Source organism: Perna viridis, chromosome 1, assembly GCF_037379345.1.
Source record: "Perna viridis isolate PV_CMFRI_1.1 ecotype Kerala chromosome 1, ASM3737934v1, whole genome shotgun sequence".
Classification (NCBI taxonomy): Eukaryota; Metazoa; Mollusca; class Bivalvia; order Mytilida; family Mytilidae; genus Perna; species Perna viridis.
The window spans coordinates 14,329,551-14,473,729 of record NC_142445.1 but is presented as its reverse complement, the minus strand read 5'-3'; the positions used below and the strand labels follow the sequence as shown (position 1 = coordinate 14,473,729).

At 34.3% G+C, this 144,179-nt stretch overlaps 7 protein-coding genes, 1 long non-coding RNA gene and 1 pseudogene across 16 annotated transcripts; 3 read left to right on the top strand and 6 right to left on the bottom strand.

Annotated features, from left to right (window-relative positions):
* Positions 1–81: 81 nt before the first annotated feature.
* LOC148627383 (uncharacterized) lies at positions 82–4,296 on the bottom strand. Its single transcript, XR_015919311.1, has 3 exons — positions 2,752–4,296; positions 1,589–1,777; positions 82–1,289 (listed from the first exon to the last, which is right to left on the bottom strand). It is a non-coding gene; the product is annotated as an uncharacterized LOC148627383 (long non-coding RNA).
* Positions 4,297–5,932: 1,636 nt separating this feature from the next.
* On the top strand, positions 5,933–9,603 carry LOC148627382 (uncharacterized). Its single transcript, XM_088572026.1, has 2 exons — positions 5,933–6,183; positions 7,136–9,603. Exon 2 carries the CDS (start codon positions 7,173–7,175, stop codon positions 9,393–9,395), a length of 2,223 nt encoding a protein of 740 aa, XP_088428152.1. The 5' UTR covers positions 5,933–6,183; positions 7,136–7,172; the 3' UTR covers positions 9,396–9,603.
* Positions 9,604–12,037: 2,434 nt separating this feature from the next.
* Positions 12,038–24,198, bottom strand: LOC148627381 (uncharacterized). 3 transcript variants are annotated; one of them, XM_088572094.1, is made up of 5 exons: positions 23,873–24,198; positions 22,474–22,695; positions 17,286–21,214; positions 14,789–15,322; positions 12,038–14,732 (listed from the first exon to the last, which is right to left on the bottom strand). In XM_088572094.1, exons 1-3 carry the CDS (start codon positions 24,137–24,139, stop codon positions 20,594–20,596), a joined length of 1,110 nt encoding a protein of 369 aa, XP_088428220.1. In that variant the 5' UTR covers positions 24,140–24,198; the 3' UTR covers positions 12,038–14,732; positions 14,789–15,322; positions 17,286–20,593. The 3 variants fall into 3 exon arrangements, with proteins under 3 accessions (XP_088428220.1, XP_088428209.1, XP_088428200.1); XM_088572083.1 differs by having other exon boundaries at positions 12,038–15,244; positions 15,277–15,322; XM_088572074.1 differs by having other exon boundaries at positions 12,038–15,322.
* Positions 24,199–26,299: 2,101 nt separating this feature from the next.
* Positions 26,300–42,266, bottom strand: LOC148627380 (phosphatidylinositol-3,5-bisphosphate 3-phosphatase MTMR14-like). Of its 2 annotated transcripts, XM_088572040.1 has the most exons (18): positions 42,057–42,266; positions 41,434–41,490; positions 40,386–40,492; positions 39,935–40,043; positions 39,575–39,650; positions 38,192–38,357; positions 36,843–36,916; positions 35,999–36,069; positions 35,543–35,620; positions 35,247–35,310; positions 34,688–34,850; positions 33,407–33,443; positions 32,735–32,802; positions 31,411–31,487; positions 30,290–30,422; positions 28,658–28,816; positions 27,102–27,209; positions 26,300–26,552 (listed from the first exon to the last, which is right to left on the bottom strand). In XM_088572040.1, exons 1-18 carry the CDS (start codon positions 42,156–42,158, stop codon positions 26,366–26,368), a joined length of 1,836 nt encoding a protein of 611 aa, XP_088428166.1. In that variant the 5' UTR covers positions 42,159–42,266; the 3' UTR covers positions 26,300–26,365. The 2 variants fall into 2 exon arrangements, with proteins under 2 accessions (XP_088428166.1, XP_088428175.1); XM_088572049.1 differs by lacking the exon at positions 28,658–28,816.
* A 58-nt stretch (positions 42,267–42,324) lies between these two features.
* On the top strand, positions 42,325–49,367 carry LOC148627379 (mitochondrial tRNA-specific 2-thiouridylase 1-like). Its single transcript, XM_088572061.1, has 8 exons — positions 42,325–42,479; positions 43,432–43,597; positions 44,291–44,475; positions 44,764–44,936; positions 45,751–45,804; positions 46,223–46,289; positions 48,046–48,146; positions 48,998–49,367. Exons 1-8 carry the CDS (start codon positions 42,347–42,349, stop codon positions 49,340–49,342), a joined length of 1,224 nt encoding a protein of 407 aa, XP_088428187.1. The 5' UTR covers positions 42,325–42,346; the 3' UTR covers positions 49,343–49,367.
* Positions 49,368–61,083: 11,716 nt separating this feature from the next.
* Positions 61,084–108,311, top strand: LOC148627378 (uncharacterized). Of its 3 annotated transcripts, XM_088571965.1 has the most exons (21): positions 61,084–62,187; positions 80,228–80,453; positions 81,088–81,225; positions 83,589–83,874; positions 84,185–84,214; positions 85,462–87,962; positions 92,062–93,877; positions 94,263–94,384; positions 94,900–94,984; positions 95,577–95,705; positions 98,132–98,240; positions 99,434–99,525; positions 99,688–99,938; positions 100,280–100,318; positions 101,252–101,382; positions 101,785–101,969; positions 102,210–102,397; positions 102,535–102,604; positions 102,910–103,014; positions 104,223–104,274; positions 106,440–108,311. In XM_088571965.1, exons 1-20 carry the CDS (start codon positions 61,739–61,741, stop codon positions 104,228–104,230), a joined length of 6,960 nt encoding a protein of 2,319 aa, XP_088428091.1. In that variant the 5' UTR covers positions 61,084–61,738; the 3' UTR covers positions 104,231–104,274; positions 106,440–108,311. The 3 variants fall into 3 exon arrangements, with proteins under 3 accessions (XP_088428091.1, XP_088428100.1, XP_088428107.1); XM_088571974.1 differs by lacking the exon at positions 84,185–84,214; XM_088571981.1 differs by lacking the exon at positions 102,910–103,014 and having other exon boundaries at positions 61,087–62,187.
* Positions 108,312–112,270: 3,959 nt separating this feature from the next.
* LOC148627376 (uncharacterized) lies at positions 112,271–127,543 on the bottom strand. Of its 3 annotated transcripts, none has more exons than XM_088571994.1 (2): positions 127,331–127,483; positions 112,271–126,931 (listed from the first exon to the last, which is right to left on the bottom strand). In XM_088571994.1, the coding sequence occupies exon 2, from the start codon at positions 120,928–120,930 to the stop codon at positions 119,788–119,790; it is 1,143 nt and encodes a 380-aa protein (XP_088428120.1). In that variant the 5' UTR covers positions 120,931–126,931; positions 127,331–127,483; the 3' UTR covers positions 112,271–119,787. The 3 variants fall into 2 exon arrangements, with proteins under 3 accessions (XP_088428131.1, XP_088428120.1, XP_088428141.1); XM_088572005.1 differs by having other exon boundaries at positions 127,426–127,543.
* LOC148627377 (uncharacterized) lies at positions 118,524–119,582 on the bottom strand. Its single transcript, XM_088564832.1, has one exon. It carries the CDS (start codon positions 119,580–119,582, stop codon positions 118,524–118,526), a length of 1,059 nt encoding a protein of 352 aa, XP_088420958.1.
* A 1,714-nt stretch (positions 127,544–129,257) lies between the features above and the next one.
* LOC148627375 (uncharacterized) lies at positions 129,258–136,609 on the bottom strand (annotated as a pseudogene). The gene is made up of 9 exons (XR_015919379.1): positions 136,574–136,609; positions 135,395–135,851; positions 134,552–134,652; positions 133,937–134,226; positions 133,530–133,767; positions 132,942–133,225; positions 132,300–132,491; positions 131,415–131,682; positions 129,258–130,265 (listed from the first exon to the last, which is right to left on the bottom strand). The product of XR_015919379.1 is annotated as an uncharacterized LOC148627375 (transcript).
* Positions 136,610–144,179: the final 7,570 nt, after the last annotated feature.

The window sequence follows — 144,179 nt, the reverse complement described above, 5'->3', positions numbered from 1 at the left end:
GGATTTCATGTACACTCGGCCCAATAAATAAATTATTCTTGGAATAAAACACTTCAGGGAAAGCTATTTTGTAAATTCCTTTATTTATTGTACAAGCAGTTAAAAATCATGGTTAGAATAATATTTATACAGAATTACACTTTTCAAAACTTTGTCAGAATACCGTAATCCTTTCTAAGAAATGTTACATCGTCTCGCTTTTTGTTAAACAATCGGGTCAAAAGTATTCCAAAAACAGACTGGTCATATCGATGACAACTTCCTACTTTAAATTCTTTGCCCATTGGACAGAGCAGTAATTTATTAGAATTCGGAAATTCCATACAACCGTATTGTAAAGCACAAGACACCCAAGGTAGCATAATATTTTTCAGTGTAAATTCACTCCTCTTTATCATATTCCAACCTCCAGAAATTTCAGGAAAACGGAACAAACAGGGATCCTCGTTGAGGAACTTAAACAATAAAGGACTTGTTCGACCAGTTATAGTTTCTGGAAAATCTTTTTGTGGAAACGTGCGTGATAATTCCTGTGTACCACCTTGTATTCCATGTCGTATTGCACTCTGAAATAAATGTTTCGCCTTTTGTGCAAACGTCTTCACTGACGAGTCTGTCCAGTAAACAAAATCATACTCTTTTAACAACATTTGTATTGCTAATGGCTTCCAACAATAGTTTTTCAAATTACGAACATGATTTGGAAATTTCTCAAAAGGGTACTTGCGTATCATAAAGTTATGATAATGATGTCGAATATAATCTATCTCAGTTTGTATTAAACCAATATCGAATATGACGACTTTCATTGTAGGGAAAGTCTTGAGAAGATTTTGACTGTTGAATTGCATAGTAGAACAAAATTCCCGGAAATGATTAGATGAAAGAGCAATGGCCAGCACGGGAATGGATGAATTTTGGTCTTGTGCCGTTAAGGTTTTAATTCCATTTTTATCGAGCATGAGATCTTTTATATAACTTCCTGGAACTGAAAACTTGTAATTGCTGACTACTTCAATGTTCTCTTCCATCGTTTCAGGAAATTCCGGCTTTGGGCTGCATTCGCTTGCAAAGGTCACATCTTTGTATTTCACTTTGCTCGGATACATATCTTTGTACATTGTCTTCAATTTTGTCGTTCCTATATTAATAGTTAAGCCTTTCAGTACAAATATCAATATCACGGAGCATCCAAAGACAGTAACAAATATCCTAATAACGGAAGACAAACCGATAACCCGAGAAATCATTTTATTTCTCGAAAAGATTGTCGTCACTTCAACATTTTCCTGCAATTCACAAAATGATTCAAGTTATAAAGATAAATTGAAATTGAGTTACTCGAGTGGAGTCCCTGTCTTCCTAAGTTATGGGGAACCTATCCCATAATTGTATGAAAACGTACATTTTAATAAATTTTCATTTAAGAATAGATAACTGCACAAATAGAACTAAAACATAATTCGAAATCTGAAGTACAGAACAAAATGTTTCTTTATTTTTGGTTTAACTAGTATTGGGCAAGAAATGTTTGTTATTCTTCAATTAATTTTTAACAAAAGTTAGTTCTCAGATTATATGAACATACCCATGGAAGTCCATTCTATAGCCATACACACCAGTTACTAGTTGACCGCCTTGGCTAAAATAACATGTAGTATAAGTTACTCCCTGGGGTCACAGTAAACAGGTTCTTAAATAATTTCCGCCTTTAACATTATGTAGGTTATTTCAGTCCACACTGCCCCCGAGAATATGATCCAAATTCTCCATTTATCTAAAACAGGAAGAGAAATGGCAACATCAACTGGTCATTTTTGTTGTTTAAACGAGTCTTTTTAAATAAATTAAAGCAACTTATCTGTCGTAAATCAGTTATTATGATCGTTGTAATCACGAACAGATTGTTAATAGCAGGAAAGTATCAACTGGTTGATATTCTCGCACGAATTTTAGTAACTATAATTACGAGAAAGTGAATCGAAAATTATCTTTTCTCATCTTTTCCATGCATGCTTTCCTCCTGTGAAAGGTTCTCAGTGCCTAATATTTATAAAACATAGTACCCAATTGTTAGGTTTGGGAAGGCACCCCTGATTTGTACTAAAATTCAATAATTGTACTAGTATATTATCATGGCTACTGATAAATTACACAAACCTCCACAAATCAAGAATTAAGAGAATGTGTAACTTATTTAGAAAAAAAAAGAAAACACTGGAAATTTCTTTTTTTACCGCCCCAAAACAGCTGTATTTCAACAAAAGATGAAATTTTCCGAATTGACTTAGTTGTATAGTACTTCCTATATATAAATACCAATGAATACAAAACACACAGTATTAGCCTTTTGTTCGGCGCTGGTAAGTTTTTTTTATAGGCGTTTACTTTTCGACATGGGTGCAGCTTACATTTGTCGTAAGTCAGGAGACAGTTGAGCTGTGGTTAAAAAATGGTTAAGTATCTTATTGGTATCCTAGCATTACTCAATCAATTGATAATAAAAGTTCAGATAGTTGTAATTGATTTCTGTGTTATACAAACATTTTCATGATAGTATATTTATCCTATATCTATTTGATAAATTTATTCATTCTTGTTGCTTTATGTATAGAAGTAATTTATTTCGTGGCCTGAAGTTCAGAGAATCGCAACAAGTAAATTGGTGCAATAAATTAAGAATCATCATGAACGCAGAGATTAAAGGACAGGAACAGGAACAGGAACCAGAATTTTTTTAACTTGACTTACTGTAAAATTGGATGAAAGCAGTTAGGTCTTCGTGCAACGTCGCATTCTCAACCTCAAATAGCAGAATCTTTTACTTGTTCAACAAAAGAGAATGAAGACGGGAAAAAATACCGTGAAACTGTTAACTCGCGTAGTGGTATTAATCAGATTTAGATTCTCAAAGGCTATAGCGATCTTTCGGATATTCTTATGTCTTGCTTCTTCACTTAAGTTAATTCAGTTGAAACTTTTGAAACTTTTTCTAGCAAGTTATCAGCATTAGAGGCATTAGTTGTGACTCTCTTCTTGTCAACCTGTTTATTTGTTCACATTAATCGGAGTTTCTTCGGGAATTTGTGAGTGACAGGAGGGTTGGAGAGGCTGAGTCTTTTGATTTTGCGTCTCGATAAGTTAACAATGTTATCTCCAATGGCGATCCTGGATTTGGAGAGTGGCTTTCGTTCATTTATCAACAGGGCTGGGGATTTGGGGAATCTGCTGGCACGGCGCCCTCTCCGTCAAGTTTCTGACCTTTGGCTCGGGTTCGGCCATAGAAGTCGTTTCCAAATTCTCCATTTATCTAAAACAGGAAGAGAAAAAGCGAAAGCGGCGATATCGTTCTTGAAATTATAGATTTTTTGTTCGGTCATGTATAGTGATGTACCAGCTTCTCCCGCATGCATAGTTTGTATTTCTCAGTTGTTGATGTGTGCCGGGGCTTGTGGCCGCTGTTTTAGTTTCTTGGTGCGCTGTTGTTTGGAGACGGATTTTAGACCAGAGGTGTTCTGTTTCTGACGGGTGTTTTCGTCCTCTCAACGCAGACATGCGCCTGTCAGGAAATGTTGTCATTAATATGTCTGCCTGTCGTTATTCGACTTTTTAGTTTATTCTGAAGAAGTGTCATTGCTTTGTTACCGTGGATTTTATGACTTTTGTTGTCGGTACCTTTCAGAGCTTTCTTAAGGGTGTGTTTACGCTTATTATAGACCCTGTGGTCATATCTGTACTTAGTACTTAGTATTTACTACTTTTACAAAGATTATACGAAAGTGCATTTGTTTCGTTTCACCATATCTGTTCCTTTTTCTATCGTTTATTGTGATGTTTAGGCTGCTGGTTTTGTCGACTTTGCCCGATGGCGGTTTAATCTGTGCTGCCTGTTTGTGTTGCGGTTGCGGTTTACACGGATCAATTAATCGTAATAGAAGCAAAAAGTTTATCGCGTTAAAAACCCTAGTTTAATAGGAAGGTCCATAGCGGTTGTTTCCTACTTTCCGATTTTTGTCTTAATGTTGCCTTTGCTGTGCGGACTTTCCTTTTGATTAATGCCTGTAGTTTATTAATTCGGTAATTTTGTTATTATCATATTTATTTACAAATTGTGTTTTTTAACTTCACATTTTCATTTTAATGAAGTTGAAACGGGAATAATTGATTTTTAATTTTGTTTATTACGAAGAATGAACTAGTTCAAACATTAATCACCTTACGTCTTCTGTTTTCATTCTCTGCAACCACTGAGTAGAAATGCATTGTAAGCATACTTTACTGTATGCGTTGACTTGTTGTGTTGACTAAAATGATAAAGAGTATTCTAGAACACAGAAGTAAAGTTACATACAGTATGATTTATATCAAAATTGTTAGAGATACTGAAAAATAAATTCGACTTCCATATCTGTAGGTTAAAGATCTTTACTAAAGTACTCTTTTTAGGATTTATTGCCTTTGTAAGACAAAACGATTTTAGCTGTTTTATTCTATCAGGTTAACTTGGATAGACATGAAGCTTTTTTTGGTCATGTTTAATTAAGGTAAGAGTGTTAATTATGAAAAATTGGGTACTTATTTTGATTGGGTAGAATTGATACAAGTTACAGGAGGTTTAAATGAAGGAATGGAAACCAGGAGCTTAAAATTTTCCCGAAAAATCGCCGAACTTCACTTACTTGTACGTTTTGGCCTAAGAATTTTCATTTTTTAGATACATGTCCAAGATTGAATTGAAAATCAAGAGAACCAGGATTCGAAGGTTGGACAACGAAAAAAGACACAAACAAAACAAAGAATACGAAATAACCAAAATAACACGTTAATGGAAACAAAAGTAAATGAGAAAATTGAAAATGGTACGACGGTTTATGCTTGGTACATGTTTATAAATTATATAATGGGCTATCTTCAATATTATCATCAGGTTAATTGGAAATGAGTGTACAGATTGTTTTTAATACCAAAGTGAGCAGTGTATGTTAGTCGGTGTCTGCGGTATCTGTATTTTGTTCATTTCAATGTTGTAAAATGAAAAAAATCCGCATTTGATTTATATTATAAGGTGTGCCATGCACTCATAGCCCAGATGCTAAAGGATGTTCGCTAGTCTATTTAAGAATGACAAGGATTTCAAAGGGTTTGTAAAATTTTGCTAGAATAATATAAGAGGAGAAAAAATTAGACGGGCTAGTGCGCCCGTTTTTTGAGATATAAGCAATTGTAATTTGGCGGGGATTTCTCTAGATTTTCCATAGGTTTGTCTTAGCAGGTTTTATCTATTAAAACCATTGAAGAAATAACAAGAATTTCATAAAAAAATCTTCTTTAGGGTGTGTTTAATGAAAATATGAAAGTGGGAGTCAACACAATCGGAACACCTCAGCCTTTCTAGTTACACCAGAAAAAATCTACCACAATCGGAACTACTCGGCCATTTCGCTACAATAAAAAGTAACTAGAAAGGCTGAGGAATTCCGATTGATGATGACCCGCGAACATCCTTTAGTTCACCTAACTCAAGAGCTTAGATCTAAGTCCATTCGCCCGGGATCGAACAATGTTCACTGTATCTGTGGAAAAAATGCAGGACATAAGTTATGTGGTGCTTTATGTGATAACATTTTGCATGTCTAAATTAAAAAAAAATAGGGAAATATTTTCTAATTTTCATACATCTTTTTAATTTATGATGTTGTACTTTAAGGGCGTCAATTTCATGCTATAAAGACTTGCAATTAAAATTATATCAATGCGATGAAATGTTGCATGTGTCATGCCAAATGGCTGTGATCATACGTCAAGATTTCAGGTTATACTTTAAACAAGGCTTATATTCAATCACGTTATGCCAATCAAACTATCCCGTAAACTCAGTTAACCCGGATATTGTAGATTATTTAATTTTGGCAATTATCTTGTTTCATTTGTATCCAACATGTCAAGACAAAGATCAGTCTTTTAAAGTTTAATTGTATTCAAATCATGACTTTTTAAACAGTAATAATTTAATAGCTAGAGGCATTGTACAATTAAATCATTTGAAACAAACGCGGTTTCAACTAGAGAAGGATTATTGTGCGCTATATTTGGAGATGTCAGAACGACTAATGGTGTTGGAAGTTTTGCCAAGTTCGGCACGCTCTTCCATAACAGTCAAAACTACATTATTGTAATGACTAGGTAAGGAAATAAAAGAGTAATACTGGAAATCAGTGTCTAGTAGAATAGGGATCAGTTTTACGTTAACGTATACCTACGTACATATATATGTTAATATTTCTGATTTTGTTAATAGAGGTGTGAGAATACTTTGACGTCATATGTCTTCCAATTCGTCGTAATAGGGTAAATGTCAGAACCAGCCTATAAAGAAATGCTTAAAATTCCTTAAGAGAATAAATCAACAGTCTACAGTGATGAAGTATTTATAAAAACACGAAAATTGGGTTCGGGTAGGGAAATTAAATGACCTGTTATCTGAAGTCAATGTATAGGAATTTTTAGAAACGCCTAAAATGACAGACCTGAGGAACAAGACGTATGATCAATGACAGGCCAATAACTCATCATGTGGAATTTCTGTGTTAACCGTCTTACAAGGATACAAAACTATCTATAACTTTAAAATGACAATGGAAATCCATTCCCCCTCAACTTAATATCTTTCAACAAGGTGATCCTTTCATCTCATCCGAACGATACATTTTAGAACTTTAAATGAAAAATATTTTCGACCTTGTGTATTGAAAAATTAAATGGCCAAGAGAGATTATAATTATTCTAAATCACGATCTGCAGCATACGTTTAATATTAAATTGTTTAACTTGTTGGTACAAGTCAGTTAAGATCATTTTTATTTATTCTAAACTAAACCATATTAAAAAGTGAATGGACTCAACCGTAGAAATTTTAATCTACTTGTAAACGCGTACGAATTCTTGGCGATACAACAACACAATAAAGGATGTATATAGTGACAATTTTATTGAGGATCCATAAATTTTATATGCATAATTCACTCATTCTTATCTGCAAAGTTACATAATTGAAAATAGTGTATTATATCGGAGTACCTGAGAAATACATCTGACGGTTAACATATCGATTTAGATATGAACTTGTAAATTACAGGTATACAAAGATCAATACATGAGGTATTCTATTTTAAATGGCGAAAGATGAAGTAAGCATTGCTGTCAGTGAAATGTATGGATACCACGCAACAAGGACTGAGCCTAAGTGTTCGTTAGAATGGATGGCCAGTTGTTTTGTGATCCCGCCGTCATTAAAATGTCGCTACTTGGGAACATGGGAGAACATTTCGGATGATATTCATTTGAATGATGATTGTGAAACCAAAATTCCTATGCCAAGATTGCTAACTCACGAAGAATTACACAGTGAATCTCCAGACAAGGGGAACTACCAATTGTCACCGGAAAAGGGAAATATTAATAACGATTATCGTCATCAGCAAAACTCGCTCGACTACGAGGACAATGATCCTATCGATGACTATCTTACACAATACGCAAGCATGTTATCATCGAAAGAGAACGTTATTGACGAGCCGATTTCGCCGACTACAGGAGACCACTCTCCGGAGGAAAAAAGGCGAACATTTGCCCGACGTAAGAGTTGCCCGAACGTAAGTAGTAAAACAGGTTTGTCTATAAGTTTAAGCTTACCGAAAGAACACAGTTCGGTCGACGATACAGAAACAAGAAATAATGCAAGCTTTTCACATTCGAAACTCGCAAAACCAGAGACTTTAGACTTGAAAAACATAACGGCAATAGCTCGGCGAATGTCTATACCAATATTGGACAAGTCAGAAGACGTTGACCATGGAACAAAAATATTAGCAGAAACAGTGATCAAGAAAAATAAATCAACAAAACAATTCAGAGAGGCTTTTTCTGAAGAAACGGACGACTATATTCCACATAGACACGCACGAACAGTAACAAAATCCTTGACTGAAAACGAAATTGAGAGTGCTTGTGATGACCTTAAAACGGAGAAACCGGGAAGTTACAAAAACATTGTTCAAGAACTGAAGCTCCGTGGGCAAGATTTTAACGAATCGCATCCTAGGCATTACGATGGCAACGATAACAAAAGTACAAGTAATAGTTCGAGAACACTTACGACACAAGATCTTGAACATTCTATTGACAATTGCCAAATAAAGTCTCCTGTTCAGTACAATAATGTTCTACGAGAACTACAACACCGCACAGACGATAGATCTACGATAAGTCGGGAATCTAATGGATCGCGTCATCAAAACACATTAGATAGTTCTTTTGACAGTTCGTTTAACTCTGGTGACTTTTACAATGTGCAAAAGAGTAGTAGTGATTACTCTAGAAGGGAAAAGAGCAATACAAGAACGGAAAATTCGGCAAATTTTACAAGGACTAGACCAGTTAGCTACTCAAATGATGAACGTTTTTCAAAAACACTACCTCCCGATTTCGGAGGAAATGTATGTGGATCGAGCACGCCGAGAAGCAATAAAAGTGACTCTATCAATCGAAACAAAACAGCTAAGCAAAAAAGTGAAGAGCCTGTGTCTGATTTAATGAAGAAATTAAACAATCTAACTGCACAAACACGGTTAGCGACTAGACCAAGTCTCGGGAATGTAGAAGGGTATGAACCAGCACCAATGACTCGGTCACATTCGGTAATGCATGTTTCTTCACCGATGTCACCAAAATACGACCGAAGTCTACTTTCAAGTAGTTTCAGTTCATCGACGTCATCTTCGTCAGATATTCCGAGCATTTCTTATCACGACGTTTCTGATCCGTGTTATCGATGTTGGAAAACTGTATATTCACTGGACAAAATTGGCCCAATCAGAAAGGTGCTTTATCACAAACAGTGTTTCCGTTGTGCAAAGTGCAACACTATGCTGTCATTGAACACATACAGACAGAACGTTAACGATAAATCTGACGTGCAAGTTTATTGCAAGAAGCACGTGCCATTACTAGACTCTCCACACATTGGACTTGAGGCAAAAAACCTCAGCGTCGTAATGAACCATCCGAAACTTGATCACGTGAATCAGAATATACGCGGAACGATGGATGATAGACGAAAGAGTATGAATTTACATCCTCTTATAGTCGGTCGTGCTGTGAGTACGCCCAGACTGGATTTAATTTGTGGACCGAATGAAAACTCATTTTCCGATAATTCTTCTACGGTGGATAAGAATGGAAATGTGAGTTTGAGAGAACTTAAAATGGACGAGCAGCCTCGAACTGTGTGGTCCCGATCGTCATTCTCTGCTGCTAAGTTAGATCTGAGTGTCCCAGCTTCGGGTCGGAAGGGTTCGTCTCTTTACAGAACAGCTGATACATGGAACTATCTTTAAGCTTGAATAAACGTTAACACAACATGTATTCCATGGTAGATATAAATTTACTGCAATATAAACATTGACGTGTTCATTTCAATCACTTTATTGTATTCGCATGTTCACTCTTATTTATGATATTGATTTATTTGGTTAGTATAAATGGAATCATATATTCTAATTATACATGAATTATGGCAATATTATTAAAGAAGATTAATACTCATCTCGATTTACAACCGGCATCGACAGTTGAAGCCCTCAACAATGTATTCAAATTTAGAGGGTTTCATTAACTTGATTTATAATGGTGTTGGTAGGGGGCCTCCTTCAGTGCACTTTATGCACACCATGGTTTTGATAGTGGGAGTTTTCTTTTACTTTCTTAATAAGTATGGTTTCGTTCGCACCCAAATAGTTCTTAATATGATCACGAGCACACTCGCGGAAAGAAACAGAACCGTCTTGTGATTTTGCATAAAATACATTAAGTACACGTAATCAAGTGCCTACATGTTTCATTCAGAATTGTCAACTTTCCTTTCATCTGTGGCAACATCCCTTCGGCTCCTGCGTATGGAGTTCATATCACAACTCATACGTTATGCCAGAGCTTGCCGAAATTACGCAGACTTTTTGTATCGCTAGAACTCTAACAAATAGGCTTCTGGAACAGGGTTATGTTGCTACAAGATTGAAGTCATCATTATGGTCGTTATCATGAACTCGTGGATCATTATGGTGTATCCATCAGCACCATGAAAACTGATTTATTCAACGGGTCATAGTTTTCCTTCCCTCGTTTGTCTACCCCGGACTTGACTTTTTATGAGCAACTCGGCGGGTGTTTTTAGAAAAGCAGAGGACGCTTACCCTACTGGTGCACCTGGTCCATGCTCCCAGTTTTAGTGGAGTCCGAGTTGATCATTTACTTTTGTTACTTTGTATGTATGATTTTAGTTACTTTATGTTCTTTGATGTGTATGTCTGGTCTTTGTCCCTGGATTACATTCTTTTGATTACTGCTATGGCCTTGGTTCCCTTGACTACTCTTTCAAGAATTGTGTGATCTCATATGGTGTTATACATTGCACAAGATACCACCTTGTGAAAAGTTAAGAAGGGCTCGACGTGATTTCGTGCAAAAGATGAATCACATTAGAAATTTTTAAAAATTCGACTGAAAGAATTTAAATGTATACAAACACCTGCCTGAAAATTTTTCCCGCCTTAACCTGTAATTAGAGACCACAACTGAACAATTATATATACCAATAGACAATTTCAATGTTGATTTGATAACTTATTGTATCTAACAATGATCGTTTTAAAGTATGCAAACACGTTATTTGGTCTAGACAGAAGCATAATAAAAGTATTTATAAAATGCTAATAACTTAATAAATATTTACTGTAACAGTTCAAGTTAAGTCGGAAATGAGACTTTGAAAAAAGTTTTCTAAATGCCGCAGGCTAGGGACATCTCTCAATGGGTCTGTACTAATTGCCTAACACTGTAGACGAGCGCAATGACGAATTGCACCAATTTTTGACATAAAAGAATGACATCCCGGATTATAAAGAAAGCGGTCTCACGCAATCACGCTGAACATAAGTATTTTGGTTATAAAAATTGAAATAATGTGTTAAATGACACTTTATTACATAATGATGAGGATTTCAGAAAAATGGTATCCAGACATTTACAGGTGTTTCAAAACTGAAGCAAGTCTACGATTGAAGTTGAATGAATGGCAAATATTGCAATCATCGTGCCCGACCGTCCATCGGAAACCCTCCCTACTGAGTTTTGCTGAAAAATATATGAAGATCTCATTATTTGTATAAAGATAATTTTTGCCGAAGTGAGATAAATCCTTAGATGTACGTGATAGCAAAGCTATTCTGCTGCTAGTCTACTTACAATAGATGTGTACATCAGGGACAGTTGCATATGTATAATTGGTTTAAGAAGGTGGTTGTTTTATAAGTAGACACAGAACATGGTCTTACACAGACCGTTTAAAGAGTTTCACTGCTATGTCTCATATTATATTGAAATGTAAATAAATAACATCTATACCCCATTCATAAATACATTAACTTCTTTTAATTATTTAGGGTCCTATGAATGACTTCCTGATCAGTCCATTTTCGTATTAGCATGAAGTAGTGTAAAAATTGGACTGAATCCAAGTTTACCTAAATGCACAAGCATAGAAGCTGACAGTTACTCGTGAAATTCAATGACTATTTACAAAATAAATATTTCCATTCATTTGGTATAAAAACATGAAATTTAAAATATAGCAGCTCAAAACCCTGGTATATATACTATTACATAAAACTCCACATGGATGGCTACCAAACTTTAACAACCTTAGTTCAGACCAGTAAGAGATCTTCGACTGTCTTGCTAATCTGACAAAATCTTACTGTAAACATCGCCACATATCAAGTCTACGGAACAGTTAATGAGGCATTGTCAATTAACCAAGAATATGTGTGGACTGTTGGACAAATGACTCATATACATGTAGTATATACCCAACAAACTTTGTTTCTGCAGCACTTATATGAAAACTAATAATTCTAAATGACACGCAGTTGAGTTAGCAATACCCAGAGTTGCATGGAAAACTTGAAGAAAAAATGAAAAGCAAGATTGGTTACTTTCTTTATGAATGAAAAAAAATAAATGCTATAAATAATATCTTTCAACAATTTTACATAAATCATTGTCATACGATCTTATTACTAAATGTAAGAGCCATATTAAGTCTATAAAAGACATAATTTCACTTATTAAATAAACTGTTCAACCCTTCTCAACCATACTACAGGAAACTTCTGAGGTAGCCACAAAAGAGAATGGTTATACTTTCAAAATTATATTATTTATAAATAAGTTTGATTAAAAATATATCACATACTCTTCTATAGAACAGATAATGTAACCCTACAGCCACAACATGCATTATTCACTGAGGCCCAAGTTAAATTTTGTTTTTCCTCTCCCAACCTACCCAGAAAAAATAGGCCATACAGAAAATACTTCATTCTTGTTTTAAAACTGAACATATTTTTTTCTTTGAAAGTGAATGTCTACAATCATCACACAGACTGAGATCTTAAACTGTTCTCATTGAAATAAAAATCATTTTCCTAATGTAAGTTGGGAAGATTAAACAAACAATTAACTTAAGCCTAAAGAGAGTAAATATAAATATCAATCACCTTTATAGAGCTAATACGACTGATTAAATATTTATCACTCCACTAGCTCTTCAGATTGCAAAAAATGCACAAGGCATGAGCATGTCTCATTAAGAATTTGTAGTATTGTATCAGGGGTTGGGAAGATAAGGGGCCATGGGCAATTTCCCCCTTCTAACAGAACATGGCCCCTTCATATACAAGAAATTTATATGTTTTGTTAACAAACGGCCCCTTCAAATTTAGTATATCTTTCCAAAATCATGAAAATGGCCACTTCAGAATTTTTTTTTCCAAACCACTGTAATGTAATACTTCACATAAAAAGAAGGAATGAAGTACAGTAGTTTTTGAAATAATGAATATACCTCTGTGTAGGACAATAAGGTGCTCCACAAACTATACAACTTGTTACATAAACATTAATATTTGGTTGCTTGCTTTCTATGTCTAGCATCAATATCATTTGTAACCGGCAAAATGGAAAGGAAAGGGCTGGTAAAACATCTCAGCACTAATCAAAAAGTTGTATGAAGACAAAAAATATCAACAAGTCAAATATCTCTCCAAAACATAAAAAAAATGATTTGAACGGCACAGCTTGACATAACTGCAGAAGTTGAAACCCTGAACAGTTTGAGCAGGTATGGACACCATTCAAACTCTATACAGCTCTGAATTTTATTTGTGATTCACCGTAAGGCTAGATTCCAAGTGTGCTCTTTTTAGCAATAATTCCTCAACAAGCACAACCCCAAAATCTTCCTTTTTTGGGGGAGGGAGAAAGGAGTGGGTGGTTAGCATCTTGTGGTACAATTTCAAATTGATCCACTCTTTTAATCATACATGTATTATCATATCTCTACACAAGGGAAATGCTTATTTCAGATTCCTTTTTTGCCTCTCACTCCTTGTCAGTTCAACTCACAACCCTCAGAATTAGTCCCAGCGATCTTTTTATGGTATGTCACCTTGTGGTACAATTTTAAAGAAAACAATTCACTTGTACTCAACCTATTGTTCCAACATGAAGAAAATGCTTGTTTGTGGTCACTTTTTTAATCCACAATTTAAAAATTGTTCAAATCATAACCCCAAAGTCAATACAATCCTTCCTTTGATTGTTTGGGACCTTGTGTTACAATATTTCAGAGATCCATTTACAATTAAAGAACCTTAAAGAGTGCGCTCACATATGCCATGCGTCCTAATGTTGGCTACTCAAGTAAATTTGTTTGTAAGATATGTAGAAGGACCCCAATAAAAAAAGGAATAAGATCGTTTTTTTTTCCCCAGGTTTTAGACTGTGATTTCTTTGAGTTTTAGTTAATCCAAAGTAAGTATCATCGTAGTGGAACGAAGCGTAAACTTGAGCTGTAACTTATCGTGGTGAACTAATATACCAAAAATCATGTCAATATCTACAAGCGTTTAGAAAAAAGTCCGGAAAACTGCTATATCTGTGAATTTTGCTAAGTCCAAGGCCCTTAATTTCGGTAAAAATCAATGGAGTGGAACAAACGTCGAACTTGACCTGTAACTTATCATGGTGAACTTATATACCAAAAATTATATAAATATCTGCAAGCATTAAAAACTGAAAATGGACTGACGGACGGACGGGTCAAAAACATACCCATCGCAACTTCGTTGTGTGGGGTATGAATAGTCAAGATATTGTCTGGATATCAGGAAAATGTTTGGTTTTGGCCCTTCACTTCTAAATGGTAAAGGTCTCAACCCCTAAAATCAATCCAAGCCTTCTTTTTTTTGGTACGACACCTTATGGTAAAATTTCAAAGAAATCCATTCATATTTACTCAAATTATTGTCAGAAAATCATGCAAATGCCTGTTTCTGGCCCCTTATTCTTAAACAGTTCAAGTCATAACCCCCAAAAGCAATCTTAGGCTTCCTAATGTGGTATGCCACTTTGTGGTATCATTTCGTAAAAATAAATTCACTTTTCCTCAAGTTAGTGTCCAGACATGAAATGTCTACATGACGACGACACCATGATAACATTATATGATAACTAGATAAATGCTAATAATATATTTCTAATAAAACACATTGAATAATTAAAATAACAATTCAAACACTAACTAGATATACAATGTATTGTAAACAGATCTGGACCTGGTCACGCCACAGCTTGGATCTGGACCTGGCCACGCCACAGCTTGGATCTGGACCTGGCCACCCCACATTATAAACAGATCTGGACCTGGCTACGCCACATTGTAAAAAGATCTGGACCTGACCATGCCACAGCTTGGATCTGGACCTGGCCATGCCACATTGTAAACAGATCTGGACCTGACCACGCCACAGCTTGGATCCAGACCTGGTCATGCCACAGCTTGCATCTGGACCTGGCCACGCCACATTGTAACTAGATCTGAACCTGGCCATCCCACATTGCAAACAGATCTGGACCTGACCACGCCACAGCTTGGATCTGGACCTGGCCATGCCACATTGTAAACAGATCTGGACCTGGTCACGCCAAATCTTGGATCTGGACCTGGCCATACCAAATTGTAAACAGATCTGGACCTGGCCACACCACATTGTAAACATATCTGGATCTGACCACGCCACAGCTTGGATCTGGACCTGGCCATGCCACATTGTAAACAGATCTGGACCTGGCCATGCCACATTGTAAACAGATCTGGACCTGGCCACGCCATATTGTAAAACAGACCTGGACCTGACCACACCATCTTGGCTAAAAACCACTAATTCCACTTCCCATAGGCTTCTATGCTAATTTCACAATATTCAATGGCTTCTCTGGACTTTACCTTAACTTTAACCTGCAGATGACTATATATCAGCATGATTCTACATATGTCAGCTCACAATCCTCAGAATGGCATGTGGGGTTAGCAGACTTGCAGTGCAGTACTGGTCACCGGAAGTGAAGGGTCTATAAATAGCATGGGAAATCCCAGTGTTTTCACAAGATAGGGGTATATTTAAAAATCATTATGGAGATTAGGCTTCACATCACAAGAAGCAAAATGCACCTATAAAATGTACAGAAATGTTTTTCCTTTCAGAAACTGTTTAAATTTTTAAAATAAGATGAGAACTTTTTTCACAGCACTATGAGGAACAGGGGTAATTTCTGCGTAGGACTATTTTTGCGTACGTTCCAAATGCTCATTGGTTGAATTGGTGGTCTGTAACCTAAAGAGTCACTTTTTGTCTTAGAAAAAATAAATAACTATACAGGTATCTTCCTACACACATACTGAATGCATTTGCAAAGTTTCAGTGAAATGTGACAAGCACTTTTTTAAATATTTGATTTTTAAATATAGGGTAACCAAGTTGTGCGAGCAAAAAAGTGAAAATATTCTACCATACTGAAATGCATTAAATATTTGCAAAGAACTTTTTCTGACTTTTCAAATAAAAAATATCAATCACAACTTGTTTTTTAACAATATTAATGAAGAAATAGTTTTAAAAGTAATCATTTTCTGAGAAATTGGTCTATTTTTAAAAATTTATTTCTGACATGCCTCCCCCTTTTTCTTGATCACATGTCAAACATCCTAAATCTTTAAATTTTCACAAAAGGTGATATATTTGGCTTTAAATTTGTAAATACAGTGTTTTCACATTAAAACATGACCAGTAAAGGGCACCTAAAGCAAAAAAAGTGCTCAATAATGGATTTTCCATGTTGCCATAGGGGAATGCTTATATGGCCTTAACCGCAGTAATGAAAGTGAGTTTTTCCTCATTTCTAACCTAATTTTTGCTCAAATCTACACAAAACTTGATTTCAAGTGCTTATTACTACCATATTTAGGTAAATATAGCCCTCAAAGTTTAATATTTGATATTTTTACTAAATTTTCTACACTTTTTACAAGATAGGACATAAAAATCAGCCAAAAAGACCAATTTTCCATAATTTGGACCTATAACTTAAAAAAATGCATATTTTGAAGGATTTTTGTAGTGTATTCCTCTCATGGCAAAGTTAACAAGATCTTCAAGTAGTTTAAAGCTATTTCAAGAAACTTTTCATTTTGCCATGGCTTCAGCTTAAGGCTAAAAACCACTAATTCCACTTCCCATAGGCTTCTATGCTAATTTCACAATATTCAATGGCTTCTCTGGACTTTACCTTAACTTTAACCTGCAGATGACTATATATCAGCATGATTCTACATATGTCAGCTCACAATCCTCAGAATGGCATGTGGGGTTAGCAGACTTGCAGTGCAGTACTGGTCACCGGAAGTGAAGGGTCTATAAATAGCATGGGAAATCCCAGTGTTTTCACAAGATAGGGGTATATTTAAAAATCATTATGGAGATTAGGCTTCACATCACAAGAAGCAAAATGCACCTATAAAATGTACAGAAATGTTTTTCCTTTCAGAAACTGTTTAAATTTTTAAAATAAGATGAGAACTTTTTTCACAGCACTATGAGGAACAGGGGTAATTTCTGCGTAGGACTATTTTTGCGTACGTTCCAAATGCTCATTGGTTGAATTGGTGGTCTGTAACCTCTTGTAAACAGATCTGGACCTGACCATGCCACAGCTTGGATCCGGACCTGACCAAGCCACAGCTTGGATCTGGACCTGGCCACGCCACATTGTAAACAGATCTGGACCTGGCCATGCCACACTGTAAACAGATCTGGACCTGACCACGCCACCTTGTAAACAGATCTGGACCTGACCATGCCACAGCTTGGATTTGGACCTGGCAATGCTATAGCTTGGGGAAAAGTACTTACTACATCCTACAATCATTATTTTCATACACAAATACGTTTTGAAAACAGATGTGCATTTACATGTACATTTTATCTGTGTTTTTGATCCATGTCCATAATTATCCAAAATAACTAGGAACAAACGTTTGGAGTAACAATAATGATGCATGTATTTTATAATTAAATGAATTTCTACTTTATATATACATGTAAAAACTACTCTCTATTTCATTGCAGGATAAAAACAATACACGTATCAGGGTATGTAAATAAAACCCAAAACAACATGTACAGCCTATATGTAGATGAAGCTTAGGGATTGGAAAAATGCAAGGCTTCATCCATGCCAACACATCCCTAAGCCTCAAATGCAAATAATCTGCATTTTTCAACAATACCCTACATGTAAAATTGTAAACATATATCTGATCTACAAATGAAAGTGGTCTTGATAAAAAGATGCTTGTATTTACCTTGTGATGTTTAAATCAAAGTCGACTTAATATTTTTCAGGATATAGACCTTATAGGGTGGTTAAAAAATTCATACACTATACAAGTGAGAGGAACACAGTTTTCAAAAGTATGCACCATTGATTTATATGAACATAAATTTGCTGAAAAAGGACAAGTATGAAATATGTTCTAACATATTTTAAAATTTGCTTTCAATAAGAAGTGCTTACATGTATCTTACAATACATTTATGTTAAGACTAATTTTATGAATATTGTTTAAATATTGGTCCATAACATTCATGCAATATGTTGTTTCTGAGACAATAATTGTTTTATCAACACCAAGCTATTTTCAATTTTCATTATATCACAGGGTTGGATTGCAATTCATTGAGGGCTGTTTTGAACATTTTTATGAAGTTTGGAGCTATCAACTATCACCAAATCCTGCAAATGAAATATTTCTATGGAATGATACAAAATGTATAGAAAAATTCATATTTCAACAAAAACTCTCTAAGTCTGGCTTCAAAGCTAAATACGTCTATCAGCAGTACAATAATTTGAAAAGCATTCATGGAAATTAGATTATGAATGGATTTAGAAACTGCATAAACAAGGATATTCAGATTGACAAAAAAAGACCCAATCTTTTTGCTTTGGTAGTAATGAAAATATTTTCCTATTGCTGTAAGGAAGGACATTTGGTTTCACTTTTCAATAAATACCTGGGATAGCTATACATTTGCTCAGTATTCCTCCTCAAATTTAGCTAAACAAATCAAATCTTAGTGATGAGACTTGTCTTCTTCACCTCTTCAATCTAACAGCAGAAATTACTTGTTTGGAATAATTTAAATGCAAAAGAAAATTAAGGTTTTAAACCTAAAATTACAGTCATCCCCATCATCATCAATTCTAATTACTTCACAACTATTCCTTTTTGACTGACAGGTTCTTTTACACTTGTTACCTGATGGTTATTACTGCAGGTATTTACTATTTTATTTAGGTTATACATGTATGCTGGTTCACCATATCCTTTCTTTCTCCTTTATCTGTATATAACTGCAAGGTTCAGCTGCTGGAATCTGTTATGGTACAATGTATGTAGGCAGAAGAGAGTATTTTGAGAAGTTTCAAGAAAGAAAACACTGCATCCCTACTTTGAATAATGGAGACATAAAAATTTTGTTGGCAGTAGCTTCCATTACCACTAAATGAGAAAGTGTGATGGATGATGAAACAATATACCATACATTAAAATGTGACTAATTTCCCACTACACAATGTACAATGTAGATGACACAATTATTCCTTGAATTCTTAAAAATTCACTACAAAGGTAACATAATACATGTAACTCATATAAATGACTCTCCTTTGTTTTAATTTAAATGAATGCTTCACGCAGCACAGCTAGATACCCCCTTAGATGTTCAAACCTGAACAGATGGGGCAAATGTGGACACAAAATTCTATACTCGGCGTCACATAAATAACATACTGTTAAAATTTGAATAAAAATATTTTCTGCGACTTTATTGACACCTACCGTCGTTTAAATTGTCTTAAATGACTTGCTCATTCGTTTAGCCAAACGGCTTCTCCCTAAATATTGAATCATTAAATTCCGGTCAGATTTTAATTCTCGGTGCCAATATTTATATTGTAAAAAGTCGGCCATGTTTACAGTGATCGGGTTGCTAGGAGATGTTGTTTACGTTTAAATGGTTTGTCCAAAAACCGAAGAACCCAGAATGCATTTCGGGGTTATTTTGGATATCTCGGATTTATTTTACGTGAACAACGTACAATACCGAGAAGTTGATCAAGCAGACGATTGTCACCGGAGTTCGACGGGAACTTACGAACTTCGTTTGTAAACAAATCGTCCCGTAAAAATCCACATGGCGGATATTAGTATGGGATTTTCCCGTAAGGATTTGTTACGCATGATTTAAGCTAAAAAGCGACTTGTTTAGGGAGAAGCTGTTTGGCTAAACGAATGAGCAAGTCATTTAAGACAATTTAAACGACGGTTGGTGTCAATAAAGTCGTAGAAAATATTTTTATTCAAATTTTAACAGTATGTTATTTATGAGATGCCGAGTATAGTCGGATACAGCTCTGAATTTAAAAAAAAAAATCAACATTTCATGAAAATTGCTTCAAGCGTGATCAAGTTACTGTGCAAATGATTTTATTGGAAATTCCCCCTTTTTATGAATTCGATCCAAAAACTTAAAAATGGAAAATCGGAAATTTATTACATTTGAAAAAGTAAGCCGAAATCAATGAACAGTAATAAACTTTTTTCCAAAGCTTCATGAACAATGGTGCAACTATTAGGAAGTTATATACTTAGAACTCTGAAATCCCTCCATTTTATGAACACAGCCCCATAACTTTAAATCTTAAAATCAGAAATTTACAAATATACATCAATATAGTTAGGCAATTCACAAAAAGTTTCATAGACATTGCTGGAAGAGTTTTTGATTTTTTTTTTTCAGTCTGAAGGTAGAAAATATGCCCATTTTCATATAAATAAAGTGACAAAATCAAAATAAAAAAATAAGAAATTTATAAAATCAAAAGGGAGCTGGTATACCATAATACATCCCATCAAGAAAGACAGGCATATAAAAAAATGCATTTACAGATATCACCTTTGATTTACCTAAAAATGAAGACCTTCATTATTTCTTTTGTCAATCTACCTCAAATGCAGTTTTAACCAAATATTGCAATTGTTCCCCACTTAGATTCTCCTATGAAACTACAAAATTCATAAGTCTGATTTATCATCAATAACCTCAAATGAAGATGAGGATTCATTTCCATCCCCTACTTCTAAACGGTCCTCTGGTTTTGAGGTATGGATAACATCCTTAGCTGAAGTATCAGATGAAGTAGCTTTATCTTCATCCTTTTTACTGGGACTAGTTTCTGGGCTAACAACCTGCTCCAAGATGACACCAGAGTCTTGAAAACAGGCAACATTGGCAGGAATATCATTGCCGATTGACAATTCTGGCAAGACACAATTTTGTATATCATCAAGAGTTACTTCCCTTTCAGCAGATTCATTAACACTAATTTCTTTAATTGGTGTTTCTGAGGGTTCTTCTTTGACTTCATCCAATCTAAGCACATCATCTGAATCGTCATCAGAATCTTCAATGATGCTGCTCATATAACTTGTGGCAACAGAAAATTCACTGCGAGATACACTTCCTCCATAAGAACTGCCACCAACAGATTCATCAAGATCATCATTTTCACTGTCATTTCTGTTAACTGCTGCCTCATCAACATAAAATTCATCCTGTTTAGCAAGAGGTGCCATGAAATGAATGGTTGATCCATCATATATTTCCAGGAATGGATGTGCACATAATTTCCTGTCCTGAAAAATAAATTTTGACAAAATAATGAAATAAGTGAAGTTATACACAGATCCTTTTAAAACATTTACAGTCAATCTATGGTACCTGTATTTGTGGGTACCAATCTTTGCATCTGTCATTCCTTTGCTTAATTGGTTTCTAAATTGCTGGATTTTACCAGAGCATCAATGTTTCCAAAATTAACTTTACACCCCTTGGGCACTGGAGTTCATGGTGAGTCTGAATCACAAAATACACAAACAAGAGGCTCCCAGGAGCCTGAATCACTCACCTGGTTAAAGTTTGTCTTTCAAGGGCAATAAATTTAACACGGAGTTGTCCTACAATTTTGATTCAAGAAGACTTTGCAAGGAATATCATAAGAATCATTTCAGCAAACAAAGTTTCTTTCTATCTATTACAGTTTTCAAGATATCGGCTGAAAACTGTAAAAAAACTTTATTTTTCATCTTTCAAGGAAAATAACTCTTACAAGGAGTCACCTGACAACTCTGATCCCTGAAGCTTTTGAAGGCCTCATAATAAGGGTCATTTCAGCTATAGAAATAAATTTGCCTAATGGTTTTGGAGAAGTATGCGAAAAACTACTGTCTGACCATTATGTTCTATTTTAGTAATGGCGGGCATTTTTTTTCGATGGATCAAAAATCCCCACATAGGTTCTATGCAGGATACCCCAAGGAACATTTATACCAAGTTTGGTTCTAATCAGCCAAGTAGTTTCAGAGGAGAAGAGTTTTGTTGAATTGTTCTAATTTTCATCTATACACTTCTCTAACGTTAGCGAAGTATATAGATGAAAATTAGGCATAGAATAAACAGTAATAAATAGCAAGCGAACATGTCAGAGAACACGCATAATAACTCAAATATGGAAACAAAATGATTTAATGATATTTTTGAGGAAAATTAAAAAAAAAAAAAAAAGAATCCTGGTCCCAAGTGCCTCTGTGAAAAACCATAAAAAAAACCAACAAAACCAAATAAATTTATGGGCCTTCAAAATCAGGATTGAACAAACATTTTTGGTTGCCTGTCAAGTCATCCTTAGAATAAAAATCACCAAGCACAGATTGTTACAGATGTTCTAAGAAACATTCATGTTTAGTTTTGTAAGAATCTGTCCAATAGTTTCAGAGGAGATGTTTTTGAAAACGAATGAAGACAGACAAATAGTGATGGCCTGATGAGCTACAAAAGGAACAAAGACCATGTGACATAAAAAGAAGTAGAATTGATGTATATTTTATATGTATACCTTCACATATGCAGATAATTTTGGGTATACCCTAAAAACTGCTATCATTATGGACATATAACTAGTGAAGGGAAAATCTGTTTTGACTGCATATGACACAGCAGGCAGATGAAAAATCTTGTATCCTTCTTCCAATAGTTTCTTCTTCTGATCTTCATTAGGAACTTGACCATTTTCGGCTAGAATTGCTCCAACTATGTATCTACATTCACTTGCATGAACCTTCAAATAAGAGATGTAGATGTTAATGAATACCTGTCCAAGTAAGTCATTTAGAAGTCATACAAATATGTTCTGAATGAAAATATCTTCTAGGAGGGGTTAATAAAGATTTTTGACAATTCTAAAACCCTCTTAAATTGGATGACCATGAAAATACTGTTATATATGCAGCATGTCAACAGTCTTTTCTAAAGTCTTCTTTATGAATTTGCCGTTGTGATTTACTGTATACCCTAAAAATCTGTGTATGCATTCAAAATTAGATTCAAATTTTGATATTGATTTTCAACCTACAATGTACATGTACAATAAAAAATACATAGACCAAAAACAGAACTGATTAATGGTATGTACATGTAGGAGGCATTCATCACTTAAATCTGGTGACATTTAAATCCACACACGACGAAGAATTTCACCTCTTAACAGGAATCTGTACCTCTACATAAACACAATAATGGTGGCCGATGATCCTTGTCATTCGTCACTTCTTTAGGTATGCCAGTATTTACAGGTATAATAAGTTCTTTGAAATTTAATAGAAGAATAACCAGGTTACGTGTATGGAAACAAAACAAGTTCATTATTGTTGTTTTGAATTTGTATTGGAGGGTCATACTAAAATATGCCTCCATACACCTGCCAGGTTAAAATAGGCCTGTAGAAGAAAAGCATAAGCCTGCAGCATAAATAGTGTTTTCTGAGAAAATAATGTTATATTAGCTTAGGAAGATGTATTTTGTTCAAATAAATTATACTTTCATGAAATTATTTGTTGATGGGAAGTAGAACTAGCTGATGTAAATAACGATCTGGCAGGTGTTCAACAATCATGATTGGGCATGCATATTTGTGTATGAAACCCAGGACTCCAAGTACATATCTGATTTCCCAAAAAGCTGTAACTACATAAAAAGATTATTGTATTCATTTTACATGTATTTATTCATATTTATTGATTTTATTTCTAAATTCAACTATTCAAACCAGCAGGTGAATACATTTCTTCTACAGGCGTATTTTTAACCTGCAGGCGTCTTTTAGCAGGACCAGTATCGGAGGCTTGTATTTTGACCACCCAAGTGGGGTTAACCAATGTTGAACACCTTCAGACAACAAAAAAAAACACTGGACAGTAACCTATGCTTGTATTATGTTCTCTGTTAAGCACACTTACAACCTTAGGGTCATCATAGTATATTCCAAGCGTTCTCTGTTCTGGTTCCAGGAAGGGGGCTATTTCTGTAAATAGTTGACCACTTTCTCTGTACGGCCCTTTGGCAAATTTGTATGCAATGATGACTTGCTCAATGGGTGGCTTCCCCGTACCCACTTCTACATTATGAAAGACGCCTGACACATAAACCAGTGCAAATAGAGTTAAAAACAACAAAAGGGCCACAAATAATATCAGAACTACAAGAATCATATCAACTTGCGCCATTTTACCATCGGAATAATCAACTCTCCAGACTTCACTTAACTCTGATGTATATATGCGAGAAGTACGAATGTGTCAGGTGTACATAACTCTTTACGCGCCAAATGTCATGTTAGTATGAATCATCCCTATATTTAGACAACTTTTTATTTAAGAAAAAGAATAAAAAACGAAGTACTTCTCCTAATCGTGGGATATACAGGGTGTAACTTTCGTCTTCATTTAGACACCTACCATTGTCAAGTATTAGCAAAGGGGGTCTGGGATCTTTTTATAAAAAATGTCCCGTTTTGGGGAAAATACTTGTCTATCAAAAAATGAAAATAATGCTTCTAAATTTCCCCATTATTAACAGTTCCAGGGCTGGTCCGTGCAACATAAATTGTAACTGGTCACGTATCACTGGTCAGTTTCAGATCAGTCATCGATCCGTCAAGCCGATCTATTAAACCACTGATAGCATCACATGCGCACAGAGCATGCACTCAATATATTTTACAGATTCCATTGTTTTATCGTCAATTTTACACATATTACAATAATGCAGTAGATTTAAACATCATTTAATACTTATATATTACATTTGTGTTATTCTTAATACATTATCTGTCATTTTACATAAAAAAAAACAGCGATAATATCAGTCACTGGTCATCGGTTATCGATTCTATCAGTGATCAATCAGTCAGTGGTCCATGATCCGTCAAATCGTTGCGCAGATCAGTTCAGGATCTGTAGCAGGCAGATTTTTTAATAGAAAAAGTGATATTGGTTGCTGCCGAAATAGAAATAAAAAATTTGCAATTGCATAAAGAAAAATTCTGTCCAACATCAAATTCCAGGTCAATGCTTAATCTGATCATCTAGGGACTTTATAGTCCCTGAATGAGCTGAATGTATCTAGATTCGTGCCTTTTTGCTAATTGGGGGGTTAAATCAACAATAATAGTCCAATACCTCCTCTCTGAATCTGCCATTAGATGTACCAGCAGGTATATGATACTGACAGTGAAATTATAAGTATGCTTGTAAATAGGAAAGGTTTTATTTGCAAAAATAGTACATGTACTATGTACCCCATATATGATTACATTGAAAAATACATGGAGAAGCCTCAAGTTTAATTTAAGTAAAATCTGAATAGCAGGTACACATCTATATTAACTGATCTTGTTAGTTTCAATTTAATTCTTCATAAGGGTGAAACAAAGCATCCCTGAAAAACAATTCACAGACCCTGTAACCTTCATCAATGTCTGCTTATCTTGAATATCAAGGTTTTCCAAAGGACTTAATAAGTAAATAAAATGTTGGTTAAAGATGTTACAGGGCAGCAGTCGGCGTATGGTTCAAGTAAGAGAAATTCTTAAGTGAAGAATACAACAATAAGGACAGAATTTATATAGAAAAAGATTATTAACATTTACACTTTCAAAGAGCTTTTTTATTGAAGTATTTTGATATTACCTGGAGCTGTTAAAATCCATCATCCTGCCTTAAAACACCTGTATTGCTTGCTTATGGACTTTTCATCAAAGGTATAAGGGTTTATAAATCTGATTTTTTTTTTGGCTCAATGTAAATTAGCAGATAGAACACAACAGTATTGAGCCATGAAACAAGTTCCTCTTCCTGTTTTTTTTAGTTCTAAGATAGGTGACCATTTCTAAAGCTGACCTTGAAAAAACTGATGGTTTGCTGTTTATCTACCTACAAATCTAAAACCTACCTACTAAAATTTTGGTCATCCTTTCCATGACAATTTTTTTTAGCACATTGGCTTCACTTTTTGCATTTTTGCGAAAAAAAAATCATCTAATTACATGTTACTTACTCACATTTAAAATTGTAACTCAATACACAACAAAACAATATTTTTTTAAGGATAGCTTAAATTTTAAAGCAATCTTGGATAAGCATAATGGAATGTGTAGAACTTAGAAGTATGAAAAAAATAGAATGTACCATCATACAACCTCAAGATGCTAAAGGAGATCTAAAATGACATTTTTGCAAATCAGAATTGTGGTTTATTAGTAGTTTAAATTAGTCAAATGAGATCTTCAGGCAAAGAGGCTTTTTATAACTTCCCTCATTTAACATAGGCCTGATGTAAATAGAAGTTTGGTATACACCATGAGGAGGGGAAAATAAAAAGCATAGTAACATCATAAGATTTATATTCATACAATTTATCACATGGTTTTCTCTGGATTATTTCACAAGATTTCAAGTTTTTGTTGATCTGAAACCAACTTTTTCAGCAAATTGGTCCAGAAAATTTGAGATGCCTCCTTTTCTTCCATTTGAGGCAATAATTTTGTTTGTGTATGCATTATGAAATATTCTGCGAACAGAGTCTAATTTGTTCCAGCGCTGGCTCTCTGGTAATAAAACTTCTGTAGCTTCTTGACACCTAGAAACAAAAATTAATATTTAGAAAGAAGGTTGTTTACAACATATTTCTACATTTTTTATTAACATACGTTTAATAGCAGTGTCAAAATTTTTTTTTAATCTAGAAAGAAATATAGGGTACACTTTATTGCAAGCATTCAGGACAGACACTACCAGTTTATCCCATCTAACAAACAGGAGGACATTAAGAATCCAACAGCTGCTAATGCAAGACAAATCTATGACACCTTAGGGTAAGATTTCAAGTCCTCTAACAAAGCTCTGAGATTTTCTAGTCATGTATTTTCTGGTTGTGTTCAATTTTTTTTGTGATAAGTATGCCAAATGCAGAACACCCTGCTTGTAGAAAAGCCTTTATAAACAAACCAGACCTCATAAAACCTTTTAATGTGGCATCACAAACATAGCATAATTTTTCTCTCCAGTGGGTGTGATATGAAAGGAAAGAAATCTCGCGTGGCTAAAAACATGAATAATCAAGTCTCAAAAATGAGAAAAAGCTTTCATTATTTCAAGATATATAAAGTTCCTTTCTTAAATTACATACGAGCTTGGTCTACTGGAACCATGACCACTACTGTTGCTATCAGAAAAAGGTGAGTCATTTGAGGAGACCAGTCCTCTAAGACTTCCAGTGCTAGAGACAACTTGCCAACTGGAATCAGAAAAATGCCTCTGTTAAGTAACAAGTTAGTAAGGGTATATTATTGTCAATATAAATTGAACAGTATAGCAAGAGTTTTTAAAAACTCCCAAGCTGATATTGATTGACTATTTACAAAGCATTCTCACCATTATAGTCACAAAATTCTTGCTTTTAGTATCACTACAAAAGTAATTTGCACGTAGATCTTCATTTTCTCCTGCAATTTATTGCAGTTTAAAAGCGTGATAAAACAAAAGTTCTTGTGTGGAAAAAGCAAGCCGAAGGCAAAGCTGTATTGGCAATCTAAGGGTATATTAATTCATAGTAAAATATTATAAGAGTTAAAAATCCTTCGTGCCAAGTGCTGGGAACTATTAATATTCAGTTAAGCCATATTTATGCCATGTAAAAGCAGTAATTCAAAATAAATGTCACTCAAGAATCAGAAACAAAATTGAAAACAACTAAGAAATGAGGATGATGTCGAGGCCATGCTTTATCATGATCTTGGTCAAAACTATAATCTCTACCTACAAGTCAAACATTTTGCTGACTAGATTAACAACAAAACCAAATAAATTAATGGACTGAACAAACATTTTTGGTTGCCTTCCAAGTTATCTTTAGAATATAGTAAAGGAAGTTCTGGCATAACCCTTATGCAGAGACTAGCAAACTTTTAGAATGTTGTTTCATTTAATGATGGCCCCACTATGTGACAGATGCTCTTTAGTTATTTCTCTGTCTGTCTGCCCATACTGAAGTCTCTGTGTAACTTAGAAACCCATCATAGTAGAGGGATGAAACATAGCATGAATATGTACCACCATTTGTACGTGTGCTACAATTATCTCCATCAAACCTGTAAGCCAGAAGTGAAGGTCAATAATTTAGGTAACACCTGTATATCCTATGCCAGAGTGCTAAATATTTTGTCTGTTTTATAATATCAAAGCCTTCATGAACTGGATATTTGGTATGCAATAGTCAATAACATGTAAAGGTATGTCACAAATTACCATTTACAAAAATATGAAGGTCATTTGACAAGGTCAAAAACTTGGGCAATGATATGGACCATACAGATGATTTGCACAGAGATAGTTTTCATCTCCATGTCACCTACTGCTCACATTCCCCCTTTACAACAAGAAACTTAGTTTCTTCCTTTGATTAAATGACCATAACCTGATGAAAGGTCTTAGGTAGTGAACAGGATAATTAACTGGGAGATTTATGATTGTTCACTTGTGTCATTTCAAAGTTAGTTTAAAAAGTTTGACAGAAAGTTTATACCTTTTGTCCATTGTCCACCTAACTAACTAAGGATGTTCATCAGGTGATTGTCATTTTTTCAAGAGAAGATCAACTCTATTCGCTGGAGTAAACTATATTTCTTGCTGTAACAGCCTAATGGCCATGTGTTATACTGTGTAAGTGATGATAACGTAACCCACCTTCCACAGACTGGAGACCCTGTAGAACATTTTCTGAGATTATTTGGTACTGCCATAGGACTTGAGGATAATGTGTTGTAATGACTGATGTTAAAATGAATAGGACTTTCTACAGGTATTTTATGTCTGGTTTGGGGTCCTATAACCATGCTTGAATTCCTATACAAAAACAATAGCTGATATTAGTAACAGTGGAAAGTATGCTTCTAAGTCACAGAATCAAACATTTCCATTAAAGTTGAGTTGTAAAAAGAAAACCCATTTGAAAACTGTTGCAATGTAGCCAGGAGAAAAAGAGTATTTAGATTTGATACCAAGAGATTTATTATATCTTGTTTGTTTCAAAACACTAGGAATTGTGGCTAAAACAGCAAAGCAAAATTTCCATTGTAAAACACAAGCAATACAGGCATTCAGAAAATAGTTATAAGTCAAGCATTACATCTTCGCTCAAATTTGAGAAATTTTTAGTTCTTTGATAAATTTAATTTGAGTTTTTTTTTTATAGTAGCTATATTGGAGTATTTTGACAACAGTATTTTGTTGTATTTTAAATTTCATAAATTTCTCAAATCTTAATTGTGCTAAATCAAGACTTGCAATGGCATGTTCTCAGCAAAAAAAAAAAGAAATCATTATTAACATAAGGTTTTCATTACATGTTAAAAATACATTTGCTTCATTCAATATGTTTTGCAATAGAAATAATAAATTGGTGCAGCTTGATATGACTGCAAAGGTGTAACCCTGAACAGTGAGGGCATGTATGGACACACCAAGCTTTATACAACTCTTAATTTTGACTGGGACAAAATATTTTAAAAAGGATAAGAATTCGACCAGAGTCAAAGTGGCCCCTTTTTGGCCCCTTATTCATAGATGGTCAGTTGCAACTCCAAAATCAATCCCAGCCATCCTTTGGAGATATGGCACTTTGTAGTACAATTTCAAAAGATCAATTCACTTACAATATGTTACTGTCTGGACATCATTAGAAAGGCAGTTTTTGACACTTAATTTTCAAGTGCTTTAAGTCATAACCCCCAAAATCAGCCCATGCCTACATTTCGTGGTACGACACATTGTGGTACAATTTGAAAGAGATCTATTCATTTAGAGTCAAGTTACTGTATGGACATTATGAAAATGTTTGTTGCTGACCACTTTTTGGCCCCCTCAATTCTAAGAGCTTTGTGACACAACCCCTAGAATCAGTCCAAGTTATCTTTCATGGCATGACATCTTATGGTTTAATTTAATAAAATTCCATACACTTAAACCAAAGTACATGTAACTGTCTGAAAACCAAATTGTGTACAGATACCTGATGACAACTACAGCCTGATACCATTATGCGACCAGAACTGTTTGTCGTCATCTAAAAATGTGATCTTACGCATTATCTACCTGACAAAAGATACATGTATAGATCTTGGTTTTGCTAACATAGTCTCTCAGTTATTTAAAGAAAACAATATATTAATTCAATTTCCAGACAAAATTTACAGGAAGTGATTTACAGCATTCCACAAGTTTAAGGAAACAACTCAAAGCATCTATCTAGCAATAAAAAAAGATAAAAATATACATCAAACATTTCATTAAAATCACATCATTCTGAACAATACAAACCCATTGGTTTTAACAGAATCATCATCTGACTCGTTAGTTGTAAAACAGGTAGGAGCACCATCTACACTACTACTTCCCACACTGCTTATGCTTGTGTTGCTACCTCGATAACTCAGCCTTCGTGGATCATTATCTACAAGTGAACAAATCAGTTACTCAACTCTAATGAGATTACAGAGGATAATTCATCAACATCTGTTCTTGTCATTTTCATTTCTGATATTGATTTTTTCAATCGAATTTCACATTTGATTCCAAAATTTACCCACAAAAAATGATACAGGCATACTTTGAGATTTTTGAAAAAAAAACCAAAAAACAATGAACAGCAAATTTGGTTCATCATTGACAGATTGGGCTCTTATCTATTCAAAGTGAAGCAATGATGTGCTGGTATTGTTGAGATTTCAAGCCTGAAATAACAGTTTGCTTCTGTCCAATCATTTCTCCCCAGAAAATCGTTTTAATTGAAGAGGGAAACTAAGAGTTAATTTTGATTTTAATGCTCCTTTTTAAATGTTAAATTGAAAGACAAACAACTTGCTTCATCTTATTTTTTTGAAATTGCCTTACACAGACATGGTAGTTTAACACTGTTTATATTTTTGCCTTGATGATGTCAGATATACCGGTACTTTAGTGCAAGGTTTTAAACTACCATAAAAGAGTTTGTAGAAATTATATTTAATGAACACCTGTGTGATGTAATGCAATTCAATTTTGACAACATTCTTTATACTGTTGTGTAAGCAACAGACAGGCAAAGAGATCACTAGGTTTGCCTAAAAATAAGGAAAAAGAAATGGAATTCAACTAGAAATACCTTAAGCAAGATCACAATGAGAATACCTGCTTCAAAGGATGTTAAATGTTAAACTCTGAAGTTTAGTTATCTTCCTGTGGAGCCGTCTGACAAAAAATATATTCCTTTATGTATTTTCATATAATGCCAAGATTTCTAATAAAAATTCTTCAAACGTCCTTAAGCAGTTATATGAAATGTACCGATAGACAAATGAATGGAGACAAGTACAAGTATATGGTGATTCCTTTTTACCCCTAACCTTGGTTTGTGGCCATGGATGAATACCATTAATAGACTAATCAGTGCAGTAGTTTACCTAGTAAAACACCTTCAATATTGCACTCTGAATTGTTTCTAGACACATTTCTTGAACTGCTACTTCTTTTTCTTTCTCTGAAAATATAGCAAAATTTTACAAAATGATCTACAGTCAACAAAAAGAACACGAAATGTAACTAAAATTAAGTGAACAGAAAGTAAAAACAAAGGCCATTATCTTAATTTTTATGCAGATTTTTACATATCTTAGCAGAAAGGAAAGGTGATTAATCACAAGAATTACTTCACAAGAAATATCTATTTTTATATGTTGCATTGATTTCTATTTGCTCAAAGAACAAATGGGGTTTGGACACAAGTTTTTCCAACTTATGTGGTCTTCTCCATTTCAATACAATTTGTCACAACTTCAACATAAGCACAGAAGAATGCAACAATTGAACAATCATTTCTAAAGAACATTTGCATACAACACAAAAACTACAATAAAAGTAGAAAAACGAGGCATGCATTTTGGACTCAACAACAGTAGCATTTCGATATATCTTAATACCTCATCAAAGATAGTTATATTGGTTTCACTGGATGGACTCTCCTCACCGCTAGTTAGGTAATGAACATTTAATTTCTATCGGTAGTTTTAATTTGGCTAAAGTTTGTAAAAGAGTTGCTTGGATCTCAGGGTAGATTGGACATTCCACGAAATAAACATTTTCACTCAGTGCCCCACATCTGCACTGTGGACTTGATATAATCTTTACTTTGAAAAAGTCCACATTTAGGAATGAAGCTGAACATAAAAGTTGAGTTAATAGATATTGAATTTATGGGTTCCTTGTGAATAGTAAAAAGGCTTTGTTTTGTATAAACTAGGTACCTCACACAAGAGCTTATTTTGAAATTTAGAGTAGGATTGTAGTTTATGAATAGATCAATCAAGTTTATTCTATACATGAAAAGTAATGGGATAAATGAATCCATGATTATTGATAGTTGGCAGAAAGGTACCACCATATCAGGGCCATTTTGTAATAGGTAGATAGTTGTGCTTTGAATTTTTTTTGTGGTATTAAACATTCATTTGATCAATCAAACAGACCCTGCCTAGAAATTGTATTTTAATAGCTCTAGCACATAGAAGCAACAACCCTCAGTTTGGCCCGTTACTCCACTCTTCATATTATTCTGACTCCTAGTCAACCAAATAGTCACACTACATATGTTTCACAGAGAAGAAGTAACTACCATCTTTAAAATACAAGAATTGACTCAGCCAAGGCCAAAAAACTAAAACTTGCATCCATTCTACAGCATATAATATAAAAGTTATGCAATTTCTATGAAACTACATGTATACTTACTTCTTTTTCACAGCAGAAAAATCATCTGATGCAATATGACTCAGAAAATTAAAGCAAAAGAATAAAATCTGCAAAGAAAGAAAATTGTTTCGTATGAAAAAACTTTGACAAAACTCACCTCTTCTCTGATATAATCAAATGCTTGCGGATTAAAGAATGACCTCAAAAAGCAATTGGCTTAAAAAATCATTAAATTGTTTAAGTCCCACTTGTAAAACTTCATATAATATGATGGTGTGATATGATCAATGGTATCAAACCATCTCTAAAAATCAGATAGCCAGTATCTGAGGGGTTACTTCCAAAGAATACCTGTGACTGATAGACACACACAGACAGAAAATACTTCTTAACATCACAGTGGGGACAATTATTTTTCACAGTTGAACTACATGTGTACTTGTTTTTTTATCATAAAATGAGAATCTTAAGTATATTACTAGAAAGACAGAGGAAGGTTACACTCTAAGTGAACTGCTCTGTTCGTTCATTTTTTGCTGTGTTTGTCTTTTCTTTACTTTTTATTAATTATATGAACTTTTATTGCTCATAGTTGTATATGCTGATCAACCCAAAACAAATCTCAGAGAAAATTATGTCTATTCAGACCTAATTTAATACTGAAATTGTTTTAAAATAATGAAATATACTACAAAATTTATTTAAATTCACCTCTTCTCCTTTATGGACCCTATCCGGTAAATTGTGCCTGAAAAGTATGTAATTAATATAATCTAAGGCTAAGCAATGTCCTATTAAAGAAATAATGAATAGCAGTAATACATTTGTACACATTTAGTTTAAACAATATTTTATTCAGTGTACACATTTAACTGTGGGCTGGACAATGTTATCTTAATTTAATACGGAGCAGAAGCACAGGGATAAATCTATGGATGTAAATACCAGTACTAAGGTTAATAGGGTATACATTCATGACAGCACTGAATTATTTTGATTTTTGTTCGATAATGCATTTTCTTACATTGAAATATTTTGGTCACTTATGTTACCTTTCTTTAAAGAATAAAAATGTCCAAAAATTGGTCTTAGAACCAATAATTTTAATCAAGAATGTATAAAAAGATAACTGTAATCTTTAACACACCTTTAATTCTAGAGGGCTTTTCCAGGAAAGAGTAACCAGAAAGAGTAACCAGGAGGGTTAAAACTGTATTATTTTTGATAAGTAGTAGGGTTCATTCTTTAATAACAGCACAGTCAAAATACTATAATGTAATTAAATTATTATTATTGGTAGTACCAATTTTATCCTTTCACGTTCTAAACCTCCAGGGCATTCTTTCCTGGAAAAGCCCTTTTACACTTTTATATCATTAAAACATTAAATACATATGGATCATGAGAGGTCAGGCACATATACTTCAAAATTTGCAACATTTAGTCCGGCAAGTTAGCTGGACATATGTTCATGGTAAATTATCAAAGGAAAAACTTGATGGAAGATAACATAGCATCATATCAACCCAAGAATCAGTAACACATTATTAATACTATAAATTCACAAGATAATGAACTGCTATTTTTTTATCTTATCTCTGAAAAAAAAAAAACATAATTAACTTCCACAAATTACCTTCCTTCATGTTAATCAGGAGTGAAGATACATTCATATCTTTTGCAGTCCAAGAACTTGAAATTTCAAATAAGTATAACAAGAATGGTTTATGCTTTTTGCTTTTAAAATCCTGTTTTTCACTTGAAAATATACTAAAGTTAAGGGCAACTTAGTTACAAAATAATTATGACAGTGATTTGAAAAACTGTTAAAACTGTAAAATTATTGTTCTCATTGTTCTGATGATTCATTTATAGAAACTTTATATGTTAATAAAATAAATTATATTGAATTTCTTATAGTGGCCCTTAACCCAACATATAATATGCAATAAAAATTTTAAGAAAAGTGTTATAATTCAAGAAAAAACTTACCCAAATAAATACCAATCATATGCTAATGTGAGGTATAAAATTTCTGTGGGGGTTAAAGTAGCATGGGCCATCCCGTCAGCCCACAATGAAAGACGTAACAGTGACACAAACATTGGAGTTCTGTCCCAACCAGAAATACAATGTATTAATAAACCGCTATCACCTGAAAAAAAAAACAACTGCAAGTGTAAAGATCCCTGTTTTCAATATTTGTTTTTTTTTTAGTTTTTGAAGACATTTTTTTGCTCAAACAATTTTATTGGCTATCTTTTGAGATCAATAATTAAATTCCACTCCTACAAGGATATTACACAAATGCTTCTTTGACAACTTACATGTAAACAAAACTAGTGAACTCGTTTTACATCATATCTACGGTAGTGTGTTCTTGCTTTTCTCATTAAAGATTTATATTCTAACAACAAAATCAAAGCTTATTCATTACTGACTTATTGGCTGTGTGATTGTATTTCTAAAAAAAAAAACATTCTTACATTGTTATGAAGATATACATTTTGTTTTAAATAAAAATAATAGATAAACAATCAATATCATCTACCTTCTTTTAAAAGGTGTAAGAGCATCAACATATAATTCTGTGTTAACTGCATAATGTCCCAATTCTGAAATATATGTAAAGAAATTTATTTAAGATAGTAAAAGGGAACTACTTCACATATATGCCACACAGTTCCATATAAGACACATCTTAGTACAAAAATGCATGGACATGGCTACAATTTTCTAAATATAAGTATGTAATCTGATTAACAGCTACATTGCTATCAGAAGCAACACAAATATTTATATTATTAATAGTAGAAAAACAAAGTTTATATTTTTTGGAATATTTACCCGATATTTTCTCCAATCAATTCCTAATTGTGTTACTAATGGGTCATTTGGTATGTCAAACACAGCATCAACAAAATCCTGCAAAAAAATTTCTCGTTACTAGTCAACTTCATGTAGAAAAAGCCAACTATTGCTATTTATTATTTGCAATCAAACTGCAGCTTTTTTTTCTAAAAAAGGACTTTAGTGTCAAAAAAGTATTACCGGTATAATTTAAAACAACACCTGCCTTCTTAATGTGTTATAGGTCCATTAACTCAGAAATGAAAAAAGGAAACATTGAAATACAAATCAATATTTAAAAAAATTCACTATTAAACTATTTTACTCTTTTTAAATGAAATGAATTAAAAATAATTTGAGTATTTTAATTCCTATTTGCATTGCTAAACATGGCTGACATCAACAGAAAAAAATTGAGACATAAGTGACCTGCAGGACATCACTAATATCTACCTGGTTCCAATCAAACATCATGGTTTCACCTGTATAACTGTTGTCTTTCCATTCCTTAAAAAACTCACAGCCTGAAATGGTACAAGTGATTGTTAATTTTGATTTATGTTTAATTAAGCCAGGAAAATAGCTCACTTCATGGTTGGATAAGTATCTCTAATAAGGGGTTCAAATTAGAGCTGGTCTGAGGTCCTAGACCCTCAGTTTCTGATGCTAGACCACTGATATTTCATTTACCTAGGTTCCAGACCTCCTATACTTTCATTTTATTCTTATTAAAGACCTTTCTGTTCCTTCTGGTGGACCTTTCATTTAGAATGCAAAAAGTCCAGGACCTCTCAAGCACTCTTAAAGTAAATTCAAACCACTGCCAATGTAAGATAAAACAGAAGACTGATACAATATGCAAAAAATAGAAGATTGATACAGTAAAAGGAACTCTCAAGGTAGAAAGCAAAATGAGCTATATTACTCTGAGATCAAAAGGAGAAGTGCCATTAAAAAAATTTAGGGAAGAGGGACTGAATCATAACTAAGTCTGAATTTTTACTTTGAAGAACTTGTTAACCCCTTGAACCAAATAAGAGGGCTGTTTGGAAAGTAAAGAAACTATGGCCAAAAATGACCTCCCAAACGGATCACTGATAGTACCATTAAATTAAACATTACAAAAGCATCTAGAGACATACCAATAATTTAACCATAGCTGAGTACATGCATGATTTCGCAACCTACTCATAAAGATTTAAAATTGACAGAGTATATAGTGGTTGATCAACTTTCGAGTAGAAACATAAGGTTTTAAACTTTCATGTTAAGGATAATATCACTACTTCAATAGTACCTGGATATGGCATGGTTAATATTTGGAAATCTGCATATCTGTTTTCTTTGTCTACTTTTTCTGAGGAAGTGATACTGAAATAACAAAGTCAAGCATGTTTTTCAATCATGTATTACACCAATCACATTTACTTGAAGAGACCTTCTATTTAAGAAACCATCCAAATCTTTATGAGAAAAGTTTACCACGCCAGTGTTTTTCTTCTGATGTAATGTTAAACTCATTATGATGTCAGAAAAAACAGTGATACAGTGTTTCAAAAGTTGGAGACTCAGAATATATTTTCAAAGTTCCCTAAAAAATCAATTTCACCAGATCAAAGAGTTTTTCTATTTATTTTAAAGATTTTAGTGTTTTAACTAACATTCTTACCATTTCAATAAAAAACAAATACTCATTTTTTATAGAAAACATGAGTTTGTGATCTCTATTGGGTGACAAATTAAAAAATGTAACTTAATTGTACTGTGCCATCCACTCCCTGTGTTTGTGATGAACACACTCTTAATATACATGACACTTATAATAACAACTTAGACAGACACAATGAACTCTTATGCCCTTGGTTATCTCTGCAATTTACCTATTAGAAGAATATCTGTCTTTTACTGTCTAGAAAGTTAAAATAAAAAATTCTCACTGGTTTATCTGTATAGACCAATATTTAACTGTCTGCGGAGAGAGATTTTATATTTCATCATTTAAATCAGAAAATTAATTTATAAAAAGAAATGAATACTATTTCATAGATTAAACAACATGACATTCTGATTATATAATCCAAGGGATCAAACTTCTGCAGTATCAATTTTAGACAGATAAGTTACACAATGTACTGTCTTCCCATGAAAAAGTAAAGTAAAATAAAATGCTTCGGGAGCACATGACCAAATGGGCAAATAAGGACACAAGTTCCAAACTTGATACAGCCCTGATTTGATTAAATATTTGACACAAAAGATATAAAAATCAAAAGAACTTATATTCATTAAAAAAAAACAACAACAAAAGACAATTCAACAAAGTTTCATGAAACTGCCTGAAGCATTTTCAAGTTATTGTGCAATTATGTTTTTGAGTTATATTCTGAAAACAGAAAATCACCCCTTTTTTGTACAAATAAAGTCCCATTACTTAAAGCAAAAAATCAGATATTAATAAAAACCACAAGGAAGCTCACATTAATATACATGTAAACAACTTACTCACAGAATTTGGTGGAAGGATTTTCAAGTTAATATGTGAAGTTTGAAGGATGGACAGACACCAGTATACCATACCACATCCTGTCTAGCAAGAAGGGCGTGTAAATACAGAGACTGAAACCAAAAGTTAAAAGTTAACCTTACTTCATTCCAAATTTTACTTTCTTCTTCTCCACCATGAGATCACAAATAAATTTTACAGACAGATTCTTTAATAATTTTTTATCTTGTCCTCTGAGTCTGTCAAACATTTGTAATTCTGGTTCTTCCTCTTCTGGACTTGACATGGAACCAAGGCTGGCTTCAGGACCTGTTAATGCAATATGTAGTAAATGAAAACAAATACTTAAAAAACATTCTGAGAGTGGTGCATAACATTACATGGTCCTTACCAGCAGAAAAATCTGTTAATGAGAATATAATGCAAACTTTATGACTGAAAATTAGGAAAGTATAGACCTAGTTCTCAGACAATTAGTGAACAAGATAACTGGAATTCCTCAGAATTAATTACAAAGAAAAAACTAAAACCAATCTTGTCATGATAAAGCAATATATCAAATAAACATCTGCAAGCATAACAAAAAAGCGTGGAAAACTGAAGAGGTAGACCTAGGGTAAGGGACATTGCTCAGTGATATGTTTGCATCATACTCAATTTCACCAAAGCCTCTCAAGCTTTCATTTGAAGCAGAATAAATAAATCCAAGTTAATTAGATGCTTACATAAGATTGATGTAAAATGTTGAATACAAACGTTCCAATGATTTTTAAGAGTTTTGTCCCGTACTCTAGGTCTACCTCCTTAAGTGCAAGGGTAATGTTAAACTCAGCAAAAAATTTATAACAAATTGTACAGAAGTTGAACATAATCTGAAACTTGTTATGTAAAAGCAATGTACCAAATATGAAATGATTGTTGGCAAGCATGACATGGAAGGGTAAGTAAACTAAGTACATGAATTTGCATTAATTTTCAAAGTACGAGGACAAAAAAGAAACAATCAGGTGCAAAATTCAAACTTGAACTATAACAGTAAAGTACCATGTAATTACTGTAATCAAATATCGAATGAATATCTGCAAACATGCCCCCCCCACACCAAAAAAAAAGTGCTGAAAATGATTTGTCAGACTGAAAGACATATGGATGGAGGGACGGAATGTAAACATAAAGTCTATTATTAGCAAAAACTCATGGAAGCTAATTACGGTTACAAATTTTTGGACTGCTCTAAACATAAAGGCAGGTATCAATCTTTCACAGCTTCAAAAAATGATTAGTGCTACATAGAGTACAGTTCACATGTATTCTTTTCTTTCAAATGCGAAAATAGCGAAAATTATAATGTTTACAGTACTTGAATAACTCTACAATTTACAAGTTTTATAGTTTTTTAATGTACCGTAGATGTGGATCTTAAAATGCTCCAATCTTTTCAAAAAAATGTTTTCTTCCTAACCTATTCACCAACTTTTAATTCAGACCATAATAGTAATAACAAATGGTATCTTTATTAAACTCACCAGAGAAGAAGAAATCTAAACCAGATCTACCATACATTTCTGCACCACTTGCCAAAGTAGCTGACCTGCATATGTGCTGTGAACAAAGAAAAACAAAATACAAAAAACTGTTGCACATCTTCATAAATTTCAACCTAGCATGACTGTTTTAGATCAGAGGCCATCAAAATAGGTACGGTTTACTTTATAGCTATACAAATGTCTATTCTTTAACATTTATGATTTTTAAGGCCTGGACTCATTTACTTGTACAATTTACTGTGTTGTAATATGTTACCATCAATAATACATATCAACATTCACTCAGACACAGCCCTGATTAGCCCTGATTGTATAATTGTTAAGAAAGAATAGTCATACCTTCCCCTCATACATTATAACAGGTACAGCAAATCTAGATCTACAGCGAGCATATCTGGCTTGCTTAATTAATTCTCTCATCTGTGAAATGTCATAGACACTTTCCACTCTGAAATGTACATTTAGGAGTACATGCATTTTGTACACAAAATGTATTTTACACATTACTGAGGTAAAATCAATGGCAGTCGAAAGCTGAGTCAAAATGGCACTTTAGATTTTACAAAAGACGCCTGAAAGGCAATGTTTTGAGTATCTAAAGAATTATACAAAGTACATACAGATAACTGATCCAAAAATCTTTATCCATTCTTCAAATAAAATTAAAAAAAGGAATAAAAAAGTGGAAAATGTTGTAGATTTTACTTTGTCAGCATTTCATTGACTGTTTCCTTTTTTCTCGTAGATATTAGAAAAAAAACATTTAAACATCATTTACAGATATATTTACCCATGAAAGTTATCATGCATTTGGCCATTTTCTGTCAACTGATATTCAAGCAGAATAATTTTGGAAGGATAATGTCCACATAATTCACCACTGAAGTTAGTTATCACCTGCAAAGACAAAAATAAAATAAATAATGTATATTGTCAACTCTATTTCACATTGAGTTTTGCTTCTGTTAAATGAATATAGTGAATCTGATAATCTACATGTAGTATTAGTTTTCATAGTACCAGGCACAAATGAATACTGTGAATTGTGTTAATGTTTCCGTGATGTATTGTGTGACCATTTCGTATCTAAAAAGGAGCTTAATAAGGTTGATAACTTTTTGAATGACTTTATAGCCCAATAAATACAACATGTAGGTTAACAACTTCAACTGAATCTGTTGTATTAAGAAGTTCAAGGGAAGTCTTTAATCTAGCTCATGAATATTAAATTACTTTCCCAGTATCATAAAACTGGAAGTGTTCAGTTCCTGCTTATCCAATTAAAATAAAGTTATTGAATAAGTTTTTATATATAAATAACTCCAAGCAGTAACATAACTGATCATTGGACCAATTCAGAAATTCAACTTCTGTCCTGGTAAACAATAGTGAGCCATCAAAGCATACTCCTAAAATATGTCTTCACAAGTCAGGAACATCATGACCAACAGCAATCACATAGAATGCCAAGCAATTTCTGAATCAGTCCATTTGAAAAACACCTTCACATTAATGCAATATACATGTATTAGCATAAATGTGGGTTTAATGAAAGAAGCATCAAATTAGACATGACAATAGTTTTTGGTGTAAATAATTAAATACAGTTAATCAGCCATGGACCCAACTTTAAATTCCATATAAACAGTGTATATATATTTTGAATATGTAGCAAACATTTATTAAACAACTACAATGTATTTCCTGTTACACTCTTCATCCTGTATCAAAACTGCATTTATCCACAGCTACACATGCATCTCGAATATCAGAACACAAGGTTTTTGGAATTGGAATACCAAATACTTCTGGAGGTAACATTTTGGCTTTTTACTTACAGAATATTTATAATCTTTTGCAAACAGCATCAGGCATTTCTCCATAATAAAATCACCCTGAAAAACAATACACACAATGTATGAATAGTATGCAGGACTGCAGGTAATTTTTTTTAATTCAAATTCCATATGTTTTTTTTTTCAAACTGAAAAGTTTGATTCGCTTGACCTTTTTAGACCTAAAAAATGTTATAAGAACACAATTTTAACTGAGAACCGCCCACAAATCTTTCATTTTTATGTGGGAGATAATTTTTCATTAACTTTGTGGGATTCTATCCCCTATTGTGGGAGGGTCAACAGGCACATTTAGTGTATGCAACTGCTGAGCAAATAGTCTTGTCTACTTCTAGATGCTGAGACATAATCGATTAATCGGGAGTTTGCTCTAATGGGGGCAATTAATCAAAACAATAAAATATTGCATCTGGTGACATAGCAAACTAGTAGCTACTGTAAAAAATCTCTGTGTTGCACGACACAAACAATATAATTAACACAATTTTATGTAAATTAAAATAAATTCAACATGTTCTGAGTGGTTTGGCAATGGTATATGGAGTACAATATGAAACGTTTTGCATCCTGATTCAAGTGATTGACAGATTCAGTTGATGTCTAACCTTGATGTCTCCATCTTTAACTTTATGTGTATTTTTCACGCTATGCTCTAACAGCTCATGAATATCTTCTTTCGAAACCGATTCAGAAGATGCTGATGTCATTGCTAAAATAGATTTAAATCAAGTATTTCAACCAAAACACTAAAATTCATGACTGTTGTTTTCGTGGACGTCCATGTTTACTTTTAAGGGTCAATAGTTCACGGAAATGAAACAAGGAATTTCACTGGTCAGATGGAAAGAAGGCTAAAAATTGGTCCAATGAAATTTGACTTAACAATAGAAGTGTTATGTCAAAATCATTTTTCCCATGTGCTTTTGGATGTCAGCCCAGAAAAATGAAAAGAGGACTCAAAAGAATCGTTTGTGGGATGTCAGGGGGCGTTGATAGTTCAGTAGCTGCATATTTGTTAAAACGTAGAGGTGAATGTTACAAAAAAAAAAACGAAAAAAACAAGGACTTTTGTAGAAGTCGATCTAAAAAAATAACCGTGTTCATACATACTCTGTTTTCGACCTACATGTATGTAAGGTGACAATTGCTTAACTAATTAAGGAGTTACTAAGTAATGATGGCATTGACCACATTTTGGGGGGTTTCGTATTCTTACAAAGGAGTTAATGATGGCATTGACCACATTTAGGGGTTTTTCGTATTCTTACATTTCTAAATCCACTGAGACTCTGTATCATAGTGTATGTATTATTTATTGCCCAAAGTAATCTTAATTTTATTTCATCATTAAACCCTACCATGTTGTGACTGGAAATATATGGTCTGAGGCTGTTTTTCAATATTTAGATTCTAGCAATGTTATTTTTAGCTAGGAAAGCACAGTCTGTTTTCATCTGCAAGAAAAGTGGATGTGCTTTAACATGAGTCTGAAATATAGAGTTTGATGAAAACAATGACTTCAAGATTGAACCAATTTTGCTACAAAAATTGCCTTTATGAAGGGGAAGGGCTCATTTTTTGGCCCCTCACCAAAGAAGAATTGATCCAGGAAGTTTTATTATACCTGGAATATATGGAAGAAATTCTGAATATCTCTTACCACTCACTTTATATCAAATCCTCACTTTTTCACATGAGTAACCCTAATGTGGACCACTTACCCTCCACTTATGACTGTACATTATTTGGCTTCAATGACTTAAACTTTAAGCTTTGGATAAAAATGCACTAAGGATCCTGTCTTACCCATGGTGAACTCCATATCTGGCGAAATAATGCAAAAAAAAATTGCCCCTAAAAGTAGGTGACAGACAATTTTTCCATGTGAGTTTGCAAATAATTGAACTTTAGTTTATAACCATGTGCCACATTTAAGAAAGTGATTACCATTTGAACATTATTGTTTTTCTATAAATGTAGGTCATGAAGTTATTGGGTTATTTATGAAGAACTGGGACATAGCTGATGAGACAGGTAACTGTATGTCAGATGCTGATAAAGATGATGCTAAACATGTTTGTGATCATCTACAGATACCATTGATGGAAGTAAACTTTGTCAAGGAATACTGGAACGAAGTATTCAGGTAATATGATGGTTTATGATTGGAGGATAAGAAAAACCTACTTACATATTTTACTTCTTATACTTGTAAACATACAAATGTATTTTACTTCAAATTCTTTTTCTTACATGCTTAGAATTTGGAAACGTTTTGAATTGTGGAGTGAGTTATTGGTATGAATTGAAGATTTTAGTATGATACTGTTGATGGAGTTCTCATTTAATACTATGGTCCTTGATAGGATAGAACTCTAATAGAATTAACAGTACACTGTATGATTTGGCTAACAAAGCTACTTGCTTTTTATTGCCAACTTCTAAAGTAAATGTGTTTACATGTAGGTCAAATATATTACTACAATTGTACATGTACTTGACTACAGACACAGTTCATGTATTGCAAACCAGTATAATTTTATAACATATACAGTATCTAATCAAATTTGAACTTACAATGTAATTTGTTCATTGTGTTCTTGTATACAGTGAACAAATTACAAGGGCTAGTTTGTTGAGATTGATACAGGTTCTAGCCAGTATATTATTATTACATATGTTCTAAAACTTAGAAAATTATCTACCACAGGCTTCAGTGTGTAAGATTTTATCTTCTAGATTATTTGGCTCTATGTGTTATATATACATGTACATGGTATGTGTACTGGTATTCATCCCTAGCCTCTATCAAGATAAAAAATGTTGTTCTCTTTTTCAGCAAACTGATTAAAGGCTATGAACAAGGAATTACACCAAACCCAGATGTTTTGTGTAATAAGCATATAAAGTTCAAGTATTTTTTCAACCACGCAACAAATGTATTAGGAGCTGATGCAATAGCTACAGGACATTATGTTAAAACAGATGTTTATGATAATTTAGAGAACCCTGATGTTAATGATGGTAATGTTCCTACTAATGCATTTATTCTAACTAAATAGGATTTAGCTCAGTTATAAGATCCTTTAGGCCATACCTTTCAATATGCATCACACAAGATTTGTAAACCATATAACATGTTTAATGCATCAACCTTCAGACCCATAGCAAGATATTTGGACAAAATTTTCTTGACTTAATAGTACTTTACCAACTGTAAGCTCATTTTATCAGTTTACTCTCTTATGCTTCCAATTATAATTTTTGTAACCTTCCAAACCCCCTGACTTAATTATCATATTATTTATACAGGTGTGAAGCTGCTCTTACCTGTAGACCAACATAAAGATCAAACATTGTTCCTATCTCAGATACCTCAGGAAGCTTTACAAAGATCAGTGTTTCCTCTGGGTGACTTGATGAAGAGTGAAGTGAAGAAAATAGCTCAAGCCATAGGACTGGAGAAAATAGCCAAGAAAAAAGAAGTAAGTAGATGAAATATAAAAATGAAGAACAAAATGACTTTGTTGCAGTATAATTTACAGGATAAAATGTGGTATTTTTGTCATAATCCATAAAATATCAAATGAAGGATTTACAAATAAATAACCTTTACTCAGGTCAACCAATCAGATTGTTAAAAATAAAAGATTTCAGGGAAGTCTTATAGAGGGTTATAAAGAAAATCTCAATTTAAAATGATTTATGAATCTGGGCATTGAACTGCCTAAAGTTATGCAAGACAAAGTGTGAATATTTTTATGATGTTATACAAATAAATAAAGTTTTGTAATTATAATCTTGTTAATAACGTAAATGTACTAAACAAATATCTACATTTCTGGCGTCGATTTCACAAAAGTTGTAAGAGTAAAGTTGATTGTAAGTAATGACGTCACAACCTAAAATAGTATTGTGACGTCATAATTTACGATCAATTTCACACTTACGATTTTTTTGTGAAAAGAACTGCAGGTAGATAAGAATAAGAGGAGTGCAGTTTTAAGAAAATCACACACCCCTTAAATATGAGAACATTTTCAATCACTGAAATAAAATGCATGACTAAAAAAATTGTCAGTACACTTTGATTTAATACAATGAGATGTTTGGACATAATATTGATACTCTGTAATAATAGTAACAATTTTTTTTCAAATTATCAACTGGTATATTGAAATAAACCTTTTGGATTAGTGATAATTTTCAGCATTGAATCTGTAAGTGTATTTCAATCTATTAATCTCAAAAACTGGCTATTTCAGGATATCTCATATGTGTTTTTACTTTCTTTTTCAGAGTATGGGAATATGTTTCATAGGAAAAAGAAATTTTCAATCATTTATGGAAGAGGTAGTTTTGTTTAAGATGCTATAACTTGTATAATGCTATTTTTTGTAAACTTCTAAAAGCAGTTGGTTGATAAGAAGTGCAATGACTTTTGAAATTCATGGTGATGAAATAGATAAAAAAAATGCATTTCAGAGAAATTTATTACCATTAATATGTGCCCATCTTAGAGGGATTTACTATGGTGTAAACCAATGTTCATCCAACTGTATCTCCACATCTGCGATCGATCAAAAGCACATGATGGAATTTGTTACAACATTTGTATATTTTTATAGGGACATTTCCCTCTAATTATTTATAAAATAGGCCCTCATGCATTATTATCTCAGAAATACTTCTGTCTGAGTTACTAATTATACTGATATCCTTGGACTACTTTAAGATATCTGTTATAACTTAGTGTCTATTTCTTGTTTAGTATTCAGAACCTAAACCTGGTGATTTTATAGACTTAGAGACTGGTGATATAGTAGGAAAGCATAAAGGTATGTAAGAGTACTACATGTATTTATTGATCCAAAGTACACACATAATTGGCAGAACAAATGTAAAACAGTGGCACACACTCTTTAGGCAGTCAAAAAAAGAATATTTAGAAAAAATTATATCATTTATTGAACATATTTTATTTTTTTAACAATAACTGTGCTTCATCATGAAATGTAAATAATTCTGTTATCTTAAAAACAGACAATTTGTTGGTTCATGTATTGGGTGATTGACCTCTCCAACAGAAATGGTTAGTTACACTGGTTTATTCCTCAAATACCAACATCCTTTGATCTGGTAAAGTCCATAGAAGCCATTAAATATTGTGAAATTAGCAACACAATCCTATGGGAAGTGGAATTAATGGTTTAGTCCTTATGTAGGAATACTATTACTAGAATTGTTACTAAGTGTGAGGTTTTTGTTCAGTTTAGTATAACATATGTAATTGCTACACAATGTAGAAGATCTGTTTTTGCTGTAAGTGGTTTAAGGACTATACTCTTATTACCATAATTTGATATCACATGAGGCTTAAAAAGTAGAAAATAAATATATTCATATTAATTAGTTAAAGCACTAGAACGATGAAGAATGAAAGAAATCATTAATATATAGTTCAGAGTTTAAAGTTATGTTTAGTGATGTTAAATTTTTGAATTTCATTTATATGTTTGTATATAATTTATACATTTTTTAAAGTAAAAGTAAAAAAAAATGTTAAAATTTTATTACATTTTTAATAGTTTTTAATAATTCAAGTTTATTATATTCTTACATATGTTTAAAAATCTGCTGTTTGCCATAAATAAGGTATAAAATGTCCATTTATCAACTTCACTAATTAATCTCAACAGTTAAATAAAACATTTTAATTGTTATAAAAACACCTGTTGTTATAATATAAACATCTATTGAAGTATTTTTGTTGGCATTCAAGGAAGACACCATTACACTTGGGTTTATTAAATACCATTAACTGTATAACTGATTAAAATTAAGATGTGTACTGACCAATCAAATTCCAAGAAATTAACAACCATGCATGGTTTAAACAACATGTAGTTAAAATGAAGTCTTAGATACAGTTTGGGGTTATGACACGAACAATTTACAAAGGATATATTGCAACATGTTTTCATATATATGAAAACATATGTTTAGGACCAGTTTGGTACTTATATGTTTTTGTGCATTTAAAAAAATACCTGAAATATATATTTATGAAAATTACTCTTTTCATGTGTGAAAACCTATTAAAAACATGTAACTACTTCATGATTTTTTATTTACTTGTTTTTCAAGAATTTATTCATGAGACAGAAAGATATGTTTTTAATATGTTTTTCAGGTGTTTTCATAACATGTGAAAAACATATATTGCAATTTTTACTGTGATAATGTATGATTGATCCTAAAGAAAACAAGTGTTTTCATTATGTCTGGACAATAACCTTACTATAATTTAATGGATCTCTTTGAAATTATATCATAAGGTGCCATCCCTCACCCCCTCCAAAAAAGAAGGCATGGATTGATTTTTGGGGGTTGTGATTGAAACCATTCATGGATATATGGTTAAAAAGGTGCCACTTTGATTTTGGTCAAAGACTTATCCTTTGTCAAATATTTTATTACCATACAATTTCAGAGGTGTTTCAAACTGGAATATAGTGTCCTTAAAAAGAGTGTTTGACCTTTGTGGTCGTATCAAGCCAGCCATTTTATGCATTTATTATTTCATATCTGTAGGTGTACACTACTGGACTATTGGACAGAGAACATTGATATGTGGATTAGATAAAGCATATTTTGTATCGTCTATGGACCCTGTAACACAAAATATATATGTTGTAAGTTTTTATCTTGGTATTGCTATTTCTTCCTTTGACTGACTTGTCTTTTAAACATATTTCAATTTAAAGTTCAAAGGTCGTCTTCAAATGAACTTACTGTCTCTTAGTGATTTACATTTGGAATTAGTTCTGACAGTTTTGACAGGCACTGAATGCAGAAATTGTTCAAGTTCCATGTTAGAAATCTTTAAATATGTAAATGAAACCTCAGGAGAAGCATTGATATTCACACAAATTATACAGATTACTGACCGAACTGATCATTAAACCTGAATCATCAAAGTTGTTGGTGTATAATGTTTCCATCTCTATGTCTGTCTGTCTGTCACTACTTCTTGCTGCCTGGATAGCGCCACCACTTTTTACTAATTCCCTTCAAACTTTGGTGAATGATTAGTAGCTATGAAATCATTAGGGATTGAACTTTTTTTAGGAGGGGAACTTAGTAAAAATTCTACTTGGGATTTTCTTCTGGATAGTGCCTACATTCTTGGACTCATTTCCTTCAAACCTTGGTGAATGGTTTGTAGTAGCAATAAAATATTGGATGGTATTGATTTAACGAAAGTTCATTAAAGTGGACCACTTTTTATTTCAGTATAGAGAATGAAGTTTCTCAGAAAGAGTGCAAATGTGAGTGTGTAAGGTATCGTGACCTTGCTCACTTAGGTTTTTTAATTTTATTAATTGACTTGTATAGGAAGTTATTTTACATTTTAAAAGAACTCAAACTTCTACATTTTGATTTCAAACAAATATGGTCATCTAGATAAAAAAAAATAAGCCAATTCAGGTAAAACTGGAATAAATTTATTTCATGTAAATTTAGGTTATTCATCACTTCACAGGTTAAAGGAACAGACCATCCAGCACTATTTTTTGAGACATTATTTACAGAGCCAGTGCATTGGATTCATAAACCTCCAAGGGAGCTAATTCAAGATCAAATGTGTGATGTAGGCTTTAGATATCAACATTCACATCCAATCAGTGCATGCACTTTGACACTTAGTGGTGGGAATAGTATTATTGTGTCACTTGCTCAGCCAATGAGAGCCATAGCTGCAGGACAATATGCAGTGTTTTATAAAGACAGAGAATGTTTAGGAAGTGCCAAAATTCTGCGGACAGGACCTTCATTGTTTACAATGAATTATAAAGATATAGTTAAATTTTCCAAGGAATTTTCATAGCAAAGCCATAAAATTTTAAACTTTTTGTTGAGTTTTTATTCAAAAATTGAAAATTTATCTTTAAAATCCTGATTATTTTTAAACAAAAGTCATTTTAGTCTTAGTAAGGAACAAGAAAAACTTGTATTTTGCATTTAAAAAAATTCATTTATCGTTAGTGTTTTTACACACATGCTGAACTCCTGTTTCATTCTATATTTGGTCTTTGAAATTATGCATAAATCTTGAAAATATGGTATCATATTAGAAAATTGTGAGTTTTTTAAACAGTTATTTCCTCTGAACTATTTATTTGTTGTGGATTGCAATGAAAAGCAATTTGAAATTTTGTGTAGTGGGTTTTACCTTACGAAGTGTGATTCCTTAAAATTATGTCACACATTTTTAGAGTTGGTAAATTTTTGTTAAGAAAATCTCAGCAACCCTTCATGGGAATGGATTTAAATTCAATTTGTTAACTCATGAGATTTCATTAGAATTATGTTTGAAGCTTCAGTATCTAATTGTGTCATGTGTGAGGATATTAGCTTGGTGCTTCATTCAATTCCTATTTAATGTATCTTTGAATTGAGATAATTGGAGGCATTCATGTCATATGGACAAAGATTTCTTCCAGTTAGCCCAAATAATACTTTAAATAAACAAGATTTTCCAACAAAAGAGAAGGGGTTCCCCAAACATGTCCTAGATCTGTAACTGGTTTACTATGTACATGTTATAATGCTTGCTAGCTTCCTTAGGGTGCTCTTCAATCTCATATAAACTTCTCTTCACTTCTCCCTGACCCCCCCCCCCCATTTCTCCCTAGTGTCTCTCTGAAAGAGAAATCCCTTCTCCTGTTTTTGTCAAGTAACTTGAGCCCTGTATATGCCTTACTTAATACTGACTATATCAGTATACAGTAATCAAGGGAACCAAGGTTATAGTGGTAACCCAAAGAACGCAATCCAGGGACAAAGACCAGACATGGAAAACAGACACACACAACAAAGAACATAAAGTAACTAAAACCATACATACAAAGTAACAAAAGTGAATGAGCAACTCGGACTCCACTAAAAACTGGGAGCATGGACCAGGTGCACCGGTAGGGTAAGCGTTCTCTGCTTTTCTAGAAACACCCGTCGAGTTGCTCATAAAAAGTCAAGTCCGGGGTGGACAAACAAGGAAAGGCAAACTATGACCTGTTGAATAAATCAGTTTTCATGGTGCTGATGGATACATCATAACGATCCACGAGTTCATGATGACGACCATAAAACTTCTGTAGTGATGACTTCAATTTTGTAGCAACATAACCCTGTTCCAGAAGCCTATTTGTTAGAGTTCTAGTGCAATACAAAAAGTCTGCGTAGTTTCGGCAAGCTCTGGCATAAACTTAATCCTTCTATATAGAAAACTGAAGAAAATGGATATTTGACAGATAATGGGAAACATCACACTATACAATATAGTTATGAACTGTTATATCTATTAATCTTTCTATTTTATCTACCTAAAAAATATATTGTTATATTATTGTATACTTGAGTTATTTTGAATGATTTTCCTTGTTAGGACCATTCACTCAACAGGTCATACCAAAACAAATGGGAAATAATTCACATAGTGCTTAAAGAAAAAATGAATCTATACATGTAATTGTGTTTAAAAAGAAGTAGCAACACTGAAGATATAAAACCAGGGCATCTACGAACAAAGCAAAGCAGGGAATACCAACATGGCAACTGATGTATATCAAATTAGGTAAAATCCATACAGAAAAAAACAGCATAAACCACACTTATTTTTGCACACATGGGCCTACAGATTTCTTGTTGAACTGATATATTTTTTGTGCATGCACAAAAGTTTTTTTTCAGCACTTGGAGTTATAAATACATTGTTCGAATCAAACTTTTTTTCTGTCCACGACAAAGTAAAAATAATATACCTGGTATTTTTGCTCCAATTAGGAATAAATTTATTTTTTAAAATGATTGGTGCTTTATTTCTCCAGTGGCTTTTGATTTGACAAAAATAATTTTTAATGTGTTGAACATTTGTCACAGCAGCCTTTCAGGGAGTGTAGTTCTATACCAGACACACCAACCGTTTAAAGTACTTTATTAAGTAGCAGTCTTTATATATATCACAGAAAAGGTGATTCATGCATGTCAAAAACTTCCAAAAATGTCGTATTTTTAATTCAGAAACATTTACAGACCACTCATCATTTGCTTTGTTTTTGAAATTGACACTTTGCAAGAGTCATCATTCTTGAATTGGTTTCGGGAAGAGGGGAATGAATGAGCGGGTTTTCGCACATATCTCAAAAATCGTTAGGTTTAAAAAAAATTCTGACGGAGTAAAATTTTTCAGCATGATGAAACCTATGAGTGGTCAATGTTTTTGTGAAAATCTGCTCACCCATGCTCGTTGGAATTAAAAACCCTTTTGTTGGTGTTTTTATGTCGATAATATTGGAAGCGACTTCTTGCACTCGTAATTTCAGTGCTATATGATTTGCATAATTATATATTACTACACCGCCTTATGCTGCGGATCGATTCGTGTCGTACAGCCGTCAATTCCAGCTTCTTACGAGATCATAATGTACCCCTTCAAGACCATTATTTGTACATGTGTTCTACGTGTTTCTTCTACTTGCATGAAAGCGGAAAGTTTACATTATAAAGTAAAATAATCGGTTAGCATTGAACTTTCTGTAATATAGCTGGGAAACGCCTAGTCTCCGAGTTTTGATTGAGAAACATTCGGGTCACTGCGGTTACGAAGTCATCCGATTTTAAGGAGGTTGACTAAAAGTGAGGGAAATAACTCTTGAAATCAGTGATATGTTTGTATTCTATTTAATTTCACCATAGCTTATCCAGCTTTTATTTGAAACCACAGGGGCTTGCTTCCATTATCAAATATATAGCCCCACTAGTATATTACCTACATATACTAGTAGGGTTACATATTTGATAGTGGAAGCAAGCTCCTGTGTTTAAAACAGAATGAAATCAGTCCCATTTATTTTGTTGCTTACCCGAGATTGATGTAAAATGCTGAATACAAACGTTTCAATGATTTGTAAGATTTGTGTCCCTTACCCCCCAAGTCTACCTCCTTATATAGGGCATATCGCAACTGCTTAATCACTTGAAGTATGCGGATCTTAGCCGACTGACAACTGTTGCGTTTAAAGTCCAAAAGAAGAGTCGGTACATATAAAACATTGCAACACAATCTTCAATGAGCTTTTAAAACCGACATAGGCTTAACAAAGTTCTAAAATGTCAAGTATATTTTTGAAAAGGAATACACTTATTTTGCTAGTAATGTCAAAAGAAGTGAAACAAAGAAGAAAATGAATGTATATTATCAATCCACCTAAAATCTTCAAGTTTCAGCTCACTTAAATTTCTGAACCAAGTCCATACATATATCTACGCCAGGGTTAATGGTTAAAATGAGAAAATCACTGATTGATTGGATGTTGAAAGCATGTCAAAATCAGTGGCACAGAATATTTTTGGCAATTGGCGACTTTGAAGACTTCAGTCTGATTTATTTTACTATTTTTGGTGTTATTGCTTTTGAATATCTAATGAATAGAATTCGGTGGTGTATATAATCGTATCTTGTTCAAATTGATTACCCATGAAGAATCATGTCCCTTTAACAAAAAAAAAAAAGAAAAAAAATAGGACTTACTAAGTCAGGTGAGTGGTTCAGGCGCTTAGAAACTCCAGTTTACAGTGGTTGTTTCAATTATCATTATTTGGCAAAAACCACACCCAATATCTAGTTAACAAGTTAGAGAGGGCACATGTAGAAGCTATTCGCATTATCATGGGAGGGACAAAATTAACGTCATTAGAAAAAACTTGATCAAGATATGGGTTGGGAGACACTTTCGTCCTGAAGGGACAAACATAGACTTATTTTGTTATATAAGATTACAAACGAGGAATCCCCAAGTTATTCAGGTGACCTTGTTCCTATTTCATTTGGTGATCGATAAGGTCATTTTACTCGTCAAGTTCACAACATTGTTAATTTCGTACACGCACAAACTTGTACTCTGAATCCTTTCTAATATAAAAAATCTAACAATCTTGTTGAATTTTTAATATTAGAAAATGAATTTTTGATATTAAAAACCCATTTCTAAAAATTCATTTTCTGATATTGGAAATTCAATTTCTAATATTAAAAATTATCCGATTTTTTAATATTAAAAAAAGATTTACAAGCGTCAGACTGATAACAAAATTTTAATTTTTAATATTAAAAATTAAATTTTTTATATTGAAAAATGATTTTCTAATATTAAAAAATGACTTTTAATATTAGAAATTGAATTTCTAGTATTAGAAAATGAATTTCTAGTATTGAATATTGAATTATTAATATTAAAAAATAGTTTTTTGATATTAATATTAAAATTAATATTAAAAAAATATTTTTTTAATATTAAAAACGATAGTAGATTTTTTTATATTAAAAAAATAATTTTCTGATATTAGAAATTGATTTCTTAATATTTGAAATTGATTTTTTAATATTAAAAAATCATTTTCTTATATTAAAAAACCATTTCCTAATATAAAAAAAATCGTTCTTTTATTTATTTTATATTAAAGATTGAATTTCTAATATTTAAAAATGAATTTTTGATATTAAAATTATTTTTTAATATTAGAAAAACATTTCTTAATATAAAAAATAGGACTTTTTATCCACTTTGGCTTGCCATAGGATAGAGTATCAAATTAATGATGCATGTCACAACAAATCAATATTATACAAACGTCTCAGAATGTGACGACTCTATTCGCTACACTGCTCCATCGGATCAAATTGATACAGGGATGATAATGTACACTTATAGAAGGGTCTGAGTCTGTTCGATACACTGCTTCATCGGATCAACGATCCGTCCGACGTTCACACTTTGTACAGTATCTCATAAATGCCACCAAAACCCAAATATATTATATAGACGTTTTCTGCTAAATTTCCGAGTTATGGGACTTTCTCATAGAAAGGGGGGAGGGGTTACAGTTTCTGACTATAACTCAGTAGTGGTTTTACCCATATTCATGAAACTTTGGGTTTATTACCGTTGGTGTTTTTCTGTCTTCGAGTTTCTGGACTTTATTCGTGATTAGGAGGGATTTCACATAATTGCCCAACAGTTTCAAAAAGGCTTAATGCACTTTTCACGAAATTTTAATGATTTTTTAAATAATGTAAGCTATTTTATTATAGATTTTGTATCAAAAAATGTAATCACTATCAAATTCAGAGCTGCATCGATTTTGAATTTTATGTCCATGGCCGCCTCTAACTGCGCTCCACGAAGCATTTTTATTTGTGGAGTCCTGGTTGTTGGTTTATTTATTTCTTGTGTGTATTACTTTCGGGTAACTTGTTTTATTTATGGCATTTTGACTGTCTGTTACTTGTCCCTGGATTCCTCATTCTAACCATGGTCTCCTTGTTTTGACTTTTGAAACCTTATTATTGAAGGGAATTGACACCTCTTACGAAGATCAGCTGCCGTAACCTGTTCTAATAAAACAAAGATATTTTATATGACTGTTCTTTTTCAATTACAACAAAACCAACTGATTTCAAACTAACCAAATAATCGATTAATTGATTCCACTCTTAATGAAGGACACTTCACATTTACAGGTGTTCTTTAAGGTAAGATTCTTTGTTTTTGCATTTTATTTCATAATCACCTATCTTAGATATAGACACCTGGGGAAAATGCGTTCTGTATGAATTCACTGACAATCTACCCGGCGTTGCATTAAACTGGAATTTTAAGGTCTGTAATTATTCTGTTGAATATTGCCGTTAAAAGCATAAAATAATGCGTTATGCTGAAACCCTTTGTTAACATTGCGGTAAGGATTTCAGCGTTATCGATTTTTAAAGCTCCATGGATTGACAATGATCTTCCGTGTGATTTGTCATCAAGGGACGTCGAAAAATACTTATTGGACTCGTAACTGTAATAAACGTGGCAATGTTTAAAGCCGGTTTGTACATCTAATAGTGTTTTGTTCATTAATACCCTTTCAATGTATGATAAATCAATGCGATATACAAATACATTTTTAAAATCCCATGTCTGGAGGAGAATGGTCTTCTATTTTTTTGTTCGTTCTATAAATGTTTGGTTTGATAAGGTTTTTCATATGTGTCTATTCTCGTTCATTTAATTTGCCTTGCTTTTTTCAGTGGTTTTAAGACGGTGAAATTATAACAAGAGGCTTCCAGGAGCCTGAATCGCTCACCTGGATAAAGTTTGTCTTTCAAAGGCAATAATTTTTTTAAGTTGTCCAACAATTTTGACTCAAGAAGACTTTGGTAGGATTATCATAAGGATTATTTCAGCGACAGAAAGTTTCTTTCTATCTATTATAGTTTTCAAGATGTTGGCTGAAAACTGTAAAAAAACATTTTTCATCTTTCAAGGGCAATTTGTCTTACAAGGAGACACCTGACAACTTTGATCCCGGAAGACTTTTGAAGGCCTCATAATAAGGGTCATTTCAGCTGTAGAAATAATTTTGCTAAACCCAACGGTTTTGGAGATATATGTGAAAAAACTACCGTCTGACCCCTTTGTTCTATTTTTAGTAATGGCGGCCATGTTTTTCGACGGATCAAAATTTCCAACGTCAGTTCTGTGCACAATACCCCAAGGAACATTCATACCAAGTTTGGTTTCAATTGTCAAGTAGTGACAGAGGAGAATAGTTTTGAAAGAAATGACATTAAAAACAACAAAAAACATTGAAAAGGGCAATAACTCCAACATGGCTTAACAGATTAAAATAAAAATTTGATCATAGATAGATCTTATCATGTTGAACACTTTAACACCATGTCAGAATTTGGCTAAACCTAACGGTTTTGAAGATATATGCGAAAAAGTACTCTCTGACAACAATATATTATATTTTTAGAAATGGCAGCCATGTTTTTCGACGGATCAAAAATCAGTTCTATGCACGACACCCCAAGAAACATTCATACAAAGTTTGGTTTCAATTGGTTAAATAATGTCAGAGAAGATTTTTGAAAGAAATAACATTAACTCCAACATAGCTAAACAGATTGAAATGAAAGAGTAATCAAGGGAACCAAGGGTATAACGGTTATCAAAAGAATGCAATCCAGAGACAAAGACCAGACATGGAAAACACATACACAACAAAGTACATAAAGTAACTAAAATCAGAAGAAAAAAGTTTTGAAAAATTGTTTACGATCACGACGGACGTCAAGTGATGGCAATAGCTCACCTGGTCTATGGCCAGGTGAGCTAAATATCTTTCCTTTATAACATCACGTAAACAAAGTATTTCAGAGTCTGTCAGTTAATTCGCCCGTATGTACACATATATAATTATAAGTGCATATTCAGTCATTTGTGCATGAAGCAAGTTGGCAAGTTAATTTTGTCGAAAGCTAGCAAGGTTAAGGATTGTTTATATTAGTTAGATTCTTTGTTAAGTCGCCGACCTCGAACAGGCGAAGACTTATTGTTTTTACTGTGTTTCTTCTTATTAAGTCGCCAACCACGAAGTGGCGGAGACTTATTGCTTTATTGTGTTCCTTATTATTATTATCATTAAGTCGCCAAAACGAAGTTTGCGGGTGATTGTTTTTGCTCCGTTTCTTCTTCTTCTTCTACCCATTTTTTACACCGGAAATTGGAACATCTTATATCTCGAAAACCGCTGATCAGAATTTGACGAAACTTGGTGTATACGTTGAGCTCAATGGTCCAAACAAAGTCATGGAAAAAAAATCGCGTGCATCTTGGCCGCCATTTTCAAAATGGCCGCCAACGCGGTCGAAAATTCAAATTTGTCCGATTTCGATGCAAATTAATATCTAGGTTCTCTGAGCCGTCCCGATTAATGATTTGTGGCTAATTCGCAATTGGAGCTACGTGTCGGCTGCCATTTTCAAAATGGCCGCCACCGCGGTCGAAATTTCAAAGTTGTCCGATTTTAATTAAAATTTATATCTAGGTTTTTTTTTAAGACAAAACGATTAAGAATCTGCGGCTCAATCGATAATTTGAACTACGTATCGACCGCCATTTTCAAAATGGCCGCCACCGCGATAAAAAATTCAAAGTTGTTCGATTTCGATGAAATTTGATATTCAGGTTCTTTATGCTGCCTCGATTAATTATAAACAGTTCATTTGACGATATGTTTCTCAAAAGATTAACCATGAAACGGGAGGCGACTTCTACATGTTTCGTGGAAACGTAAATTTTAATTTCAAATTACAATTGTTTGTGAATATCTGTGTCAGCTTTCTTCGTTGTAACCGCTTCCTGATTTACTGGTGGTGATTTTTTTTAAAGTCTAATGCATGAATGATTATTCATAAATATTTAGGTGTATAAAGTTTTATATACTTTTGTGATTTTCTGAACATCCGTGCGATATCTTTTAAACAGTATTTTCTAAATATATAGTTTTGTTGCTGCAAAATTAAAGTCATCGCTACAGAAGTTTTATGGTCGTCATCATGAACTCGTGGATCGTCACGATGTATCCATCTGCACCATGAAAACTGATTTGTTCAACGTGTCTTAGTTTTCATTTCCTCCTTCGACTACCCCAGATTTGACGTTTTATGAACAACTGTTGTTATGGTTACATGTGGGTTATTTATACTTTTGGAAATGTAAAAATATTTGACACTATTTACTTTAAATGCAAACACTCCAGTGTGGGACAAAATGGCTAGTTTTGTAGATTTCTTAATAAAATTAAGGCGTAGAAAAATTTTCTACCAAGAATATACATAAATTAAAATGAAAATGTGTACTCTAAAGTGATATGCATAACTGTCTGTATTTTTACCATATCTGGCTGTTTTTTCTTTTCATTTTAAGTGTTTTCCTGTCAATAAATTGACATGGACATAAATTTTGCTGTCCCGGAACTTTCAAAAACTGTCATTTGAACTAACTGACGCCACAACCGATTACAAGTCATGATATGTATAATGTGTGCATGAATTCCACATAATTTCAGCCCTTTTAAAACAGATTTTAATCGGTTTCCATCAATTTGTACATAGAATACAATTGAATTTCGTAACGTTAGTCATAGTATTTTCAATGTTTTTCTTTCATTTTCTGCCGAAAAACTAATCATTTAAGAAATAAATTGTAATAATAATTTACTTCACTTTTTGAATTGGGCTTATGCTTTTATCTAACATCCTGGCAGTTTATTTTGTAAAAGAGGCCAGTTGCTAAGCGAATTTTAGTCGCATTTTTAGAGTTGTAGCAATAACGTGCGCAACGTGCGTCCTAACTCTGGTTTTCCTTGATTTCTCTCTGCACAGAAGATTGCTTCTGCGTCACGGACTTGTGTATGATTAAAGATTCATACAGATATTGCAATTTCGATATTCTGAACACGTATTTCATGGAGGATCCAAATACATAGGAGGATCTCGATCCAAAATGTACAAGTATTCAATACCATGAAAAAAAATCGAAATAGGAAGGCAAATTTAACAAAGTGCAATACAATGAATGAATCCACAGTGTTTTAGGGGTTTTGAATTTCGTACTATTGCAAAGTTCGGTAAATAACCTATGATAAAGTTCGTGTCAGAAAAGACTGACAATATGAACGTGGTGGTAAATTGCCCTAGTAGTTTACTCTTGTTTTCCGAAAAAGATTGACCACTAGAGGCTTATGCTTTTTGCGTGGACAGAGCAGCTGCTTTATGTTATAACATGAGAGAGTAATAGTACAAATAATCTTATCATACCTTGTCCCAAAAATGAAAAAAAAAAAGAATAAACATATCTTTTAATATCAAATATGCAAATTTTACATATCTTCATTTAGTCTCAACATGCTCGCCTACGTTTTAATAAGTTTGTCATCAACATTCGGCTATTTGATCCAGTCTAGCGAGTGAATCTGACAGATTTCTGAATATATATAGTAAAAAAAATGTTAGGATCGATGGTCATTTTATTGGTTGATAAATGTTTGTAGGCGTTTAAGAAACGATCTGATTGTGTATAACGACTTTTTGAGACGCGAGAAAGCCATATTTAACAATATGATCGACGGCGTTAATTGCATCTATCCAACAATTATAAAGGTTCTGACGTACAAGATATCGACTTGAAAGAAAGAAAACGAAAGTAAATTGACATTTTTTTTAAAATGGTAACAGTTTATCTGAAGTAAATAATCAACGTTTAAAACGCGGCCGAATTACTAGGTTTTCTCCTTTGGTCATACATAAACTAAATGCATCTGCATGTGTTAGTCAGTGTAGCCTATATCTACAATTTTGGAATGGGTTGGTGTTTAAAATTATAGATTTTAGTATTTCATCTTTAATTAGTAGACCGTGTAAATGTTCATTTACTTTTAGCTGTTGCTGCGTTGTTGTATTTTATGCATAACGAGAGCTAACCGTCGGTTTTGTCTGCAGATTTCAATAAATAAAAATAAATAAAATAAATGTTAAAAATGTTAAAACTGATATAATTATAGATATCGTTCTCGGTGTCAGTAAAGATTATAAAAGAAATTTTTGTATCCCCATAAACACAACATACATTTATTTCGTCATTAAGTCACGATTAGCAGAAGCGCTTTGGTCACAGTATCAATCCCATCACGTAGGTACCGTTACGTTATAGGCATATCTGATTTGTTTCAAGACAAGCAGGGTCTCCAAACACAGTACGCTTGTTTTCCGCTGTTGCGATTCTCTGCTCAACTTATTTTTCACAATATCAAACTAATAATCATAACTTTTCATTATTAATTACATAGTTTTTCTTGTGCTCGGATAATTTCAACGACAACAGATGTTGAGAACCATCAATTAAAACACAAGACAAGAAAAACGCATAATTCATAATGAATAATTGATTTTAATTAATTAATCCATTAAAGAGATCTTGTAAAAAAGAACAGCGCTTCACTCCCCCACAGAAAAGTCACGATTAATATTTTAGTTCTACTTGCATGGGTATATACCATTTTCTATTTTTTGCAGCTTCTACTCAGCCATAATGTGAATGTGATCTACCAATTAATTTAATTCGAGAAGTTATAATAGAATCATCTAGAATACGAGGTGCTGTGTCCGCTGGTAAGTGCTTTTATCCTTATTTGTTTTACGTCTTACAATTACAAAATCTGTCAATATTCATTTGTTGTATGTAGATTGTGCGCAGTCTTCTCGTATCGTATTTTTATTGTTGTTGTCTACGTATGTCTTTAATTCAATATCCACATTCACTACTGCATTGTCTATAATTAATACTGGTAAATTATCGTTTACTTTTGACACTGAAAATTCTCCAGGGAAAAAGACAATGAAATAGTTAACGAGTTTGCCGCCAATCTTTCATCAATTATAACGATAGCAATCACCAGTTCGATTATCGAAAATCGATACTACTATACTAAAGTCGAGAGTTTTGAAATAATAAGACATGAATCGTGTTCAGAACCGTCGTTAGATGGAACCGGAAAATATTCAATCTACCTGATCAAATTGTTTGAATAGGTAATATGTATAGAACAAGTGTAAAATTATTTCGTAAGTCAATATTTGGGTTACGTTACTGTTCTGATTCCATTTCTACCGAGATTGTTTAAATGAATAATAGATGAGAGCTCCACCTGTAAGGATGGAACTAAAAATGGCGGTCAATACTGGTTCAATTAACAAAACAGAACCAGCCGAAAGAATCTTCCATTGCACGTATTGATCTGCAAAACAATCGAGTATTCTTGTTTAGGAAATGATCATAAGTAATGTTGTAGCATTTTACTGAGTTCTAATGGTTATCAAGCCAATTGTATTGACTTTGCCGTTTTTATAATATTATTGAGATTCTTTTGCTGCGCATGTCAAATTTCCATGAACAAATCAATCCAAAACAACTCGACAAAGATGGCTTGAGAATTCCATACGGAAATCAATACAATTCTTAGTCTGGTAGGATTTAGACATAGAAAACCTATTTCTGCAGAAAATATTAGTCGTCATCTATATCAGGCGATGTTTTACTTTGGAGCCAGATTCCGTAGCAGGCCGCGGTTATCCCGTATAAGGATGGATATATAAATAATAGGAAATGATACCATTTAAAATAGTTATAAACGATTATATTGTCTGCATTGCAGTGTATAATGATTTTTTTGGTGATAATTTTAACATAATATGGAATTATATAGTATCATTTGGAAAATCATTAGATTAAGCAGACGACATTGTTCAATGTGGCATTCAAATGTAAGCTTTAAATTCTAAAGTGAATTTTTGGGGGAGACTTCTTAAGTTCAAGTGTATTTTTCGTTTCAAATGTCAGTGTCATGTATTCACTGTGTGTATGCTTTGGGATTTGTAACAACAAATCAATGGATAGTTCCATTCACGTGCAATTTACCGGTTTTCATTTCGGAATGCCTCTTCGAATTCCATAATCTGATACATTTACTTGTGACAGTATTGTTAATAGTTGTAGTGTTTTGTAATCTCTCCTTCTCAGTAATCCCAAAACTAAATAGAAAAATGGGAAACGAAACCAGTAGCATTCCGTCAGATGTGACAACGCCGACTTCCGACATTCCAGAGTCGGTCGTTTCGTTTGGTTCAAAGCGACGTGCTTCCGTTTCATCAACTCGACTTCCAACACCTGTTGAACCTCCGGAACCAGATCTTAGCAATCTGACAGAAGAGGAAATTTCCCAGATTCGGTCTGTTATAGACAGGGCCAAAGTAATGCAGAAGGAAGAAGAAAAGCGAATAAGGTATGTTCTTTTTTTTTATACATGTAATATCTGAGAATGTGTTCAGAGCCGGAAGTCAAGTGTTATTATCATTCTGTTAGAATATTCATGTTTACATGTTCAAAAGGAGAATAGATGTTGATGAGAGCATTAGAATACAACTTTAACAGGTAATCAAGTTATTGGTGAGTTTCTAATGTTCATACCTTAAAAGTAGACCCACAGAAACTCATCCAAGCCTTAAAGTATAGGACACTCAACTTCCGGTTTTGTTTTATGTGTAGAATACAGAGACGTGAGCATCCACTAACATTTCTATATACTCTAAGTAAACTCTAAGCCTGCGTTATTCCTTAAAGGTTTACATACATTCTGTTTGTTCTAACTCGGCCTAATTTCTATGGCTCCTCAATTTACTCAAAATATTTTACGAATTGAGCTTAGCTTGTACAGGACCTATTTATCTTATGAGAAGTATATATGGTTTACAAGCATTGTCACCTGTGTTGACGTAGTGCATCGTCTATTGTGAATAGACAAAAAGATAAGTTATACTTGCAAATTAAGGACGAGGAATGAATTGTGCCTGTAAAGTTTGAGTAAGATAAGTTGATTGTGGAAAATCGAGTAAGAGAAAGTGAAAAATTGCGAGAGAAACAGAGGAAAGGCATGTGAAAGTGATGTGTAAATGTTGAGTGAAAAATTACTATGGGGATTTACAAGGGAAAACAATCAAAGTACGAATACGAACATTCTTCTAAACTATACTGATATAGTGCGTTAAACATAAAGTTTGTAAGCAAGCCGGACCCAATCCATACCTGAGCGATAGGGTTTGTTCCAGGTCTAATATGCAATGGAGGAGGTTAACATGACGAATTATTATTGTTGGCGTCATAAAACTTTTGAAGGACTGATTTTAATCTTAAGATAATTGTCATAAGATTATCTATTAAAACAACCTTAATCACTTTTGAATGCTGCATTAATGATTTGATGACGAAAAACCAAAACATACGATAACAGATAACAGAAAAAGCAGCAATTTGAAATGAAAGTGCCATAACTTTTGTCGGAATGCTAGGGTTATGGTAATTTGTTTGGTTCATAGAGAACAAAGAAACAAGTCGGACCTGTTAGTCTATTTTCATCATCTTAACATCTTCCGATAGAGGCGACTAAGATTATAATTCATGACAATTCAATGACAATATATCTGCCATAAGACGGGGTTAATGTTCCTGCATAATGTCATTCTTTTTTCTCAGAAAGAATAGATTTGCTATGTGTCTAGAATAAAATTCGAGGGTAATACGTTTTTGTACAAAATTTATAAATTGCTATACATACTGTACTAAGCACTATTTGAGTATTTTGTTCTATCTTAAAACTTCAAAATGCCAACTATACCAAAATATAAGAAAACTGATTCATTTTCAAATCGATACCAATTGTCTCTACATGTTATAGTACACCTTTTCTGCGTGTTAGTAGAGAGTATAAAAATCACAAATAATGTTACGTTATTCATTTAATCTCGCAGTGATAGTTAACCTCATGTACAACAAGCATACTTATTTCCATAATAGCTATATCTTTTCTACCACAAACTTCTCTTGACAGTCGTATAACAGCAATCGATTCTTAACCTACCATCAACTTAATTTCATTACCTAAATGTCTCTTATTAACGACGTTTCATGCTAAAACGAGCAATTTGAAAGAGACTGTTTTCTTACCAACTCGTAATTATATCTAAGGGTTCCTTCACATATGCTGATGTCACGCAGAGGAAGCATTTATTGTTGAATTTATCCCAAAACATAATTAATCTCAGACTTAAAACATAAACATCAACCACGGTGAAGTTAATTTCAGGAATTCCTGGGAATATTATCTGGTTAAGGTATGCTTATTTCCTGAAGGATAATTGAGCTTCATGTTTTATGCTGGAGGCTACATGATAAATAAATCATACGACGAAAAACAATTGTTAGTACATAAAATATAAAATAGGAGATACAAAGGTTTAAGTGTTTTAATGATGACAATATTTACATTATACCAGTAACAGTAACTCAGAGTTTATAGGGATATAAAAAAAATTAAATGCAGATTATATTTGGACTACGGATTAGACGGTATAAGATATTTGCTGACAAATACTAAATAAAACAGGAAACGGCAAAAAGACAACATACAAAACTGTAACACGCTACAAAGGAATTTAAACAATATCACCTAAAAACTAGCAACATGAACCCAACTACTAATCTGGGTGTACTCGTATGCCACAAATGAATGGCTGGTTCCTTCTTCTTGCAAGATGCCCATCGTGGTGCTTGATGAAAACTATGTCTGGTGAAAGGGGGAGATAACATGTGACAGATTACTCCACGTCGCGGTCAAGTAGGTCATGGTGACATTTGTTCTTGTCTCGGGAACTTATCTAAAGAGTATGAGTTGAAAGATAAAAACTCAATACGCTGGAGCAATTCAAGGACGTCACACTTGTAGAGTTTAGACTAAGTTGCAATTTTTCACTTTTTGTCAATTGAATAAAAAAAAAGTCGTTCTCACAAGAGAAGCAAAAGATCAGCAAGTAAAGGTGCACACTTGATACCCAACTTGATACCTATTGCCTATTGAAACATTAATCCATGATGTCCTATGCGATTTTGGTAATAAAATAGTTGGTGTCCTATTAGTTTCCCAAATAAAAAAAAACCCAAACAATATTTCATAGTTTAATAGCAATCAACTGGTGTCTGCACCCAGGTGTGGGGGATACCCAATATTCTCATATCGTCAAAATGAGCAAATTGACCTTTCAGTATTATGTACTTTATTTGTTTAGCTTTGAAACTTGACAGAGAATTATTATAGTTGTGTTATATATGTTAATGCATATTTTAAATTCAAAATCCTTGTTTGGGGAAAAACTGTGTCCTATGGACGTCATCAGTGAAAAAATGGTGCCCGAACAATAGAAATGATACGAAAAGTGTCTGTCATACTATAATTTGGACCAGCCCTATATATCGGGCGATTAATTTTGACCGGTCCGTAAATTCCTTTGATTTTTGTTAAAATTCATATTTGACGATTGCTATGTCTGGTATGGCAAGTATCACCAGAACTTTGATGACCATTTTTCTCATTCAAATTCGTAATTGCTAAATTATATAAATGATAAATCTTCTTGACTAAATATTTCTTTTTTTTACAAGTATGTAGCACTTTCTTCAAATTTAAAAAAAATGTCTTATTTCCCAGTTTATCAAATTGTTCATTACAACTCAGTGTGCCAAACATTCATTTTTAGCTCACCTGCCCGAAGGCCATGTGAGTTGTTGCCATCACTTCGCGTCCGTCGTCGTCGTCGTCCTTAAAAAAATTTCAAAACTCTTCTCCTTTGACACCACTTGACCAATTGAAACCAAACTTGGTATGAATGTTCTTTGGGGTTTCGTGCGGGTGGGTATAAGTGTTCAGCATGATGAGATCTATCTGTGGTCAAATTTTCATTTTGATATGTTAAGCCATGTTGGAGTTATTGCTCTTTTTCGACTTTTGTTTTGCTATTTTGAATGTTATTTCTTTCAAAAATCTCCTCCTCTGACACCACATGACCAATTGGAACCAAACTTGGTATGAATGTTTCTTGGGGTATCGTGCATAGAACTGATGTGGGGATTTTTGATCCGTGGAAAAACATGGCTGCTGTTACTAAAAATAGAACAAAGGGGTCAGACAATAGTTTTTCACAAGTATCTCTTAAACCGTAAGGTTTAGCAAATTATTTCTATAGCTGAAATAATCCTTATTATAAGGCCTTGAAAAGTTGTCAAGGATCAGAGTTGTCAGGTGACTCCTGTAAGAGTTATTGCCCTTGAAAGATGAAAAATGACAGTTTTTTTTTAGTTTTCAGCCAATATCTTTAAAACTAAAAGAAATAAACTTTCTATCGCTGAAAAGTCTTCTTGAGTCAAAATTGTTGGACAACTCCTTGTCAAATTTATTGCCCTTGAAAGACAAACTTTAATCAGGTGAGCGATTCAAGCTCTTGGGAGCCTCTTGTTCTATTATATATCTAAAATGTATTGAACATTTGTTTTGATTTCGTTGTTGATGAGCGTTAAGTACAACTGGTGTTAAATTGTAAGTTTCTGTATGTTATAATCTTTAGTGAAATTGTTTTTTGAATGTTTTTTTTTATACTTGAGATTTCCTTTCTATTACCTTTTCTGTGATTTCACGAATGCTTTTTGTAACTCCTTGAAAGTTTTTTTGAACACTTTTGAAACAACGTGAAGTGAATAAATGACATAATTTCACTAAACTTTTTTTGATGATACTGATCACTGTATGATAAAGCTGTTTTAATCGACATTTTCCAGACTCATTTTAGATATATTACTTTTGTGTCTTTTCGTAACATAACATTTTCGACGTTACAGCCTGTTATGACTTATCTGTTTGAGACGGCTTTTAAAACATAATTTGATCCTAACTTTTTGACAATTGCCTATGAGTTCCATAATTTGATCACAATCTTTCTCTCCTGACAATCGATAATACTGTCTGTCCTATTTGATGGTTGAAACATCTTGTTCGTTACATACAACTTGCAACAACATAGAAAGAGAACACAAATGTTACTGGTTTCTTGTGATGACATTTTTTAATAGATTTATTATTTGTCATTGTCTTTGTAAAATGAATTCCAACAATAGCGAAATAAAATGACAAATCATTGTACAGTCGATTAAAAAACGTATATTTCAGGGCAACAATCAAAATTTGACCTCTCAAATTAATTACGTATTCAAAAACGTTATTTTCAGATTTGTAACTGTCATTTTCGCAGACAGATTAAACATTTGAGTCAGCCTGATGCGTAGTTAGTATGTTCTCATTTGTCGACCCACGATTGAAGCCCCCAAATGCAATACAATTTTCTCCTAATAAATTTATATAATACCTGGTTTTGAATTTTGTTGATAGCAGTTTTAGCTACCAATTAACTTGAATTATTCCTGAAGAATACGAATGCTACTTCATTGAGTTTACACTTGGTGTGCAGAAATGTTTCATTTTTTTTATGACAATGATGAGGATTCACCTGAACATACGCAACTAGTGTAGTCTGTCTTTATTGTTATTTTGTAGCAAAGTAAGCCATATACTAATGATTAGCAAGGACATTTCTCTTATGAAACACACACACACACAAAAGCCCATAGTTCCGATATATTTCTCATTACAAAAAAAAACCAAAAAAAAAAAAAAAAAACCAAAAAAAAAAAAAAAACCCAATTTAGTATGATTTTCAAACAAACAGGGACATTTAAACTTTTGAGCAAAAAAATACAGACAGTAATCATGAATAGTGTCATGTCTGTGATTTTGTATATTTTCAATATTATGTTTTCAGCATATAAATAAACTATTTTATGTAGAATATTAGATTGCCTACCAATTGAAGGAAAGTTAGAGTCAGCAAAATCTTTAATCAATGGCATTCTAGCTATCTATTGACAAGGTGATTAAACGGAACCGACAGAAGATGTAATGGTATAAATCTTAAATCCCCGAACACAACAGAGACATTGAACATTACACAATTACCAATAATAAAGTATTTTTTCTTTGCTATCGATTTTCATCATAACATTAACGAGTGGAATAAACGATTACTTGAAGCTACAATTAAGACAGTATTCATAAGAAAAAACCAAAAAACAACTCAAAACAGAAAAAAAAAGAAAAAAAAACCAAACTTTAAAATGTTAACAAGAAGCTGTATATTCTAATTGTACTTTTAGCATTTGGATCCTGAACTCAACGCGCCAATAAGTAAATTTTGTTTATTTGTTTAATGAATCAAATTTATTCGCCTAACTTTCATTTGATCACTGATCATTTATTTGTATATTAGAATTCATTTTACCACCTTAAAACATATACAAATTCAATAATTATCATGTTGACCTGATCAAGTAAAGGTAAATGTACAATACTTTTAACATGTAAAAAACTCGACTAACAAACCCGACTAACTACGTTGGTTTTTTTATTCGAAAAAATCCAATTTGTAAATGCACTTAATATTGATCGATTTCTCATTACTATTTACTATTCATAATACCTAAAATTAAAATCAGGAATAATGTTGGTTGGATATATCTATTAAAATCAGGCATTGGTGTATCGTGCAAATCAATTGCTGTAACTACCTCGTCATCGATGTCTTTACAGTTTAACAACCATCCTTTTTTAAGAATCATTATTACCACAGGCGTAGAGCTCGTTGCAAATAGACATCCATATTTCACATGTTCAATTATTCTTTAGTTTATAAAACAAAGAACTAATTTTTATAAATGTTCATTGATTGTTTTAATCTCAATTAAAAAGGCTGCATTTGAATGCGATATATTTTTGCCACCGAATAGCGTCCCTTTACCTACAATTAACACGGATTTCAGTTTAAAATGGAACCTTTAAGCAATATTTTGTGTTTTGAAGGAAAATTTCTTTTTAATGCACACTTTGATTTATATAGCCAACAAAAGCTTTACAGTCCATTTTTACTTTTATCCCATTGTGACATGATTGTGTTTCCAGAGATTGTTGACTAAATATTTTGTGTGAAAGTAGCGAATATTATGTTGAATGGAAACCTTTTGTAAATTGAAGTAAGGTGAAGCAGAACATTTTTGTATTTAAATTAGTTTTCAATAAGTAAGTATTCAAAAGGTATCAGATGAATGCAGTACATATTAATTCGCAGTGGAATAATATTTTTGGCAGCACCGCAGCCATTGCAACAATTGTTTTTTTTAGGTAACCCACTGTTTTTTATCCTCAGAGTAGAACAATTATACTGTCTAGTGGTTTCATTAGAAACTCTCATGGAAAAAAGAGCAATTTGAAAGGGACCATAAATTCTCATAAACTGAAATCTATTTTTGATACTGTCTCTTGGAAATATAATTCTGTTATTATGCTGTGATTTCAACATGATATTTAGTCTAGGCTAAACATATAAAAGTCAATCACTGCATTCCATTGCTAAGTCGTTTACGGCATTTATTGCCTTGTTGGGATTGAATAATTTTTTAAGAAGGTGATTTATCAGCATAACAAGTGTAAACATATTATATTGGACCAACAACTGTAAAATAAAAAGACACGTTCGTGGGGTTGGTTATCGTTCACACGTGAATATGACGAGATTGAAAATCTTTATTAAAATAATTCCATACCAGAACCACATTGTCCGATGGTATAATAGATTTTACAATTAGCCTTATCGACTTCTATTCTTTATATGTTGTTTTTAATGGTTTCATAAGTGTAAAATTAAGAGCAAATAAAAAGAAACAATACATCTTATCAAAATGGATAAAGATTGACTTAAAAAAAAACAAAACAAAACAGAAAAAAAACAGATAAAAAACAACAAACAAACAATATAATTATAAAAAATGAAAATCAAAACCTAACCAACAAACAACTTCATTGTTCTTCCTCCATTTTATAATAGGGTAGATTATGCTGATTTCAATAAAATATGGTATTGAAATGCAGTAAAATATCACACTGTTTTCAATTCGATTTGAGCTAATTTAATTTTCAGGTTATGCTACTAATTGAGAGTTATGGTTGCTCAATAAGTATTTGTCTAAACATGTACTGCTTAAGAGCAAATATTGATTACTTTTGAAGCACCATTGTGGCGACATCAATAACAAATTTAAGTTTCTGAATTATAAATATATACTGTATCTGTCATGTACTAATAAACATGCCAGGTGGTGGTTAATACGATTTAATAAGGTTAAAGATATCCCATTTTTTTTGGTTCCTAAATTTGCTTTCAATCAAATGCAATCTAACACTTGGTGAGATCGTATCGACAGTTCTCAACTTCAGCGCACTTGTATTGGCAAAGTATGGTTTCTTTTTGATGGTATAATCAAGTACATATTTGTGCATTTGAGCGTATTAAGAACACAGTGACATAAATGTAATTCAGTGTAAATTCATCTTTCTTAAACACAGTTTCTTTTATCTATGTTCAATAAATGCAAATTTACTTTTTTTCGGGAAGGCGGCATTTCAGAGCTTGATTTATGATTTTACTTATCAATAAAAATGAAAGCCATTTTATGTTACGATCTCTTTTAAAATAGGAGAATGTTCTAGATATCAATTGTTACTACCCTGTTCCCATCCATGGCGCGTAAAGTAGCCGTACCAAATGGGTATATATAATAACTGCTCAATTTGCGGATAGCAATTTCATAGAGCATGGAGTAACCATATATGTACAATGTGATGTATAAAATTAGTAGATTGAACAGGTTGTTTATTTAATAAATAGCTTCGTGTAATAGCTATTAAATTGGTCTCATTGACATTTTACTATTTAATTTTCTGCCATTGTTGTACTGCATTTCTAGCCTATAATATATTGAGCTAGTACGCCCTAAACATTTAAAGTCGATCTCATTTAGAATTTAATTTAAGTGTACCCTTAATTAATTAAGACTTATCGTAGCTCAGAAATGGCTTAAGTACCCTTTCAAAACAGATATTGATGTCATGTTTCTATTGATTAGTTTTCAAGTGCAATCATGTTGATTTCTTAACAATTAGAACCATGTGAATATTTGGTGATTTCATTTGACATGTTATTCCATTGATTCGAAATCCATTCTTTATGCTACTTATGAAAGAGTAATCAAGGGAACCAAGGTTATAGCGGTAATCAAAAGAATGTAATCCAGGGACAAAGACCAGACATGGAAAACAGACATTCACAACAAAGAACATAAAGTAACTAAAATCATACATACAAAGTAACAAAAGTAAATGAGCAACTCGGACTCCACTAAAAACTGGGAGTATGGACCAGGTGCACCGGTAGGGTAAGCGTCCTCTGAAAATAACCTATAAGTACATAAAATATATGTAGAACTTTTGTGTCTTTGTTTATTTTGTTTCATTTTTTTATTTTAGATAACTTATTCATAGATAAATTTAATATACCACTCTCATATACATGTATTTGAAATGGTTAATACGTGAAGGTTAACTTACATTGTACTTTCGGCATTGTCGGTGACCGCGTTTAACTTGTAATTACTCCATAAGAAATGAAAGTCCTAATATTTCAATATACATCGTGTTACACGTTATAATGTGCATGAGTTTGTTTCCAAGATAGTTCAGTGCTATTATTGTGCAAGTTTGTCTTTTTGTGTTATTTCTGATCAGTCTCAATGAATACTATAATTTGTGATCTTTTACATTGTGTCTACTTAGTTTAACTATCAATAACAGTAATATGTAATTCACATTTCCAATGAGCAAATCGGCGGGTGTTTCTAGAAAAGCAGAGGACGCTTACCCTACCGGTGCACCTGATCCATGCTCCCAGTTTTTAGTGGGAGTCCGAGTTGCTCATTTACTTTTGTTACTTTGTATGTATGATTTTAGTTACTTTATGTTCTTTGTTGTGTATATCTGTTTTCCATTTTTGTTCTTTGTCCCTGGATTAAAGTCTTTTGATTATCTCTATAACCTTGGTTCCCTTGATTACTCTTCTAATGTAAATATTATTCAGTTTTCTCTACCATTTTCATCTATATTTAGTTGTTTGACCTCACATTTCATTGCACGAGATTTGTTGAATAAATGATCTTAATCGCAATATTTTTATCTCTCATTTGAGCAAATTGAACTTAGTCTCCTTGGTTAGAAATATATAACAGGCATGTTCTATCAGGAATGTGTTGTACGGGTCTGTCAGTGGTTTACGAATGGGAATCTAAACTTAAAGCAATATCGAATTTATTTAACTCAAATTTCTTTGGCTGACAAAAATGGTGTACATTGAACCTTGTTGTATTTTGATCATATTTTCAATGGAGTTTCATCCTGAACTTTACTTTTTGTTATTTTATGTTGTTTCACCAGTTCAAGTGGTAATATTAATAAAAAAAACAACCTTTTTTTCTAATATTTATTGTATGGTGACATTGATAATTTTTCAACTACCCATTTCTAAGGCACCAATCTCACAAAAGAACATTACTGCTTCGCCATGTGTCGGAACATAGACTAATTGTGTTAAATTTATTCTACATGGAATTATTTATAACCCTTTATCATGTCGAAGAGTTTTGTCTCTCAGATATTTTATGTTCCTAATCAGAGCTGCACGGAATCAATAGTGAACGTATATTACTTAAGCCTTGAGCGGACACAGCTTTCCAATTACGAATTCTGTTTCTATCGATTAAACTCCAACATGGGACATTTTCAAGAATTGTGTCTGTGCTTTATTCAGAAACGCAAAATCGCTCAATATGTGAGACTTGTATTCAATCGATTTAGAAATGCTGGACAAAATAACAAATGTATTGTAAATTGTTATAATATATTTTTTTTCTATAAAAGTCTATGCAAGGTTCCATTAAAATTAAAAACCTCATAAAGACGCTGATATCGAACGAATTTAATCATGAAAATAGATCGTTATTGTTTGTATGTTTTCACTCACCCTACCTCACAGATATCTCCAGGAGGATTGTTTTGATTATTCTTTTTACTCGGTGGGCGTTTCTAGAAAAGCAAAGGACACTTACCCTACCGGTGCACCTGGTCCATGCTCCCAGTTTTTAGTGGAGTCCGAGTTGCAAACTTACTTTTGTTACTTTGTATGTATTTGTGATTTTAGTTACTTTATGTTCTTTGTTGTGTATGTCTGTTTTCCATGTTTGGTCTTTGCACCTGCATTGCTTTCTTTTGATTTCCGCTAGAACCTTGGTTCCCTTGATTACTCTTATTTCTGTTCTATATTCCGAAAAAAAGACATAGAATACAATGTTGTTTTGGGCTTTGTCTGCTGGTACGACAACATATTTGTCATGTATAGTAGACAATATTTTTGCTACATCTGGGTCTTTGAAAACTGATATAGTATTGGCACTTATTGACCTACTTAAAACTTTCATTCGTTTCAAAATTAAAGGCCTCACGGCCTTAACTACTCTGGCAAAGAATCAATGTATTTATGTTCTCGTTTTATCCATTTTCTTGCGTAGTCCTCCACGGCATCTATAAGAACTTTAAACTTATAATTCCAATTTTTGAAGCGTGGTTCACCGTACTTGGGTCCTTTAGAAAGGATATTAAGCAGAGATTCGTTTTCGATGATGGTTAAATCTCCCGTATGACGTTACCGGAAGGAGCATATTTGAATGGATAGATTTTGCAAGAACAGTCAGGTGGTTTAGCCGTGAAGTCCGCAATCTCGAGGTTCTGCAATAGCCTTTTATAATTGAAAATTTTGTATTCAATGGGTGTATTGTAGGAATATGAAATAATTGGTATGGATTTGTCTTTGAAATATGGGGAAATTTTGATGGTAACGTGTTTGTGATGGAGGATGTTAGCCATCTATACCTTTGCTGACAAACGGTAGTGGACTTTTTACACAAACTGGTTTATAGAGTCTGTGGAAACCAACATCCAAAATGATGGCAACAAGTCTGTATAATGGTGAGGTAGGTTCAGAAACTGGAGTGTCAAGACTTGTTTTGTAAAGGGAGTGTAGTAGAGCGAGAGGAATAGTATAGAGTTTGGTTCCAATGTGATGAAGTCCAAGAGATTTTTTGTATGAAAGGAAGGAGACCATCATGTAACTTAGTGGCGATGATATAACTCATTTCCCATCTTGGATTTTTGTCAAATAAATTCATCACATTTATGCTATTGTTATATCGGCTTGAAAGGTTTCCTATACTTTTGATGTTGTCATTGCATCTGTAAGGTATTGCAGTACCTAGTCTGCGTATCCAGTACTCCTCTCTTTCCCTACGATAGTTTTTCTTAGAACGGGACTGTTCGTAGGATGGTAATACGAAATTTCATAGAGAGCATTGATTTATCTTGTTGATTAAAATGTTGATAAACTGTTGATAAACTTAGGAACAATTAATAAATACATATTTTCTATAGTGGTGTGAACAAGGATGCAGTTCGAAAATATTCACTTCTTTATTAAAGTTTCATTACTTGTATCACATCCATATACACATACACGAGTTCGTTAAAACATATAAAAGATAAAAGAATACACGTGACATTAAAAAATGAATTATGAAAGTCTATTGGAAATAAAATGAACAGACTTAGTAGCAAGAGTCAGACACACAGACAAGACTAACGAGTAAACAATTTAAACATCTACCTTGGTACCTTAAGCAGTCATTATCGGTCAAATAATTAAAATAGTAAAGGTCTCTATTCGCTACGAAAAGAGTGTTCAATTCATTAAAACATGTTACTAATATTCCAATTCAAATTGATCTCTCCAAATTTCTTGTTTGCATAGCGACCAACTTTTATCGTCATATATGCAGAAACACAGCTGAAATTTGCTTAACCACTTTTTATACCTAATATGTATATGTGATTGTAATAGGTAGATCCCAATTTGATACTTTTGCTGATATATTTCACAGCCAATCAAAGATACAGCATCAGAAATATGATGAAAAACTTGCAATAATATAAACATCATTTTGCATAAAATTCCCTAGACACGATAAATACATTGAGTAATAAACGGTGGTCGTTGAATTATTTTATGTTTATTATTGATTTCGGCACTTCTCGTCTGAGAATCCTATTGACAACATTCTCTGAAAATTCTTCGAAAGACAAACGATGAGGATTTATTAAGGACTCATTTTAATTTATAAAGTGTAAATGAAACTCTTTTGGATGTTCAGAGGAATACTATATTTTTGCAAACTTGCAAATGTAATGTATGCAGTAAGGGATAATATACCCTGATGCTCCTTCTATTATCCATTATTACAATCATGGCTTCCAGTTTTTTTTGCCATGGTGGTCTTAGGGTGCCGTGCTCGCCTTGAGTGTCAGAGGTCGTCGGCTCGATTCATGACCAATTTACACCAGACTGTAAAATTCATAGTCGCTGCTTCTCTGCCAAGCACGCGGTATTTAAGGATGTAGAGTTTCGACTGTGGCTCAGAGTAGAAATAATGTGTCCGAATGGGGAATGCCTACCTGCGAGCTTTCTCTGCTGTCAGCTAGCACAAAATCCGACTCGGTGTGTCGCACTCGTAGAAACATGGTTTGTTCTATTGCTCAATCGTTCTGGCCCTGAAATATCTGCCATTGGACGTTAATCTTTATTCAATCAATCAGTCATTCAATTTTGTTTAAGATGTGGGTTTTTTGATAATGGCATTATAATTGACTATTTTGGCGGATATATTTGAAAAAATGAACTTAAGTTCAATATGTATTTAATTCTCCCTTTCATCAGGTGTTCTGCCACTGACCAATCCAAAACCTGGATTTTTTTCCCGATTGGATATACAGCTTTAAACTTACACCGATCACCGATACTTCTCCCATAGCTAAATTCCCATTTTCCTCAATAATTTTAAAAGGGAAAAATAATGTTTTTATTATATTTATGAAACAAATAAATACTTTATACAATATCAACTTCCTATCCCCATATTCCTAAGAATTCATGCTTTATCCCGTACAAGGACAAATCCACTATGAAATTTAAAAAAAAACAGCTACTGTCTTTTTTGAAAGAAATATATCTCTAAGAAGTCGACATAATAGGAATGTAGAAGTTTCAAAACTTAAAAAAAACAATTTTTTGAACATCTCATTTATCTCTTATATCATTCCAATCATCCCTACGTATCTTAACTAGTGCATTATTCAGCGGACCATTTGTTACCATTTGAAATAGAATAATGAAGCTTAAAAGAAACTTAACCAAGTAGTTTAAGTGTTTGTGTGTTTATACCTAACATGTGGTTAAGTTCTATTGAATCGCAATGCTTCCTTGACCCTCGTTCATGACATGAGAACTGTGACTGGTGAACTAGGTACATGCTTCAAAGTTTCGGTTGTGTTTAGTTTCATTGTTCTGTGATTTCCAGTCAGACTCACTAGGGAACGTGCAATTTCTATTGTACATGTGTTTCTGCTTTTGCTTGCTTTGATATTATCGTTTTACATTTTAGTTTGGGAAATCGATGTAACTATGGGTTTTTGTAATTTTACTTGCCTCTGAAAAATAGTAAATGTATTGTTGTTTGAAATTTAACAATCAATTAACAGACACTGGTAAAATCTAAGATACCATCAAACACTGTTAATAACTAGGAACAACTGAACGATGCACAGAACACTAATCACAATTTGGAGATTCCATCAAAATTAAAGCTGAATGACTTTGATGTTTGTAACTGTTAGGAATGGGCTTCGTGCAGGTTCTAATTAAATATCAAACTAAGCTTAGGAAAAAAAAACGCATTGACAGTATGAATGGTATTTTGATTTCTTCTTTTGTTGTTGTCAAAACTATGTAGAAATCCACTAGAAGGATTGATTCTTGTAGTAGATCTGTAACCAAAAAAAAAAAAAAAAAAAAAATGGGACTATCATAAAGAATTTAAAACTTTTTTCACTGATTTGTTTCTATTTGTCGTTTGAAGTTTTTAATCAATTTCAGCTTTAAAGGAAAAATGTCTGTTGGAGCATAAAACCAAAACCCATAAATTCTGAAGCACGCTAAATATCATACAACGTCTTACACGCGGTAACATACGCATTGATCGAAGTTGTGTTTTTTTAACATACTAACTAGATACGACATGTCCCCTCACTGAAATAAAGCAACTGCTTGATATTCAAATCTTTTCCTTTCTGAGGCATTTGTTTGGAATAGTTCTAAATTGACAAGACTATAATTCAATAGATAGCTTGATCATAAAGAATCAAAAGAAAGAATATGCAATGTGGTTTAATGGAAAAGGATAATTTGCTTATGTTTGAGTTTCTTTGGTATTCATCATTAGTTTTTTTTCCATGACTTCTACTATTCTTTTATCTATATTTATAGATTAAAAACAAATCCTACTCGTGAGGTTCAAAAATATAACGTTTCGTTAGGTTTAAACTGGTCTGGAGTTAGCATGTCAATTGACTGCTAGTAGTACTTTATTTATTTATTTATTTATTTATTTATTTATTTATTTATAATGTTAGTAATTTTTTTTAATTTCTGTTTTAACATGGAACTCAGACCTTTCTGAACTGATTTTAGGTGTGTTTAATTTTGTTATATATTTTTCACAGTGGCCAGATTTTAAAGGAGATGATTGTTATCACACCTTGTACTTTAAACCTACCGCACTTTTTGTTGCGCCTGTCCCAAGACACAAATTTCTGGCCTTTGTATGTCTTGTTTCTTTTTCACCTTTAGTTTAATTTTATGTTACTTGAGTACTGAGTACATTGTATATAGGGGGAACTCTTTGGCTGCACTAGTGAATAATGATTTCTGGGGCCAGCTGTAGCCTGCCCTGTGATGTGAGGGTTTTCTCGTCGATCATGGAAGACCCATGAGTGGCCTTGAGCTTACATTTTTCTTCCTGGTGGGGTTAGTTTCATTATTGAAATGTGTCATAAAATCAATTACGCTTTATATATATATAGTTTATTATTCTCTACCAACATCCTGGTACCACGATACGTGTCTTATCAATATCATGTTCTATCAATATCACCCATACTTTGGCGTTTATCGGTGTATAGTTTAACTCCATAGGTCATTTTAAAACAAGGGGACCAGTAGACCCGAATAATTAGTATCCAAAATTCTATACTGAACACTACTACAGTTAATGTCAGGAAAGTAGGCCTTACTACATCTAAACACAAAAGATTATAGGGACACAAGCCAACCGACAAAAACATGAATTGACGGCATGGGCATGTATATTAATCATGAAACATTTAAAGTTTAACTGTACATAAAGACATGATATTGTAACAAGAAAAAAAGTAATTTAAAAAAAAAAGTATTCCATGACCGCACCAAAATGAGTTGTAGCGCATGGTTTTTATATGATTGAGTGTAATAGTGTATACTTTTGATTGATGTCGATTTGAGCAGCTTAATGGAATGGATTGAATTTTCTAGACCTTATTTCTTTCATTTTTATTTACTTTATGCACTCACGAAAACACAAAATCTGGATAAATTATGGTTATTTTAAAATCAACGGTTACGAACTCTTTCCCAAACGAAAGTACAAAGAATCGATTACGTATAATTATATAAATTACGACATTCTTACGAGAACGTCAGTTACCGTTTACAAACAATGTCTCTATTGATTGTCTCGTCGACAAGGGATACTCAATTGGGTAATGTACTTTTCCTTCAGTTGTTATTGGATCATTTATTTGGCAAAATCTATCACATATAGGCAAATTCACTTTTTATAACAACTGTTTAAAAACATAGAACCTATTCCCGGGAAGTGGTAGAGTCAGTAAGACAGCCAAAAACACAAACAAATCAGAATTTTATTTAGAAACTTATCTGTGGCAAAAGTGCTATAAAATATTTTGATTGATCTAGTCAACTTAAGTGTTGGAAAATGGTTATTGTATTGTTAAGAATCATAGATTATGTTTAGGTTACAAACTTTTAAAATGTAAAACAGTCCAAAATGAAACGACACAATATAATTTCGTAAGATATGTTTATTGTATAACCAAAGTCTCAGATTATGCACTTTAACTAAAGTTTGAATCTTTAAGTCCTTGTGTTTTTTTATTCCGCCAGTGTTTTCAGGAAAAAAATGGGCGAAGCCTATCCTAGCACCATACTACAGTTCTCCGATTTGCTGATATGAATTTACCATACTTTGCATTTTATTGATTTTTGTTGTTGTGATTTGAATTCGTTTCCTTATGATTATCTTAGTCGTTTGTTTGCCATTGTCTGTAAACTGGTGGATGTGTTTTAAATGGTCATATTTGCTGTCATATTTTGTAACAGCGACCGATTGAGCTTGCTGCTGAATGTCATTTCTTCTTCACGTTCAAAGAAAGATTTGCCTATTTATCTACACTTGCATATTTATCTCTACTTGTAAAGAATGGGTGAATTGATATCTTGTGATCAATGGTTGTTCGTCCATTTTTATATTTGAATAACAAAGAGGCTTTTATAAAAGCAATTCTGTTTGACTTTCACGGACACAAACTTTAAAGCATATATTCCAATACAAAACGACTCCTTTAAAGGTTCTTCAAAAGTTTAACCTCTCTAAGTGGCGGTGGTTTCAAAATTTCCGGTATTCACCTTAAAATTGCCACTTATAATATGGACTTTCCTTTTTGACTATTTCTTTTGACTATTGGCTATTACCCTTCATGATTTCCTGTCGTTGAAAACTTTGATAGGAACTGGGATAAACTTTAGGAACTGAACTTCAAGTCTTTAAAATTATTACTTGTTTTAATGTATGACAATATTATTTGCTAGGAAGTTAGACTAAAAACTGAAAGGTACTTAACATTTTCAAGTATTTTTTTGCCATATAAATTATGATAGCATTCATATTAGATTAAATTTTCAAACGCAGCTGAAAAAAACTTTTTGATAAGTAACTAAATCAGTATTCGGGGTAAATTTCCTTATTTTAAACGTTAAAGTAGTGTCAAGTCACAGTGCGATTTATTCTTAAAAATTATGAACACCGGTCTTCTATATATTATACATATTCTGAGCGTCGTATGATACAAGGTCTTGTTCAAAAGAACCATGATGTAATGACTCCAAAATATAACATAATTTTTCGGAGGTACACTGTTTTGGTTAAAATAATAAAAAAAAATATCCACGCCTAGGGTTTTGGGATAACGAATTTTGGTCAAATATCGGGTTTATCATTTTTTATAAAGGTGTGTTTAAATCAGAACGACAATTGATGCACATACACAGCGCTACCTTGAGCTAATAATTTGCCATTTCATGCCGCAGACCAAAAGTAACAAACATAACACCACTAAATTCAATATACATAAGTTTTGTGCAATTTGGTAAATTATTCATTAGTTTCCTTATCGATTTAACCCTTATGCAATAGGATGCAGAATTGATACAATTTACAATTTTCTATTCCAGACATTTAGAAGAGGATTATCTAAGTACTGCCATGACAGTTGAAGAGCTCACAATTGCCGCTGAACCGGAAATGCTTAACGTGATGTTATGCCCTGTGTGTTTACAAAACGAACTTAAACTGGACGAGAAAAATCCTCGTAAATGGCAACATGTTTGTGTTGATTGCCAAAATATGACTTGCTCAGAATGTGGGAAATTTGAAGGATCCTTAAATACCAAATCAAAGGTATGACATATGTTAATTTTAGTTCTTAGAGTAATTTCTGTTGTTTCCTGCTACATGTTTTTGGTATAGACTACAAGTTAAAAGTTGAATTTCTTATTTAGATATTCTTTAGTTTTTAGCTATATGTATAGAAATATTTCAAAACTTCTTTATAATTTACAACCCGTAGAAGACGTTTTATTACAAAATATGTGTGTGGTATATGACATGATGTATTTTGAAATAAGTGGAAACACAGGAGAAAAAATCGTCCAGCTATGCTTACTATTGTCGCAGAGCAAAAACAAAAATACAATACTCTTAATTGATGATCGGATAAAAGCAAGCCATATCGATTGAACAGAATGACAGAGTCAATACGACACAATTAGAAGTTCTTACACTAAGGTAACGTGTAGGTTATTACAAATCAGAGAGTCTACTTTGCTCATAGGAAAACAAAAACATTTATGAAAAAAGAATCAATGAACCATGCAAGTTTTAGAATAGTATTGCTTCCTAAATGCATGCACTTTTACAGAACAGAATACTTTCTGTCATAACCACCGTCGAAATGGAAGTCTCGTATCGATAAGCATACTCTTAGAAAAATATCCGGATTAGATCAATAATTCATTGGCTTGATTATTATTAGTTGCAGGAGTGGGTCTGTACGGTATGTCAGAAAAGAAGATTATTGGTGCTTAGTACAGGACTTTGGCATCCTGGCATTGAAGTATCTGATACCGTCCCTTTAGAAAGACAAATTGAATCCAGAGTAGAAATGTTTAAGGTGGGCTTTTAAGCAGGAACATAACGATCGAACAAATTGTTGTCTCAAAAGATTATTTCTTGTTTGTTATAGGTGCATTTGTAACATATCAACTTTGTAGTATAAGATAAATCTAGGACCACTTCATAATTCATAAACTTTTAAAAAGCCAGGCACAAAGTAAGGACAACGTACAAAAACAACAAACAAAATTGATAATGTTAATCAAAGCATGAATGATAAGTTTGGCCAAACAGAGCATATCAGCCGGATTTGTTCGTTTCAGTTTTATGCGTTTGGCTAAGCAACTTAGGGAAATAGGGATAACATGTTTATTATTATATACATATACAACAGCGTAAATAACTCGTGCGACTTTTTTTTTAAACACAAACACAAAGAGAATGTATATTGTGATATGAATAAGACATTTAGATATAATATATTTAGTTGTAATAGTACGTAAGCCTCTGTAACCAGTCCCTGTGACGACAATGTGGTGGTTGAGAAAAGATTACATGTGCCAAATCATCATGTATTAACATGTTTGAATTAATTTGCGTGTGTTATGCAGTCCTTGAAATAAGAAATTACCCTGTTTACCCTCTAAATACGCCAAACATCGAGCAAACTCTTCTATTTCTTTTCCACTAAAGTTCAATGAAACAATTTCTTATTTCATCACTCGTATATGGTCACAAAGGAATGACCATTTAATTTCTATAGGCGTGCAAGTGTGTAATATCCAGGGCAGAGTATTTCATTCCACAAATCAAATGGTTGAAAAGTAAATGAAAGTAAACAATATTTTTTACGCATAAAGAAATATTTATTTGTAAACACAATCACCGTCTTTGCCTTCTTTTAACGTTTTGTAAAAGCTCTGTTAAAATATAATCATAGATTTAATTTACATGATTCAAATTGTATGCAACAAATTGTATTGCACATTGTATTAGGCAACAGAAAAGCAATTTCATCATGACTGTGTTATCATGATCGATTTTTTGAGAAAATAAATATTTGAATAACCTGATAAGGAAATAGCGAATTGTCCCATGGCAATACTGGCTTTATTGATAATACAACACAATTGTAATCAAGTTGTGTTTTAAAGACTTTGACATCCGAGGATGAGGAGTACCATGTTTTATGTTGCTGCTGGAATTAAGCAATAAATATTCATTGATGATAATGTTATCCCTTTTCTTGAATTACATCGAATATTTAACTAGCCTACGACTCAGTGTAGAAAACACTTAACAAAACAATAAAAGTTGGATTTCATTTGTATACCACCGTCAACAAAAGTGTATGAATGTATCTAAAAAACTAATGTACATTTAAAGCTAAGATTCCTCCATATGAAAACAGTGTTTTTTTTTAATCTAAACCTGTTTAAAACTTTGGTGAATCAAAACTGTTCTATGCGAAATCATTTCTTATTTTATACATATGTCTGATGAAAAACATTTTAATTGGTCTTGCCAATTCATAATGATCAAGGAAAGGAAAGTTTTAAAATGCTTAAGAATACATTTATGGCAGTTGACATTTGATAAGTATCAACTGGTAATAAGCAACGTATGTTTTAAGTGTCAGTCCCTGTAAGAATCAGGCAGTAGGTGAAGCATGGTGTGAAAAAAATATCATTTTGATAATGTAATTTGACTATTAAACCACCAAACTGAAGGAAAAACAGACGATTTTCCATATCATGCTGGACCATTGAGTTACAATTTCACTGAAATGTACTGAAAATGAATATTTCAAGGGCAGATAACTGCCAGAAACCTCATTTTTCTAAGATTCTATTAAAAAAATCTGAGCAAATCCAATGACGCAGCGATCAAATAATAGAGAAAGTATCCTTGAGTGATATTTTATCGTCAGGTCGGTGGGGTGTTGACATGCATGTTTCTGACTTTCCCATTTTGCCTGATTCTGACAAATACTTACTCTTAACCACAATAAAAACCGAGCAAATATAAAAGTTTACAAAAATAAGCGTTTCAGATATTTTTTTTTTACAAATATTACAATCTTAACTATATTTTCTACGACCGCGTCTACTTTTAATTTTTACCTTACCCCATATTACTCGATATGTGTTTGACAGATGTCATTAGAAATACGTTGATCACAGAAGGCATGTTTCATGTTTAACGAACATTCTTGTCTCCTCTAAAACGAGTTGTCATCTATAACGGAGTTGGGAATGGCGTTTCATTTACATGTCACAAAAATTGCGTCATGTATAAGATGATTCAGTCATATCCATCGACTAACGTCATTATTTAAAAAAGATTTGCAATTGATGTTACAGTGTTAGTTTCAAATATATTCACATGATTCTGATTCGCATGTTCACACTTTACTTGTAGGATTCAAGGCCTCCTTTAGAGCGGTCAACATCTGCAGACCCCGTTGCTGAAGAAGAACATAGCAAAAGCTTGAGAAAGCTAAAACGACAAATTTCGCTTCCGGACCCCATCGCGAGTCATCTAGCACAGGGAAAGCAACTCGGTGCAATCCAGGAGACCGGGAAAAGTCATCAAGGAAGCCAAGAAATAGTTTTGCCAAAAAATTCAAAATCGAATGGTCCATCCTTAGACAGTCCAGATTCTTGTGACGTTCAGTCTACCTCTTCGGGAACTTCCAGAATTAAAGGTAACCGATTTATTCGCATTTTAAATTTAATCCATATATATTAAAATATACTTGAAGAGATAAAAAAGAAAAAAAAAGTTGTAAAACTCGGCGTCATCTGTACATTTCTTGTCAATGATTTCGTCTTTTTCATACTCAAATTAATCATCATTTTGACAAATAATTGGTACCTACAATTAAAAAAAAAAGCTTTTAGCTGATGTATACACCTTCTTATAAATTTGTCTTACATTCATAACAAACCTTTCCGAGCATTACTAATTTGTCTAAGCACCGTTTGTCCTTCTATTCAAATAAATGTCACTTTCAGGTGTCTTACGAACAATGGCTGGCTCCTGTGGTGAATATTTTTTTTTGTCAGTAGTGTGCCAGTAATGTCATCAAAATCCAGTTTTTATTTCATTTTATCAGTTAATTTTTAAATTTACGATCACGTTTAGTTTAGCTCACCCGTATTTTAGTAGTCTCTAGTATATTTTATTCTTTTTATAAAATATTTCATATCACTTATTAGTATCTATAATCCATGATTTGGCGACAATGGGACGCACCAAAATTACCTAACATTGATTCGTTTTAAGGTAATTTGAAATGACTTAAAAAGTTGTTTGTAATAAAGTACATTCCCATAATAGTAAAAGTATGATTACAATGTTGAAGTTGCAAGATGATTTTTCATCCAGATTTTGCTCTGCCGTAATATCTGGTCTGAATTTTAGTTTGAACAATTCCGTGTGCTCTTAATGAAGACCAGTGATTTGACCTAGATTTATTTCAGTATGCGGTCTTCCTCCAAATTTTGACATAACCCCATAAAGACCATACGAAACGATATAATACTTTGTAAGTATTTTTGAACCCCTTTATCGGAGGAATCTTTTATTCTTGTGCGGTATATGAAAAAATAATTAAGTTATTTAACGAATCAACGTCTATGAATTTGTTTTGTTTATTGTTCCTTGTTGAAAATACATATTTGTAGATTAAACGAATTATATATTTTGTTTACTATTTTGTTTCCCCATCAAAATTATTTTTTGTTAGTTTGCTTTTGTCGTTGTTTCTTGAAGTACTTATATCTGATAGTACAATGATGATATATGTATGCCTCATGCATATATGTAACACTTGAGGAAGGAACAAATATGCACACCATTTATTTTATAAATTTATGTTTAGTCTATGTGAAACAATGCTTGAAAAAAAACTTTATTGTATCGGAAAATGTAAGAATGCAAGATGTAATAAAATTGAAAGTAAATAGATGAAGAAATTGTCCGTGGATAAATCAAATCTACGAGCATTTCGACATGAGAGATCATATTTCATTAGTTCGTGATAACTAGTTGAATATGCTCTTATTTTGTACTTGTAAAATTAATTGTTAATCTAAACTAAGTCTACGCAAAATATTTTTGACGTTTTGAAACGAAAACTCCGAAGGCCAAAAGAAAAAGTTACATCTTGTCGTGAAATGTGATTTTTATACATTGTGAAAATTCGCCAATTTGCCAAAACATTACACAAAAAAAATTATAATTTTAGATTTGAGGAGCACTTAATTTACAAACTTATTTATTTTTGCAGGATTAAAACAAAAAACACAGAGTGATTCCGAGTTGTCGGACATAACGTCTGATGTAGATATGGAGGATGTTTCTATGCAATATTACCATGGTGATGGCGTTGATACGGATGATGTCAGTGATGATTATTCTATGATGAGTATTGGAAGTAGTGACGACAGTCGACTCTATCGAAAACATCGGCCTCTTTATCTTAATCTTAACCAATCGCAGAGTGCAACGTCATCTGATGATGACACCTCTGACAGTGCGATAAGTACGGACACTGAAAATAGATTAGCACCATTTTCGTCGCTAAATGAGGCGCGTGTTGCATTAGCTGCAAGTGCCTTTGCAGAAGAAATGAAAGATTTCAAAGGAGAATCTTCAGAGGAAGGTTGGAATCATTCTGATAAACATAATGCTCAAGCTGAAAGTAAATGTAGCCCACATGCTCCAAGAAGTCCTAGCTGGAGAGAGGGACTCGATAGTCCTCCATTTTCTCCACGTAGGAGAGATTCATATCCCGGTAAAAAGAAAAATGTGACTTCGCCTTCCTCGTCGCCTAAAGAAAATCAATTTAACTTCTCGGATGTTCAAGCTTCATCTAGACAATTAACAAGCATAGACCATCAAAATAAGACATTGGCTCAATTAAAGCAAACAGAGTATTTAGGATCTGGATATTCCGCGGATAGTGGATCAAATTCTCCTGAAGACCAGATTATTACTGATAGTAGTGATGACGAATTTATTTACGCTGGTCGGAATGAATTATTATTTCCCAGTCATCAAAAACTTGGCATACCACCGTCTACAGCTGTCATGAATCTTGCATCTTTCGCTGCCTCTATTGCGAACGATACAGCTAATTTGACACAAATGACGATATCCCCAACAAATCTTGATTCGTACGATAACTACCGGTGTTCTCCCGATTCACAAGATAGCAATGGAAGCAATTCTCCGGTTTCTCCCGGTTTATATGACAACGCGTCTATTCAGGAAGAACATGTTGAATTGGCAGACCCTGCTTCAAAACCAATCGACTACCAAGGTAGTAGACGACAGAAAGCCCGCCCTCCTTCAACGGACTGGTCCCCTGTTATTGACCTTTCTCCAATATTGGATGTTTCACCATCAATCGAAGAAGCAGAACAATTCGATATGTTAGAAAAACAAGAGGAAGAAAGGCGACGTAGAGAATCGCAAGAGGAAGACGATGGCGAAACAGTCGATAGAAAGTATTTCAAACCTATAAATGAGGATGACGAATCGTCAGCATATTACGGACTTAAAAGGTATGATCGTGTGGAAGATATCTGTAAATTATTGCATCAAAATAATAGTACTTTAAACAGCGATGGAACAGAGCGTAATTCTAATGAAAGATTTTCTAACGGAGAAGAAAATGACAGAGCGAAGGACATATCCCCAAATGTGCCGTTTACATGCTCTTCTCGAACTGAAACAGGGGAGACACAAATGTCGACAGTTACATCGACAGCGCCACTTCCATGTACTTTGATTGATTCAAAACTTGACGAAAACAATGATACATACCGAACAGTTAATATTCAGCCAAATCAAAATTTAGTACCTAATGTGGGCATTAAGCCGAACCCGTCGCCAACACCAAAACAAAGACGGAAGTTACCTGAACCTACTGCAGAAATGATGTCAGAAACGCGAAAGAAAAAGCCACTACCACCGTTACCCCCGGAAGTTATTAAAAGTAAACGAACTACAGATAGTAGATCAAACTATTTCGATTCAAAACCATTGACAACAGTAAAACCGGTTTTGGATTCTCACGCGAGAGTTTTGAAGTCATCATCGCTGGACGAGACATCAAAACCAAATAGGAAAGGCTCTACAGTTATCAGTTTAGTTGAATCCTCAAAAGGAAATATCGAAAAACGATCGAATTCTTTGGAATCCAATAAATTTAATCCGAACATTTCAGCCGTTGATGATGTAATTGAACCCAAAAAATCTTCATCACATTTTGACCATAAATCAGACTTGAATAATAAGAAAGTAGCCCATCCGATTCCACCATACGATATAAGTAAGCTCACAAGTGATCAAAGGATAGACGACCACTTACAAAGACAGGAATCGGATGAAAGACGTAGGAAAGCTAAAGATCTAAGAGCAAAACCAAATCCATTATTAATCCAACATATTGAGGCTGAAGAATGCAACGTATCGCCACAATACCGAGTGCTTGACTCTCCCCCCAGTCCTGAATCTAGGTCATCTTTAAAACGTGATTATTCAGATAGCACATCTGTATCGCCATCTTCATCACCCGATCGGGATCTATATATGTATCCTTCACCTGTAACTCCACCGGACTCAGATTCATCGCCACCAAAACCTCATTCTCCATCTTCACCTGGAACCGATTTCAGTGATGACAATTATTATTTCAATAAAGCAACACCGACATCAACGAGAGATGTTCACAAAGAATTAACTCACACAAAAACAAAAGATAAAACTAAAAGTTATGAACAGGTTTGTATATGGTGCTATATATTTTTGCATATGTTATGTTCACACATCAGTAATTAAAAAATAACTACCGGAAGTAGTGATACCGTAAAAAAATAAACTTTTATTTCTTAGGAGTTTTTTTCTTGCTTAAATCCAAAGTAATAATGTGACCGAATACGAGTTGGTCGTTCTCTTTTCACATTAATCTCTTCTAGTAAAGTTGGAAATATCTTCTTGATAGGGCGGGTTAAGATTGCTAAATAGTGATGCATTGTTTCAAAATAGACAATTAAGTAGGAAATGGGCAAACCTACAAGAGTCGTGTTCGTAGAAAAATACTCACAGACAAACTAATGCTATACGAATACGTTAGTTATCGTTTTCTTAATTAGAAGAGTGGGTAATGAAAGAAAATTCGTGTTATTGTACGAAAATGTCAAGGAATGAACTGTCGATTTACACTTAAGACGTCAATGAATGTAAAAACGACACCATTACGGTGAAGTTTATACAATAAATCAGTATTAAAAATATGCTGGAATTTGGCTCGAACTTAAATGCCATTCTTTCCAATTGTTTATTGTCTGATTGTTTAAGCAGTTTGCCTATGCAATTGTTATTATACTATAATACTTAGCAATTCAAGCTATTCCTTTTATCACCTCATCAACAACTACAAGGTATAGGTATACTTAGACCACAGAATGTTAAAAGCGTATTTTGAGGTTGTGATGCGGGTATAACTGGGAAATTCCTGCTTTAGGTGGTTCAATGAAGAACAAAATGTAAAAATTGCATTTAAAACATTTTTTTGCGTAGTTATAAACTCTTTTGATTGTTGCACTTAACAAATCAGATTTACGTATCAACAAGAAGGTTGTTTTTCCAAATTTGATTAAACATAGTTTTGTAAACATGTGCTTCTTTGTAAAAAGCCTCTGCAAATTTGCCTATGCCTGTATCGAGTCAATTACAAAGATTAATTCTGATTGAAATGTTAAATGTAAAATACTTACTACATATAGGTTACAGACCACCAATTCAACCAATGAGCATTTGGAACGTACGCAAAAATAGTCCTACGCAGAAATTACCCCTGTTCCTCATAGTGCTGTGAAAAAAGTTCTCATCTTATTTTAAAAATTTAAACAGTTTCTGAAAGGAAAAACATTTCTGTACATTTTATAGGTGCATTTTGCTTCTTGTGATGTGAAGCCTAATCTCCATAATGATTTTTAAATATACCCCTATCTTGTGAAAACACTGGGATTTCCCATGCTATTTATAGACCCTTCACTTCTGGTGACCAGTACTGCACTGCAAGTCTGCTAACCCCACATGCCATTCTGAGGATTGTGAGCTGACATATGTAGAATCATGCTGATATATAGTCATCTGCAGGTTAAAGTTAAGGTAAAGTCCAGAAAAGCCATTGAATATTGTGAAATTAGCATAGAAGCCTATGGGAAGTGGAATTAGTGGTTTTTAGCCTATATTCCAACATGATCACAATAACAAACCCTTATACATATACATTGAGTCTTTCTAATGCTAGATGATATATTTAGAAATTGAATTTCGAATCAATGTGTAACCATTTTAAACAAAGTAATAAACATACTTGCCTAACATGATTTAATTAATGGTCGGTATCATTTTATTTCATTTCTTAGTTTGGATTATTATTTAGTTATTTACCTTGTTTGATATTTGTTTTTGAAAAGAGGAGAACAAATTTAAAAAAAAATCTAATTTGTATATGATGGCCATTGTTTACCATCATCTGTTTTATCTTTGTAAGAAGTTGGTATATACATACAGTGAAACTTGTCGAAATCTAACTCTTTTTGCACTACATAACTGGTTCGGCTTAACCAAGGTTCAAAGTACATTAATGTGGAGGGACTTCTGTAAATAGAAAAAAACAAATTCAATGTATTATGATCGCAAAAAATGCGACTGACTTTAAACCACAATAATAAAAACTCGCAATATGAAACCTTTTACTATACTGATGGGGGCTTTTGTCTCAAAATCGCAAGAAAACATAAAATTGCATTTTGTACCTAAGTACCAAAACTTTTATAATTAATCCACGCAATCATTTCTAAATATTAAGTACAAGTTTTCTGATTACTCAGGGTTCGGATTAGGTAGGTTTTCTGATTACTCAGGGTTCGGTTTCTACATGTTTCACCGTAAAATGATGTATTATTTGTCAATTTCGTACATAATATTAATATTCCACTGTACTTATAATTTAGGAATAAAGATTGTAGAGTAACTAGTCCACCAACTGCAAAATGTTTTAGTAATTGTTTCAAATGTTTATGACATTGTTTTGTATCTTTATCAGATCAATCATCTTGTATTGACAATATATTTAATGTCCTAAATGCATTCTATATCGCTTGGATAAAGGGAAAACGTCACTATCTTACTCATCAGCCATCAAAATGCTCACATCAGAATCCTATTGCAACAATTGTATTGCTCAAATGATCAAAGATTTGGTGAATATTCTCTAAATATGCTTTAAGCTTGATTATAAGACGAGATTTATTGTCATGGAATAATAAGCCGAACATTTAATCCTTAGTTTGCATGTTTCAGTCCCTTTAAAGGTCGTTCAATAATCGAAACTAATCAATCGATGATTAAAATGTTGTCTTATATTCCAGTGGCAAATAATTCCGATTTGAATTTGAAGAATTACTGCTTCCTTGACGTCACTCAAAAATCAATCACACCTTTGTAAAGGATTAAAGCCTGGGTGTGTGACGTATTGACTATTCAAATCTTCACATCAAATCATGTATTTTATCACCTATTTAAGATATTGTATTGTGTTAATATATGTATATTAAAATATTAGTTTATGATGGATGTGTCGGTAGTGCTTGAATCTGAGGTAAGTTTATAAGAGAAAGATGGTGTAACTACAATTTATGATTTTTTTTATATTTATTTATTATTAGTAAAATTCTGTAGTTATCTAGATTTAAAAATTAAGTTTTTCTTTTTGCATATATTTATATTTCCTGACGATAAATGAACTAGAGTTAATGCTATTTAGAAATATTCATTATCTATAAAATCCTGCATATACTGCTTTTCTGTTTTATGTCCTTGTTAGGGTGAGAAGAATCATTGGAAGAAAATCGAAATTTTATAGTCTCAAAGTAATTTATAGTTAAAGATTGTACCTAATAAATTTCGTAGTTTTTCTCTAAGAAAACCTTGAATGAACATACTTTAGAATTTTAGTATGTAAAACATGGGTTTAGGAACTTGATTTTGAGATAATTAAGCCGTAATAAAGGCATTTTTACGAAATTTTATATGGATTCTGTAGGGAATTTACACTATTTCGCAAACTATTAAAGCGGATATATATCATTTCTTATAAATACATATAAAAACACTTGAATGACATTTTTTATATTTAAAAAAAATTAGGGTTCCCGAACTCAATGGCATTTTTTTCTTGTAATGTAAACAAAATAACTTATGTTCCCATTACATTTATATTAGACACTTTCCCAGTCACCAATTATCTCCCCGTTGAATGCATTTTCCCGTCAACTATGTCTTTTGAAAGACGTTTTTTTACAATTAATGTTTGTAATTTTTCCAGACAAGTTTTTTTTCCAAAAATACTCTAATCGTATTATTTCTACATCATTTTATGCACGATTTGTTGAAAATATATATGTTCGTATGATTTTACAAGATGACAGAAAAGAATGCTCGATATGAAAGGTATGATCAACCTTAAATTGTATGAGTATTTTAAACCGCCTGCTCTATGGCTTGGCTATTCCAAACCTTTCGTCAAAAGTACTATCATAACTATCTCATAACTTTGAAAACATTAAAAGGATAACAACCATTTACGTCAACCGAACTTCTCATTAAACTATGTCCTATGCAGAAGATTATTAGTGAAGTAGGCCGTGTGTTTAAATGGGTGCTATAAACTAATACATGTAATTCCTGTAGACTGTATTAATTTTTCTCTATTCCTTAGTGAATTGAGGGGAAAGGTGTGACAAATCCTTTGTTTCAGGAAAATAATAATTCAATTGTTATAAGTAATTGAATCATTGTACCGTTACAGATAACGACGCCCGAGTCCAAAAAAGGAAGACGAAAACTACCACCCATACCTTCAGCAGAAGAACTGCCCAGCAGAACAAGTAGCAGACAAAACAACCACTGTGTCCATAAGAAACAACATGTAAAACAAGACCACAAACGTAAACCTAGAGGATACACCACGCCGTCATCAACTAGCGATGAGTCGATGAATGAAGATGATATGGAAGTAGCAATGTTTACAAGACATCGTAAAAATATTAATAATCTTGATAAACCTACAATGGACAAATGGAACGGAAATTATCTCCCTTCTGAGGTTTCGTATAGTGATAAAAACATCAAAGAAATGTTCAACGAGGATATAAAAGCAAATATTCCGGCGCTTCCTACCACGGAGGAGAAGGTTACAAATATTGATAGGAGTATTGACCAATATTTGAAGGATAAAGATGAAACGGATGCTATAATTGACTCAATGATTAATATTTATGGCGCTCCTATTACGCAAGCTATGAAATCTCTAAAGAAAAGATTACAGGATGAGCTGAGACGAGTAACAGAAGGAAGGAGAAAACGAATCGAGGAATTGGAAGAAATACGTGCTTTACAAATGCAAATTGGTGAATTAAGGCTAAGTCGTGATTATGCCAAGCTTCAGGCTAAACGAACTTTATCCCCGAAATCAAGCAAGCAGGGCTCAAGTCAAAATGGAAAGAAGCGAATACCTACGTCACCACAAGTGGTGCCACGGCGTTCGAGGCACAAACGTCAGTCTTCCGATCCTATGATTTCCAAATTTTCCCCTATCAAAGAAGACAAAGATATTGAAGGTGATATACAATCGAAAGGAAAAGAAGTGAAAGATTCCTCATTGTTGAGAATAGTCACGGATGATAGTAGCTTGTCAGGCTTAAGTGATACAGATAGTACTCGTTCAGAACCCATCCTGGATGTGCGACAGAAAAAGATACCTGCAAGCGCATATGCCAAAATGTTTTATCAGGGAAAGGAAGTGGACAGTAGTAAACCAAGAGACATAGCTACTAAAGTATTAAGGCCTGATATGAAACCAAAAAGCCATTCAGAAACTCATATACCGGATCGTGTTCAAAATAAACCTGCTTTAGACTTTTCGGACGACGACGAACAAAAAGCAAGGGACCGAAGGAAGTTAGAATTGCAAAATGAAATTGACAGACGTAAACGTCAATTAGAAGAAACAAGTAAACTTCAAAATGAACTTTTTCAACTTACAAGATCCGGTCAAGTTATGGCTCATAGTTATGACGATATTCCTAAAAAGTCAACAAATATGTATGCAATAATGAGACCTATTCCAACTGGCATTATTAAACCGCTCGACGATGACTTTTCCGACGATGATAAAGATTCTCGTCATGGCTCGTGGGAACATGAAGCTAGTTATAGCTCTTCTGAATATCTTGCTCATAAACAAGAAAGATCGAGAAGCAGTCGAGGGCCTGATATAAGTGCACATTCTAGTCCTTATATTTATTCGGGTAGTGTTGAAGACAGTAAAAGAGATGGACGTTCGGGTAGACAAAAAGTAGATTTTTATCTCCAACCTCATCATGGGAAAGACAAAAAATTGCACGAAAGTGTAACTTTACCTGATATACATTCTAAACGGGCAGATGCCGAGTACAATGCCCCAAGCGTTGGAGCATATTCAGATACTGAAGCAAGTCCACCAAGTGATAGTACACCAGCAATGCCTCTGCTTGACGACGTCACTGCACGATCAAGGAAAATCATTCACGAAATAGGTACAGGAAGTCGTCCTGTGTCTGCAGAATTCAATATCAGCGGCGATGGTAAGTGATTCAATAATTGTATGCAGCATTGTGTGATCCTTTCTTCACTACAGAATTTTTTTAAACACTTTTAAGAAGATCAAGATGGGATAGATAATTAATAAGGAACAATTGATTACAACGATAGAACACTCTTTTTTGTGTGTTATAACGGAATATGCAAAACTAAAAGATAAAGAATGAGATGATTAGATGATTGCATCCATTGACTATAATTGTATTTGTTAAATTTCAATAGCTTTTTTTTTATATCTATTATTTTTGTTTTTGTGTAATAAAATAAGTCTTTAATTTTTCTTATATGTAAATGGATTTTAGTATTTAATGAAACTGGCATATTCAGAAATGCTTATTTAGTACATATTTTATTTATCTTTTCAAAAAGATCTCTTAAATGCTATGCATCGTGTTGAGAGTGATAATAGTGTGGATGCTGATGAACCTTTAATGAAACATAAACTGGAAGGAGGGGTGACGATATTGAAGCAGAAAGACAGAAAGAAGCAGGTAATGCTAAAATTCATAAAGTTGGTTTAATAGTTCAATCAAATTAAAAGCTACAATAGTAAAATATTCAAGATTCTGTTTTTTACGTTTTTATCAGTTCTATGTAAACTGAAGCAAGGTTCCAATTAAACATTTTGTCATAATAGAGACATTAAACTGGATTACTCGCTTGAATGACAAGCGAGTAAGTGGTCATTATTACTGGTTCACATGAACTAACCAACACATGTATTCATGAACGCGTTGAACGAGATTACATGTAATAATCATATTACCTCATCAGTGTAATTAGCTATACATCATCGGTTCAAGTTTTATATGTGCTTCTTGCTTCAGTTTTAAGTAAATGATCTTGAATCTAATAAAGAGGACATAAAAGAGACAAAATTATTTTAAGGTTAAGAAAATTTCCTCACAAAGTGATAGCAGAAACCTTACAGAAGCCTTATAATATGCATAAATCAATTTTCACCATTGATTAAAATGTCAACGTTAAAATAACCTTTATTTTCAAGCCGCCTCCGCCTGCTAGAAGGAAGTATGATTTTGGTATAAAAAGAATTTTATTGACTCGAGATCCAAAGGATAAATCAATCAAAGGTATTATAAGTTTACTATTATTTCCCCAAAAACATTCCTCTTGAAATAAATCTTGAAATATGATAAATACATTTATGAAATAAAAAAAAATCAATGATACCATTTGCAACATTCTAGTAAATAATTTTACATAACTATCAGAAGTTATACTGTCACATGTTGTAAAATGCGGGTACCGATTATTGTTATGTCTTGTGTATTTAAATGGTTACATCTTAATAGGAAAGAGGTTCTTTTATAGCAATCAACTACGGTTCTGTTAAAAAACTGTTTTACTTATGTTATACTTGCAAAACAATCATATTGAATAGCTTATTTGTAGCCCCTTTAAATCGTGTAAAGAGAAGACTGCCATTTTATGGCCACAGTGTCGCCTTTTCACCACATAGATGACTTTCTAGATAATACTATTCAGTATTAAATTGCATGTAGTGGGTACTTGAGGTATAATAACGCAATATTTACCTTTTTATGAATACCTTCGTAAACATATTAAATCCAGTGATGATTTCAATTAATACATGATTTAATATTTTTTTCCCTCTGATTGTATAACACCTCTTAGACTTTTATATATCATTATGTTATATAGCTGGTAATGGGATAGGAATGAAGATTGTTGGTGGTAAGACGGTCCAAGGTACCACAGAATTTGGTGCTTTTGTTACTGCGATATTTCCCGGTGGTGTGGCAGATCAGCTGCATGGTGAACTCAAAGAAGGTACAATGTCTTGATTGTGTTTTCCGTTCTAGAGTCCCTAAACGTCAAGTGTATTTTTGAGGGAAATCTTAAAAACTATTCATATAGAGACGTGCCAAAAGTATTTGGTCACTTGTAAATTTTCCCTTTTTAATCTATGCAAAATCACATTTTTTCATTTCTCAATTAATTTTCTTGATTTTTCACAAATATTAAGAAAAATATCTGAAACTTTACTTTTTATTTTGGAAAAAAGATTTTCTCAGTGGAAATAGATGAATACTGGCAATCACCAAGAAAATTGATGACGTTCCGCTATTTCCAACTAAATTTATGATGCTTAATTTTTTATCTGAACGAAATTCTTTAGCAATACTTTTGGACCCGATCAAATTACAGAAGTTGAACTTCAACATTTTCTTTTTTTACAATAAAGAAATCATTAAAATCAGTTGAGAAATATTCCATTAACAATTTTTGAAAAAAGAATGATTTTATATAGAGAGTAATAGGAATTTACAAAAGAATGAATACTACTTTTGGCACGCCTCTAAGTCTAAGGTAAAGTTTTATTAATCAATCTAAGAGAAAAAGTAGCTTGTATTTGAAAGTACATTACTGAAAAGGTGACACTGTAAATGTCCTGTTTAATATATAAAGTAATCTACTTTATGCTTATTTATTTATTTATTTATTTATAAATATTGTCAGCAAACGTGAACGAACGTCATTTTGTAAAACACAACATTACCTCCCGTCAGTATGCCAGTCTGACAATTATATTTAAGTCAACAACCACGAAATGTCGGTGACGTATTATTTTTACTCCGTTTAGTATTATACTACTACTACTACTGATAATAATAATAATTATTATTAATATTATTATTGTATTAAGTCACCGATCACGAAGTATCAGTGACTTATTGTTTTACTCCGTTTTTTACTATTATTATTATTTTTTTCGTCACCTTCCGTCCTCCTATCAATGAACATTTCCGGAGAATTTCTCACAAATCGATTGGCCAACTCCTACGAAACTTTGCACACATAACCGGCATCATCAGAATGTGTACCTTAAGTTTTCAAAACTCAGAAAAAGGCGGCCATTTTAAAATGGCTGCCAAATTAGGAAAAAAGGTCAAAAAGAAGGAACATCGTATAGCTAGGTCCTTTAATCTCAGTTTCCGCTATATAGATGACGCATTATCGTTAAACAATTCTAGTTTCGGGGATTTTATTCATTTCCCCAAAGAACTTTAGATAAAGGATACTACAGGCACTGTAAAGCCAGCCTCATATCTTGACCTACACTATGATATCGATGGTAAAGGAAAACTATTGACCAAACTTTACGACAAAAGCGATGAATTTTCATTCTGTATTTGTCAACTTTCCTTTCATCTGTGGCAACATACCTTCAGCACCTGCGTGTGGAGTTTTCACATCACAACTCATACGTTATGCCAAAGCTTACCGAAACTACGCAGACTTTTTGTATCGCGCTAGAAGTCTAACAAATAGGCTTCTGGAACAGGGTTATGTTGCTACAAGATTGAAGTCATTACTACAGAAGTTTTATGGTCGTCACCATGGAATCATGGATCGTTTCGTTTTATCCATCTGCCCTATAAAAATTAATTTGTTCAACGGGTCATAGTTTTCCTTTCCTCTTTCGTGTGACCTGGACATGACATTGTTTTATGAGCAAGTCAGCGGGTGTGTCTAGAAAAGCAGAGGACGCTTACCCTACCGTAACACCTGGTCCATGTTCCAAGTGTTTTAGTTTTTAGAGTCTTACTCATTTACTTTTTGTTACTTTGAATGTGTTGTTTTGAATTCTTTGTTGTGTGTGTCTGTTTTCCATGTCTGGTCTTTGTCCCTTGACAACATTCTTTTGATTTCCGCTTAAGTCTTGCTTCCCTTGATTACTTTTTGTTGATTTGGTTTCTTTTGTAGGAACTGTGACGAATTTTAAATTTTAAGTTTAAGCATTGCTTTGTTTATTTGTCGTAACATTTCTCAGCCTTTTATTTGGAAAATTTCATAAAAAATATTTTTCTAAAAATATTTGCTGATTTCAGCCAGCTGACATTGTTTTTTATGAAAAGTAGCTAGACTGATATTCACTTTAAATTTGATATTCACTTTAAATTTCCATAAAAATTCGCATTGACATTTATTTTCAGTTCTTGTAATTAACTTTTTGATTTTATCATCAATCTTGTTTTGATGAATTGAAATCTATTCTGTTTCAATCATATGTTGTCAACTTGTATCAGTAAACGTTTTTTAAATTGTACAGAACAAAGATGATTTTAGGATTCAAATCAAATCGTGAGATTAAACTTAAACTGTAGTGTCCAATCGGAGCGAAATCACCTATGTCGATTTCGTTTAAAAGAAATAAGTAATCTCATTCTCTCGAATCTTTATGATTTATGCAGGTGATCAAGTCTTGGAATGGAACGGCATTGAATTGTCAAATAAAACCTACGAAGATGTACAAAGAATTATCAACATACACAGTCAAGAAATCGAACTTGTTGTTAAACCGTATGTATTTGTAGCCCATTCATTTTGAATGCATACTTGTTTGCACATTTCTTGATAAAACTGTACTTTTGACCAATACGATAAACGTATTTATCTCGTTATTTACGTTAAAAGCCACAATCAATACCAGATAACATATTCGTTCATTTAAAGGATAAGACCATGTTAAGGTGCAAGTCATAAATATCGAAACAAGTCTTTTAAATGTTCATAAAAAAATTATTTCCTTTTATTAACTAATTAATCGCGATTTAAAATTGTCTTTTAAACAAGTCTTTTAAATGTTCATAAAAAAATTATTTCCTTTTATTAACTAATTAATCGCGATTTAAAATTGTGCAATTTGAATTTCCCGCGTCTATGGGAGCCACCATGATCGGTTGAGTTGTGACGTCACGAAGTCGGTTTTTAAAGTAAAAGTAAGTTGGTAATTGATTATGATGTCCGAAAAAATCTCAAATTTGGACTTTTCCCCTATAATTTCAACCCAAAATAAACAGAAGAAGAGATTGAGGCACAACATGTAAGCAAAAGTCAGACAACATTGACGAACAACCGGATTTGCAGCCAGAAGACTAGTATATATTTCATAGGAAAATCTACTTCCAAATAATTTTCGTGTTGCCGATCAAAAAGTTTTAGAATATTCTCTTTTATCATTCCTGCAATCGTAAGCTTGACGAGACAACATGTTTTGGTGATTAGATAAACAGGATCGTAGAAATGTTTACGGAATATTCTTCATTTTACATATTATTTGCAGTACTTGTATCAGTACCAAACCGACTTAGTGACGTCACTAGCCAATCGGAAGCTATCGTTTAAAATCAATAAAGTCTGCTTATGATCTTCCTTCAGAAAGGAGAGTTCTCCAAGATGGCTATTTACAAATATTTCAAAGATTTCGAAATTTGCATACCCTTGAGCATTTTATAAAAGCGCATTTTACATTAAAGGTTATTTATTTTTATTTACGTGGGTATGATTTATCATAAGAGCCGAACTTAATACAAAGGTGGCCTTTCCGTTTAAGAGAATTCACGTAAGTTAGCAAATACGAAAACTATTACATTTGCACAAACGTAATTATTCTTTAAACTGTTCATCTTTCAATATTCATCGGTCATGCGGTTTGGGTTCTTTTAAAGTAAAGTTAAAATCATTAAAATGAATGTTCTAAATATTCATTTTAGATCAATTCAACATTCAAGGAAAGAATCAAAGACAAAGAAGGAACGAACAACTTCGTATGATAACATGGACTATGTTGCCGATGAGGTTTATGGTAAGACCTCTTTTAGATTATTTAAAATAAAACAAACTTCATTGAACTTTAGTTTTATCCAATGACATAATTACATACAAGACACTAATGTTTCAAAATAAAAAAGTAAAATATATTACAATTACAAAGACTTATCTTGATATTTATGGTGTATATTAATAGAAAAATGCCTGAAAGCAAATCATGGCGTAGACCCACAACAACTTGCCGCACAACTTGAGGGGATCAAGGAAGGCGAGTCATTTACTTGTTCACAACCTGGTTCACAGTCATCATCTCAGCAAGAGGAGTACATCACGCCAAGTCTTTCGTCCCCTTCCAATTCGTCACAAACATCGACTTCTTCTGATAGGTTAAGGTTCAAAGAAAATAATACAAAGGAGACCAGAGAGTTGAAGGAAAATGTTGAGAAGGTACTATTATATTCAACAATCACCACTTAATATTGACACTGTAAACTTATTTATTTACGCAGATAATTTGTTTTGCGTTTTAGAATGAAAATTTACTGTTGTAGCCATTTAATTTCGCGACCTCCACACTCACAAAAATATATTCCATAAGTTAACTTATCTGCGGGTCTCATTTTATCGATTTGCAAATGAAATAGTTAACATTTAATACTTTAATGGACAAAAATATGCTTCTACATTTGTTTGAAATGAAAATGTTTACTGCAGTTTTACAATAAACACTTATCCTATTTAAAAGAATAAAAACTATTTCCAATTGCAATTTTTTCTTATAATTTTAGGGTGTTCAGCATGGCTCTAGATCTATGGGAGAAATTCAAGTAAGTTTAGTCTCTTTTGCATAAAAAAGTCCCTAAATCACACCTAAAAAGTTTTAGGCAACAAGACATGCACTTAATCTTTTGACTTTTGAGCCCTTGAGGATGAACAATCGCCCTTTGTGACAATTGCATTATGATCATGAACTGACTAGCTAAAATTGTTCATATCTATTTTAAATCTAACAAATAATTTCATCCTTAGTATCAGAGTCTGCATATTGACAATAACAGTGATTTGGCTTGACACAAAAATTACACACAGATATGGCTTAGAATCAGGATAAAACGCGTGACTTCGCTGCCGAATGTTTTTCCGTTTTCTACCCAATTCGTATATCGTTTTCATTTCTAATCAATATACTGTAATGTTCTTTAATCTGCAGTCCTAATCATTGTTTTTCAAGTTTGATTTTTAAACGATGCGTTTATTACATTTCTGCCCCACTTGTGGCCATCGGTATTGATACTATAATAAACAACATGGTAGGAAAGTAAGCGGAGCCAAAGTGTTATATAATGTCACTTCTAAGTATGCTGTAATTGCTCTTTTGGTGCTCAAATAGAACGATTACAATAAACTTTATAAGGGAATGGAAATGACAATGTTTTCTGTTAATTAATCAACGCTCGGTGATTGCAAAAAGTCTACGTTGAAAGTGAAAAAATACAACCTGAACAAAATAACAGCGATCTATCACATTGAAATATTTTTGATATTATTTGGTAAAAGACAGACAATATTTATACAAATTGATTGAAGCGATATCAATTTTCTTTTATACTATTTTGTTTGAAAACACCAGTTCTCTGTGTCGCTGAACTAGTGACATGTTCTTTTATTTTTAATGATATTTTTTGAAAAAAAGTTATTAGTTTGATATTTTCAAGATTGCAATGTAACAATGACGTTATATAAAAAAAAACTCGTTTCAGTTACAGCTAAGTCATGATGACTATGACAACACTCTAAATGTCCATCTTATCCAAGCCAGAAATTTAATGCCAAAAGATATCAATGGATTGTCTGATCCTTTCGTTAAAATTTACTTACTTCCAGGAAGATGGTAAGAACTTAAATACTGGTGATTTGTTATACCTGCTTTTGAATAAATTATAATTAGATTATTTGAATAATTTTAAAATGGAGGATGAGAGCATCCAATATTTAACTTCCGTCAACGCACGTGATAAATTTGTTTCAACGTCATCAAAATCAGCAAATATAGATGGACCAAGCATGTTGGGGAACACAAAGAAAATGAAATTCGAAAACTAGCAAACAAATTACATTTTACCATTTTTTCACAGGGAGCAAGAAACCAATTAAAATCGGGGATTAAACTCAAGTAATCTTACGCTGAGCATTTTAATAAAAACAAAAAGAATAAAATTCCAAGATTTCTCTTTTATATATATGTTGAACGTTATTGAGAAAATTAAATGATGCATGTTTTTCCCGCCTACAGCCTTGAAAATAAAAGACGTTCGAAACATATCTCTCGGACGCTGAATCCGCAGTGGCACCAGACAGTGATGTTTCAAAACTTACACCGAGAGGAGCTGAAAAATAAAATGTTGGAAATTACAGTATGGGATTATGACAGATTTAAAACGAACGACTTCTTAGGGGAAGTCATTATTGATCTTTCTGGTTCGTATTATGTTAAGTACAGAGGTCGTGGTTTAACCTCTAAATTAGAAATTTAATGTCAGTAGAATAAACAAAATATTATTATTTTTCAAAATGTTCTTATGAGAAAGAACAATTCATTTTTGTCTTTGATATAGAATAATGGAAGGAAACATTTTTGCTGACGAAAAATATTTATGTAACTCATGGTTATTCTGAACTTCAAGCGTAACATGTCGTATGTCTTTTGTTTACCTGCAGTTGATTGGGTACTAGACAACATAACACATTGGTATCCCTTACGTGAACGTGATGTCACAACGGGAGTTGAATTACCTAAGCCAACAATATTACCTGCAGACATAAGGGAAGCATCAGAAATGAATCGTCGAGGATCGCCTAATCTGTACTGCAATTCTCAGGGATCTCCAAAACCCAACCGACAAAAGGTACTACAATGTATTATAAAGTAATTAAATGTTGTACACACTTTGACAATGTTGATTTGTACTCTACAAAATAAACTTATTAACCTCTACCACTTTATTTTCAAATTTCGTACAGTCACTTATCTTTTTTACTCTAGATACCAACAAGTAAAAGTGATGGTGTTGGAAGGCGTCGGCGTTCCCTGGGTAATTTGACTGATACCGATCGTAAGTATTTCAATGTTTCCAGAATTTTCACGCTTTTCCCCTTGTCTTAGTGCTTAGCTTTTTGCCACGTCAATGTTCAAACAGGTCTTTATTAATCTGAAAACAAATGAATATACCATATATTATGATAAACCCTAAAATATTCCCAATTTAGATATCCGTTTTCAAATTATTTATATGTACATCATTTATTTGAGGAAGTAGATAGCTAATACAATTGTAAGCTTTTGTGCAATTTCCTAATTTATTTGCCGAGTATCAAATTAAGTTGGTTCGGCAAAAATATGCTTCATCTCTCTCTTTAGGTCTTTCTGCCTCTGCCTCTGATTCCACTGAAGTTTCCTCTACGCACTCTTCGCCTCTCCTACGACACAACTCACGTGACATGCCACTTACTACGTCACATCCGGGTAACGTAACCCATTGTTTCAGTGGTGTGTCGCACGTCATGTTCTTAGCACGCAGTGTTATCCAGAGAGTTCGTTCTTCTCGTATTTCCCGTCGGCTTCAGTTCAAGAAAAAACATGACGAAAGGTTATTTTTGAATGTCTGTCGTTTGCCAGTCATGAGTTTTTATATCATTTTGATAATCAGAAATATTGCTTGAAATTTGATTTTATATTAATTTGAATATCAACTTTATTTTATATACATTATTGTTCAGAGTGATTAGTGAAGCTCGTAATCTTTCAGTCATTTTTCTTGAATACTCTTTTGTTGTGTGCATTTTGGATTGTGCATGCTCTCGTGATAGTATCTTTTCTTTTTCTTTTTAATCTTATATAATTTCTAACTAGGACTCGTACATGAATGACATGATTCTCTTTCTTTCATCAGAAAACTACACAACTAGCTTTGTTGTTTCCATGTTAATGCATATTCGTTGTAAACATAGAAAATGTTTTGACAAGCTATCTTGGAATAAAAAAGAAACGTAAATATTCCAATTTCCATATGCTTTGTTAACCAGTTTGGAACATTTACTTCGTTTCAATATCAAAATGGACAGTTTAGTTATATTAAACATGTATTGTGAAAGCAGTATTTTATTTTTGAAAATAACAAGTCGTTCTGTTGTAAATGTTATGAAAGAATTGAACTTTAGCCAATTGATTCAAATCATTTAGGCAACGTTTAACATTTTTATAAATGAAAAAAATCATCTGGATTCCTTATTTGACATCGCAGTGATATCAAAGTCATGGAAAGAGTACAATACTTAAAGTCGCGTTGTCAGAACGTTTGTAAGTTGAATGTATTTTTATAAATTTATGGACTTCATCACCATCACTGCCTTTTCTCCAAATTTCATTTGCAGTTTATCGCATAATAAGAAAAATGATTTGAACGTTTCTTCACCATACATGTTTAAAGAAAACATACAAACTGCAAACAGTATTATTTGCGTTAATCAATATTATGTATGGATGTACATACGTGTACTGCGTATCATATCATATTGTATATTCGCACATGAATGAGTACATATCAATTAATATGATATATCGCTGAAATGTGTTAGCTGGTTAAATTGTATTTCTAAAATTCAGTGTTATATGAAACTCGATCCGTGTTTAAAGAACAGTTTTTTAATTAGATTGTGCGTATATTATTTCAGGAGTGTGAACACATATTGGAGATATCAGTCTTTCGATTAAATATTATATAAGGTAAGGTCATGAAATTATTATATTATTTAATTATATAAAAAAAGCTATGAAACTTATATTTTTCTCACGAAACTAAACAAAATAAATAAAACAAATCACCTAAAACCAAAACATAAAAACAAATTAAAACAAAGTGTAGCTTCGACGTGTATGAAAGAATCATTATTATCCCTTCACATACATAAATCTTTCTTTTCTTTAGGAATAATCAATTCGTAGTTATACACAAGTATTCATATTTAACACGTAATAACTCGTAACAAAACTTAGACATTCGCTGACAAAATATGGATATGGGAAAGTAAATGCATGTCAAAAACTTTTACAGGAATGCACACGAATCTTTTTTGATTATTTCTGTGTAAATAGCTCGTGAACCATCTCTAACCATTCGAAAAGCATAATTCACCGAACTTGTAAAGCATTTGAAAGAAATCGTGGGCGTCTTGGTTAGCCTTTCACCATGCGGATCGTTTTAGAATTCATTTACTTATAATTGCGAGTAGTTCGTGCTCGTTTTGCGATTGATTTACAGATCATCATGAGTTCACTGAAGCTATTCATGATCTAACTAATATGTATACGATAAACGCACGCAATGAATTCTCGTTCCGTATCGTTAACTTTCCTTTCATCTGTGGCATCATCCCTTCAGCACCTGTGCATTGAGTTTTCATATTAAAACTCATACGTGACGCCAGAACTTACCAAAACTGACTACAAAAGTTTTTTTTAACTCGTCAAAAACTTGTGGACCGTTATGATGTATATATCCGCACTTTTAGAACCGATTTGTTCATTTTGGTATGGTTTTCCTTTCCTCTTTCGTCTATATCGGACATGTCATTTTATGAGCAACTCAGCGGGTGTCTCTTGAAAAAGAAATGACGCTTACCCTTCAAATGTTTATGCTGCCAGTTTTTATGGAGTCTGGTTTGCTAATTTACCTTTGTCTTATTTACGTGTTATATTGAATATTTCATGTACATTCTGTATGTCTATTTTCCTTGTCTAGTCTTTATCCTATGACTATGTTTTTTCATTACCATTCGAATTTTGATTCCCTTGATTTCCTTCACACGAGCATTTTGAATGACCGATTTCTTCGGCAAGAACAAAAACGATAAGATTGCTTCCGATCTATTTTTTTTCGTATGTGCCTGTTGTAGAAGAAGCCTAAAAAGTTTCTAGAGAAAGTTTTGGTATAATATTTAACAAATGTACATAAATTTTATTTTCTCATAAGACGTGTCTCGTCTCCCTGAAAATTTAGTTGATGAATAAGGGAGGCTGCATAGCTAACTATTTATATGCAACCCTATTAAAAAATCATTACCGTTTGCATAACACTAAACCGCGAATATTCATACAAACTTGTTGCGTAAACTTTTCGTTAATTATTCGTAAAAGCTGGAATCAAATCTTAACAATACGCATTGTAGTCGCAATATTTTTTATGCGTTCTTAACTCGTATAGATTCGTAAATTGCTCGTATTTATCCGTAATGAATGGAAAACAAATTTCTATCGTAAATGCATTGTATTCATTTGTATTAAATCGTAGTCAAGTAGGATAGCAGGCTATCGATTTTTGAGAATTTAATGCACCGGAATATAATATGGCTAAATTATATATCGATGGAATGTGTATTTCAAGCTCTATCGAAATAGCGATATCGTACACATCGATTGTGGTCACGTCTCAAACAAAATGGGGTCAAAGGTCAGTCATGATTTATTTGAAGAGTTTTTAAACCTCTGCTATCCTACTAATGTGATTGTTCAAATCCGAAACCAATCCTGACGCACTCGCAAATCATTTGTATGAGTGGCTTATTCAAAAGGTTTCGTGAGAAAATTCGTGTATGCGTGGTATAACACACATTACACGAAATGGTAGTTTTAACCAAACAACGTCGGAAGGTATTTTCTAAAGAAAATATCTTTGTTTTAAGACTCGTTCAAATTTGACTTTTTGTCAATTTTGGTCTTGTCTATCTGCATTAGACTTTTTTTTATTAATGATATTTTTGCCAAATCACAAATTGCCAAATCACAATTATTGACTATAAGGAATGTTTTTCTTGATGTCTATAGCATTGTTCTTTTCTGATTTAAACATTATGCGAGTGTTTATAACTATTTATTATCATCTTTCTTTGTAGGTGCAGCGGAAAACAATATGCTATCTGTGATAAGACTTACCAAGTTTTACTAACCTTGTTGATAGCTTGCGTAATCCACACTTTGTATTTGTTGGTGCCAAATAAGTAGAAAATCGACTAGTCTGTCTTAATGTTTAAGTTATCAGCGTTAGGTACCGTAGCTGCCTGAATGTTCAGTTCGTAAACAAACGCTTAACATCTGGGGTTTGATCGGATTTACCTGGAACCGATGTCGATGGATAAAACATATGCCCATTTGGTCAATCATACATATTGGGAGAAATCATGATGAACTATAAGTACATTGTGGTTCAGGCTTCGCGAGGAGAACGGAAGGAAAACAAACCAAAAACCAATTACATAATCATTTCTTGTTAACTACGTTTCAACCGATAGCAAAATTGTTCACATTCCATCAATTTACAATCCACCATGAGAGTTTTAAACAGAGCCCTGAATGTAGCTTATCTATGTATCATGATTCCGGTATTATAAGAAATATCATATAAAGTTTTCATAAAAAAGAGAGAAAATAAATCAAAATATTTTTACATTTGAGTACAAATAAAGATTCAAGACAATTTTTGGGATTGCATATGAAACCTGCTTATGTATATGATTTTACACTGCTTAAAGTGCTGTGCGTTTTCGTTATGTTACAAAAAAAAAATACCAACTTAAATTTGAAAAATGGTTGTGAAATTTAAATTCAATTATGCGCAAATTACAAGTTAAATTAATTTAAGGATCAAAATAAGTATTTTCTTTTCATCCACTGTTCTTATTGAGGTTGCGTTTTTAAGCAATACACCTTTGTCATTGGTTGCAAAGAAATTGATTAATACTATTATTTATTTAGCTTCGGTGTCTGATATAAAGTTTTTAAAAAACATTACAGATAACATAATATAATACTGGTATTGAACAGATCACATTTTCACTGTATGACAATAATTTTACTCTCTACTACTTTGGCTAAAGTTGTTTCCTTTTTACCTTTGTTGTTAACATGCAAATGTTTTAGACTTTACAAAAATTTAGAAACTAATTCTGTAAATTGTAACACTTTACTACAATATGCATGGTAGGGATTTAGACAACGTAGGGAGTTTTCATTAATATTTATGTACAAAAATTATAGAGTTCAGTCTACGTATTCACAAATTAAAGTGCAATAACGGATGTTAGCAAAAACGTGATGTTCTAGAGTCTATGACGGCATTATGACATCATGAATTACTTTGGACCTTTTCTTTACGACTTCCTGAATTTACCACCGTTTAACCAACAAAACATATTTATATTTAGAACCCGCATAAGATATAGTAATTATGCAGTTCCTGTGTTAATCAATATATATTTATTAATTTATGCATAGTTGAATAAGATAATACAAATAATCTTGGTCTTTGATAACACTGGAAAAAGTCTTTAACTCCGAGTAAAGCAAGATAAGTTTAACAGGAATGTACAATAACTTTCTGTGGGAAGGATTTAGAAAATAATTTGAGTATGAATCCTTCAAAAAAGTTAATTTCAAAGTAATTTGTTGCTTGAAAGCTTTGAGTCAAGGTTAAACATTAGAGTGGAAGAGTCATCCCTGCTGAACTTTGGGTTTTAGACAAGTCCAGTGTAACCAGGTGTATTGTCTAAGAGAGTTATTGTTCTATTTATATCTGTGATGGTGCACATATAAAGTGCATGTTATCTTGTTAAGTAATCTGTAAATTGCCTATTATGTTTGTAAATAATATATAGGTATTCATTGTAAAACTCGAGTTGAAAAATAAATTATTGAAATCGAAAATTAAACAAGTGTATTCTTATGCAGCCTAGGAAATACAGTATGGGAACAATTTCCTCCTTGTCCTGCTGACATTTCCATCTGTTCAGCATTCCGTCATGTCAAGACAATGACAAACATGTTGCCTGATCAGCCTCAACACTTAAAGTTTTAATTAATAATTATAAATTAATTGCTTTTAATTTAAAGTAGACATCGTAAGGTACATAGTTTGTCATTTTTTTTATTTTTAAGAAACGTAGCCTGTCCGAGCAACGCCTCTTTCATTTGAATGGCAGTAAGTTTATTCCATTTAGTTTATTTAAAGACTTCACTTCCAAAAAAAAAACAAACAAACAAAACTGAAATGGAATGATACAAAAGACATAAAAAAATATTTTTTTACAACCGCAATTAAAGATTATTCACTAAACAATAATAAGGTTAAAATCAAATTCATACTATAAAACATACCTTCAATACAAGGTCAGTGTCTGGGAAGGTCTATATTACAACGAAAGGTAAGCTTCTACTTCAATAAAGATATTTGATGTACTGATATATTTTTTTCTTCAACCATAAAATTAACGAATAAAAATACATCAATTAGGCCATTTTTCAGTTAAAACATATAAACATGAACAGATGTATTGAGAATGTTTAACAGTACGGATGTAAATTAAAAAAAGCAACAAAAGTATCTGACCTCTTTTTGTTTTAGGAAGTGTTTGATGGACAACGTGAACCTTTTTAGGTAAATATACACAATGATAGACAAAATGTAAAGAAAGGTAGAACAAAGGTAAAAAAATGTAAAACAAAGGTAAAAAATGTAAAACAAAGGTAAAAATGTAGAACAAATGTAAAAAAAAGGTAGAACAAATGTATTTTAAAATAGAACATAGGCTTAAAGTGAAACGAATGTATAAAAGGTAGAACATAGGTTAAAAGTAAAACGGAGGTAAGAAAGATACAACACAGGTAAAAAGTGAAACAATAATAGCAATGGTAGAACAAAAGTAAAAAAGGAAGAACGGAGGAAAAAGAGACAAAACAAAATTTAAAAGAAAGAAGATAAGTTAAAAAGGTAGAACATTGGATAAAAAGTTTGAACATAGGTTAAAAGTAAAATGAAGGTAATGATCCATTTGAGTAACTGCGGCTATGTTCTTCGACGGATCAAAAATCCCAACATTAGTTCTATGCAGGATACCACAAAGAACATTCATATTTAGTTTGGTTCCAAATGGTCAAGTAGAGGAGAAAATAGCAAAAAAAAAAAAAAAAGAAAAAAAAATAGAAAAAAAAGAGCGTTGTAAAAGGGAATAACTTCATCATGGCTCAACAGATTACAAAGAAAATTTGACAACAGATAGATCTCATCTTACTGAAAACTATTCCCAAGGTCTGAATTTGGCTTGACCTGACGGTTTTGGGGATATATGCAAAAAACAACTGTCCGACCGCTATGTTTTATTTTTAATAACAACGGCCATGTTTTTCGATGGATCAAAAATCCCCACACCAATTCTATGCAGAATACCCCAAGGAACCGGCATACATAATTTGGTTCCAATTGGTCAAGTAGTGTCAGAGAAGAAGTTTTTTGACAGAAATAGAATATCAAAAAACGTCGAAAAAGGGCAATAACTCCAACATAGCTTGACAGACTAAGACAAAAATTTGTCCACAGATATATCTCATCATGCTAAAAACTTTCACTCATGTCAAAATGTGGCTAAACCTAACGGTTTTGGAGATATACACGAAAAACTATTGTCTGATCCCTATGTTCTATTTTTAGTAACAGCGATAATGTGTTTCGACGGATCAAAAATCTCAACTTCGATTCCACGCAGAATACCCTAATGTACATTCATACCAAGTTTGGTTTTAAATGGTCAAGTAGTGTCAGATGAGAACAGTTTTGAAAAATTGTGAACGACGACGACGGCGACGACGAACGTCAAGTGATGGCAATTTTATTGAAAATGAAACGTCCATTTTACAGCATACAATTGAAGGTTTTACTTGACAAACTGTTATATTTCAAATAATTCAAGGACATCACTTTTGATCTGAAACTCGGATGAAATTAAATGAACTTCAGTAAATTTGACTAGTTAACTATTTAGGGCAACCACAATGGGTCTATATAGCCATGTGACCATCAGTAATATTATGTAACTTGAAGAGGCTCTGCCTTATTCGATAGTTGTAAAGTGCTGGAATGTGCCTTTCTATTAGTTTTGTTATGATTGTTTCTTTGAAACTTTTCATTCTTGGATCTCAATGTATTAATTCTGTTGTTTCTGACGAACGTTTTTTTCTTATGAAACGTGTACAGCTTTCCAAAATTAATAAAAAATGGATAATTATTTTTGTATTTTATACGATAACGGGCAATGACACTTCTCGTTGACCAGAGGTCACTAGCACAATAATCAGACTTATCTGACTTGAAATATAACATAGATTTTTAACGGAAGTTGCAGTTTTACAAATTTAAAAACCCTCAAATACCGAGGCTTGCCTCTCGGTACTGGATTTTGCTTATTTATTTTGTATTTGTGTCGCTTGTGTGCACAGAATTTTGAAATTAGAAATATATATTTGATTTCGTACTTTCGTTTTCTCTCACGTTTTTGCAAGTTTTGTAACCTTTTATATAAAGCGGTTTTTTATTTGCCCCATCTATTTTCTACTGGACTGCAGTTGTACGTTAAATATGTAGAGTGAAATTCAATATACTCTAACGATGCCTTGAGATGACATTTAAGTGTCAGTCTCTGTAAAAATCAGGCAGTCCGTGAAACATGGTATAAAAAACCAATCATTTTGATAGTGTAATTTGACTATCTGCACCACCAGAATCAAGGAAAACACAAAATTATCCATATGCTGGACCATTGAGTTACAGTTTCATTGAAATGCACTGAAAATGAACATTTCAAGGGCAGATAACTCTGTCAGAAACCTCATAACGAAAATCATACATACAAAGTAACAAAAGCAAATGAGCAACTCGGGCTCCACCAAAAACTGGGAGCATGGACCAGGTGCACCGATAGGGTAAGCATACTCTGTTTTTATTTGTAGAAACACCCGCCGAGTTGCTCATAAAAAGTCAAGTCTGGGGAAGACAAACGAGGAAAGGAAAACTATGACCCGTTGAATAAATCAGTTTTCATGGTGCAGACGGATACACCATAACGATGTAGTGATGACTTCAATCTTGTAGCAACTGAACGCAGGAATACTAAATTTTAAATGACCGCTAAGAAATCACCCAGGAACCCATCAAACAGCACATTAAGAACAGGTAAAGCGTATCAAAAAACAGCCGGAGTGTTGCGGGTCGGATAGGTATCAAGTTCTTTTCCATGTTCTGCATGTTAATTGATTTTTCTGCCACCACTTGTGTTTAGTACATAGGAACCATCGCCACTGGTGTTAACCATAAGATAGATACTTTACATAAAAAGGGAATATAATCTCGAAACAACAGTCAGGCGCATTCTATTTTTATCGTGTCGTTTAATGAAGATTATTTGCAAAGAGGAGGAAAACTCTCATGAAATGGCAATAAAACACACTTAAGAAAAAAGATTAACAGGGTGAAAAATACATTGACTGTCTCTCCAATCAAACAGTCTCTTGTGTGGACAAGACAAAGGTCTGTGGGGTCTTGTGAAACAGTAAATGGTATAATTCTGAAGATTGTTACCAGGGGACAAAGGGAAGTAACTCTGAATAAAACGTAAGTCAAATTGTGAGCACGATATTATATTATTAATAATTCTCAATTTATATTACTATTACGTTATAATATCAGACCGTAATAGTTCTCAACGTATATTACTATTACGTTATTATATCAGTCCAATTAAATTAAATGAAGGGTTTGTCACAGTATTCAACCAGCCTTATATTTTTATATTATTCAGTGAATTGTCTACTCACTGTTACTTAAATTACTATACAAAAAAAATAATTATTTTAACATGAAAATTTTTCTCTGTCTTACTAGAAAAAAAGCTCAGTAAAATCAACGAATGAATGAACTTTATTCTCATAATCTACATATTACATAGTTAAAGAGAAACATATCTACAATAATGTATAACAATTATATGCATGTGTGAAAAATACAATACGTAATAAGTAGTTTCAAAAGGCCGATTTGCCGCACTTGCCATTTTCAAGGGGAAATCCTGCATAGGCCCCCCGCCTCGGACGGTCAAATGCAAACGGACGGCATTCCTATTGAGCATAGGGTAAATACAAGAATTATGTACACAATGGATTCGTTGACGTTCCCACAGATGGGGATGACTTCATCAGCGAAGTCGCCTTCCAGGAGAAGATGCAGGATCAGAATCAGGAAGCACTCAAATGGAAGGACTTACCAACCGGTGTGATCTATAAGATCTTGGAGGTGGTAGAAGTGGATGGAAAATTCGGCAAAAGTAGAATCCTCACCCTGAAGGATCGAGACGGAGAGACCACCAGGATATGGGCCTGCCCCTTGCTCAACAAAGAGAAGGATCCTTTGCAAGGAGCTTTCGTTCGGAGCACTGGATTCAAGGTGAGCAAGAAATCTCAGCAGCAGTACCTCTCCTATGATCTGGTGAGGAAGTAATAAAAAAAAATCGAGGGCTATGGGTAAGGGGTTCGAAATTTCCCAATCCAAATTACTGGATTGGGAAATTTTTTTTTTGGTCACTTGGAACTTTGATCTGGAGTATTCTGGAATAAGCGTGGGGAGCGAGGCGTAGTTGAGCGATGCGCGCGTTGGAAGAATCCTCCCTATGGCGCATGCGCAGTAAGGTCTTCACTAAAAGTGGTAGCCGTGGAAGGTTTTCGCAGCTGCTGCTTTTCGTCATAGTAGAAGCTAAGACATTTCACAACCCCTGCAAATTTAGATTTATCGATATCATCATCCTCCAGGCCTTTGCTCACTGCATCTTCGATCTTGGATTGGTAGGATCTGACGATGCGCACGGTATCTTCATGCTTTTTACGCTTTTGGCGGATGCGCTTGGCTAGCACCGCCAACCCCGCCATCGTGATGGAATTCACGACGGTTAGTGAGCTCAACGGAATGCATGCCACGGCGCCTATCCCCGTTGCGGCGGTGCTGAGTGTGCCAGTGGTGCAAACTACGTTGAGTACTGCACAGGTACCCAGAGCAAAAGACACCGCTTTTCCTACTCGTTTATAGTTCCTCGACAGTCGAGCATACTTATGCTTTTCGGATTCAAGCTCTTTCTCGATCGACTCGATTCTAGCTTCTCGGTAGGATTGCTTTCCCAAGTCTACGTCGTTTATTTATCTATATCTAGAGGAGCATGCCCAAGATGGGATGCTTTTGAAGGGGCTATTGGGACCAAGGATCAGTCCACTTCCATCGTAGATCTGACGTCCGCTCTTCAAGTACAGCCCATCACCGTATGTATTGGGCTAAGTGCCTGGACTCAAATACAGACCACGACCACGAGGTTTCACGAAGCATACTTTCCCACCCTTGTTGAGATATAATCCGGATCCCACAGCCTTCTGGATGGCTGCACTACCCAAACCGCTCAATGCACCCACGCCCAAAGCAGGTAGAACGGTTTTGGCCAGCATGGGTAGCGCAGCAGAGGCAAGACCTGCTAGCATGGGGAGGAATCCACCTTCTTTCTACACATTATGCCGCACCTGCTTCGGACTCATCTTCAAGACCATACCACCCTTCCCACTCTGTAAGAGCTTGGTGATGCGCTGGATCTGGCGGTGAGTGAGGAGCATCTTATGCTCACCGGATAGGTTTGCATGCAGCAATCGGATCGACAGCGGGAAAGAAGCTATAGATGGTGGACTGCTGCGTGCCGTTGACGTAGCTTCCGTGGATGATATCACTATTCACCAGGATGCTATTGATGCTGATGGTATTGACGATATTCTCACCCTCCGCGTAGCCGTTGGTGCTTCGGTCGTAGGTATACGTCCGGCGCTCGAATCCAAGCACTGTACTGATGCTATTGGACACGTCGAAATCCACTCGATAATTTCTGGCGAGGGTGAGGGTTGCTCTCAGCGTCGCACGATTGGCATCGAGAAGGACCTTAACCTGCATGAATATTGGGGATGGAGTAGTAGATCTCCAGATTCACTAGGGCCATCTCGTAAGATTTCTCCTCGCGCAATTGGAGGGGTGGATTGAAGCGGGTCAAGATCTGGCTATCGTTCCCAGAGATGATGAAGGAGAACCCATGCTTGGGTTCGGTATTGGAGGCGATTTTCCGCCGAAGTGAAGCGTCCATTTATCTATCCCTCCTCAGAAGACGACGCTCATCTTCTGACCGTTGGATTCGAATTGGAGGATTCGATCGGAGATGACCAGGGCGAAGGCTTGGGTATTGGCAGGGACGTTGCGCTCGAAATCGGCTCGGATCTGGATATCCACCGTCGACTCTTTCAGCCGCTCAGACTGATGGCTCACGTCGATGACGAAAAGGGGAAAGAGATCGATGAAGTCGGAGGGATTGATACCACCATTGCTCAGCAGACTTTCCATGCTGTAGAACTTGCGGAATTCGGTGGCCTCCTTATATACCCTGGCAATCCTGCACTGGGTGAAGCCGGCATTGAAATCCACGGCGGGATATCGCTCCGCATTGAGGGTCGCGTGGATATTTCGCAATCGACAGTGGTCGAAGACGGCGGCATTATTCAGCTGGTTATTACCCCTATCGGTCTGGAAGGCGACGATGATCCATCGCGGTTTCTCACGTCCGCTTTTAGCGGCCAGACGCCAGTGGAATTGTGATGTTTGGGGTACGGCGATGGAGTCGCACTGCCTCATACGAAATCCGCAATCGATCTTGGTCTTGCTCTGGATGGTCTTATAGAGCCGCAGCTTCTTTTCGTCAGAAGGGATGACGTGGGGACGAACCAGGAGACCTTGCTCAGGATTATCTTGGCCACGTCGTTGACGACAGCAGCTCGGAGGATGGCATTTGCATCCGAATCGCGCACCAGGGAGAGCTCGTGCTTGAATCCGTAGACGATCTTATCGTAGTCCTCGGCAAAGCCAAAGACGTGCTTGAGCGGGATGGCGAAAGAAAAGAATCCCTTATTGGCTGGCTTGGTGATGATATATCCGTGACGTGCTGCGAATCCGACGTTTTCTGCCTCGGCATTGGTGGTGAAATCCTTGAACCATAGCTGGTTGAGGCCTTGGTATTTGAAAAAAGTCGTCGGGGTACTTCAGCATACCCAGCATGGTGGTGGCAACGCCGGGATCGTTGAGGTGCTCAATCTGCTGCCCGGAAAGTCGGTAGCTGATGCTGCGAAAGAGATACATGGCACCATTATGGGCGAGCGATACCAGATCACCGTCGGCATACGCGGTGCCATCGTTCTTCTGAAGTCGGCCTTCGATCAAGAGATAGCTTTCGGCGGGGTGGAGGAAGAGATCTTGGGATCGAGCTTTCGAGAATCCGGCACATCGCTCGCTTGCTCAAAGAAGAAAGGTTCGATACCGCTAGGCTTGGTCGGCGGCTTCATCATCTGCACCAAGTCGACCAAAGAGTGGGGGTAGCGATCCTTGATGGAGAGAAGGTCGCGGATATCGTCTTTTGAAAACCCCTTTCCCAGCGCCTGCCAGAGCAGCTGATAGATTTTCCGAAGACGTAGAGGCGATCGTAGTCGAGCCATCCATCGCGCAGGAGGAGGTTATTCAGCAGCGTCGTCTTGCCGCAGTCCGACTTTCCGATGATCAGACCTCGGATGGATCGCTGCGGGAGGAGAAAGTGGTTATGCCGACGACTCGCGGTGGGCTCATCGTAGGTAAGGTCTTCAACGTCCATTTATCTATATAAAATGGGACTGTATTGCTTGAAGTGCAAGCGGCCGACCGAGACATAAAGTCGCTATGAGACCACCACCAGCAATGGGAGGCGGCGAAGGGGTGGGCTATGCGCCGTATGCGGGGCTAGGAAGTCTCAGTTCGTGGCTGCTTCCGGCGCCGGACTCATGAATAAAATGATCAATCGGATGCCCGTGGAGATGCATCTTCCTGGGCATAATTTCACCGGCCCCGGGACCAACCTCAAAAAGTGCAAATGGTACTCCCAAACCTCGGTCAATGCCAATCAATCGAGTGGATCAGGCTGTCTATCGTCACGATCTATGCTATGCCAAGCATAAGGATACGACCGCACGCAATTAGATCTGCGATAAGACGATGCTAGCCTCCCTTGATGTGATCCCCAATCCCACCGCACGCGAGCGCCTCGAGCGTGGCATCGTAAGACCCATCCTCGGCACCAAAGCACGATTTGGGCTGGGCGTGAAAAAAAAAGTACAATGGTCGGACGAGCTAGCCGAAGAGCTGCATAAGCCAGTCCGACGCAAATTTTAGAAGCGTCGCGTGGTGGTAGGTGGGGTGGATGAGACCTGGGCTGCCGATTTCGTGGATATGAGCGCCTTCTCCCGCGATAACCGAGGCTTCAAGAATCTCCTGAGCATCATCGACGTCTTTTCAAAGTACAGCTGGGTGGTACCGCTTAAGGATAAGAAAGGCGCCACGAGAAGGAGATGCCTTCCGGACCGTCTTCAAGGACCGCACGCCTGAGAATCTATGGACCGATAAGGGCACGGAATTTTACAATCGTGAGGTGAAGGATCTGCTCCGGAAGCACGACGTCGATCTCTACTCCACCGAGAACGAGGAAAAATCGAGCGTGGTCGAGCGCTGGAATCGTACCATGAAGGAAAAGATGTTCAAATAATTCTCGGCCAATTCCACGCGGACCTACCTTCCCGTCCTGGACGATCTCGTCCGCCAGTATAATACCACCAAGCATCGATCCATCAAGATGACCCCTACCGCCGCCAGCCAGAAAGAGCACGAGTCCAAGGTCTTCTGGAATCTCTACGGAGACCTCCCACTCATCAGCCTCAGCGATTCAACGTCGGCGATAAGGTCCGGATCACCAGGAAGAAGGACATCTTCGAGAAGGGATATACTCCGCGCTGGACGGAGGAAATCTTCACCATCACCCAGACCCTAGCGACACAGCCGCCCACCTATCGTCTCAAAGACTATGAGGGTGAGGAAATCAAGGGATCCTTTTATGAGCCCGAGCTCCAGCACACCGACCAGAAAATCTTTCGCCGGCGGACCCGAGGAGGGACGAAGGAAATCTACGTCAAGTGGAGAGGCTACCCCAAAGAATTCAATTCCTGGATCAAGGAGTCTGACTTGCAATGATCCCCAGCAGGCTTTCCGTATTCGATCAAAGGAGACCAGAAAGTCTTGATTTACGCATGCTTCAGTTCGACGAAGAGCCTTAATGCGTCTAGATCCTCTTTCAAGCGGTCGTAAAGTGCTTTTGTGATGGGCTCGTTATCAGTCCGGGGGAGTGGGAGATTTAGCAGGTGATACTTTTGCATGTCTAGATCCGAATTTACCTTGCCGCTGTCTGACTTATTGACTTTGCCATCTTCTACGGCCATCAGCTCTTTGGCCAGGTCTTTGATCGATGCGTCATGCTCCTTTTGCATCTGCTTAATCTCCGAATCTAGCTCGTCGATGTCTTTCATGCTGTCTTTCAATTGTTGACCGACCCATCGCTTCGTCACGGCGTCCGAGCTGTCTCGGGGCAAACCGAGGCTGGTGATCCGATGATCTCTCATATCGAGATCCTGAAGCATCCGCCAGACGGGCATGCGCTTTCTCGAGTGAGATCCAAACTTATCCATTTATCTATAATCCGAAGATCACCTCCTCAAGCGTCCGACCTTCCGATAAGAGCTTCAGTACGTGCAGGCAAAAGTGTCCGCAGACCACATCGCCACGCCGCTGGAGCTCATCGGTATTATATCGAATTTCCGGCCGCAGATAGTCGACCATCTCGTCGGGTGGAGGTAGGCCGTAAGGGTCGAAGTAGACTTTGAATCCTCCGCGCTTATGCCAGCATGTCCAGTGCGTGCCCTGACCATGACGATCGTCGTGATTCAGGATGCCGCACTCGGTGGGATGGGGGTTGGGTGGTAGGGCATCGCGCATGAATATTCCTCTGAATCGAGGGATGCCTAGGGCCGTGGCAGCTTCTTCCAGCTCTACGTTGGAGAGGGGCTTGTGGGGGGAGGGATACCGTGCACTCGTATGCTGCTCATTTATCTATGGATGGACAGGCGAAGCCGACGAAGTCCCGCACCCGTCAGAGCCTGACAAGTGCAGATTTTTCCCGAGGCTCATGGGCCTCGAGAAATTCTGAGTGGAGGGGGATGGGTTGGGGATGGTCGCCTCAGTCGCGGGAGATTCGGTAGTGACCATGCGCGAGGGTGCTGATACCGTCGGGGAGGATGTGACGCTTATTGTCCTTGGCTGAGAGAGCGATCTTGATCTCGGCGTAGATCTGATGGAGATGGCTGCGAAGGATGCTCATCGGTCGGTGGATCTCCTGCTGAGTCTCAAGGCATCGCTTGTAATCCTCGACGCTCTTGGTGACTCCCTTCGCCTTCTCGGTGGTCTGACCGTCATCCATCTTGAAGGCGTATAGCTTCGCCCGGAGCCCCACGAATTCGGCCATGATCTTACCGCCGCATTCGTCCTTGAACATCCCGACGACCTTCTTATTCACGCCGGTGGGGATGTCGGAGGGATGCTCGGTCGGGTAGTTGGACGTATCGAATTTTTCCTGCACGTGCGGTGTGATATCCTTGTAGAAGTCGGCGGTCTGGATCTCGTAAGCCAAGCTATCGGTGTCGGTGAAAAGTAGTCGGGCACGATCATCGTACATCTCCTTCACGAATCCGTAGTGGAAGTCGTACATAAGGAACTTCGAGATGTCCAATATGCACGCTCCCAGGTAGACGGGCTTATCGAACTTCAGCTTGGTCTTCTTCATATGAACGGCTGCTAGATTCTCGGTGAAGACGACGCGACGATCGAAGTTGGGCTTGGCCACTAGCTTCAGGGCCTGCTTCTCGGTGGTGACCAGCCTGACGTCGACGCGTTTCCGGATATTCTCCATGGTCTTGCCGAAGACCGAATTATTCATGAGCTTGAAGAAGTCCTTCTCGGAGTCGGTCTTGGCCCGAGCGCGAAGAGTGGTATTCAGATCGATGTATTTCTTGAGCCATGGAGATTGGTTGAATCCGATGATGCGATGGACTTTGGTGAGCTTCATCCCCCTCTCCAGATACATCTTGAGATTTCGATAGTGAAGGGTATATTTCTCACGCTTGCCCAGGTGAGGCACGAGCTTGTGCACTTTACCGATCTCCACGTTCTCGGGCGCGAGAGGGTAGTCTTTTTGGGCGTCGTGAAGATCTTGAGGATATTCCAGATCGCATTCCACCATGGCCCGTACTCGTGGTCGTCGGGATATTCCAGGATCTTCTCGATCTCCTCCGGCTCCATCCACTCGAAGTCTCCCGTGGGAAGGGACTGCGCCATTGCCCACCCGTAGAGATTGTTGGCGTCGAGGTAGGTCAGATACTTGGTGGGCTGGGAGGCGTCGTACGTGGTCATGTAGGGGTTGTTGGCCTTGCCGTAGCGGTGGGAGATCATGGCGACACCCCTCTGGTTGCCCTCTCGAACATCATCAACATGTCCGGATCGGAGAGCAGCTCCAATCTCACCTCCGTGGTTTTGAGGGCGGCGTCGTAGGATAGCCCGGGGGATGTGAAGTAGTGGGCGGGATCGAGTCCGTAGTGGGTCAAGCAGATATCCCAGAAATCCTCAAAGATGTCGGTCAGCAGCAGCACGTCAGTCTCGAGATAGAGGTCGTGATAATCGCGTAGGTTCTTGCACCCGAAGGTCTCCCAGACCCTCTGAGCGTGTGCGTAATCCTCATCACTGATATGCTCTCCGGAGAGCGTGCTGAAGGCTTCTTTGGTTGGGAGCTGAGTCTCTTCCAGCTTGGCCGGTCCATCCATATAATCGTAGGGAAATACCCCCTTCCGAATCATTAGCTCGTGGCGATCCCCGAATCTCGCCTTCACGGTCGAGAATTGGTCGGGAGTGAGATTCTTAGCTAGGGTATCCAGGCTGTAGAGCATAAACCTGCACGAATCGACGAATCTCATCTCCAGATCGTCCACCTGCTTGGAGAAGCTGATATACTTCTCGTCGGTATTAGGGATGCAGTTGATCTTACCCTCGGTGTGGCCAAGCTCCTTGACCAAGATATGGGCGTCGTATCCGCTCAAATTGTGGAAAAAGATGGGGACGTGCTTCGGAAGCTGGAAATCTAGATTGCACTGGTTGTGCGCTGCGCCGCGATATTTCCCGGTGAGATGGTCGTGATCCCGGACCTTATCCCCTCTCAATGCATCGCCACAGATGTGGCAGTGCGTGCTTGCTTCGAAGCTCGCCTTATCGTTGTCGGTCATCTCCATGGGCTTACTCTCCTTGTATAGCTTACCGATTGCCCGCACTTCCTCCTCGATGCACTGCACGAATTTCTTGGCTGCATCCTCCCCGCAGTAGACGACTGGATCTTTGTAGTCGCCGTGAGCGTATTTCATGTAATAGCAGAAACCCGAGGGTCGCTGCAGTTGATGGACCTTCGTGTAGGAGTGTGATGGATCCGGCTGACAGGTGTTGAGCTTCTCCGTGAAGCACTCGAAATCCGCGTATATCGCGAAGGGGACTCTCATCATCGTCTTGAGATTATGGAAGGTTATGGTGGCTCCTTCTTCCGGCATCTCGATTCTGACCGCCTCTTTCTGGGTGCATTACTCCATGTGCTCGTCCAAGATGTCTTGCCTGGAAAAGTGGGAGAGGCATCTGCGGCAGAAGAAGAGCTCGTGACCATGCTCTGAGATTTAGGAGCTTAAGAGTCGTGAGAGGCTCTTGATCCAGCAGTAATGCTGCTTATCTTCGCTAGTCAGGAAGAGAAGATCTACGTGGGTGGAACCCGTATTCTTGGATATCTTGAGTGGGTAAACCTGGAGATCCTCTTCACCATCCTCACCCTTCTTCACCCCATTAAACCCATAGACGTTGACGTTGATGGTGGGATTCTGCCTCTCGAATTTATCAATCGCCTTGAGCGAGACCGGGAAGTTGATGCCTTCGAAATTCAGCTCATCCTCCCATTTCTTGTACTGAGATACGCGGTTGGCTGATTTCTGATCGACTTCTTCATGATGTAGGGCTGCCAGCACCGCCCACTGGAAGCAGCGATCATCCTCATTTTTCACGTTGACGATCGCATTCTTTTTCGCGAGTGCTGATGGAGTCGGAATGAAGGAACCCCCCTTGAACGGCTTGAATTGGTTGAGGTGGATTTCTAGCCTCTCGACGCGGCTGAAAGTCCACCCACTCCCTTCCCGCATGTATCTTGCCATACTTTCCTTGACCTTCGCGATCATGAAAGCGATCTCCAGTTCTGGGTGAGGGTAGCAAGAGATGATCGAAAGTAGGGGGTGACGTACGTATTTTTTCCAGTCGCGGGATTGGTCCTCACCGGCTATGCTAGAAGTACTAAGTTCACCTTCAATCCCTTCTTTTGGGCAAGCGCATCGGAGATGATGGTGGTGATGATGCTCCGACTTACCTTCAGAAAAGTGCTCAAGTCGTGCTGCTTCGCGGGTGCGGGTTCGATGACGACCGTGCCAAATACGCAATTCAGTGCTTGACGCCTATCGATGACCTTGATCTCATCCTCGACTGGGGTGTTTTTGATGTCCTCTTCCACCAGCCGGAGCAGATCCTCTCTCTTGAGCTGGGAGTACTTGGTGAGGCCACGATTCTTTGCCAGTGCTTTGAGCTGCTTCTTGCTGAAGACTTCCTGGCGGGTAAATCTACGGGTGGTTTTCTCCTCGATGAGCTTCACCAAGGCCTCCTTGTTCTTCCTACTGACCCCCCTCAGATCCTCGTCCTTAGCTATTTGACGGAGGGTCTTCATGGTCTCTTCCACCACCATCTTACCCTCGACCTCGACTGGGATAACCTCCTCCTCCTCCTCCTGACGTGGTTGCCTGCTATGTCTCCAGCAGAGACCATCCTTCCCGGGCTTGCTCTTGCAGAACTGCCCCTTCTTCCTCTTGAGTTCAACGCCGCAGGTGGTCTTCTGCTCCCCTGGTTGATGCTCAAATCGCAGCTTCATTACCTCTGCACCACAATTTTGACACTGCGTGGTGTGTTCATCCACCTGCGTCAGGTTGGGGGCATTGCAGCACTGCTGCTGCCTTTTGGGGGTTGGGGCTGGGGTGCTATCTTCCAAATATTGCTCATTCTCCAGGAAGAAATCCTGATAGCGACCCATCTTATCACTAATAGATTCCATCCTTTTATTTATTTCAATCTGTGACATCCTTCGCTTTAAGGTGTCCTTATCCACATCCCTACTATCCTCTGGGACGATCTGACTTATGCTCTGTACGAAAGACATAATTCTTGTATTTACCCTATGCTCAATAGGAATGCCGTCCGTTTGCATTTGGCCCTCTGGGTCAGGGGTCTTATGCAGGATTTCCCCTTGAAAATGGTAAGTGCAGCAGAATCGGCCTTTTGAAACTACTATAATAAATTTGGAAGATTAACCCGAAGGACTGACTTTCATATTTATCAACTTTACAAATCTGCTTAATTTTTCTAAAACGGCTCGGCATATACAATATAGTCTGGAGTAGACTGTTTTAAATGTAAAATATTTTTGCAAAATTTTAAATGTAAACGCTCTAAAATGTCCATGTTTTCAAATGCCCAAATCTCAGAGCCATATAGTAATATAGGAACAACGCGTTTATCAAAAATGTCTAGTTGACAATCTATAGATAGCTTGTTTCGTCTACATTTTCTCAATACACCATACATCGCTTTCAAACCTTTTTGGTATAGATATTTTCGGGTTGTTGAAAAGGACCCACTTTTAGCGAAATATAAACCAAGATATTTGTAATCTTTTACAATCTCAACTTCTTTACCATTTAGAGTAAAATGGAGGTGAAAATATAGGTATTTTTGTTTTGTCGACATTGACAAGTAAATGCCACTGTTCAAAGATTTTTCCAAGATTTGATAAAAGTGTAATAGGTCTATAATTCTTAGGTTCAGTTTTACTACCTCTGTTTTTAAAAGTGGAATAATGTTACCATTTAGCCATGCTTCTGGCATTATTCCTGTATCAAGTACATGTATAATATTAAATACATTCACATATACACCAGACCTAACATCAACAGTAGCACATAAATATTCATTTATTACAAAATCATCTGCTGGAGACTTGTTTTTTTTTAGCATTTTTGATAGCTCTAATAACTTCCTCCTTAGTAATCGCTTTGTTCAGCTCAGCATTTACAATAAAATCGCCAGGATGAATTACATTTGGTATATCTTCATAATTCTTATTTACCTCCTTAAAATAATCAAATAAAGTATCGATTTCTATATCATTACTGTGCACTGGTCTATCCCTATTCAGGACTTTCCAGTATTCACGAGGATTATTAGTTTTCAAAGATTTTCATCTTTTTCTTCAGTTCAAACTTATAATTCTTAATACTATTATTTAAAGTTTTCTTATAGATGTTTTCAGTAGCCTTTAGGCGTTATTTAAAAATATTAGAACCATAACGTTTGTACAATCTTCGCGCTTTTCGAAAATCTTTTCTCTTTCTATAACAATCCTTGTCAAACCAATCTTTGGTTTGATTTTTATCAGGATTATTTTTCACGACATTTGTTTTTCCGCCGAACACCAAATGTTTGTTTTGCCGAATAAAGCAAAACATCTGTTATTTCAAGCACAATATTATTCATACAATTCTCATCAACACTTTGTAGATCATCAGTTTTTGATAAGATATTAGTATATAATTGTAGCTCTTCAACTCCGTTAAGATGAATATTATTTTTATATTCGTTTAATCTGTTTTGGTCCCAGTGACCTATTTTGTCAGAATAAGAAGTTTGCATTTCTTCATAACTCTCGTTCAAGTCATGATGTTTATGAATATCAACAACTAAATGTAAAGTAGAATATATATCTGAATAGAGACTAAAATCAATCACCTCAAAATTATTTACCCTGTGCATTATATTTGCAGTACATAACGTATAATCAACAACACTTGTATTTCTGCTCGTTGCTTTACCATTTCTATCACCAGCTATTCGCCCATTTAATATAAACACATTGTTGTTTTTACAAAATGATAAAAATTTCCTTCCATAGTTATTTATAATTTTGTCTACTGAAATTCTATCTCTTAGGATATTCAAAATGTCTACTTCCTGTATATCAGAAAACTGTGCACAAAAAGAAAATTCATAATCAAAATTATTATTTTCTGTCTCTCTAGAAATGTAATAGTCTGGCAAATTACCAGTTCTATTATTAAAATCGCCAAAAAGAAAAATGTTTGAAAAATCCTTTTGTAAAATTTGAAATTCTAATTCAATCTCATTAAATTCATCATTTGATGCATATCGAGAATTTTCAGGTGGAATGTAAACTAATCCACACACATCATTAGGCAAATTTACAAGATTTTATTCAGCTTGAACCAATAAATGTATGGGCAGTTTGTCTCGATCGGAACTATATGTTTTTCAAACTCCTTTTTACAACCAACAATTATACCACCAGATTTATGATTCGAACAGGTTTTTCTATTTTTGTAGAAAAATGCAAAATTATCTAAATTTATAACATCCAAGTCATCTAATTTAGATTCTGCTAAACAAATAATGTCATTTTCGTTTAGAAGATCTCTAAACTCAGGGTATAAAATTCTATTCTTAACACCACAAACGTTTAAGACTAAGAAGTGTAAACACTGTTCAAGAAGAACATTGTTATTATTGACAAGGTTTTCATAATGAAAGTCAGTTAGGGTAGAATTAGTCGTCATAACTCTGTCTGTTAACCGTTGATCCTCCTTTACAGGATACGTGTCCATCGTAACCAATATAACGGATCAAATTTATCTCAAATAAAAGGAGAAAAGGGAGGTGTAAACGTTTATTTATTCAGCAAATCTGTCAGTTTCTGGATGGAGAGATTCCAAGAAAATGAGAACAATTGACCAAACTGGAATCCATAAAAATTGACCAATTTTGCACCAAACATTGTTAAAAACAAACAAGGTCAATTTTGTGAATATGTTCCAAATAAAAAGCTTTTGACTTATGCTCTGTGAAAAACTTGAAAAGCATAGAAAGTGTTTTAGATGTAAAGTCATAATGATTCAGTGAAATCTTCATCAACTAATCATAAATTAAATCTATGATATCGATCTGTTCAGGAGACAAAACTAGGGAAAAAGAAGCTGAAAATCGGATTCTGAAACCTTATATACTTTAACCGATTATCGGGACAACGATCGGGGAATCTGGTACCTTTTCAATACATACAAAAATTATATCTATAATAAAATTATTTACGCGTATAAAATATGTTCTAGGAAACACAAAAATGTTTGGATACATATTCTGATAAAAATATAATGAACAAAAAAAGCGCGAATAGAAGGAAATAATTTCGTGGAAGAATCTCTTTAAATCGGCATTAAAACATTATCCACATCCTTAACGCGTTTAGAATTATAGCATGTTACTCGTATGCATCTTGCTTTTATAATCCGAACAATTTCAAGACATCCTTATTGATGTCAAAGTCAGATGAACACTTTATTTTTATCAAAGTTTCATATTACATGCCAAGCAAAGAAGTTAACAGCATTAAACTGCTTTTCCAGCATCTCTTTTGTGAGCTTATTTTTTTAAAGGGTCCACGGCGCCTTGTTCTTGTTCAGTATAACTTGCTCCACTCTCATACAAAAATGGTAACAATTTTCTGCATAAGACACTTACATACAGTGTTCGAAAAAAGTATAAAGACTAAAATTGACGATAAGCGCAGGAACACCGAAGTTCCAAAATACCGTGGAAAAATCAGTTGGGACAGAAAAAAAAACAACAGATAAAAAACCAGTTACACAACTCAAAAAAACGAAGGAAATACACACAAAAACGAACAATACATATCTGGTGACATAAGGTATCCCGGAGAGATCAGCAGTCCCTGCTTCTTGCAAGATGACATCTGCAGTTTAATTATGTTGTATATTTTAACAATGTCATCCTATTGGAATATATAAAACATGCAGAGTATAAAGACGTATGTTTGTATACGAATAATATAAGAACATCACAAGAATACATCATCCACTTCCGTTACCAAGTTTAGAGTTATTGCAAATTTAACTCGTATACATGTTTTTGTTTTATAATCCAAACAATTTCAAGACTTCCCAATTAATTTGGAAATCAGATGAGCACATTTTGATAAAATTTTCATGAGACATGCCAAGATCAGAGCTTAACTGCATTAAAACTTCTTTTCCAGTTTCTTCTTCGCGAGTTTTCGTCTTTAAAGGATCGACTGCGCCATGTTCTTGTTCAGCATAACTTTTCTCTGAACCATCTTGCGATATTTTTACGTACTCCCAGACAAAATAATTCCCCCAGTCGTAATGATACTGTATTTCCGTATTACCAATAGTAAGTGTCTCGTTTCTATAACTGTCTTCATAATCTTTTCCGTCCACGTGCACATATTTGAAAAGAATATCTTTTGGATGCTTGTATGTTATTGTAATGGTATGTTTTGCACTATATTGACGCCCATAACCATCATCTGTATGTTCAGTTTTACTTAATACTTCCATATGTATTAAATTTCTATGCTGTTACCTACAATAAATGAGGAATTAAAATATCAAAGCAGGTAAAATGATAGAACAAACAAGGAAGTTGTTACTTCGTTCTTTAAAGCAGTTACGTAAACACTAATAAAAACTAACATCAACAAAATAAAAAAAAATCAAGGTCAATTTTGCACTATTTTGTGCACATTATCATTTATATGTAGTAAATAAAATAATACACGTCCAGTGTGAGGATGAATCGCAATAACACCAATTTCAATAGTAACTAATTTTCTACGTAAGACAAGAAAGAAATTGTACATATCACATAACTTAAGTACGTAAATCCTTAAATTCAGTCTAGGGTATAACTAAATGACAACACATATCAGAGGAACTAAACTCTAATCTAACATGAACAAATCATGACAAAAGTTGGACGTACAATACTATCGAAGTGTGGATCTGTTGTTTTCACATATCCCATGTATATAACACACATCGAACTGGCATGATATACTGAAGTATAGATGTACTTACAGTTTGCAAATATCAATAATAAAACAAACTTCCTGGTTGTATCTAATTGAAGCGTGTAGTGATAGGATGAGTGTGATGATGTATGTCTAGGTAAAAATAGAATAAATCGTTTCTTAGTTCAACCGATTAGCTTAAAAACGATTATGCTAAGTATCGCTCGCTGATTTGTTCGGCATCGAAAATCGTTGCTTTTTTGGGACTGCAACAAAGGTTAGATGAAAAGTGCTATAATTTAACGTAGCCATGATTGTAGATGGAAATAACACAGTTAATTTTGTAATTAAAATGACATTCCCTGTTTCATAGATTAATTAAAAAATAATAAGTTACTATTTGTATTATAAACATATGGTTAGAAAATTCAAATGCGAACAAGCATAAACGAATTAGGGAACCTTAGTAATCATGTGTTGTGCTACAAAGTATCGCTATAACCGTTGACCACCAATTCCCTTTTTAAAGTTATGCAAGCTAATCAAGAGAACGGAAACAGCTGATATCAAAGCACAAACACATTTTAAACATAAAATTCTTCCGAAAAAAAAACTATTGTTTACAATAACTGAAAAACACAAATAAGACTTTTGCTGACCTTTTCCGGTCAGATTTCCATTGTTTACGTTCAAATGTGACCGTCTCAACCAAATAATTCATCATAAGTTTGTTACTTAACCAATCGAGGAGTTTCGGTGACAAGATGCCTCATAAATTCGTTCTTCGTTTGTAAAACTTTAAGTACCTGTCCAAGAATCAAGCAAAAGGTGCTACACTGATAGACAATAAAAATGGTTTTTTACTTATAATTTATTTCATTTTCGTCCAAAACATTGAAAAATATGAAAAAAACATGTGTTAGTCATGTTGTTGCTATGGAAATAAACCTCCATAGCAACCCCCGCTATATGAGTCTGTAAAACTTCATTTTCTCTGGGTGTTTTTGGAGTAAATTTACAGAAAAAACACCATTTTTTTGTTAAATCGTATATCATATGGGGAAAATAGTAGAATTAGTATATAAAATGAAATATGTAGACAATCAATATCTTTTGCGCAACTGCAGTTGCCATGACAACTAAAATCGGTCTTTTTGACTGTTATAAAAACATGAAAAATCAAGTTTTTTTGTGATCTAATATCTCCTATGAACACGGGGATATCAAAATTTCCTCTGATATATTTGTTTGTTCATCTTTATCCTTCAACATATCAAAAATAAAAATATGTAACCGCCTTCAGATTTTTCTGAAAAAAAGTCATTTTTATACCAATACTTTCTGTTTTTGCAAATGCCATGCCACCAAATTAAGGACATCAATTTATGTATTAAATTCATCTTGTTAGTTGATAATGCAGTTTAACAACAGACAGAACATATAACAAGTCCTTATAAACACATTTTAATACCATGGTTGCTATGGAAACACATCCCTGTACAAACCCATAGAAGTATGCAATCATACAAATGTACAATAAGATCATTATAACTGAACCAATTTAAATGTTCAATTGTTTTTCTCATAAATAAGCATATCAACGAAGTGTCCTTACCACTTAATACATTACACATAAAATAGTAAGAATTGAAATAAATCTGTTCAGTTGCAGCCTAGACTTTGAAAAATTTTCTATCATTCAAAATAGTGAATAAATGGCAAAATTCCTATAAACTTGAAATTTCTACCAGAAAGCAACCATAATCACATACATGTACATGTGTTTCCCATTTATATAAAGTGATATTCCGACTTTTACATCCTTCATTCCATTCAGAGCAGATATTTTTATGAATACACTTTCTATATCATTCCATATATATCAAAGTCCAATAAACAAGAAAATTGACAACAAACAATAACCACAACCACATGTAACATATTCTTTATCTATATAAAGTCATGTCCTAAATCCTTCAATTGAAAGACAAGATAAGGCAAAGAAATTTCAATGAATGGATGGACAGACAAGATTTTTCTTATATTGCTTCCACTAGTCAAGTGGTGGTATGAATCAAATTAAGTAAATCAAAAGTAACATTTATGAAAATTGTTAATCAGAGTTTACAGTTTGCATTGCTTCCATGACATCTATCATTTGAATAGCAGATTCTAGGTCATCTTCCTCTGTTGGTCTTGGATGACGAAACTGAAATGAGAGTCTTGAAAAAAATGACGCAATTTGACTTGGCAACAGGTCCTGACAGGGAGAAAGCATTTTTTGTCCTGATTCATCCCTACACACTCTCATATTTCTAGCAACGTCAGCTGGATTGGCTTTTCTTCCAATACCTTCCCCTCCTGCAAAAATTCCTCTCAGGTAGTCTTTTGTCCTTTCGTCAAAGCGTGTGCTTTTCCTATCTTTTTTGAGTGCCCAACCCATTTCTGCTGATGAAGTGCCATGGTCCAATTGTATATTCTTGGATAAAACAGAATGTTCAACTATGTTTAAACAAGAATCTTTCCATTTAATTTTTTACATTGTCAAAAGAAGATTGCCTGTTTTTTTTCTATTCTGTGTTTGCAAACAAGTGAGATTCTAAATTCGAGAAAGATTGAAAAACTCTCGAACATCCAGGTTCTATGCAAGAAAATATCCTGTTAACACTTGTTGTTTCTTGCTTAGATGTTGTCTCGGGATTTTGTATTTCACCAATCTGTTCATTTAACTCAACTCTTTGCTTTATTGAAATCATACCATCTTTTTTTGATGGCAAAGTGAATGTTCTATGAACGATAAGTCTAAAAGATGATGGAGGTGATGGACAGGCTTTCTTTAATTCTTCTTCACTGTGGTTTTTTCCTTTTCCAATCTCAAAAGATTTCCATGATATAATTTGGTTATCCCTAAAAACCATAAAAGATATCTAGGTTACTTTACAAATTTTAAGTACAAGTAACATATTGCAGCTGAAGACAATAATTTGTGCATTCTAGTAAGCTCATTCTGTTGACAATCATGAATTAAAAATTGAAAACGTCATAACATGGGGCACATTACATCAATGTCAGTGCACCAGTATTGGTTTTAAAACAAAACAATTAACACTCACTATGCTGAATTGTTTGAACAAATGTCTAGATTTCTATATTTTGCAAACTTATGCAAATTATATGCAAATTAATTGCATCATGGTGCTGATGCTTATTGTTTTATATAAGTTAAACGTAGTTGATCACAGGGTGGGGTGTATGGGGTGATGAAGTGACGAGAGGGTGTATGAGCATGCATGGGAAAATGGGTCTGTTGCCTGAAAATGGTAATTTTTGGTCATTTTCATCGGATGTGGCGCTCACCAGGGGTAAGGCAGTGTCCAAAGTGCAATTTTTCAAAAGCTTGTTCCCTCTGATGATAATTTAAGCCAAACATTGTTCATTACAGTCGTAAGTGGAAGGTCAGGGGGCCCCAGAAGAGTCATTCATGAGAAGATTTGAATATTTTTTGCAATTTTTGGCTTCAGATTGACTCTTAGTATATGGGGTTGACATCGTTGGAGAGGTGAAAGACATCATTATTCTGTAGAAATCAAGTGAAATGAAGCACAATGGATCCATTCTGCTGTTGTTAGAGGCCGCAAATTGATCACTACCCCTAAAAAAATCACAATTTGTTGTGGCCTTCTTAACTCATGACCTCTTGTTCTGCTCTCAAGCCCCTATTTTTGCTACAAAAAAAATGTATAATATAGCTCATTTTAAAGCACATTTACTCTGCTTGCATATGAAATCAAAAGTTGATTTCAAAAGCTAAAAATAAACTTGCCAGAACCCAAAAATCAGAAAGACAGCCCATGACCATATATATATATACGGTTCCAGCATGGTAAGGCTTAAGATTTCCATTGGTGACAACTAATTTTAATGTCTTAGGTGTGACTTGGTTTGGGAACGATAACTACACTAAAACCACATATCTGTAGATGGTAAGTGGGGCTACGTAAATGCACAGAAACAAATACAGGACAACAGTACTAAATAATTCCATAAAATCCATACCTCAGTTCTATGTTTGAGATTTTTGTAATTCCTTTCTATGTGCTCTTTGGTCTATTATATTTTTCATCACTTATATCAACGTGGGCAATCTGGCATCCTGCTACTCCCCCAAGTGAATCTAAGGCTGTCTTCATCTCACTGGTCGTCTTCACATCATTTCCAGCTGACACAAACTGCCGGATTTTGCTCCTCATATGGGCAACCTTTGCGTCACAATATGACTTCCCATTCTGTGATTCGCTAAAATCGTACCTTCTGATATAAAGACCTGACAGTAATGTACATATCTTTGATGCTAGATAGAAGTTGAAAGATAAAAAAACATGTAACAATTTTGACCACAATACAAACAAATCAGTGTGAATGCATGACATACTGAGAAATTCTGAATTCATTTGCAAAAAGTTGAAATACAATCCCTGACACCAACCATACATTAAATTGTTTTATCTTTAAATGTTTCCAAAAAATATTTAGTGTGCTTTAAGGTAAAAATCCGAAGTTTATTTTTTGAAACTACAAAAGCAATTTTGGCACATTTTTAGTATTTTTATATTTCATCAGTTTGTCAGCCATTGCAAGAATATAAACTTTGATGTTCAGTTTTAAAAGTTTGAGAAAAATTGTCCTCCAAAATTATTAATTTCAAGAATCACTCCTCGATCCACTTTCAATAAGAATCTCAAATTGAGGTTTTCCTTAAATCCTTCCACAACTCAAATTTCAGCCAATAAAATCACTTGAAATTGAAGATTTGAGGAAAGACTGAAGATGTATCATTTTTTTTATGAAACCCGGTCATAGAAGCCTTCTAAGTTATATTTCTAATAATTATTCTTATGAAACTTGCTTATTTATACTATCTTATTTCATTACAAGATTTACCTGTTCTTTCTAAAATACAGTGAAGTGATGACCAAAGACTGGCACAGTGATAGCAACCTGCATTGTCACTCCTTATAATTGCTGTCGTCAAATGCGGTAGTTGGTCCTTTAAGGCAAAGTATGCTCAAGAATGGAAGCAACAGCAAACCACTCTTGTCGAACAAAATCAAAAACGTGTACATAAGTCCTATGCTGTAAATATAAAATACAATACTCCTTAATCCACATTATATTATACCTTTTTTTTTATTTTTTATAAGTATATACTACCTTATAAATATATATTTTCTATTAACTAATAGTATTCGAAATGATGTATAAATAATATATCTAAATTATTTCAAATTGTTTTTTTTACATTTAAACTAGAATGGTAAAATTAAAAACATTTTTTTTTACAAAGCCCCTTTCAACGGGAGATAATTGGCTGTAAAATCCTTTCTAAGGGGAGATAATGGGTAGGAAAATTTTCTAAAGAATTGTAAAGCGAAATTTAGTTGTTTTTTTTCTAATTGTGTAAGAAAAAAGATTTACATGACCCCAAATTTTTGTTTTGAAGTATGAAAGAATGTCAGTTAAGAGCTCTTTATATAAAGTTAAAAGAAATTTTGGATTAACTTTATAAACTTGTAACAATGGTACCTTAAGATTCAGTTCATTGTCTTTGAATACGCATACACAAACATGCCAGTTTAGACCCTTTTGGCCAAACCATTCTGACTGTTTCTCCCTGAATGATAATGGCAAAAACTTCATGGCCCAATCCATTAATATCAATACCTCATTGGGCTTCATCTTATCAAGAAGTGAAGTGCGTCCACGGTCTTGGTTATAACATCTAATTACATGTTGTCTCCAAGACATGATGTGTGACTCGGATAGCTCTATGTCTCTGAGGAGTTCATTTTGTAACTCTTCTGGAAAATCTGTCCACAAAAAAGGAAAAAAGATAGTATAGATACAATATTCTTTCTTTTTCTCAAACACTATTAAAACCAAACAAAGCAATAAAAAGACCATCACAATGATTTACAAAAGAAGACAATTATATTTTCACTTTTGGTCTATTCATAATTTCACAATACCAGTAATATGCTTATTTAACCTTGGAATAATATGCAAATTATGTGATTAATTTATTAAATTTCAATTGAAACTTACCTTCTTTTTACAGTTTTAGATAAAAAAGCAAAACAAAATAAGTTGCACTAGACATGATCATATCAATACCTTGCAATTCTGTGAGGATTTTCTTTAGCTTCATCATGGAAACAGGGAAAAGTTCACATCGATCACACTTCATGTCATGGACATGTAAACATGCTACTCGCAAATTACTATCCAGGGGATCGGACAGGGCATTCAAGTGTCTTCAAGTGTCAAGTGGAGCTTAAAGTCAGTCTTTATATACAACTTGCATACTTGAGCATCATCTTAAATCTTTTTGAGGCTGTCAATCACATTCAAACTACAAAATACATCAAAAAGCATTTATAACTAGCTTTACTTTGCGAAAGTGAAGACACAACACTAGTTCTTGATACACTTAATCATAGGAATTTGCAATTCATTATGAACTACAGCAGCACAAAATTTATTATTCAGAAAAAAGTGTAAAAATAGAAATCCATCCTTACTCAGTAATATATGTCTTTATTTGACTAATAACTCTATCAATGGTATCAAAGGCTGCAGCACCATCAGCTGAGATGTTATCATGTCCTGTAAGACTGGTTCTTTTAGATGCAGGACACACATGCAATATTTGGAACAAAGATGACTCTGACAGAGGTTCAAAATTTGACTCTTTACAAAAGGCTTTATACATGTGAATCAGATTGGCATGGCATATCGTTCTGACAACCTCTGGTATTTCAATTCTCTCACCACTATCAAGTTTCATCTCCTTTGTGCCATAAGAGCTAACCTGTGAACAATATGTATATAGTGTGGGATATAAGTTACTTCCAAAATATATGAGCTAACATAACTGACATTTTCTGCCTTCTTAATAGCTTTAAAAGTGGAGTACAAGTACAGCTGAAATTTGTTGAATTGTTAAATAGTACACTGTTTATATAAGTGCATTAAAATTTGTTGGTAACCAAATTTTTATTAGTAAATAAAAATGATTTTAAAAAAGGTAACCTGTTGCTGGAATTAAACATGGTCATACCAATATTTAAGCAAATGAATGTGACAATGAAAAAACTGACTTTCAGTTGTCATATTATACATTATCTATAGTTTACTGGATGAAATAGAGGGTTACAAAGAAAATCAAGTGCATAGGCCAATTTTTCCTGATCCATCCTTTCTCTGCACCGCTTTACTGGCTTTGGAACTTGAGCACCTACAAAGCACAAAAAAAACTTTAAGAATATGAACTACATGTACCACACTATGACATAATTGTAGGATGAAGGTGAAACCTTTTAACGCTCCTTTAGAAACAATAAGTAGAAAACAACTTTGATCATTCTTGTCAGCTCTGATTTGATATATTATACTTATAACCTTCAAATATGGTAAAGGTTGTAATAATATATGTCCTAAAGTATTATACTAATTGTCATGGTCTGATATGTCTATGGACCAAAATGTCGGCATTCATAAGGAATTATTGGTTGTTATGGTCCGAAATGTCTTTGGGTCGAATTATCAGGCATTGGTAAACGTTATTTTTCTTATAATTTGCGAAACGTCTTGAAAGATTTTTTTAAAATCAATTTAGTTTCGCTTCACTCTGTTTCGATTTGTATCATTTAATTATGGAAAAGCTATATGTTCAAAGGGACATAACTCACATTCTCACATTTTGAGAATAAAAATTCCTATTAATATGCACAACTACACATGGAGTCAGAGTTACATACCAATTTTAATGAGATTCGGTTGAATAGTTCTAGAGGAGTTGTAAATATAAATGTGACTGATGGATAAAATAAAAAAAAACAATATGTTTCCTTACCATAAAGAGGGTAGGTGCATGGATTAATTAAGAATAAAGTAACTGGGATGAATTTCTAACACAAATTCAATAATGGAATAAGCAAACTGTAGACTTTTTTTCTGTCAAGAGTGCACTAATTTACCTTCTCCGTATATAGAAGCATGCAGGCGTGCCTGATCAATGCTGTAGGTTGACAAACAGGGCATCATTTCCATTAGCTGTTTTTTGGTGTGGTCTTTAGCCAACATTGACAGCAATTGCTTTTTCACAAGTCAATCATTTGTGTTGTTGTAAAGTTTTACAATAGTATACTTTAGGTTAGACAAAGGTGGGTCTGTTTCACTTTGTTCTCCTTGAATGAAATCCAGCAGTTCTGTACTTTGACCTGGAGCCAGACTTTCAAGTAAAGCAGTAACAGCACTTTGTGCCTTGCGTTTCAGAGCCCTCCTAGACGATTGCTTCAAGTTGTTTATATCATTTCGAATCTGATATTTCAAAGGGCTTTTCTTTCCATTTGACAACAATGACAAGGCTGTGTTAATATTTTCCAAAGGAGCTTCTTTGCTGTCCTCTGTGCTCCAGTTAGACACTTGTGATGACTACAAAAACCATTTTTTTTGTCCGTTGAAGTAAAGGTTTTAAAATAAAAAAAAATACAGCTTGGCATTTAGCATATGATAGCACCAAAATCAATATCGGAAGATATAGTAGAAAAGTCTAAAATTCTGAAAATTCCCCTTTTTCCGATCTTGTAGTAATGTCAATAAAAAAAAGTCTAAGCGCCTATATTGATCAGATATGTTAGGTATATCATTATCTTAATTATGGATGCCTGAAATATGAGATCTACAATGTCAATATGCTGTGAATGAGAATTCTGTTTGATACTAAGACCAGTTTTCTAGGGGTAGGGGTAATATTTTTATCATTTTTTGAAAATTCTTTCTTAAAAAGATTAATTTTTCGTGGTTTATTTATGTGGGAAATTAAATTATCTATCGAATGATGCCAAATTTGAGACGGTTTAGTGGAGCAATAACTTGTAAAGTCGAATTTATGTGACTTTTGACCGAAAAATCGAAAATCCAATTTTTCGCTTTGTTTGATAAATTCTGACCACGAAAAAATCGCCAAAAATCATCAAAAGAACCCTAGAAGTATAAATTGTGATAATGCTAAACAGAAAATACCAAATAAGCCATTTTTTACTTAAGCATAAATATTCTAGGGGTTTTGACATTGAAAAATATGTCAATTTAAGCGTTTTTCGGCGGGGTAGGGGTACATTTTTTTCATTTTACCGCAAAAACCCAAGTGTTACCGCAATTTTCTTGGTACCACTGTAAGGCTGAGACATTGGGCTATACAATGATGTCTTAATTTGTTTAGTTGTTTAGTTTGTCCACACATGCTATCACAGGAAGGCTATGACGCTCAAACAATTGAGGCACAAAAATCTAGGCTTTTTTACCCAGTGGGGTAAAAATATAGGCTTATACTGAAAAAGAATCAGAGAATATTCTTTGGCGACAAATTGATTCGGTAATAGGAGGTATTAAGGTACCCAAAAATTACCATGAAGTTGATGAGTGGGGGTGCACGGTGGACCCTCCCAGCCCATGGACTCCTAGTTTAAACTGTTTTTTTTTTCATACAAAGATTTTAATGATTTGATGATTTTTTTTAAATGCATCTGTGAATAAAACAGTGAACAAATTGATACGACATATTCTATATCACAACCTTTGGTTGTAGAGAAGGGGAATCTTTTAGAGGCCCCAACATTTGTGGACTCACTCATAAAAAGCATTCCAGTGAGAATAGCTAATCTTGAGGAACATCCAATTAAATTGAAGAAGAACTATGTTCTTGGCCGGTTTTGGAGATCTATACTCAAAACATTCATTTCAAAAAATATCATTGGTGCATCATGATTATAGATGTTGTTATCTGCAAAATATCGTTACATTAAATACAATCTTGTAGGAGATTTGACAGGGTTTTAGAACGATCCGTACATGGAGTATATCAATAACATATTGTTTTTGTTGCAATTGAGTCCCAGTTCATATCAGCCGTAATTATCATATTATCATTCATTTGAAGAACAGTTTCGATCACATGAGAAAGGCGTGCCCAATATCCGCTGTCTGACCAGTCTGGCCTATAATTTCACCAAAGGAGAAAACAATGCACCAAATCGTTTCATCTAAGTTTGTTTATCGATAAACTTGTACAGCATGACCAAGTAAATCATCCCATAGTTATTTCTATTTTTTTCGTATGTTGTAAAATTCTGTAACTAATATCTATATATTTCATTGTGAGTAAAGCACAGGTTTTTTTCATAATGTTGTTGGTATAAATTATTTATTACATAGATAGGAGTGATTTATGGAATGTTCCTTGTGTTACAGAATGTACTTCCGAATATAAATTCGACAATTCATATTTGGAAATAAATTTGATAATTTGCTCGCACTTTCTCCCAAGAAACGCCGTAACAAGAATAAGTAATATTGAAAATAGTGAAATCGATATAATAACTAGAATAATGAATTGGTCACCGTGCATAACCAAAATATAGTTACTTGTCCATGAACGCTTGAATATTAAAATCGTACGCGGAACATATTCCGCACACTCGCTAAATCTAGCCGTTCTTCGGCATACGTGGTCTTATATTTGTTATTCACTCTTTCCAATTTATTATCTTTTTAATAACTTGTTTAAAAATAAGGGTACAAGCAAAGTGAAAAGTGACCACAATAATCACAAATTTACTCAACAGTAATAAAAATAAAAGCATGTATTATAACGGATAAGATATCCCACGAAAAAGGTTCAATCCTCGTGAATTAATTCTACTCTTTGACCTGAAAAGTGTCGTGCTATGACAACATTGCTTTTGCGAAGATTAATTACTCCTCTCATGCTTCCATTTGCCATGTGGGTGGCCATATACTCATGTAAACTCTGCGTTATTTTTGTCAGTTGAAGATGTATTAAATATCCGCAACAAGAAATGAACATGTAAAATAATACTGGCCATCGCACGGCCGAATAAACAAGTGGGTTGGTTGTATACTTTGCCATTATTCAAAATAGTGCGGTCGAAAATTACTATTTGTATGCCCGAACACATTTACTACTAGACAAAATAAAGATTGACATGACAATCCACAGTCGGTTTTTGACTGATACAAACATAAAATGTCTCAATCAACGCATTATATGTCTATGAGAAATAAATTTTGTCCACCACAACGGTAAAAAAATGTTGCATCAGTCATTTTTTTGTCATTCTAAAAAAATAAGTGTTTATGTAGACATTTTTTGGCTAAGTCAATACTTTTATGTTGAGTTAGTAAAACAATGTTTACGTCAACACTTTTTGTGTGGTGGTAGACAAAACGTTGTGTTAGATATTTTGTGTCCTACTCAACACTATAGTTGCTTTACTGTTTTAAGACAACGTATTTTAATGTTGAGTTAGACAAATTGTGTTTTAATGAACATTTTAAGTATTGATTTGGTCAAAATATTACTAAGTAAAACAAAATAAGCGTTTAAGTAGGCACTTTTTGTTTTCCTCAGTTGTATTTTGACAGTGCATGATCACTACAGTCATTATTTCAGCGAGCAGTGGTTGTCCTCGAGGTTACTTTGCGTTGAATCCGACTTGATTGCTTGCATCAGTTACTACGAGAAAAGAAAAGAAACAGTTATGACAAAACATACATATTTGTTAAACAATTCTGTACAGAGGCTATGTGGTCCTATGAATGATTAAATTAAACCAATAAACCAAGGTTGTTTTTTTAAATGCATCTATGTATAAAACTTTGTTTTAGAAGTTTAAAGGAAACTGTATTTAATGTTTGATTATGCCTTTTTAAGCAAGTTTCACTCTTTTAGTAATTACACTGTGACTAAAAATCAGATATACACACATAAATCAATGACGAACAAGGTAAATAGATAAATAAATAAAATCACAAATAACCACAGGAAAGTATAAACAAAATGTGATGAGATATTCGATGAATAATGCACGATTTATTGTGACCCACAAAAATAGCCTTGTTATGGTAAAAAAGTAAACCATTTCAATTTTGTTGTTTTTCTCAGATGTACAACCACTCATACTTGTATACTAAAAGCAGAGGAAAATGCTTTCTTGGGAAGATACCCTGTAAAAAGATTTTTGTTCAGCCTGGTGCACACCTTCTAGTCCTAGTCTAGATAATTGAGTCCATCCTCCGATATATTTGCTGTGCACAAACGACAAAAAACGGTGATCACTGGGAGCGTTGGACAATCTGTCAATGTCAGCTTGGATCTTGACATTAGATGATGATGATGATGATGATGATGATGATGAACTTTATTCTTATAAACGACATAGTACATAGTTAAAGAGAAACATATATATATAATGTATAACAATTATATGCATGCGTGAAAAAATATAATACTTAATGAATTTAGAAGATTAACCCGGAGGACTTCCTTTTATATTTATCAACTTTAAAAATCTGCTTAATTTTTCTAAAACTATAATATTTGTTGTGTTGAACAGATTATCAAACTTAAAATATTAGGATCTTTCCAACAATACTCAGGAAGTATTTTTTTCTATCTTAAATAAATATTTGCAAGATAGAACACCTGCGCTTACAGATACGTGTGAAATCAGGCCATCTGCTCAAATACGACTCAAGTGACTATTTCGTCTCAAATCAAGCATAAAACTGTCATTTGAACAAAACATTCATATCACTGTCCAATAACATTAACAGATTCGATTAGAATAGATTGGTACCAATTTGAATATCACAAATTATTGCCGTGTTGTTTTAAGATATAAATTCATTTTTAAAAGTGAATATGCCTACCATGATTTAGACACGAACTTTTCCTAAAACATACTGTTCCAAATGAGCAAAATAATGTTAGCATAAATATCATGGCATTAAGAAATGCAGCTTACACTTCAGTATTAACATATCTTAGCTTGCTCTTTAAATAACGCAAATAACATTATTTATAAAGTATGTGTAGGAAGACGGAATGTGTTGCAATATTGCGTGTGTGACTAAAAGAGTTAGGAAACAAGCAACTACAAACTGTGTTCTTGATGTGTAAGTTATGAACAATAAGAGTAACAATCCGCGAGTTCATGATGACGACCATAAAACTTCTTTAGTGATGATTTCAATCTTGTAGCAACATAACCCTGTTCCAGAAGATACAAAAAGTTTCCGTAGTTACGGCAAGCTCTGGCATAACGTATGAGTTGTGATATGAAAACTCCATACGCAGGTGCTGAAAGGATGTTGCCACAGATGAAAGGGAAGTTGATAATTCTGAAAGTTTGGTAACAGTTTTCCTTTATGAGACTGACTTCACAGTGTCTGTAGCATCCTCTATCTCAAGTTCTTTGAGGTAGATTCGATGTATCCAATCCCCGCAAATAGGATTGTTTAAAGAAAATAAGTCAACTATATAGCGGAAACTGAAATTAAAAGATCTAGCTGCTAAACGATGTTCTTTCGGATCAGATCAGCCAGCCTCATAAGAGTGATGGGTTAGGTCAGCAAGTAAAGGAGCACAAATTGTTCCCGTTGGAATGCCGATCGTTTGTTGAATAACGCGTCCACAACACTGGACAAATATGTTAACGATAAAAAAATTCCACCAATTTGAAAACTTAATATGTATATTTGGAAGAATCTCTACCAAGATCTATATATTTGTATCTATATTTTTTTGAAAAACGACGATGTATAATGTTTTTAAGTCGGGATTTTAACTGAGTATGGGGAAAAGAAGTATACAGTGTGGAAAAATAATAGGTTTTAATGTTATTATATTCTGAAAATAGTCTTGAACTGGTGGTCTCCAGAAGATCTTTCGAATTTTTCAGGATCCACATTGAATTAATACCACTACGAGAGTAACAAGTGTTGTGGTAAGACAGGAGACCCCTGACAGCTGTTATTATAGAAGTTAAAAGTTTTGAAAGAGGTTTGGTGGTACATTTTGCAAATCAGCTATGTAACGTTTTATGTATGGATTCTTGTGAAGTTTAGGAATCCAGTACATGGACGGTAAATCACAATCATCGTCTTCGGTAGAGAGACCAAAAGAGGATAGCACATATTTATAGTTTTCCATAATCTCTTCTTTGGAGTGTGGTAGCAGTATAGGTCTTATCACTTCTATTATTTTCCACGTCTATCTCTGATAATAAACATTGGATATAGAACGTTTTGCAGACAAAAACAAGGTTGTCCTGGGATTTGTCTGCTGGTACGATAACATATTTGTCATGTATAGTAGACAATGTTTTTGCTACATCGCCGTCTTTGAAAACTGATGTATCATTGCCACTCATTGACCTACTTATCTCTTCCATTTGTTTCAAAATTAAAGACCTCACTGTCTAAAACCACTCTGACAGAGAATCAATGTCTTCTTGTTCTCGTTTTATCCATTTTCTACCGTAGTCCTCCACGGCATCCATACGAAATTTAAAGTTAGAATTCCAATTTATGGAGCGTGGGGGTCTAGGACATAAGCCCCCCACCCCCGGACAACCCCCCCCTCCGGATAAAAGTCCCCTAGGACAATTTGTTTGTTTTGTTTGTTGGGGTTTAACGCCCGAGCAGCAATATTTCAGCTATATTCAGGCAATGACCATGAAGTGGTTGATGGAATGAAAAATGGGATGGGACACAAGGATAATGGGATCGAGAAATTTTGATTGCCACTGGAAATAGGGAGAGGTGGGTAGGGTCGGGCAATTTAGCCTCCTGTGGCGGAGCCCTATAGTTCCTACTCCGGGAGAATTCCACAGTAGGGTTTTTTAAGGTGCGAGGAACGTGGCATCTCTCCCAACACGGTCCACCACTATGGTTTGCGGGCAGGTTTTCCGTATTATAGCCTGACAACTCCAGCATGTAACACGCCAGGGGTACCCCATTCCACCACCTGGGGCACACATCCCAGTTGCTCTGTAGGCAGAGCGCCCTAGCTAGGGTTGTGAGCACTATTTAGTCGCCTTTTACGACAAGCTTAGCGCTGCTGTAGGCCTGTTCTTTTGACACCCGGACCTGCACGGGTCCCCCTAGGACAAAAGCCCTCCAGACAATAGCCCCCATCTTACAATAAGCTTAATGTTAATGAAATTTTTTTTATTTGTGTTTGTCTTAATTGTGTATTTTTTAAAATTTTTTTCAGCGTATTTAGGAAGTTTTTGTTTGTATTAAAATGGTTCAATTTCTTTGCATGTTTTTTTTTCCCATTTTTGTTTGTTTGTTTGTTTTGTTCGTGTATTTTTCTTCAATTCTATTAGTAAATGTATGTTAAGGTTTTTTTTAAGGGTTTACTCATTTTATATTTAATGTTGTATTTTTAACACCAGAATCATTTGAAATTTCATAAATGAAATAAGGTAAGCTGCCAGTAATACAATTTTTTAAAAAGAAAACAAAATGATAGATATATTTACTTTATAAAGAGTGTATATTTCACAACTGTTATCATTGTATTGATAAAATATTGTCTTAAAAAGAAACAATTTATAAATTAAATTTCAAATTTACCCTTTCAGTACTAATAGAAATATTATTCATAATAGATAAAATAATTTCTCATGGGGGGGGGGAGCTTTTGTCCGGCGGGCTTTTGTCCTGATCCCGGAGCGTGCTTCACGGTACTTGGGATCTTATGAAAGGATATTACGCAGCGATTTGTTTTCAATGATGGTTAAATCTCCCGTAACGACGTGACCGGAAAGACCATATTTGAATGGAGAGTTTTTGCAAGAACAGTCAGGTGGTTTAGCCTTGAAGTCCTCAATCTCGAGGTTCTACAATAGCCTTTTATAATAGAAAAGTTTGGATGCAATGAGTGAAGTATGGGAATATTGATTTGTTCTTGAAATATGGGGGAATTTTGTTGGTTACGTTTTTGTGATAAAGGATGTTAGCCAAATTAATTGCATCTATACCTTTGTTGACAAACGATAGTGGAAGAAATGATCGTTTTTCTTCATCTTGACTTTTCACACAAACTGGTTTAAAGAGTCTGTGGAAACCAATATCCAAAAAGATGGCAACAAATCTGTACAATGATGAGGTAGGTTCAGAAACAGGAGTGTTAAGACTTGTACTAGAGTGAGAGGTATAGAATAGAGTTTAGTTCGAATATAATGAAGTCCAAGAGGTTTTTGTATGAAAGGAAGAAGACCATTTATGCAGACATCATGCATCTTAGATGAGTAATTGCAATGGCCATGACTTCTTTTTCGTCTTAGATTTTTGTCAAATAAATTAATCACATTTATGCTATTGTTATATTGGTTAGAAAGGTTTCCTATACTTTTGATGTTGTCATTGCACATGTAAGGTATTGCAGTACTTAGTCTGCGTATCCAACATACCTCTCTTTTCCTACGTATACGATAGTTTTTACTTAAGACTGGATTATTCGTTGATCATAAATTGGTTCTAGTTTTTCAACATTAATAAGTTATTGATAATAAAAATAAATTTCTCTAGAACATTACGAATCTACGAGTAATGGAAGTGATTCAAATTAGGGGGGAATGATGATAAGGAAAGTCATGTGATGGTACAACAATTAAACATTTTTGTACAAGAATCTTCACATCACTGAAAAATCAATAGAGTTGTATTTTGTTCGCCATATATTTACATTTTGTTTTGGTAATAGTCACTATCATAGCGTGAATATATACGTACCGGTAAAATTCGGAACTGAAATAAACTTATACATGCATAAAATAAATGTAATTGTACATATTTTTCCTGTCGCGTACACTAATTAGTTTCAAATATCTGGTAAGATTCCGCTTGAACATCAATCATAGAATGATATTATGTAACCTAAAATTATGT

What these genes read in the sequence shown, in the direction of transcription:
- LOC148627378 (XM_088571965.1), top strand. Translation starts at nt 61,739, where the DNA reads ATGTCAGTGTCATGTATTCACTGTGTGTATGCTTTGGGATTTGTAACA. An exon ending in GGGAACTTCCAGAATTAAAG is followed by an intron (nt 83,875 to 84,184) that starts GTAACCGATTTA and finishes TGTCACTTTCAG; the next exon opens with GTGTCTTACGAACAATGGCT. An exon ending in AAAGGATAAATCAATCAAAG is followed by an intron (nt 94,985 to 95,576) that starts GTATTATAAGTT and finishes TATGTTATATAG; the next exon opens with CTGGTAATGGGATAGGAATG.
- LOC148627379 (XM_088572061.1), top strand. Translation starts at nt 42,347, where the DNA reads ATGTCAAAATCATTTTTCCCATGTGCTTTTGGATGTCAGCCCAGAAAA. An exon ending in ATATTTGTTAAAACGTAGAG is followed by an intron (nt 42,480 to 43,431) that starts GTGAATGTTACA and finishes CTATAAATGTAG; the next exon opens with GTCATGAAGTTATTGGGTTA. An exon ending in TACTGGAACGAAGTATTCAG is followed by an intron (nt 43,598 to 44,290) that starts GTAATATGATGG and finishes TCTCTTTTTCAG; the next exon opens with CAAACTGATTAAAGGCTATG.
- LOC148627376 (XM_088572005.1), bottom strand. Translation starts at nt 120,930, where the DNA reads ATGCCGGAAGAAGGAGCCACCATAACCTTCCATAATCTCAAGACGATG.
- LOC148627381 (XM_088572074.1), bottom strand. Translation starts at nt 24,139, where the DNA reads ATGGCGCAAGTTGATATGATTCTTGTAGTTCTGATATTATTTGTGGCC. An exon ending in ACTATGATGACCCTAAGGTT is followed by an intron (nt 22,696 to 23,872) that starts GTAAGTGTGCTT and finishes TCTTATTTGAAG; the next exon opens with GTTCATGCAAGTGAATGTAG. An exon ending in AATTATCTGCATATGTGAAG is followed by an intron (nt 21,215 to 22,473) that starts GTATACATATAA and finishes TTTATTTTTCAG; the next exon opens with GACAGGAAATTATGTGCACA.
- LOC148627380 (XM_088572040.1), bottom strand. Translation starts at nt 42,158, where the DNA reads ATGACATCAGCATCTTCTGAATCGGTTTCGAAAGAAGATATTCATGAG. An exon ending in GGGTCCATAAAGGAGAAGAG is followed by an intron (nt 32,803 to 33,406) that starts GTGAATTTAAAT and finishes CTTTCTTTGCAG; the next exon opens with ATTTTATTCTTTTGCTTTAA. An exon ending in GGTTCCAGTAGACCAAGCTC is followed by an intron (nt 26,553 to 27,101) that starts GTATGTAATTTA and finishes TTTTGTTTCTAG; the next exon opens with GTGTCAAGAAGCTACAGAAG.
- LOC148627382 (XM_088572026.1), top strand. Translation starts at nt 7,173, where the DNA reads ATGGCGAAAGATGAAGTAAGCATTGCTGTCAGTGAAATGTATGGATAC.
- LOC148627377 (XM_088564832.1), bottom strand. Translation starts at nt 119,582, where the DNA reads ATGGTGGAATGCGATCTGGAATATCCTCAAGATCTTCACGACGCCCAA.